The following is a 144,179-nucleotide window of genomic DNA, read 5'->3' as shown; positions in this document are numbered from 1 at the left end:
AGCACGTATTTACAACTCCAAGAAGTTAGTAAAGAGAACCGGCCTAACAAAACGGAGATAATCTGGAAACACTGAGTTGTCCTTGGCTGGAAGGTCACCTCGGTGGGTGAGCAGGTCAGTGTCCTTGGAAAGACCCATCAGTTACATCTTCTACATTCTAACGCATTAGTTACAGGAGCCCCTGCTGAATCTCACTTCGGGACTAAATGCACGAATTTGGTCGGAATGGCCACTAGATGTCAGGCTTGTGCATCTGCAGTGGTAACAGCTACTTCTACTACAACTCGGAGCTTTAATAAACTAATGTTGAGAAAATGAAATTCTACTTTAAAACCATGCATCCTAGGCCAGCAAGCCCAACACTTTGGAGGGAGAGGCCAGAAAATCTCTGGGAGTTCAAAGCCAAGCCTGGTATACATATAGGAAAGAAAAGAAAACAACTTAAAGCTGACCCAGGTATTACAAGTTCATAATAGCACTCTGGGGGTGTTGGGCAGAAGGGTCAGGACTTTGAAGTTATCCTTAACTAGACTTGGGTTACAATGAGACCTGTCTCTAAACTCTCTCTCTCTCTCTCTCTCTCTCTCTCTCTCTCTCTCTCTCTCTGTGTGTGTGTGTGTGTGTGTGCATATCCTTATTATAGGCAATTCATTTTTACAACACTTAAGAGGATTTAAATATAAATTTTTAAATATATATTCTGGATTTACTTTCTAAACTTTGTGTGTGTCTTCTTCTGACATTCTCAGAATTTAATGTAACTTCCCATAAAACTGCAACTTCCCCCATCAGCATCTCAGAACCTTTTATCCATCTTGTGTCTACGTTGGATGGCAGCGACTACTCTCACTTCCTTTTGCAGGTCACAGGGCACTTATCAGCATCACAACTACATCATTAGTAACATCTTTGGTTCTGTTGTGCTATCTGCAAAGCACTTGCTCATAGTAGCTGATCTATTCATGTAGTTACAGTAGCTTAGGTGTAGGTGGTTCCAACGAGAGTGGCTTCCAGAGGCGCATGTTTGGCCCCAAGTAGTGGAACTGTTTTGGAAGGATTAGGAGGTGTGTTCTTGCTGGAGGAGGTGTGTTACTGATATCTGAGTTTTGAGCTTTGGGGTTTCAGAAAGCCTGCCTAGCCTTGCTCTGTCTTCTCCTGATGCCTGTGGATCAGGATGTAAGCTCTTAGCTACTGCTCCAGCACCATGTCTGCCTGCCGCCATGTTTCCTGCCTTCGCAGTCATGGACTCACGCTCTGAAACTGTAAGCCAGCCTCCAATTAAATGCTTCCTTTTTATTGCTGTAAATATTAAAAGGATGGCTTATCCCTTTATCACCCCCCCACCCCGGTCCTACTCTGTGGATGCTGCTCTAGTGTGGAGCTGAGAGCACAAACAATGTCACTCGGTCTGCAAGCTGCTCTCTCCATGCAGTTCCCTTCCCAGGCAGCTCACTTCGGCCACCCTGTTACTTCTTTCCTGGGTGGATACGACCGCCCCGGTGTGTTCCATCTCTCCATTGCTCGACACAAACATGACCCCAAAGCCCGACAGCCTTTCATGTAGGTTTATATATTACAATCTCAATCCACAAACCTCTCTACACAATAAGATTATATCTAATGGACAAAGATACAAACTGCCCTTCTATATGAGATTTAAAGAAAACCCTATAGAATCCCTTCAAATATTCATATCTACCTAACGCCAATTAAGTCCACCTGGATCCAGATCACCCTTCTCAAGCTCCATCTTGATTTCTCTCTTTCTCCTTCTGCCTCTTGCCTCCACTTCCACTCCTTGGCCTCCCCCTGCCTATCTCTATCCTGTCCAATCATGTATCAACTTATCATAAATCTACATATCACCCTTTTTGTTTACTTTTTAAAAACTTTACCTCTAAATGTAAGCTGTGTACAGCTATTTCCACTTGAAAATATTCTAAATGACTATGCTTTCTCAAAGTCAATTATCTTGGGTAGGCTATAAAACTAAATTAGTCTTCAACTCCATCAGAAATCTGAGAGTGGCCAAATATGTAAAAACATAGGAAGCTTAACACAGCTTCCAGAGCTTAGAGAGGTTGTAGAGACAAATCTCCACTAGCAGTCCCCTGTTAGCAACATGTGAGACCAAGTCTTCAGCCGTCTGGCCCAGGATCACTGCCAGACCTAGAAATGCAGAAATCCTGAAGGGCTGAAAATTTTGGCTTGGCAAAGATTATCAGTCGATTATTCTGCATAAAGTGTCCCTTTCTGGACAGTATTAGTCTGTAGATGGAATCGCAGTTTCTGCCCAGTGGCTGCCTAGTATACCTCAACTGGAGGTAAAGATGCTCAATTTCTTCATTAAATCCACCAAAGGGGAACTGTAAGGAGATATGTCTCAACAAAAGATAAATAACATTAAATGTCATAATTTATGGATTTCCGACGCTTTTGATAAACTACAAAAAAGCATTTCTGAACTGTTAAATCTTGAATACTCCTGTCCATTTTAAATTGAAATATCTCAAAACACCCTTTTATTGACTCAGTATCATGAGTTTGTTATCCAGCCCTTAACTAGTGTTGTTTAATCTAAAAACAGTGTATAGACCTTAGATCTGTATCAAATAAATTCTATAGCACTTTAAAGATTATAACTTTAACTTTGTATCAATTAGAAAGATTGCTACCAGTGAAGATATGACTTTAGCTTAGTTACTAAAAGAAGATTATGGCTGTATAATTCAATCGGGCTAATTTCTCCCTGTAAGATTATGACCATTTCTAAATCTTCATAAAAACAACCTTACAATAATCACTTCCATCCCCCAAAGTTCAGGAAATAGGGTGAAAACTCTTCATAGCTTCTTCAAACTGAATATATGGGCATTGAGAATTTAGAAGAGGGGAGGGGAATGAAAAAGCCAGACAGGCCTCAAGAAGTAAAGCCACGCTGATGTTGTAGTCTCTGATGTCTGGAATCAGGCCAGTTCAGCATTCTGATGACAAGCTTCACCATAGCTGCACATTCTGTCATATATATAAAACTCAACAGAAAACATTTTAGTATTGAGATATATTTTGTTTGATTCTCTTGAAATTAGTTTTCCAGGTGGTCTACCTCTATCAAATCTAATCTGTATAACTCTGGAAGGCACACAGCCGAATCACACTTTTTTAAAACACAAAGACAAAACCTTTCTCCCCCAAATAACATGTCCCTCAGTTGGCAACTATAATATTTTGAGTCTTGTATTCTTTCCCAGAGAAATAATGTAAACACAAAACTCAACATCAGATCCATTTTGAAACAATATAAACAATTAAGATAATCACAAAGCCTCATCAGCTGGCATCTGATGAGTCACGTGGCCTTAGAAGGGTAATTCACAAAACAAACTAACTTACTATCACTTACAAATCAATAAGTAAGCAATTTGTAAAACTAGGACCTTCGTCCTAAGTATTTAGGTCTGTCCAGCTCTCAGTGTGGAGCTTCAGATCTTTATTTATTAATCACTTCTCTAATATATGTTTGCGTTCACTCTGTCTGATGTACAGACTTCTATCAAAAATAACCCTTTACTTGCAAAAATTACAACTCTCTCTCTCGGAGTCATTGACTAATATTCTCTATCTAATTCTGAGCCAGTTTTTAATACATTTACTAAACAATTCTGTAAAACCAGGACATTAATCCAAAGTATTTTGATCTGTCCTTCTCTCAGTCTGGAGTGTCAGATCCTCATTTATTAATAACTTTCCTAACATATGTCTGTAGTCACTCTGCCTGGTGTACAGACTTCTATCTTAGTTCCGAACTGTGGGTGAAAATTCCCATGCGATTTGGGTAAACTCTTTTGTTTAAGGTTCCTGAGCTTGAGACATCACATGACTTAACATGGCGCTGGCCCCCTCTTACTTAGAAAATAAAACTTTCTCCTTTCCATAAAGGTCGGTCTTCACCAATCTTCTTCTAGAGCAAGGTGGTCGGGTCTCTGCCAAACTGCACAGAAGGCATAGCACAGAATCTCGTCCTTTCTGTGCTTCTCACTTTTACTTCAGCAAATTGAATCTTCTTATATTTTCTTCTATCTTCACCTCCAAAGTCTCGACAAACAATCTGAGTTGATTAATACTTAACGAACTCATTTGGGGGCTGGCAAGATGGCTCAGCTGGTTAAGGTGCTGGCCACCAAACCTGATGACTAGAGTTTGATCCCGGGTACCCATGTGGTGGAAGCAGAGAACAGATATCCTCAAGTTGTCCTCTGACCTCCACACATGTCACAGCACGTAACGTCCCCAAAGAAATGACAAGAAGAACACGTTGTTACTAAAACGAGAATTTATCTTGCTATTGTCCACTTTTCTACAAAGTACTATAGGCTCTCATTGGGTAAATAAGGCCTTTTTACTTCCAGTAAATGTTCATAGTTCCATTCCTATATCCTTGGAGGCTTTTTTTCTTGTTAACAGAGTCTTTCTAAGTAGCCCAGGCTGGCCTTGACTTTAAGCTTGCTGTGTTCCTTCCGTCTGTCTCCTGAGTGTCCCACATGTACATTCCCCTACTCTTGCTGTAGACGGATCCTAAGGCACTGCCTCTTTATTCTACTGAAAATGTCACCAACAGTGACAACGATAAAGCCCTTGAGTTCTCTGTCTGTCTGTCTCTTTGTGTATGTATATACATATGTGTGTATGTGTGTGTGTGTGTGTGTGTGTGTGTGTGTGTGTGTGCGCACGCATGCATCTCTCTTGGAGAACATTTATTTGGGTGTTAGCTCCTTCCTGTTTGGGTTTATGTCAATATTCTGATTATGTCAGTTTACATATTATTTTAGTGACTCAGAGGATGTTCACTGCCATCCTGGGACAAAACTAGGAATGAGTAAAACGTTTGAAAGAGAAAAAAGAATGAATGTTTTATCCGGGCACCGATTTTGTCAACACTTCCTCACTCTCCAAGGAAACCAAGGCTAAATGCCTCCCGGCGAAGATCTTGATATAGGACCAGAGATTGGTTATGAACACACAGGAAGAGAACAATGCAGAAGACATTTGTTAAGCATTTGCATTAGACGCGGGGGGAAAAGGTAAATATTACCAGGTACTCAACTATATGGAATAGAAAAGTACAACTTAATGTAAAAGTAAAGAGATGGGTAGAGGCAGGAGGGTTCTGAGTCTGAGGCCAACTTCAGCTTCACACTGAGACCCTGATCCTTGGAAGGAAGGAGGGAAGGAAGGAAGGAGGGAGGAAAGGAAGGAAGGAGGGAGGGAAGGAAGGGAGGAAGAAAGGAGGGAAGGAAGGAAGAAGGAAAGAAAGGAGGAAAAAGTGGTTACTCGTCAACTATGGCCACATATTTGTAGAGAAGGTGAGGAGCCACTGAATCTAAGCTAGGTAAAGCTTTTCTTAAGGGCCACTAGGTTCTTCACAGCAGCCCTCACGTCCTTGTTTCTCAGGCTGTAGATGATGGGGTTCAACATGGGGGTCACCACTCCATAGAAGAGGGAGATGAGCTTGTCTGCAAGGTCCTGCTTGTCTGCCCCATGTGGGTCCTTGGACTTGGGCTTCCCATACATGAAGAGGATGGTCCCGTAGAAGACAATGACCACGGTGAGGTGAGCTGAGCAGGTGGAGAAGGCCTTCTTCCTCCCCTCAGCAGAGGGGATCCTCAGGATGGTGGTGAGTATGAAGATGTAGGAGACAAAGATGAAGAGGACAGGGACTGCCAAGAAGATCACGTTGCCCACCCCCATGCTGATGACATTGATGGAGATGTCAGCACAGGCCAGTTTCAGGACAGCCAGGATCTCACAGGTGAAGTGATTGATGACATTGTCCCCACAGAATGGCAGCTGCACTGCAAGGGAGATCTGCACCAAGGAGTTGGCACCACCAGCTGCCCAGGAGCTGATGGCCATGGGCACATAGGCAGCCTTGCTCATGACCACAGGGTATCTAAGGGGGTTGCAGATGGCCACATAACGATCAAACGCCATCATGCCCAGGAGCACACACTCTGTGGCTCCCATGGCAAAGGACAGAAACATCTGCACAGCACAGCCTGAGAAGGAGATGGTTTTCCTGGGAGTGAGAAAGCCATCCAGGACCAAGGGGACCGAGGAGGTGGTATAGCAGATGTCCAGGAAGGAGAGGTTCCCCAGGAAGAAGTACATGGGTGTGTGCAGGTGGGAGTCGAGGATGGTCACCAGGATGAGGACCCCATTGCCCAGCAGGATCACCAGGTACATCAGCAGGATGAGCACAAAGAAGGTCTTCTCCAGCTTCGGGTGGGTGGAGAGGCCCAGGAGAACGAAACAGAACACAGGGGAGGTCTCATTGGATCTGTCCATGTTTCCTTCTCTATTGTAGAAACCCAGAAGGTCACTTTCAGGTTTTGCTGATGCCGATAATGCCAAGGGAGGCTGTGAGAAAGAGCCCCTTGAGGAGCAGTTGGCTCGGAGCTCTGATGATCTGTGGGAACTTGTTGTTCATGATGTTCTGAGTCAAAGACAGGGGCCCTGAACGGCTCCTGCTTGGCCGTACCTGACTCTCCCAGAGATGTTTGAAATGTCATCTGAGTAAGTTTAATTTTGCTAATCACACTTAAAACAGGCATCACACACATTTAGCTGATGTTGGACCATTTGTGGGCAGTTCATTTTACTCAGCTGTGGCAAGAAATATTATATTGTACTTCGAAATATTTGTGCAGGAAACCTGTCTGGTTGAAAACAGAAACTCAATTCCTGTCCATCCCGTGTGAGCACCTTAGTGGGCTGTCTTCTTCCTCTTTCCTTCACACCTTCATGATGTACATGGCCCTGAAGCACTCACTTGTCCATTCATATACTCACAGAAATACCAAGTTCTGGAAAGTGGGTTACAAGAACTGTCACCGACAGTCACCGTCATTGGTCAGGGTGCGGGAATGGCTAAGCCGTCCTTCTCGGTGGAGATGTTCACCGCGTCCTCACATTACTGAGGCACTCCATCCATACAAGGAATATTTGATGTTATTGCTCCCCTTTGACCTTCCTTATACCTCCCTGTTGTGTTCTTTCCTCTCACTGTTGGACTTCCTCATGCCGCTTAAACGTAAGGAAGGAACCGAGGAATGTGGCTGCCCTTCAAGAGTTTCTTTATTCTTTTAAAAGTTTTCTTGGCTCAACACGTAGACACCTGCTTCCTAGCTAGGAAACCTCAGTTTGACCCCAGGATCTACATGGTACCAGGACAGAAATGACTCCCACAATCGTCCTCTGACCTTCCTGAGCGTGCCTTGGTATACACATGTCCACACACAAGTACAAATTTAAATTTGAAAAGGTGTAGTGAGCTAACTCAGTAGTAGAGTGCTTGCCTAGGGGCCTGGGCTACACACACACACACACACACACACACACACACACACACACACAATGCTATCTTACCTTTTTGATAAGTATGCTGATAAAATCACTTATCTGAGATCTAGAAATAGCTAATCTGGCATAAGCATCAGCCAAGGACTGAGACTCTCAGCTCACATTTTGTTTTCTTGTTTTGTTCTCTGTTTGGATAAATCCACAAAGACATCCACAAAGCCATTTAAACCCAACTCTGCTTTGGGGATTATTGCAGTCCCTGATGTGATTTGAAGTCACAAAACTGAAGTGACAAAGTTTAGAAAGTTTCTGTACACCTGGGACTATGTCCCCATGATCCAATTATTCTGAAATCTCTCCAGAAGCACTTTGTTTCTGCCTGAGTTGTGGTACTGGAAAAGAAGGGTCATCCTGACCCTGTCAGAATAGAGGCTAATAAGAACTCTCAGCACATACTATACTAATCTGGGGGAGGGATTGTGAAAACCACACACTGCAAAAAGAAAATCCTTGTGGCTTCAGATGCTTGGCTATTTGCAAACTCAAGAGCTCAGTTCTGTGCAGAAGGAGGACACCTAAACGGTTCCTAGATCCAACCACAGAAACAGCAAGTTCCTGCCACACTCCAGGCCTCAAAGGGCATCAGAAGAGCCATGAGTAAATCTGATCATGATTCTCACACTTAGCACCAAGCCCGCCAAACCTGACGACCCGAGTGTGATCCCTGGGACCCACATAGTAAGAGAGAAGTGACTCCTACAAGCCACACAAACTTGAACCTACATCCACACAAAATAAACAAATGCAATTATGATTTAAGAGGAATAACAAATACAAACTGTTTAAGAAAAAAAATAACTAAGAACTAGAATTTGCCAGTACATGACAGAGCCTCCACCTTGCTCTGCCTCCTCAACCCAGGACTACAGCCTTATTTCCCTCCTGAAATAGACTTCCTTCTGCTTCTTTGAGAGTGATGACTACTGACCTTTGTAGAAGTTATTTACTTCTGGGCAGATCCCCATCCTCCCGTGAGCTAACAGCACCCAGGTATTGTGAAGGGCTCTTTCCCAGTGTGATTAAAGCTCCGTGTAGTCAACCTTAAGATTATCCAGTTGAGTCTGGTCTGATGAGGTGAGGAGTCATATTTACCAAATGGAAAGGATTCTACACACCAAAGTGCAGCCACCAGGAGCAGAGACTGACCCTTGGAACTGTCATCAAAGAAACTAGGACTACCAGCAAGAGAACCTGAGTTCTACCAAAAGTCTAAATAAACTTGGAAGAGGAGTCTTGTGTTGTGTTGTCTTGTCTTGTCTTTCTCCCTCCCTCCCTCCCTCCCCCTCCCTTCCTCCCTCTTTTCCTCCCTCCCTCTCTCCCTCCCTGCTTCTCTTTCTTTCTAACTAGCTCTCAACCACTCTCACTCAAACATCTCCTATATAGAACTAGGCGATAATAGTTGGTGGTTGCTTTAAGCTGTTAACTTGATGTAGTTTGTTATGCAGCCAAGGGAGATTAATAACCTGTCCTTGATTTCTTTCATGGCTCTACCACCTACTCAGACATCTATGTAAACAAATTGTTTCATTGAGAAAAGAAGTACCAATTTCAAACTCTTCCTGCTAAGAAAAAGGAATGCTTGCTACTTTGTGAGGAAAACCTCATCTGGAAATAGAAACTCAGGGTTTTACTAGATCTTTTTTGGGCAAACCAGGCAAGGTTGAAGGGTAACCAGGGACCAGGCATGTGGTTGGGACGAGCAGGAGAGAAGTGGCTTATTTCACGTTTTCTGCTTCCTAGCACTCTTTCATTCCCTCTAGAGGCAGATGAGAGCAGAGCTCCGTGTGTGGAGAGTGGGAGCCTCAGCAAGTCCATCAGTGAGGCACAGAGAGGGAAGGAGCTCAGTGAACACATGGTTAGGGTAAGACCAGCCCAAGAAGACTGGGGCTGGGCTGTCTGAGGCACTGCACTTTAAGCTGATCACCCCAGACAGCCGGGTCTGAAGAACAGAGCCCCACATAGACTTCCCTGTGTGTCTGCTTTCATAGACTAAACTCCTGTCTTTTAACTTTCTCTTCCCATTTATTGCTTTTCTCTTTCTTTCCGGTGGAACACATTCTTGAATAACTTCTTGAGAAAAGTGTATTGAAGACCTTAGATATTTGAACATAATTTACTCAATCTTTATGAATGGCTGATATATATATATATATATTTTTTTTTTTCTGTGCTTTTTAGTCAGGGTTTTCCAGAGAAACAGAACCAGTATCAGGATTAATAAATGCTGCGTGCTCTAGTAGGAGTCACCAGAAGACTGTATGTGACAGAACATACAGTCACACAGGTACACACTATCTATATGGATACACAGGAGGATGTTACTGGCTAACGTACGCATGCTGTGGTGCTTACTGTTATGTTGGAAGAGTAGTTTTAATTATAAAAATGTTTGCCGTGAATAGTTTGTCAAATCACAGTGGCAGCAGCCTCATCGCGGGTACATTATGTTCTCTTGCACATAAAATGGACTCTAAGTTGATCATTAAGGCTCAAGGCTGAAATTGATGCACAGCCCAGGAAACAGAGGAGAATCTGGGCCTGCAGACACGAAGAACTATCGTTTTCTAATTTTAGAGCTAACTAGCTGAGTGAAAGATTTTTAAAATTTACTTTATATATATTTACTTGTTTTATTAACTAATTTGTTATTTATATATACTTATGTATTATTTTATACTTTATTTATATTAATTTATTATTATTATTATTATTATTATTATTAGTTTAATTACATCCTGAGCTCAGTTTCCCCTCCCTCTTTCCTCCAGGTCCTTCCTCTCCACATCTCTTCTCCTCATCCACTTTTTCTGTTTCTCAGTCTGAAAATAGAAGGCCACCCATGGATGTCAACCATCCCTGGTGTATCAAGATGCAGTAAGACCAGATGCATATCCTCCTATTAAGGTGAGATGAGGTAGCTCAGTAAGAGGAAAGGGTCCCCAAGACGGGCAGTAGAGTCGGAGACAGCCCTTGCTCAAGTGGGAGATTTCTGATGGAAACACCCTTCTCAATGCCACTTTAGACCAAAGCTTTTTGCTTTTGAAATTTATAGTATTTCTTGTGCTGGAATAAAGGGTAAAGGGCACACAAATTCTTATATTTTTGGATGTGAGCCTAGTTCTTAATGGCTGAGCTACATGGAAAAAAAAGACATCTTCAACAAATGGTGCTGGTCAAACTGGATGTCTGCAGGTAGAAAACTGCAAAAAGATCATATTTATCACCCTGCACAAAACTCAAGTCCAAGTGCATCAAAGACCTCAACATAAAACAAAATACAATAAATCTAATAGGAGAGAAAGTGGGGGATAGTCTTGAATACATTGGTATAGAAGACAACTTCTTAAAGAGAACACCCAGGCACTAAGATCAACAATTAATGAAACTGAAGAAACTGAAAAGCTTCTTTAAGGTGAAGGATGCTGCCAATAGGACAAAGCAGCAGCCTAGAGAATGGAAAGATCTTTACCTACCCTGCATCTGGCTAATATTCAAAATATATAAGGAACTCACTCAAGAATTTAGACACCAACAACCCAAATAACCCAATTTAAAAATGGAGTACAAAGCTACACAGAATTCTCTACAGAGCAATCTCTAATGGCTAAGAAAGACTTAAAGAAATGCCCAGTGCCCTTAGTCATGAGGGAAACACAAATCAAATGACTCTGTGATTCCACCTCACACCAATAGCTAAGATCAAAAACTCAGGTGATAGCACCTATTGGTGAGGATGCAGAGCATGGGAAACACTCTTCCATTACTGGTGGGAGAGCAAACCGGCACAACTACTTGGAAAACAAATTTAGCTGTTTCTCAGAATATTGGAAATAGTTTTACCTCAAGACTATACCACTCCAAGGCACATGCCCAAAAGATGCTCCACCGTACCACAAGGACACCTGCTCGACTGTGTTCATGGCAGCTTTATTCATAACAGCCAGAAACTGGAAACAACCCAGATATTCCTCGACTGAAGAATGGATAAAGATAATGTGGTTCACTTACACAACAGAATACTACTCAGCTATTAAAAACAAAGACATCATGAAAGTTACAGGCAAACGGATGGAACTAGAAAATGCCATCCTGAGTGAGGTAACCCAGACCCAAAAAGACATGCACGGTACAGGATAAGCTGATATTTGCCATAAAGTGTAAGATACCCTCTCTACAATCCACAGATCCAAAGGATCCACATAACAAGGAAGCCCAGGGGAGAATGTTTGAATCTGCCTCAGAAGAGGAGATAAAACAGACACTGGAGGTGGAAGGAGGGAGGTAACTGGGTGGGGAGGGGATGGAGGAGTGAATAGGGTAGGGGGATCAAGAGAAGGGAGGGCGTTGGGAAGGCGACAGAAACCAGTATTGGGCAGAGGGAGCATCTCAAGAATGTGCCAGAGACCTGGGATCAGGGTGGGAAGAGGCCCCAGGGTGTCTTTAGGGGTGATTCTAACTGAGACTCCTAGCAGTGAGAAATATGGATCCTGAAGTGGCCACCTTCTGTAGACAGGCAGGACTCTCAGCGGAGGGATAAGGACAGCGATCCACCCAGAAAACGTTCCACCCAAAATGTGTCTACCTACAAGATGTGCAGAGACAAAGATAAAGATGGAGGGAATAGACAGCCAGTGACTGGCCCAACTGGAAACCTGTCTCATGAGCAAGAACCATCCCTGACACTATTAACAATACTCTGTTATGCTTGTAAACAGGAGCCTAGCATAGCTGTCCTCTGAGAGATTCCACCCAGGAGCCAATGGAAAGAGATGCAGAGACCAACAGCCAAACAGTAGATGGAGCTCGGGGAGTCTTGTGGAAGAGTTGGAAAAGGGATTGAGGGACCCAAAGGGAATGGGAACTCTACAGGAAGACCAACAGAGTCAACTTACCTGGACCCTTGGGGGCTCTAAGAGACTCATTCACTAAGCAAAGAGTGAACATGGGCTGGGCCTAGGCTCTCTGCACATGTGTAGCAGATGAGCAGTGTGGTCATCATGAGAGCCCCCCAACAACTGGGGCAGGGGCTATTCCTGCATTTGTTGCCTGCCTGTGGCTCCTGTTCCCCTAATTGGGCCACCTTGTTTGGCCTCAGTGAGAGAGGGTTTACCTAGTCTTATGTGCCAGGATGGGGTGACACCCAGGGGGTGCTTCCACCTTCTCATAGGAGTAGGGGAGAGTGGGGAAGGGGATATTGGGGGGACATAAAGGAGGCCGGCTATGATTGGAATGCAAAGAGTAAATAAATTGATAAAAAATACACAAATTTGATTGACAAAACAAAATTCAAACAGTATCTATCTACCAATCCAGTCCTACAGAGGATCTGAGAAGGAAAACACAAGAAAGGTACCTAAAAAAAAAAAAAAAAAAAAAAAAAAAACAAAAAAACAAGATGTTAGGCATTTCACAACAAAGTCAAAAGAAGAGAACCATCAGTACATAAAGCTACCTATAGAAACAAACATAACAGGAACCAACAGTCATCTGTCTTTAATATCTCTCAATATTGATGGACCCAACCTACCTATAAAAAGACATAAACTAACAGACTGAATACACAAACAAGATCCAACTTTTTGATACATTCAAGAATCACACCTCAATAACAAAGACAGACACTATCTCAGAGGAAAAAGGATGAAAAAAGGTCTTCCAAAAAAAATGGTCCCAAGAAACAAGCTGGAGTTGCCATCCTAATGTCCAGTAAAATAGACTTTTAACAAAAAATTATCAAGTGTGATGGGCAAGGACACTTCATATTCTTCAAAGGAAAAATCCACCATGAGAAAGTCTCAATTCTGAACATCTGTGCCCCAAATGCAAGGGCACTTACATTTATAAAAAAAATTTTTTACTAAAGCTCAAAACATACATTGAACCCCACATAATAGTAGTGGGAGACTTCAACACCCGACTCTCATCAATAGAGAGGTCATTGAACCAGAAACTAAACAGTGACACAGTGAAAATAATAGAGTTTATGGACCAAATAGATTGAACAGATATCTACAAAACATTTCACCTTCTCAGCATCTCATGGTACCTTCTCTAAAATCCACCATATAATTGGTCACAAAACAACCCTCAACAGATACAAGAAGACTCATTCTATCAGATCAACATGGCCTAAATCTGGTCTTCAATTACAGCAGAGACAACAGAAAACCCACAGACATGTGGAAACGAAACAACTCTATACTCAATGATGACTTGGACAGGGAAGAAATGAAGAAACTAAAGACCTCCTGGAATTTACTGAAAATGTTGACACATATATACCCAAACTGCTAGGACACAATAACAGCAGTGCTAAGAGGAAAATTTATAGCACTAAATACCCTGGTAAAGAAATGGGAGAGATATTACACCAGCAACTTAGCAGTACACCTGAGAGCTCTAGAACAAAAAGAAGCAAATACACCCAGGAGGAGTAGACAACAGGAAATAGTCAAACTCAGGGGTGAAATAAACCAATAGAAACAAAGAACAATACAAAGAACTAACAAAACTCAAAGCTGTTTTATTTTGGTGAATCAACAATTTAGATAAATCCCTAGACAAACTAATTAAAGGACCCAGAAACAGTATCCAAATTAACAAAATCAGAAATGAAAAGGGAGACATAATAACAGAAAGAAGGAAATTAAAAAAAAATCAGATCCTACTCGTCTTAGTCAGGGTTTCTATTCAAACATACATCACAACCAAGTAGCAAGTTGGGTAGCAAAGGGTTTATTCAGCTTACACTTCCACATTGCTGTTCATCACCAAAGGAAGTCAGGACTGGAACTCAAGCAGGTCAGGAAGCAGGAGCTGATGCAGAGGCCATGAAGGGATGTTACTTACTGGCTTGCTTCCCCTGCCTTGCTTCCCTTAGCTTGCTCAGCCTGCTTTCTTATAGAACCCAGGTCTACCAGCCCAGGAATGGCACCATTCATGATGGGCTGGGCCCTCCCCACTTGATCACTAGATGAGAAAATGCCTTACAGCTGGATCTCATGGTGGCATTTTCTCAGCTGAGGCTCCTTTCTCTGTGACAACTCCAACTTGTGTCAAATTAACACAAAACAAGCCAGTACACTACTTAAAAATCCTATATTCAACAAAGCTAGATAATCTGGATGAGATGGATGGTTTTTTAAACAGCTACCACATACTGAAGTTAAATAAAAAGCAGGTAAACTACCTAAACAGGCCCATATCCCATAAGGAAATAGAAGTCATTAAAACCTCACCCCCATCTAAAAAAAGTCCAGGGCCAGAAGGATTTAGTGCAGAATTCTACTGGACCTTCAAAGACGACCTAATACAAATATCCCTTGAGGACCCAACCAAAAAAGAGAACTTCACACCAATCTTGCTTATGAATATTGATGAAAAATAACCAATGAAATTCTTGCAAACAGATTTCAAGAACACATCAAAACAAGCATTCACCATGATCAAGTAGACTTCATCCCAGGGATGCAAGGTTGGTTTAATATATCAAAATTTACTAGCATAATCCACTTTATAAACAAACTAAAAAAAAGTATTTGAAAAAATACAACACTCCTTCATGTTAAAAGTATTGGAGATATCAGGAATTCAAGGCCCATACCTAAACATTACAAGAGCAATTTACTGCAAACCAACAGCCAATATCAAGTTAAGTCGAGAGATACTTGAAACAATTCCACTAAAATTTGGTATAAGACAAGGATTCTCACTCTCCCCATATCTATTCAATATAGTACTCGAAGTGCTAGCTAGAACAATAAGACAATAGAAAGTGATCAAGGGGATAAAAATTGGCAAAGAAATAATGATATCAGTATTTGCAGATAATATGATAGTATACATAAATAACCCCAAAAATTCTACCAGAGAACTCCTCCAGCTGATAAACAACTTCAGCAAAGTGGCTGGATATAAAATTAACTCAAATAAATCAGCAGCCTCCTTTATATAAATGGTCAACAGGCTGAGAAAGAAATTAAAGAAACAACCCTCTTCATAAAAGCCACAGATAATATAAAATATCTTGGGTGTAACTCTAATCAAACAAGTGAAAGGTCTGTGTGACAATAACTTCAAGTATCTCAAGAAAAAAAATCAAAGATCTCAGAAAATGGAGAAATTTCCCATGTTCATGGATTGGCAGAAATAACATAGTAAAAATGGCCATCCTACCTGCAAATTCAATGCAATCCCTACCAAAATCCCAACACAGTTCTTAAAAGACATGGAAAGAGCAATTCTCAACTTCAGCTGGAAAGGCAGAAAAACCAGAATAGCGAAAACAATTCTTAACCATAAGAGAACAGCTGGGGGAATCGCCATCCATGACCTCAAACTCTATTACAGAGCACTAGTGATAAAAACTTCATAGTATTGGTACAGAGACAGACAGGTTGATCAATGGGATAGAATTAAAGACCCAGAAAAACACATACTTATGAGCACTTGATCTTTGACAAAGAGGCCAAGAATATACAATGGAAAAAGAAATCAACTTCAATAAATGGTGTTCAACTAACTGGCTGTCTGTATGCAGAAAAATGAAAATAGACCCATATTTGTTACCTTGCACAAAGCCCAAGTCCAAGTGGATCAGGGACATGAACATAAAACCAGACACACTGAATCTAACAAAAGAAAAAGTATGAAAGAGCCTAGAACTCATTGGAACAGGGGGAAATTTCCTAAACAGAACTCCAATGGCTCAGGCTCTGTGATCTAGAATTGATAAATGGGACCTCATGAACTGGAAATCTTCTGTGAGGCAAAGGACATGATCATTAAGACAAATTGGCAACCTACAGATTGGAAAAAAAACTTCAGTTACTCCACATCTGAGAGAGGGCTAATATCCAAAATATACAAAGAACTCAAGAAGTTAGACACCACAAAACCAAACAACCCAGTCAGAAAATGGGGTAAAGAACTAAACCAAGAATTCACAACAGAGGAGTCTTGAATGGCTGAGAAACACCTAAAGAATTGTTCAAAGACCTTAGTGATCATAGAAATGCAAATCAAAGCAACCCTGAGATTTCATCTTACACCAATCAGAACAGCTAAGATCAAACCCTCAGGTGATAACACATGTGAAGGATGCTGAGATAAAGGAACACTCCTCCATTGCTGGTGGGATTGTAAGCTGGTAATCAATTTGGAGGTTTCTCAGAAAATTGGATATAGATCTTTCTGAAGAGCCAGTGAAACCACTCTTGGGAATATACCGAAAAGATGCCCCGCCAAGTCATAGGGGCACATGTACCAGTATGTTCATAGTGTCCTTGTTTGTGATAGCCAGAAGCGCTCAGCAGAAGACACCATTAAGAAAATGAGTGCACACATCAGACATGGTGGGAAGCTGAGGCAGGAGGATTGAAGGGTCCAGACCAGCCTAGAAACAGTGAGACCTCAACTCAAAGAAAGGTGTGAGCCACAAACCGAGAGGCTGTGTACAGTTCACATAGCTGAAGGTCAGATTGCTAAACAGATAAGGAACTCCACATGTTTATATATGTTCATATATGCATATATATGTACACACACACATAGTAATGGAAATGAAAACAATGGACATGAGATGTCTGAGTGATAATCTCAAAATAAGACATATGAGTGGCCAGTGACCCACTTCAAAACGTGCTCAGCATCCCATAGTCCAGAAATGCAAATTAAAGTGAGTTACTACCTCATTTTGTGCTTCCTCTGTGTCTATTCTAAACACATGTCTGACTTTCTTATGCCAGAAGCACAGCTCAGTCCATTTTCACACAATTTCGACTCCTCTGTCTCCTTCCCGAGAGCTTCCTTACATAACTGCCTTCTGGGGACGGCCTCTCTATGGACCACACGCGGACAGTATGGTTAATTCCTGTCCTGATGCCCACATCTGGCCCAGACAGTGAGACATGGTGTAGGAACTCCCTTTTGGTGTCCTTGTGACTCCACAGGACATGTTCCCTGCTAGGTCTCAGGACACTTCTCGGAAATGATGTAGATTCCAGTGAAGGCTTTGGCCCTGGGCCCCTTGCTCTCTCTCTTGCTCTCTGTCCCTTAGTGGAGCCCACAGTTCCCCGAGTGGCTCCTCTTTTCCTGTTGGCCTGTGAGGACCGGTCCACTCTCCCTGGGTTCTGAGGATGGTACTGCTTCTGCCATGCTGCCTCTCCAAGGCCACACCAAACTAAGGCAAAGAAACCTAACTCATTTCCAGCCCAGTGCTGTCCTGGAGACTTCTTCCCACCTTCCCACCTTCTTCCCAAAGACATCAGCTATGCTGACTCTGCAGAAAGTCCAGCAAGGAACGGACATGTCTACCTTAAAGTCCCTCAGTGAGAATGGAAGGAAGAGAAGGCTCCCAGAGTGCTTCAGTATAATTGGATGTTGGGGACATTGTCCCAAAGGAATAAGAAGTTTCCCAACTGTTCCATTCCGTGTGTAAAATTTTAATCACTCGAGGGAGTGAAGGACTCCCATGGATGGCACTGGTTTCAAATCAACCTCCCTGAGTATTGGTCCTCATTAGGATATTCTGCCTGAAAGAGGACAGAGACCAAATGTGGAAGACAAACTCTGAGTCTTTTCTTCATTTCAGAGGTGGCATCTCTGTCTGGGCCCCTTAAACTTTGGCTACTATTTCCAGCCTGGACCTTCCTTAGCTTCAGGTAGCCCTTCTCAGTGTGTTTCTGATTAAGGTAAGTAAGGATTAAAGCCAACCTCAACCTTCCATTAGCACACTGCTATTCCTAGTGTCTAACTTGACCTTCTACACAGGCTGTGCTTGAGAGAACAAAGGAACAGTTTCAGGGGCATGAGCAAGACTGGGGGCCAGACTGGAACCCTCTTGGGTCTGAGAAATCGGATAAAGACATATAAGGTCTGTCAGTCTGAGTTCCTGGGCTCACCCTACTTGGGAGACTCGCCTCTAATGGAGATGGTCCCATCTCTCAGTGACCTTCCACGAGCTCAGGCAGTGTAAGGAGGAGAAGGGCACTGTCTCATGTGTGAGAGAATGCTAGCTCCTTCCATGTGGAGAATCTTCTGATGTTGCAGGGTACTGCAAGCATACAGCAGGCTGTTTGGGAAGATTGCGAGCTCTTCCACAACCAGAAACTGAAAGGCAGTTTGCCGGTGTTGTTCTGGGAAGGATCTAGAATGGGAGAGAAGGTTTCACTAGATTATTGAGGGACAGAGTTAGTGTTACAGTAGAATTCTGGGTAACAGGCTGAGTGAAAAGTTTCAAAGACTCATGCCCACTAAGGCCTGTGGATGCCCACCCAGAAGAAAAGAGACCTAGCAGAATGCTCACACACACACACACACACACACACACACACACACACACACACACACACACACACCTCTGTCTAAAAGAACTAATTTCCTAGGAATTGTGGGCCATTATGGATTTCTGTACCTTCCCCTCAATATCTCAGTGAAATACAAGGTTAAAAGTGTTAAGGACATACCAGAATTTTCAGAGTATAAGGCCACCTAGGCAAACAGCCCCCTTTGTTTATCTCTAAAGACAACATTCGCTTTCTCCTAAAGACACAATAGAACACTGTATCTCTGAGAGAGCTGATATGAGGTCTATTCCCTTCAATGTCTTCTGCTGAATTCCTAAGCTCTCCCTCTTTGCCTAAGCTCAGGCCATTGGTCCTTGGGATCCTCTTAGCAACTGTCACACCCACATACTGACTGATGAGCCAGCATTTTTATGCCTGGATATTCATACACAGTGGGTGAATGAATGGATCACAGATGGATGGATGGATGGATAGATGGATGGATGGATGGATGGATGGATGGATGGGTGGGTGGGTGGATGGGTGGGTGGATGGGTGGATGGATGGATGGGTGGATGGATGGGTGGATGGATGGATGGATGGGTGGATGGGTGGGTGGGTGGATAGGTGGATGGATGGATAAGTGAAGTCAGTAAGTAGAAACCATGCAGCTGCTTGTTACTAGAATCATCAGGATAGCAACAGAGTATGTTTTCTCTGAGAAGAATCTGGACCAAAGCAATTGTTTTGGCAGGTGTAGTGGCTCACACCTGTAATCCCAGCACTCAGGAGGCTGAGGTAGGAGGATGGCCATGAGTATGAGGGTAGCCCAGGTTAGCCCAAGTGAGAGAAAGACCCAGAAAACAAACAAAACAGACCAACAAACAAGATGAAGACAGAAAAAAAAAAAGGAAAGGGAAGGAGGAAGAGGGGATGGGTGGAGAAGAGAGTGCTAGGGAGAGAGAGACACACACAGAGAGACAGAGAGACACCCAGAGAGAGACAGAGAGACAGAGAGACAGACAGAGACAGAGAGAGGCAGAGACTCACAACTTGTCTCTAACTTCAGTCACAAAGTAGGGGGCATGAAAGACATGTAGTCACTTCTCTGAGTAATAGGTGAGCTGTCATATAGGACACAATATGAGCACAGTGATTGCTTCAGTTGCCATTTTAATGACAGATGTATTCAGTTAATCTGACTGGTATTTTTACTTTTGTGTCTTTAACCCATAATCTTGGATCCTGTGTTTCTCTTTTCCCTGAAAAGAAATCCTGCTGTGAGCATTCAGGACCATCTTCTGATCACACTGTGGAACTGGGGCTGCAGGCCTGAGGCCCTGACCCTATGTGAAACAAACAATGCTGGACTCAGACCTAAGCATTTGCTTCAGTTGATAGAGAAACAGTATGGAAAGTAAAAACCAGACCTCCCATGTATCTGGCTTCATTCTCCTGGGCCTCTCCGCCCACCCGAAGCTGGAGAGAACCTTCTTTGTGCTCATCCTGCTGATGTACCTGGTGATCCTGATGGGTAATGGGGTCCTCATCCTGGTGACCATCCTCGACTCCCACCTGCACACACCCATGTACTTCTTCCTGGGGAACCTCTCCTTCCTGGACATCTGCTACACCACCTCCTCGGTCCCCCTCATTCTGGACAGCTTCCTGACCCCCAGGAAGACCATCTCCTTTTCAGGCTGTGCTGTGCAGATGTTTCTGTCCTTTGCCATGGGAGCCACAGAGTGTGTGCTCCTGAGTATGATGGAGTTTGATCGTTATGTGGCCATCTGCAACCCCCTTAGATACCCTGTGGTCATGAGCAAGGCTGCCTATGTGCCCATGGCCATCAGCTCCTGGGCAGCTGGAATTGCTGCCTCTGTGGTTCAAACATCCCTTGCAATAAAGCTCCCCTTCTGTGGGGACAATGTCATCAATCACTTCACCTGTGAGATCCTGGCTGTCCTGAAACTGGCCTGTGCTGACATCTCCATCAATGTCATCAGCATGGGGGTAACAAATATAATCTTTCTGGGTGTCCCGGTTCTTTTTATTTCTTTCTCCTATGGTTTTATCCTTGTGACCATCCTGAGGATCCCCTCTGCTGAGGGGAGGAAGAAGGCCTTCTCCACCTGCTCAGCTCACCTCACCGTGGTCATTGTCTTTTATGGGACCATCCTCTTCATGTATGGGAAGCCCAAGTCCAAGGACCCACATGGGGCAGACAAACAGGATGTTTCAGACAAACTCATTTCATTATTCTATGGAGTGGTGACCCCCATGTTGAACCCCATCATCTACAGCCTGAGGAACAAGGATGTGAAAACTGCTGTGAAGAATTTGATGGGTCAAAAATGCCTAATTCAGTGATAGTGGGGAAACAGGTTATTTTCTAGTTCTGCGCACATCCGGGCTCAGCTGGGAAAGATCAGTTATTCAGCACAGACTTGCTCACTAGCCCTGTAGATCAGTTTGAACTGAGTTTTCTGTGAGTGACTGAGGCCGGACCATCAACTCTTTAGCATAAAGACACTAAACAAAGTGGTCCAGAACCAAGAAAAAGTGCCTGTGAAAATTAAATGTTCATTTCTATGCAAACAAAATAAGGAGTAAAAACTTTGTGAAAATTATACCTTGCTCTTCTTTTTGTCAGGAAAGACTGGTTGGGATGCATGTGTCTGGTTTGTCCTCTTACTGTACAACTGGGAAGACAGGGTGAAAAAAAATCACTTTTGTTTTATTTTTGATCTGTGGCCCAAGCTGGTCTGGAATACATAATTTACTTTCATGTTTAGATCCTTGCAGGCCTGTGGCCCTAGCTGTAGCAGACCTCCTGTGGGGCCTTCATCCTGGGGGGGGGTTCTTTAGAGGAGCAGAGAAGCCGCTGATCTATTGTCATGGCTTCATTAGATCTCCTGAGAGGGCTTCAGACTGTTGGTCTTCAGAGAAGCAGTTAAATTGTTGTCCTGTGTGAAGCTGTTCTCCAGAGAGGACTATGGACTGTGGTTTCTGTTTCCTTGTGTGCAGCAGAACTTTAGTCTATTGGGTCAGTTGCTATGCATGGCCCCTTGGAGGTCTTTAGACTGTGGTGTTGGTTTCCCAGTGTCCCTGTGTACGGAGGAACTGCTGGGATGCCTCCAAGCTGTGGTGTCTTCAGGGGAGCAGACAAGCTGGTGATCAGTTGCTCAGTTGCCCAGTGTGCAGAGGTGCATCCTGAGTAGGAGAGCAGGCACCTACCCTGGCAGAGACCTGAAGAGTGCCAGGGTGAAAGGGACACAAGGAGGAATCTACTCTCTCAAAGGAGAAGGAGGGGTATGGGGGAAGTATTGTGGGAGGGAACGGTGAACAGGATGTTAAATGGATAAGCAAAGTTTTAATTAGGAGAGAGAGAGATGGAGAGGGATAGAGAGATAGAGGGATAGAGAGATAGAGAGATTGACTCCTTGGGCTTTTGAGAAGAATGCACATCTGAAGTGTTTGGATAGAATCTTATGTAGATGATATTAAATCAATTTATCTGCGATGTCATTTAATTCCTTACATTCCTCTTTATATTTTCTTATCTTATGACTAGTCAACTGGTAAAATTGGGATACTAGGCCTCTCCAGTATTACTGCATTGGGGTTAATTTGTTACTTTATATATCCAAGACCATTTGTTGATGGGATTAGGTGTACCTTTGTTTTATATATGTATATATTGTTGTAATGGACAGCTTAATTAATTAGTATCAATGGCCTTTGTCATATCTTTCCTGACTAGTTTTGGTTGGAAGTCTATGATTTCATATGTTAGGCCAGTGAACAGTGACACCTGCTTGTTTTCTAGGCCCATTTGCTTAGAACCTCTTTGTTCATTCTCTCATTGTAAATAGTGTCTATATTTGTTGGTGAGTTGTGTTTCTTGGAAGAAATGAATCCGTGGATTCTGCTCTTGTTTTGTATTTTTAATTGAGGCTGCTGGCCAATATCTTCTTGTTGAATAATTGAGACTATTAATATTCAAAGTTATTATTTACAGGTTTATGTTAATTTCTGTTATTGCGTTGATTATGTGGCATTTGGTGTTTCCCTAATCCTTGTAGCCTCTTAGATGCATTTGTTCTCTTTACTCCAAACAATTACTCCCAGTAGCGTGTCTAGCACTGCCTTAGTGTTCATAACATCCTTTACCTTGCTTTTGCAATGTTATTGTTTCTTCATCAATGATAATAGACAGTTTTGCTGAGGGCAGTACTCTTGGTTGTCAGCTGTGGTCTTTCAGAACTTAGAAAAATCTTTCCATACCTTCATGGATTTTAAAATTTCTGTTAAGAGATCAGCTATTATTCTGATTGGCTTTGTGTTTCTCTTTCGGAGAATTCAATACACTTCTTTTTGTTCTGTATACTTAGTGTTTTAGTCTTTCTACTATTGGAGAAGGCATTCTTTTCTGGCCTAATTGATGTCCTCCATGACTCCTGTGCATTTATGGTCCTATCCCTTTAGATTTGGGAAATTTTCTGTTGATTTTATTGAAAGTATTTTTGGGGTTTCATACATTGGTCTTACCATTAATGTCCCAAAGATCTTACCTGTTCAATTTAAAACTTTATCATTGTCCTTGACTGAATTTACTAATTCTGTTTTCTGATCTTCAAGCCCAGATATTTCATTTTCTTTATGATCAATGCTATGAGTGAAGCTTTTAAATTGACTTTTTAAAACATTTCATATTAGTTTAGTTTCTCTAGTTTTTCTTTAAAATGAATTCTAATATTGTATCCTGCAGTGACTTTCTTACTTTATTCAGCTGTCTCCTCTTGGAGTTAACTTATTAATGAATTAATATGACATTTCCTTATATTTTCTTTGATATTTTTTAGAAAATATTTTCATCCTTCTTCCGAATCCTTTGTCTGGAATTTCTTTTGAGTTACTCTCATTGAGAGCATTACCCTGGAACTGGTAGTCTTTGGAGGAGATGCATTGTCTCGGCGCTTTATGTTGTTTGTGTTTTATGTTAAGGCTTATGTATTAAGAATTAAATCACTGTTTGAAAATTATTTTAAAAATTAGGTAATATTTCTACTTTTATTTTGGAGAGTTTTCAATGTTTAAGAGAAACTAGATTATAGTGGGGCTGAAACATTATTTTCCTCTGTTAGGTTGGTGTTTAAGGCAGCAGGCTCTATCCTCCATCTTTTCCTGAAAGTACAGCGCTGTTTGTGGTCACTATCTAGGTGCAGATTCACTGTAAAACAATATGCTAGTCAACTACACAACATCGTCCCTAAGGTAAGGATTTTAGGAGGTAAAAATGGAAGTGCTGTGTATCCCAGAAGAAGAAGAAACTGCACTAAGTCGTGGTTAATGTTGGGAAGACAGAGAGAATGGAGTAGGGAGATAAAAATGTACACGGCAGCCCTAGGGGAGAAAGATTATGGGGGAGATGACGGAAGTTTGGATAATGGTAGACTGAAGACAGGGAGATGGATGAAGGTTAGTTAACAGCTAACGTAGGATGGTCCCCTCTCTTGGGAGGCTGAGGCAGAGACCCTGAAAAGAGAGAAAAGGGAGGAATGGGGGAGAGAAGGCTGGGTCGGCCTGCCAAGATGACATGGAGAATGAGAGAGAAGAAGCTGGGTAGAGGTGCAGGGAGGAAGTCAGCCTGCACTAACCCACAATCTACACAGATCTACACATGCTCAGTACACAGCTTTCTCTACCCTCCTACAGCTCCAGGGCTGCAGACCAAGGAAGGATGCAGCTCACTTTCAGGCAATCAAGACAAACTCTCAGATCTGCACACACTCTGTCTGGTCTAGACAATCCCTCCCTGAGACTCAACCTACGTGATCTGAGGCTGAGTAATATCACCGATTCAGACCTACAAATCAAACAAGTGGAGTAATGAGTTATTATTGGGAAGGCAAACATGGCTTAATTAAGAAACTAAAATCGAGTTACAGCACCCAGGAGCTCCCTGTATGGCCTACACTAGCCGCCAACCCTCCTTAATACCATAACTGATGACTGTTCTGCCTTTGCAGTAGCCAGCTCCTGGCATCTTTAATGCTTTTATCCCTCAGTGAACATCTATACATGTAATAGTTTACTTTTACCTTATAATTTTATTACAACTACATTTTAATACAGTAATATTATAATAATTACATTTTTTTCAAGATAAAACCAACTTGATGATTCATTATCTATGAAAATTACAGTGGGTGGTGATGTCACATGTCTTTGAACCCAGCACTCGGGAGGCAGAGAAAAGCAGATCTCTGTGAGTTTGAGGACAGCCTGGTCTACAGAGTGAGTTCTAGGACAGCCAGATCTACACAGAGAAACCATGTCTCAAAAAAAAAAAAAAAAAAAAAAAAAAACCCAAAATAAGTAAGTGAATATCACCCCAACCCCCTCCCCCACAAAAAAAACAAAGAGAAAAGTGTGTGTGTGTGTGTGTGTACATGTGTTTGTATGTACATAGATTTTTTTCAAATTGTCTTACTGAAAACTCAAGTTTTGTCCCACCTCTTTTATTCTTCTGTCTTGAATTTGGATTATTTCTTCCTTAACAGATTGATATGATTTACCATGTCTGGACAAGAGGGTTCATTTCTATAATCCCAGCTCTTGGAAGGCTAAAGGATCTCACGTCTGAGGTCAGTCTGAGCTACGTAGTAGTATTCTCTCAATAAGGATAAAGATAATGGGGCTGGAGAGATGGCTCAGTAGTTAAGAGCACTGATTGTGCTTCCAGAGATCCTGAGTTCAAGTCCCAGTAACCACATGGTGGTTCAAAACCATCTGTAATGGAATCTGATCTCCTCTGCTGGTGTATCTAAAGACAGCTACAGTGTACTTATATAATAAATAAATAAATCTTTTTTAAAAAAAGGATAAAGATAACGATTGTAACAATACTCTAGAAAAACCATCTGGGCCTGCAGCTTTCTTTGTAGCTTTGTTTTAATAACAAATTTAGTTAGTTCAATAGGTATAGAGTTAGATTTTCCATTTCCTCATTTCTAAAACTTTTTGTTGATTCTTTCTACATTTTACATCATGCACCATAGTTCCATTTATCTTCCATCCCCTCGTTTTGCCCTCTGCTCTTGCAACCTTCACCTCAAAGAAAACACATACACACACACACACACACACACACACACACACACACACACACACACACAAACACAGAAAACAGAAAACATCTCATTGTGAAGCTGTAGTATATCACTGTGTCCCATAGTCTATGATGGTTTGTAGATGCTTGGCCCAGGGAGTGGCACTAGCAGAAGGTGTGGCTTTGTTGGAGTAGATGTGTCACTGTGGGTGTGGGTTTTGAGAGACCTTCCTCCTACCTGCTTAGAAGCCATTCTTGTTCTGTTTGCCTTTGAACAATATGCAAACCTCAGTTCCTCCAGCACCGTGCCTGCCTGCATGCTGCATGCTCCTGCCTTGACGTGGTGGATTGGACCTCTAAGCCCGCCTCAATTAAATGTTCTCATGGCGTCTCTTCACAGCAGTGGATACCCGAAGACACCTTGTTTTCACACATCTTCACTTGTGAATAGTCCCTGCAATGAGTCATTGGTTTGGTTCAAGATCTCTGGCTTCTGTGACACCGTGAGTATTGGATCCTGATCTGGACTCCTCAGGGTTAGCCTGTTCTTACCTTGAGTCATGGAGATCCTGAAGTTTGGGATCAGCAGCATTGGTCACACCTTTGGTTAGCACACCTTTGGTGTGTCCCAACCATTCACAGATGATATAGATTTTGGGGTGGACCAATTCAGAGCCCTGGATCTGGGTGTGGGTGACAGCTGACCTTGTCATCGTGCTGGCTCTCCTTTATCCACACCACCAGGGCAAGCTCTCCACACCGCTCTAGCTAGGCCACCCGAGGCAGCCACAGGCCGGAGGCTGGGCTATCTCTTCTGCTTTCATGCCTTCGTGCTCACCCACACACTTGCCTCCAAGACAGCTCCACTGCGCTGCTTCGAGGAGGCACAGGGCCTGCTCTCCCAGGTGCTGTCACCTGAAAGGTGGGACCAGTTCTTCAGGGTGCCCCTCCCAGTCAAGAGTGGGGCCAGGGCACAATGACTGAACATCCAAATGGTCCTTGTCAGCTGCCCAGACCGGGGACATCCCCCATGATCTTAAGTGGTAATATGAGCCACAAACATTGACCCCTGCTGCGGCATAGCCATAGACCCAGACAAGTCTTTCAGAGGCAGCGCAGATTGGGACTTCACCATGACTTCAGGTGATGGGAGGTTACACACAGCAGACTGCTCCTCTCCACTGTCTCACCTCCAGTTCCTCCACTATCTCACCTCCAGTTCCTCCACTATCTCACCTCCAGTTCCTCCACTGTCTCACCTGCAGTTCCTCCACTATCTCACCTCCAGTTCCTCCACTATCTCACCTATAGTTCCTCCACTATCTCACCTCCAGTTCCTCCACTATCTCACCTCCAGTTCCTCCACTATCTCACCTCCAGTTCCTCCACTATCTCACCTCCAGTTCCATCTCTTCTTCTTTTTTAAAGATTTATTTATTTATGTTTATGAGTGCACTGTTGTTGTCTTCAGACACACCAGAAGAGGGCATCGGATCCCATTACAGATGGTTGTGAGTCACCATGTGGTTGCTGGGAATTGAACTCAGGACCTCTGGAAGAGCAGACAGTGCTCTTAACCTCTGAGCCATCACTACACCAGCCACCCCCCCCCCCTTTCTTAATGTTCACTTCTTTTTCCCTTCCAACTGTTCACCATACTTGCACATTGTAGTGGCTGTCACCGCAGAGGGCCACATGGCTGGCGGGCCTCTGTGCAGTTTCGTGGCATGAAGGTTAGCAGGCCTCTAGGTATTTACAGCCCACCGTGTGGCATGGCTGTGGGCGGGGCTGTGAACATCTTCCCCCCACACTCAACACTGAGTTGCCTGGTGGCTGGTGGGGCTTTGTGGGTCTAAGGTACACCTGTCCCACGCCGTGGAGAACAAATCTGAGGACGCCTTTTCTTACCTGCACTACATGGCAAGGGGCTCAGCAGGTCTCCGGCCTATCATTTTAAAATTCAGCCCCCCACTCGGTTTTTCAGAACACAGAAATGTAACTACTTAAAAAGGAAAGAAAGAAAGAAAGAAAGAAAACACAGCCACATGAATAGCCTCCAGCCCATGTCCTAAGAGGAATCTCGTTTCCCTTGGAAACTTGGTGAGTGGAATCTCTTAGAGTCCTCACTCCTAACTCCCACCAGAAGGGCTCCTCCAGCTCTGCTGAAGCGTTTTACGGCTCCTCTAGGCAGCGCCATCGGATTCTTCCACATTTGCCATATGGCTACTTTCTATTTAAAATGACCTCTCTGTTTCCTGCTTCAGATGCATCCAGGTGTCCCCCAAGGACCCGGGGGAACAGACCTCTGGAAGCTCAAACACAAGCCTCCTCCCCTCAGCTACCCGAACTCAAATGCCCCGTTTCCTCTTTTAGTGGTTCTGTAAACTGCATATTTTCCCCCAGAGAACTTGAACACATCGTCTAAATTGTCCAATTTCACGTCCCCAAAGTAATTAATTTATAATATTCCTGCCTCCATCATTTTACACCTGTAAGCCAGCTGTAACTCTTTTTCACTCTTGATTTTGACAGTTGGTGTACTGTCTGTCAGTCATCTGTCTGTCTGTCCATCTACCCTCTTTCTATTGCTGTCTGAATCATGCTAGGGATTTATCAACAGTGTTGTCTTCTATGATATCTACTTGGATTTGTTAATGCTTTCTATGGCCCCTTTTCCACTTTGCTGTGCTTGCTCAAATTATAATTTCCTTTTACCCACATTAGATCGCTTTGTTATTTTTCTAGCTTGTTAAAGTGCAAAGTTGGGTCATAAATCCTGGCATATATTTAAAAATTTAACATTCCATCTGAGCTCTGCTCTAGATCTATTAAACATTTTTTCAATTTTTTGAGGATTTCGTCCATGGATATATGTATTTGTATCTTATCTATTCTCTCCCCTCCTCCTCCAGTGCTCCCTTATTAAATTCATGGCCTTTTTTTTGTTAATATATCTTACCACTGGATAAATATCTAAAATGTGAATGAGGAAAAGAAAACAGACCAGATGTGAACGTAAATACTTATTTTATTATTTGAAGTTTCTAGAGAGAAAAAAAAAAAAAGTTCTCCAATTGACTTAGGCGCAGAGGTGGGAACTGACTGAAGAGGGTGAGGGGACACATTGGAAGTGGTGTGAACAGTCTAAACATGGGGGGGATTATATATTCCAGACCAGCTTGAGCCCAGAGCAAAAATAAAACAAGAAGTGATTTTTATTCTCACCCTGTCTTCCCAGTTGTACAGTAAGAGGAGAAGCCAGACACACACATCCCAACCAGTCTTTCCTGACAAAAAGAAGAGCAAGGTATAATTTTCACAAAGTTTTTACTCCTTATTTTGTTTGCATAGAAATGAACATTTAATTTTCACAGGCGCTTTTTCTTGGTTCTGGACCACTTTGTTCAGTGTCTTTATGCTAAAGAGTTGATGGTCCGGCCTCAGTCACTCACAGATAACTCAGTTCAAACTGATCTACAGGGCTAGTGAGCAAGTCTGTGCTGAATAGCTGATCTTTCCCAGCTGAGCCCGGATGTGCACAGAACTAGAAAATAACCTGTTTCCCCACTATCACTGAATTAGGCATTTTTGACCCATCAAATTCTTCACAGCAGCCCTCACGTCCTTGTTCCTCAGGCTGTAGATGATGGGGTTCAACATGGGGGTCAACACCCCATAGAATAAGGAAATGAGTTTGTCTGCAAGGTCCTGCTTGTCTGCCCCCAGTGGGTCCTTGGACTTGGGCTTCCCATACATGAAGAGGATGGTCCCGTAGAAGACAATGACCACGGTGAGGTGAGCTGAGCAGGTGGAGAAGGCCTTCTTCCTCCCCTCAGCAGAGGGGATCCTCAGGATGGTCACAAGGATGAAGATGTAGGAGACAAAAATGAAGAGGACAGGGACTGCCAAGAAGATCACGTTGCCCACCCCCATGCTGATGACATTGATGGAGATGTCAGCACAGGCCAGTTTCAGGACAGCCAGGATCTCACAGGTGAAGTGATTGATGACATTGTCCCCACAGAAGGGCAGCCGCATTGCCAAAGATGTCTGCACTGTAGCAGTGATGCTTCCAGCTGCCCAGGAGCCAGTGGCCATGGGCACATAGGCAGCCTTGCTCATGACCACAGGGTATCTAAGGGGGTTGCAGATGGCCACATAACGATCAAACGCCATCATACTCAGGAGCACACACTCTGTGGCTCCCATGGCAAAGGACAGAAACATCTGCACAGCACAGCCTGAGAAGGAGATGGTTTTCCTGGGAGTGAGAAAGCCATCCAGGACCAAGGGGACCGAGGAGGTGGTGTAGCAGATGTCCAGGAAGGAGAGGTTCCCCAGGAAGAAGTACATGGGTGTGTGCAGGTGGGAGTCGAGGATGGTCACCAGGATGAGGACCCCATTGCCCAGCAGGATCACCAGGTACATCAGCAGGATGAGCACAAAGAAGGTCTTCTCCAGCTTCGGGTGATCTGACAATCCCAGCAAGACAAATTCAGCTACCGTGGACTGATTGACTACCTCCATTTCTCATGTTCTCTTCCCCTCTTGAGAAAAACAGAAGACAGCAAACACTTGTCAGGATCAGGATGTGGGCATGGTTCTAGGATGCATAATTAAATGTACCCTTTTAGATGTAAAGTCGGTGTTGAAGGGATAAAATCACTCTTAGGTTGCCTGAGAAGTCAGAATGCATTGGTTCAAGCAGGGAAAGTCTCTGACAGCCAACCATGACAGACAGGAACATGATGTAGTCAGGTCAAAGGAGCCAGATGCCTGTGGGAAGGGATGTGCCTGTTTGTTGATGCAGGATACATAAATCCACGGAGGATCCTGTAGGGATGCTACATGGCTCCAAATAGGGGAGGGACACGGACTAATATGGCTGTCCCTGCTTGCCCTGGGCTGCTGTCATGCATGGTCATGTCAGCTGTTGGTGGCATCTCTCCCTTCTAGCTTCAATTCTGAGCCCTTTCAAGAACATTATGGGGACAAGGTAGCTTCCCAGACAGAGAGCATGGTGGGTAGGCAGACTAGAGTCTACCAGAACTTCTGTTTGTTCATGGTGCCTGTCCTTCCTTTCTTGACAATTTGATGGATTCTGCCCCTGGGTTGCACTATCAATAGAGTCTGTGGGTTGCTGCACACGGTGGGGCCTGTGGACATGTGGCCTCCACAGAAGCCTTACCTTGTCCCCTCTCTCATAGTTCAACAGTGGTTCTAGTCTACTCCATACCTATAAAAGACAAGAGTCCCTTGTGCCTTCCTATTTGTTATTTGACTCTGTACTTGAGAGCAGTTTTCTAAGCTGCAGCTCCTAACTCAGGCCCTCCTGTACCTGACTTAACCATTAAAGCCACTGTGGTGCCGTGGTGACCTATTCTCCAAAGTAGGGAACACAATCCTGCCCAGGTTCACACAGGTCTGCCGCAAGGACCAAAGAACTACAGAAACCCTTTCATTAGAGAAACCCTTAAACCTTGACTTATCCAATTAAACTGGGGCCAGAGAGATGGCTCAGTGGGTAGAGGCTTATCACCAAACCTGTGGACAGTTCAGTTCCTGGGACCCACAGGATAGAAAGAGAGAAGCAACTCCTTCAAGTTGTTCTCTGATCTCCACATGAGCACCATGATGTGTTTGTGCACACGCACACACACACACACACACACACACACACACATACATACATACATACACACATATACACACATACATACACACACATACACACAATACACACATGCACACACATACACATACATACACACATACACACACATGCACACACATACACACACACACACATACACACATACACACATACACACACATACACACATAACACACATGCACACATACACACACATACACATACATACACACACACATACACACACACATACACACACATACACATACATACACACACATACACACATAACACATACATACACACGTGCACACACACACACACACACACACAGGGGGATGGTAAAGCAATGAGGAAATTGAAGCTGTAAGAGAACCATAGGCTGGGCCCGGTGGTTCTCCATTAGCCCGTCCCTCCTCACTGCATGTTCTTGTCCAGCAGGCATCAGAAAGTGTCTACTGCGGATGGAAAGGTCCAGGTGAGAAGCTTTGGCTCTTCCTACCCTCCCTCGGACATTCATAGACAATAAAGGTATGAAACCTTCCTCTAAGAAATCTTCCTTGTAGCAGGGCTTGATTAGGGTGAGTGGAGCCCTTGCTGCAGGCACTGTTGTCTTTGATGATCATTGCCCCGTTGCTAGGGAAGATGGCTGAGAGAAACCCAACCCGGTTTGGAGCTCTCCTCCTGCAGCTCTCTGAGCAGCCGAAACGTAGGCATCAGGCATAGCTGAAGAAAAGGAGATCTGTTCTCAGAGATGTTACAGTTGTGCATGGGAGGTGTGAGCAGGGCAGGGATGCTGTAAATTCACTTCCCTTCCTTTTACTGTCTTCTAGAAGAACCGTTCCCCAGTTGTTAAGCATCCGATACATATAACTCACTCATTCTCTCGTCAGCCTTGATAATCAGACAGCCTGACGTTAAGCAGAGACGCTCCTTTATTCTGGCCCCTCTACATTGTCCCCTTCCTCCACCTCACCCCTGCACCAGCAGAGGCTTCCTGGATATGCCTGCTCCTTTTCCCCCTGTGAAGCTCCTGCAAGATGTGGAAGCCGGAACCAAGGTCTAGCCTTGGATCCCATCTGTCCTCGGATTCCATCTCTGCTCCTCCCTCACCTACCTGAGGAAGGTCTGGCCACAGAGAGAGCCCTGCCTGTGTCCACTGGGCAGACAAATTCATGGTGGGGATGGAAGTTCACCCAACAGAGCGTCCCCTTCTGAGGAGGATGCTGGGCTTGGGAAGAAGATGGTTTCAATGACTTATGTTGGCTTGCCCGACCCAGCCTTGTCTTTTAGCCTGTTTAACTGTCTCGGGAGATAGTCATCCTGTCAAAGGGCATAGTAAGAAAGGAATATACAGTCGGCTGTGTTGCTCCCATGTCTAGAGAGAAAGCAATGGGAAAGGCAGTTGGAGGTGCCCTTTGCCAGCTGCTGATAGAGTTGTGCCTAGCCTGCATTTTGTTCTTTCTGCCCTCTGCCCTTTACCTGGCTCTCCAGAGGGCCTATCAAGGATCCTGGAAAAGTTTAGAGTTCTAGTTGGTTGGGAGTCAGTCTTAATCCCAGACGCAATTTAAAGTTTGCTGAAAGGCCTCACAGGAATTTAGGGCCCGTGTTCCACAAATCCAATTAAACAGTTGCAGACGCTGAGTCTGAACTCTTTCTGTAAAGGAAAGGCAAAGAAGGTCTCTGCCCGGCCCTCCTGTGTTTTTTGTCTTTCCACAAATGGGAGTCACAGCCGAACTGTGCTTTGACCACAAGAGGGTGATGGTTCGCCATTGCTGAGGCAGGCGCACTGTTCCTCTGATGTTCCAGAGACTAAGTGCTTAGGGCTGCTTGTCCCAATGTCCTCTTGCTCCACATGGGCTCTGGGTTGGCTACTGAGGATTTGGGGGTGAAAAAGAAGCCCTTCCCACACCAAAGGGATGTGTAGATAAGGGGGCAGGAAGGGTCTGAATTTACACACTACCATCAGCAGTTGTCACCTTTGGAGAGCCATGTTTTTAACAGATGCACCCCTGCCCCCTGTTTAACTAACTCTGGCATGACTGTGGGTTCTGAATGTGAGCCTTCTCACGAAAGGCCTCCTCAAACTGACTGACAATCCTGAAGCTACTCCAATTTAGTTTAAACTAAGCACCTGGAGCTGGCGTGGTTTGCAATACGCAAGCAACAGCACCTGAATTTGATCCTAAGAACCACCGTAGAACGGTTGCTCACCCTTAAAATCTCAGTGCCGAGGAGGCAAAGACAGGCAGATCTGTGGAGCTCGATGTCCTCCCTGCCTCGTCTACTTGGCAAACTGCATGTCACCAAAAGGCCTATCCCAGATAAGGAGTGACACCAGAGTTTATTTTCTAGCATCCATGTGCATGTGCACCAAATAAATTTACACACACACACACACACACACACACACACACACACACACACACACGCGCTCGCGCGCACGCATGCACACTTAAGTAAATGAATAAGTAAATTATGCAGCCTGAGCTTAAAGGGGGACAGAAAGGATTTGGTTTCATAAAAACTACAGTGGAATGGTTTGAATGGCTCAGTTAAAGGCAGAATGTTGAAGTAAGTTGCTGTGACCAAATGTCAGGGAGATGCAGATGCTTCTCTCCTTTGCAGATGTCTTTGCATTCTTAATCTTTTTTAAAAATGCATTTTAATTCAAATAGAAATACACTACTCTCTCCTTTCCCTTTTTTTCCTTTTTCCTCCAAAGTACCCTCCCTCCAACCCTGTCCATGTTCCTACCCTACTCTCAAACTGGCAGACTCTTTATGTCTATTTATTCTTGTCTCATACAATAAATAAATATATCCTAACTTCAGCTTCCCCTCCCTCCACTCCTCCTAGTCCCCTACCCTCACCTCCCCTCACCCCCAGATCCACTGGGGAGGCCTCCCAGGAATATCAGCTGAACATCACATAACAAGAAGCAATAAGACCAGACACAAACCCTCACATCGAGGTAGAGCAACCCAGGAGCAGGGAAAGGTCCCACGGGCAGGCAATAGATTCAGGAGCATCGCCATGCAGGCTCTGTGGTTGTGAGCAGATAGAGACCCTCAGCCAAACATTCAACTGAGCTCAGGGGACCCCACAGAAGAATGGGAGGAAGGACTGTAGGAGCCAGAGGGGTAGAGAACACCAGGAGAACACAGCCCACAGCATCAGCTGAGCAGGGCTTGTAGGGTTCACAGAGACGGAAGCATTCTTACTCTTTAAAAATGAAGGAGCTGGAGAGATGGCTCAGTGGTTGAGGGCATTTGATGCTCTTGTAGAAGGTCCTACTGTGGTTCCCAGGACCCACGTGGCATCTCACAATGGGCTATACCTGCAGCTTTAAGAGATTTGATGTCATCTTCTGCCTCAGTGGGCTCCAGAAACCACACAATTCAGGCAAAAAAAATTTTTAATTAAAGAAAAATATTAACCAGGAGGCCCAACACCCTCTTTTTAAAAAAAGTCTAAATGCATGTACATGCACATAAATAAAAAGAAATTGTAAAGATTTATAAGTAAAGTTTAAAATGTAGCTGGTGTGCTATGGGGGTGGATGTTTAAGAGCCCAGCAATCACTGTACTGTAAGGCACGGACCGGCTCTTTATAGAAAGACATCAGCACGTAAGTCCAGTTACAGGGCTTTTATTTGTTTGCTTGTCTGATTGCATTTCTGAGACTTTTTTTTTTTTTTTTGCCCAGGCTGGCTCCAAACTTGCTACGTAGCCAAGGATGGCCCTGAGCTCCCAGTCCTCCTGCCTTGACCTTCTAAGCACTGGGATCCAGGTGTGTGCCTAGGCACAGATCCCAGTTTCACCCCCAGCTAAGGCTGCTGCTCTCTAAATGACATCTCCCAAGTTTCTTCTTCTGTTGCTACTGATATTTTTATTGCGCATGCGCTGGACCTTAGTAGTGCCCTTGCTGCCTAGATCTTGGATGTTCTTTCCTTTTGTTTGCATGTGAACATGTCTACAGACATTGCCTAAGTTCGAAAATCCCCTCCTCGGCCATATCCGGATGCTCCTGAGCTCACCAGACATTTTTCATTTTGCCCACAGTGTTCCTGAACTCCAGAACTGTGTTTTGAGTCCTATTTCTACCTTCCTGATTAGATTACCCATCTATCTTCACTTTGTACCAAGTGTAGTCACTAGGTCCCTTGGCACACAAGGTTTTTTTTTAAGATTTGTTTATTTATTTACTTAATGTATGTTTGTACACTGGATTATTGAAAAACAAACAGAAACAGTGCTGATGGTTAACTATTGGGTCTCAGTGATGATCGGGGTAGGTGCCCTTACCACCCAATCCATCACTCCGGTGAACTAAGAGGAAGCTCCCCCTGTAGGATCCCATTTCTGTGCATTCTGAGAAGCTTACAGGGATGAGACTCACATCATTAGCCCCCCAAATCTTGGAGCAGGAAGTTGAGGTGGGCAAGCATTTTAACTTGACAGGATTTTAAAAATTCACCATGGAAACATATCTGAACATGTCTATGAATTTTTTCTAAATTAGAATAATTACAGTGGGAAGACCCACCTTAAGTGAAGCTAGTCTGTGGAAGAGAGCTTTCATCTCCCTCAGTTTGCTCTGACCACAGAGGCCACGTAACCAGCTGCCTTCTCTAGCTCCTGCCAGAACCCATGGTGAGCTGTTCCCACAAAATAATCCACACAAACTTTGGAGGCTGGCAAAAGGCTATCCTGGGCTACTTAGGGACACTCCATCTCAAAAGAAACACCAAAAGTTAAGTCTGGGTGGTTTTATTGGTATTTTCAGGTTTCTGCACCATTGCCACAGTGAAATTCTAGACTCATTCTAGTAGCCCTCAAGGAAATGCTGTGTCTATTAGCCCTGCCTGCTCCTCCCTACGGTCTCTGGCAATCACCCATCCTCCTTCTGCCTGTTGGTTTCCCTATTGTTTGACATTTCTTATGAAAGTAAGTTCTCCTGTGCCTGGATTCTCTGGCATAGTGCCATGTTCTGAGGTTCCTCCATGTGGTGGCCCTGTACCAACACTTCATTTCGTCCTGTTACTTAACAGAATTTCATTCTGCCATGTTCTGTTTTCCCGCTCATTAGTTGATATACATATCGTTCCCGCTGAGTTTACCATTCTTTACATTTACTTTGTGAATTTATTTTTATTTTGTTTTTATTTCATATGCATTGGTGTTTTCCCTGCACGTGTGTCTGTGTGATGAGGGTGTCAGAGCCTCTGGAACTGAGTCACTGGAGCTGGAGGTACAGACAACTATGAGTTGCCTTGTGAGTGCTGGGATCTGAACCAGGTTCTCTGGAAGAGCAGCCAGTGCCTTTAACATGAGCTATCTCTCCACCCCCGTTTTATTTCATTCTTATGGATTTGTTTTATTTGGATGGATCTATTAAAGAAAATCATTGAAATAAATTACTGTTAGCAAATATTAGGAAGACCCACAAGAATCTGAAGATTCTTGAGAGGGTATAAGAAAGGCCAAAGTCCTGAGAGAGACGGCAGCTCCTCCTCCTCTTCCTGCTGCTGCTGTTCCTCTTTCTGCTGCTCCTCCTCCTCTTCCTGCTGTTCCTCCTCCTCCTCCTCCTCCTCCTCTTCCAGCTGCTACTCCTCCTCCTCTTCCTGCTGCTGTTCCTCCTCCTCTTCCTGTTGCTGCTACTCCTCCTCCTCTTCCTGCTGCTGCTCCTCCTCTTCCTCCTCCTCCTCCTCCTCTTCCTGCTGCTGCTGCTCCTTCTCCTCTTCCTGCTGCTGTTCCTCCTCCTCTTCCTGTTATTCCTCCTCCTCCTCTTCCTTCTGCTGCTCCTCCTCTTCCTCTTCCTGCTGCTGCTCCTCCTCCTCTTCCTGCTGCTGCTCCTTCTCCTCTTCCTGCTGCTCCTACTCCTCCTCTTCCTGTTGCTGCTACTCCTTCTCCTTCTCTTCCTGCTGCTACTCCTCCTCCTCTTCCTGCTGCTGCTCCTCCTCCTTCTCCTCTTCCTGCTGCTGTTCCTCCTCCTCCTCCTCTTCTTCCTGTTGTTCATCCTCCCCCTCCTCTTCCTGCTGCTGCTCCTCTTTCTGCTGCTGCTCCTCCTCCTCTTCCTGCTGCTGTTCCTCCTCTTCTTCCTGCTGCTGCTCCTCCTCTTCCTCTTCCTGCTGCTGCTCCTCCTCTTCCTCTTCCTGCTGCTGCTCCTTCTCTTCCTCCTCTTCCTGCTGCTGCTCCTCCTCCTTCTCCTCTTCCTGCTGCTCCTACTCCTTCTCTTCCTGCTGCTGTTCCTCCTCCTCCTCCTCCTCCTCTTCCTGCTGCTGTTCCTCCTCCTCCTCTTCCTGTTGTTCATCCTCCCCCTCCTCTTCCTGCTGCTGCTCCTCTTCCTGCTGCTGCTCCTCCTCTTCCTCTTCCTGCTGCTGCTCCTCCTCTTCCTCTTCCTGCTGCTGCTCCTCCTCCTCTTCCTGCTGCTGCTCCTTCTCCTCTTCCTGCTGCTCCTACTCCTCCTCTTCCTGCTGCTGCTCCTCCTCCTCCTCCTCTTCCTGCTGCTGTTCCTCCTCCTCCTCCTCCTCTTCCTGTTGTTCATCCTCCCCCTCCTCTTCCTGCTGCTGCTCCTCTTCCTGCTCCTGCTCCTCCTCTTCCTGCTGCTGCTCCTCCTCTTCCTCTTCCTGCTGCTGCTCCTCCTCTTCCTCTTCCTGCTGCTGCTCCTCCTCTTCCTCTTCCTGCTGCTGCTCCTCCTCTTTCTCCTCTTCCTGCTGCTCCTCCTCCTCTTCCTGTTGCAGTTTGCTGGGTTGCTGTTGGCCATATCCTGAAAATGATGAAGATGGGTCTTGCTCCAAGGAACTTGATGACCTTAATCAGGAGGAAGTAGTCTAACGCGATTGATCCTTCCTTTCCTTTCTAAGCTTCTTTTTCTTCTACCTAGTGTTGGGGGGTTGGAAGGGGTAAGGGCGGAGTAGAATGGTAGGGAAAAGAATCCAATAAAGTAGCCGAAACTGTGGCTATAGTGTGTTTTTGCCTCCATGCCTGTCTGTGTACCACATGCATGCAGTGCCCCTGGAGGCCAGAAGAGGGCATCAGATCCCCTGGAACTGGAGCTATAAACGGTTGGGAGCTATCTTGTGGGTGCTGGGAATAGAACCTGTGTCCTCTGGAAGAGCATGTGGTGCTCTTAACTGGTGACCCTCTCTCCTAAGTGCTGGAGTTACAGGTGTGCCCCACCACGCCCTGGATTACTGGCACATTTTTTTTTTTTGAGAAATATTCAGTGAAATCATTTGCCCATTTTTAATGGAACCTTGGAGACCCTAAGACCAAATTTCCTTTTTTTATTCTGTAAAGTGTTTTATTTACTTATAATTTTACACTGGAATATGAGTATTCAGATGATATCTAGCCCTTGGGTTTTCCAGATCAGTCTCTCCTAGATTTCATCCTTCCATTTAATCTCTTCCTCCTCCCCCTTCTTATTGTTCTCCTATAACAGTCCGAATCTAATTAGTGCCCCATATGCGGTGGGTGGGGAGCTTAGGAAAGGTATCATGAGCCACATCCCGAAGAAACTGATTCTCATTCAGTGGTCACCAACTGCCAATTACAGGTCCTCATGTGGGCTGGCTGGAATTTGTGCTGTGAGGCTCAGGCTCAACGGCCCTAGCTAGTGTGTCTAGAATGCATCATTTTGCACCAATCTTTCCAGAGCTCTTGCTCTTACAGTCTTATCACACTTTCCTGGTATTCCAGGAGCCTCGATGGGTAGGGTGGGGGTGGAGGGTTTCATCGAGGTGACACAGTGGCTTGGGGCTGAGGTCTCATAGCTGGATAGTCTCAACCCCTCAACGAGTCATGAGTCCTACAAATGTCACCACCTGCTCCATGAGGAAACTGAGTTAGATTTTATATTTGACTCAGAGAAAATTATGTAAAAATGAAAAATTTGGGGACATTCATCACATCTATGATGTGGTGCAAATCTAACCTGTTTCCAGATCTGAGACATTTTTATCTGCTCCAAACAAATGTCACATTCCAAGCATTCCCTTCCTCTTTTCTATTCCCCGACAACTACCGTCTATGTTCTGATTTTGTCACGCCCTGCGATCCCACTGGACTGAAGCAAATCTCTCAACGGAGCCAGTGTGAGGCCAACGCAGTTACACAGAGAATGTGTGCATGAAGCAGGATTTGAACCATTGCCACAAGTGACCACACATGTACCTGTGAAATAAAGATGGCTTTATCTCAAGGACATGCCAGCATTTTCAAACATGTACTGACTTTAGCAAAGGTTACTTCCCCTTAAACTACATGGTACAAAATATTGGTAACTTCCAAAACAGGTACCAATGCTTCCAAAGTCCCCTTCTTGGCTTCGGTTTGTTATGAATGGGGAAGTGTAAGAGGAAAGAGTCAGTTCCACACCTCCTCTGGGATTTGTTAATTTGGAACCCTCTGTATTCTTGGGTTTTTGTTACAAATAAGGCTGAAGTAATATTTAGCCCATTTTGCCAGCCTTATAGAAAAGGAATATTTGAAATAATGAAGCAGAGGCAGAAGGCCTAAGATGAGGTATTGGATTTGCTGCAAGGGTGGACCTGGAGGCCATTCTGTAAGATGACCAGGAATAGAAAGCCGAACGTGATCCCTCTTCCATGTGGTGCCTATAGAGGTCAAGTCTCTGGGAACGGTGCATCTGCTCCCGCTTCAGTGGCAAATATGTGACAGAAAGGTCCCAAGGGAGAACAGTGCATCTTTGCTCACAGTTCCCAAGGTCACCATGGCAGGAGAGGCCTGCGTCCAGAGTAGTAGGTCCATGACAGCAGGGGCAGTTCTTACGTCTTAATAGAAAGCTGAGAGTCTGTACCAGAACCAGGAGCCGTCATTGCCCTCAAGTCCCCTCCCAGGATCCACCCTTGATAGTGAGGTGACATCTCCAAAGCGTCCACAACTTCCCAAACAGCGCCACCAGCCGGGGACCAACTGTTGAGACACATGAGCCTGTGGGAGGTTATATATCCAAATCAGAACAGAGTCTGTGGCCAGAGGCTGCAGCTGAGGAAATGTTGGTTCAAAGATACACACTTTCACCTAGATGAGACAAGCAGGTGTCAGTTCGATACAGCTAATTATGATGAGCACAGTGGATGACAGTATGTCGGATACCTGAAGGTTGTTACGTAGCTTAGAGTAGTCTCTCCACAGTGCACAGAAGTATCACATTGACAGTGTGAGTGTGTAACAAAGACTTCTCAGTTTGTAAACGGGTTACTCCTTGTTACGTTTGTGTGGAGAATTTCGATCAGTCTTTTTTCCAGAACGAGAAGGCAGAGAACCCTGAACAGCAGTCATTCCGTGTCTGTAGCAGGCCGGCTGCATCTCTAACCTCCACTGTCTGGTCCTATAAAGTAATAAGATCACAGTTGGACTTCTGGGTTCACGCCTCTAAGCCCAGCATTCGGGATGTGAGGCAGGAAGGTACAAGTTCAGGCCAATCAGGGCTATGAAACAAGATTTATCTCTAATAAAATAATAAACATGGACTAGCATGATGACTCTGTGGGTAAATAAACCTGATGACCCGAGTTCGACCCCACTGGGCCCCATGTGGCAGGGAGAATCAAGTCCTGCAGGTTGACTCTCTGACCTCCACACATGCACCATGGCCTATGATTCAAACACATACACACACATATGCACCTACACATATTCACACACATATACATGTGCACACACACATGCACACACACACATTCACACATACACATGCACATACACACATTTACATGCACATGCACACATTCACACACACACATACACATACACATATTCACACATACAAGCACATATACACACACATGCATACGCACACATACACACACACATTCAAACACATATGCACATGCAAACAAACATGTACATACACACATTCACACACACATATGTACACACACACACACGTGCATACATGCACACACAGAAACACATCCACACATGCACATCTACACAATGAATATATAAAGTATAAATAATAAATAGAGTTCTCTGTCAAAACTGGATCAACTTCAAATGTCTACCATTTATAAGTGGACAGGTTAAGTCATTCAGCTCCTCCAACAGGAGTAGGCTCAGTGCCACAATGGCCAGAGAGAGCACAGTTACACATTTTCAGTCAGCAGGGAGTCTGCCTGCAACTTGGATCCCCTTCAGGAAGGGATTCTCTATGCACAGATGTGGGATACATTTTCCCTGCTGCTACAGTGTAGCATAGAATAAGGTTTTATATCCAAGGAGAGAACAGGGGGGCAGGAAAGGGTGCTGGGCCTGGCCAGGGCACTAGAAGACCTAGTCTCAGCCAGAAACAGCTCCCAGATCAAAAGTCCAGAAAAGCAACTAGAATTTTATGACCTGCTTAGTCAAAAACCTTAAGCTTAGAACTTCGTCATCTGCGGCCAGCAAGCCGAGCATCAGTTGATATGGGATAAGCATGCGCCACTTTACAGGGGCCAGGGATAAGCATGCGCCTCTTTACAGGGGGCCAGGGATAAGCATGCGCCTCTTTACAGGGGCCAGGGATAAGCATGCGCCTCTTTACAGGGGCCAGGGATAAGCATGCGCCTCTTTACAGGGGCCAGGGATAAGCATGCGCCTCTTTACAGGGGCCAGGCCTTAGTAGTTTTTCTCAGAATGAGTGAGAAAGTGGACAGGGAAGGTATCATGATGGACTTTGACCTGGAGTTTTAGCTCTGTCCAAGCAACTGATAAATACTAGTCTTAATGGGAAGAGGTGCTTTGCTAATAATAATAATAATAATAATAATAATAATAATAATAATAATAAGAAGAAGAAGAAGAAGAAGAAGAAAAAGAAGAAGACCCTGGCACTCCGTAGTCTCAGCACTTGTGAGATAAAGGTCGAAGGAACCACACGGGGAGTTTGAGGCCAGTGTGCATTACATGAAACCCTTCTCGAAAAATTAAAGCAATATGGTTGGAGAGACGGCTCAGTGTTTAGGAACAAGTCCTGAGCTATGATCCTAGCACCCAAGTCAGGTAGTTCACAACCTCAGGGCAGCCTGTAACCCCAGCTCCAGTGGATTATCTGCTGTCTCCTGAACGCCTTTGGTTCCCCCAGCAGCAACTGTACTCATGTATACACACACACACACACACACACACACACACACACACACACACACACTCACAGAGAGAGAGAGAGAGAGAGAGAGAGAGAGAGAGAGTTTAAAAAGTAAATCTTAAAAAAAAAAGAAAAGAAAAGAAAAGAAAACACATGACCCTGGAACTAATAATTCCTCAAAGAGGAAAGGGAAGTTGGCATCAGAGGTTTTCAAGCACCATTACCCACAATGCCACAGGAGAGGTGGTAGGGTTTGGAATCAGCTCCACAGAGGCTTTACCACTTCCCTAACGCCCAAGGCTGCAAAGCCCTGTAGCCCACTGACTGTGGACCAATGGCCGACAGACCAGTCAGGCCTCGAGCCAAAGCTAGCTTTTACTCTGTTGGAGGCCAACATTTCACCCATACGATCTCTTCCTTAAGTCCAATGTGATAAGGATGTTCACCACGTGTAACATATGTCTTCAGGCAAAGGGAACGGCAAGGAAGTTAAAAGGAAGTATTGGGCAAAGTCACCTGTGGATCTTAAGGTGTGCTGGGAGTGTTGGCAGACTTAAGCCACTGAGGGGACAGGTAAGTAGACCTCTGTGCCTTATGACAGGCTAGCTGAGGCTATATCTCAAGGCCCTGCCTTAAAGAAATGAAAAGGATTAAATTCAGCCAGTGCTTTCTAGTGATCAAGATTTTTCTTCAAACAAAAGGAAGTCATGTGTCTTTCCCATTGGAAGCCAGTACAGACAATGGCTTTAACAGGCACACACAGGTGACACATACATGCTTCACACGCCTGTGCTGGCAGGGTTGTTTTCTGTCCAAGTCTGGCTTCCCCTGAAGCTGTTTGCTGTGGGATCTGTTAAAGGGACTAGGCCTGAGCACAGGCACAGAGAGAACTGCCACAAAGAAGGCTCGTGGCGCGGCTTCTAGAGATGACCGGAAGGACTAAGCCTTCATATTACCGATGATGGTGACAGGATGTGGGCCGACCTGAGGAGATGGTGGCACTCAGCATGGTAGCGCTCCTTAGTAAGGAGCAAGACTGAAGAGAGATAGACCAGATGACGTCAGTCACTGACAGGTCCAGTGGTTGAGGTGACAACTATTTCTGGGAAATCCAGAAAACACACCACAGCATCTATTTCATGATCATAACCAATACTTCTCCAGGTGCAGCGTGAATATAAATGAAGATTCCCAGTCAGTAGATCCACTATGGGCCAGGAAACTCTATGCCCCAAAGTTCTCAGGTGACGATGACATTTCCAGTCTGGAGGACACTATGAATGGCTCTAAGACAACTTGTCATTCACCTAGCATTGCCTTGCATTAATATTGTCAAGTGATGGCTATCACAACATGTGGGTCAAGCCCTCCATTACCGGGTGAGGCATCTGTAATTTGCCAGGTCCCTCTCGGCATTCTTAACATCCTTATTCCGAAGGCTGTAGATGATGGGGTTCAACATGGGGGTCACCACCCCATAGAAGAGGGAGATGAGCTTGTCTGCAAGGTCCTGCTTGTCTGCCCCATGTGGGTCCTTGGACTTGGGCTTCCCATACATGAAGAGGATGGTCCCGTAGAAGACAATGACCACGGTGAGGTGAGCTGAGCAGGTGGAGAAGGCCTTCTTCCTCCCCTCAGCAGAGGGGATCCTCAGGATGGTGGTGAGTATGAAGATGTAGGAGACAAAAATGAAGAGGACAGGGACTGCCAAGAAGATCACGTTGCCCACCCCCATGCTGATGACATTGATGGAGATGTCAGCACAGGCCAGTTTCAGGACAGCCAGGATCTCACAGGTGAAGTGATTGATGACATTGTCCCCACAGAAGGGCAGCTGCACCGCAAGGGAGATCTGCACCAAGGAGTTGGCACCACCAGCTGCCCAGGAGCTGATGGCCATGGGCACATAGGCAGCCTTGCTCATGACCACAGGGTATCTAAGGGGGTTGCAGATGGCCACATAACGATCAAACGCCATCATACTCAGGAGCACACACTCTGTGGCTCCCATGGCAAAGGACTAGTGGAATGGCAAGGTGACCAGTTTACCAAGGTCAGGACGTGTGACTAGCTCTGGGTCACCTGCTCATCTGGGTGCCTAGCCATAACCAAGTGGACCAGACAAGGCTCATCTGTCAGTGGGGCCCCAGCACCAGCGGGAGGTCTAGGCTTGCCATGGTATAAACCATTGTCTCCCTTCCCGACTCTCTAATGACTCTGAAGGTAAAGAACTCCAAGATGGAATCTTGGCTTTACACTCTCACGCCTGAGCTTAGGGATCAGAGAACTGAAGAAGGCGGCTGGTTCTGAAGCCTGAGGGTCCCTGGGACCCTCAACCCAAAGGAGGCTGAGCCTGGGCCAGCTGGTGAGCCACACCCAGCCACCAGACCCAGTAGCTCACCTCTGTGCTCCATGATGTTCTCCAGGGCCCCAGATTCTCCAGAGCTTAGGGTAAGGTTGCTGTGGGGCTGGGTTCTATCCCAGAAGCAATTTAAAGTTTACTGAGAGGCTCAGCGATGAGACTCTACCCTATAGGCCCAATTAAACAACATGTGGAGATCTGCCCAGAACTTTCTCTCACCCTACAAAGTTCAGCTCAGAAAGTTCTCTGGTGCTGAGTTCTCAGAATTCTCCTGAGATTTTTGGTCACAAGGATTGAGTCAAGGTGGCTGTTACTTTAAAGAATCTGCAAGTAAGAAAAACTGAGCCACATGCATCTTGATCCAGATTTCCCAAACGTCACCGTACTTTGTCCACTGACCCACTGACCTCATCATCAACAACCTCCAGGATCCCCACCAGCTTTCCCATTACCACAGACAATCTCTATGCAATAAACTGCTGAAGGTTGATCTGGCACTGCTATGTATTCAAATGCTACGTACTGCCCCCCCCCAACAGATGATGTCTTGGTTTGACAAACCTTCTCTGACTGGTTAAAATAAAGTGGCTACAGCCAGTTACTGGGGAGAATAGAGGTAGGCGGGGTTTCAGGTATCAGGCTGGGTGTAGGTTGGGGGTCGAAGGTTGGGACCAGGAGAGAATGAGAACCGGAAGAGAAATAAGACAGGGCAGGAGCTCTCCGTGAGATGGGATGGACCAGGAGCACATGGCTGAGAGAAATGTGTATTGAAGACAGAGCAAAAACAGCTGAGAGAGACTCAAACACCGAGTGATTGGAGAGCATAGCTGGAAATGGCCAGTCTGCTATAGGTTCTGCTATAGGTTTGGCTATAGGTTCTGCTATAGGTACTACTAGGTTCTGGAAAAGTTCTCATCTTGGCCTACTGAGTCTTTTAAACTGAGGATAGCACTTACAGCTTGGATCTGAAGTCTCCCAGAAGATGTTGTGCCTTAATTAGGGTTTCTATTGCTTCAGTGAAACCCCATGACTAAAAAGCAAGTTGGAGAGGAAGTCAGGACAGGAACTCAGACAACAGGAACCTGGAGGCAGGAGTTGTTGCAGAGACCACGCAGGGGTGCTGCTTACTGGCTTGTTACCCCTGGCTTGCTCAGCCTGCTTTCTTATAGAAGCCAGGACTACCAGCCCGGGGATGGCACCACCCACAATGGGTCCTCCTCGATCAACCACTAATTAAAAAATGCCCTAAATGCTGGGTCCCATGGAGGCATTTTCTCAGTTGAGGCTTCCTCCTTTTGTATGACTCGAGCCTGTGTGCCAAGTTACATAAGTCCAGCCATCACAGAGTGCCAAGAGAAATCCAAATAAATAGGTCTGGCTGTTTTCCTAATTACTGACTGTATCAGTGTATTCTTTCTAGCCCAGGATAATTCTCAATGGCTTTCCATCTTCTCTCAAACTTACTGAAATGAACGTTCAGATTAAGCTTTTCTTTCTCTTACAAAAAGCTCCCGAGGAGCTGGCGAAGTGGGGTGGCTCAGTGGTGAGAGCACGTGCTGCTCTTCTAGAGGACTCACGTTCAGTTCCTATCACCTGCACCGAATGGCTCACAGCCACCTCCAACTCCAGCTCAAGGACACTGAACACCTCCTTCTCCAGCCTCTGAAGGCACCTGCGTCCCTGTGCACGAACATACATGTGGACACATAATTAAAACTAAAAATAAAAGCTGTTTACAGTCTATTGATTGCATGTGTGTGGGTATTTTATGTGCATATATATCAGCATCACATGCAATCTTGATGCCCACAGAGGCCAGAAGAGGATTCCGGCGATCTTAAACCACTGAGCCATTCCTCCAGCCCATACAGGCTTTTAAAAGAAGCAGCTGCTTCACCGTGAACAGCTGGATAAACTAGTGTGCTCTTATTTTATCAATCTGCGTTTCCCCAAAAGAGCTCTAGTCGGTGAACAGAAGGAGCTGTGAGGAGCACCTGTCTGGATGGCAGGGACACAGCAGATCATTGGCTGATTCTGATCCTTCAGCACATGATTTCTGTACCTCTGCTGTGTCCACCCGATGGGTGTCTGCAAATCACTAAGAGGCTGGTGACTGTTCCCGTTTCTGTGTGGCTTTCAGTCGATCGGACCTGTTGTACTTTGATATCAGGGAAGCATTGGTTCTGTAAGATGCACCGTTATAATGGCTTTTCAACTCGTGTGTTACCTATGACTCCCAACAAATCTACAAAGTGAGAATGAGGGTTGTGGTAATGTGCTAAAAACACAGAAAACAAATAAATAATATTTCAACTAGCAAATGAAAATGGTCTTGAGTTTCACAAGCCACTCACGAATACCACTGAGCCCAAGATGGAGCCTTTACAGCTGGCTAAGAAAAATCATGGGGCACCAGCTTTAGACTAGTATCTGAAGTGGGGAATTGTAGCATTTCCATTTGATGTGTGTAAGGCTGAAGAGTTACTTGTTGAGGACACAAGCAAACAAGTACACATACACACACATACACAACACACACACAACACACACACACAACACACACACAACACACACACACACAACACACACACAACACACACACAACACACACACAACACACACACACAACACACACACAACACACACACAACACACACACACAATACACACACATACAACACACACACACACACACACACACACACACACACACACCTGCTGTCAGGAGTTCTGGAAGCAACTAGAATAGTAGTGGATGGGACCTTGGCTTGTGAGCAGGGAGGAACCCTACTGTACAAGCCATTTATGATACCTAGGGTCTTTGTTCTCTCCTCTGGATTCCAGCGGCCTCCACTTTATCACACTTGCTTTCATGGAAGGACAGTTCTGGGGTTCCCGCCTCACAGCTAGATGTCAGTCAGTGTCTGAGTGGTTGTTGCTTGCCCCTCTGTAGTGGAGCATTCTGACTCATGGTTCCAGGAGCTTGCTCTTTCACAGACTCCCCACCCCCACCCCCACTCCCAACCCTCCTGTGGTTTTCGGCTTCTCATGTGGACTGAGCCCCTCTGCTCTCTCCCTTGTACACAAGTCTCAGCTATCATAATTCAGGCTTCCAGCCTCTGCTTCCTGCCTTACTGTCTGCTCTCTTGGTTCTCCCTCTCTTCCTTAGCTCAATGGGTTTGCCTTGTGTTTGCAGTTCAAAACCCCTGAGAGACAAATTTAGGGGGTATTTGCCACTGGACAGGCTGTATGCTTTCTGCCTCTGGGTCTGTAGGACCCCCTTTCGGGGACCCCCCACTCGAGTCTCAGGACACGGAGTTACCCAATGAAACTCGAGAGACCTTCTTGCTGCAAAAGCACGAGGTAGTTTAATGACAGAGCTCCGGGCCGATACGTATCTCACACAGGAGACAGAGGCATCGACCCTGAACTCAATTAGGGGGACATATTTATAGGGAAAATTACATAAGCAGTTAGCAACAAGCACATAATAATTTCATTGGTTTATTCAAATTGTCACTCTCTGTCTGCTTTTGGATATGATTCAACTCTAGACCACTCTGTTTTGGGGCACACTGACTTTCATACTAGTTTTTCTCAGGACTGCAAGGCCAGCCCAGATCTTATCGAGTCTAGCTGGTCTGGGTTTGGGTCATTTCTTTAAACAATTTATTTTGTTCTTAGCCTCGAAGCATACTTGTCCTCAAAGCAGGGTTAGTGGGAGCTAACTTGAAATTTTAACTCTTTCAGGTCAAGTGAGTCTCTGTGGCTGAAGCTCTTCCTGGCACGGTGCACAGAAACAACACGAGAAGCCCCTCAGGAGCAGATGTGGAAGACCAGGTAGGCTAGGCTACCGAGGATGAAACAGCAACTCAGACAAGGATGGTTTGAGAGCCCAGCATTTAGACACTCAGACTCATTTGGGATCTCACTCCTGCGTGGAGCGTTTGTCTACACGTGTGGTCTCTCTGCTGAGAAGGCTTTGCCTCCTCACCTCATCTGGAGGCAGGCTCCTTCTCCCTGTCTTCCCTCCTCCGAGCTCCGGTAACCTTACGGCACCTCTTTCTGTTCTCTGGTTCTCTCCCTTATGTGAGAGCATGTATGCTGCTCATGACTACAGGCAGAATCCGTTAATCCTTTGAACTCCAGTGAAACCTCTCCAGGAACCTTGGGAATGTGACCTTCAAGAGAGTATCACGTCCACATTTGTCTTCAGGAAAACACAACAAATGCAGCCATCTCTCTGGGAGACGCTAAGAGTCTGGGGCTCAGACAACTCATCCTTAGCGAATCACATTTACACACATGCAAGCACACATGTGGAACAAGGGGATGCCTGACACATTAAAATGTGTCTTAACAAATCAAAATCCAAGCATCTCCGGCTGCTCTGGCTGCTGGACTTCCCTCCAGGATGGGATGAAGTCAGGAGATGTGTGTCTCTGCTGAGTAGGTTAGCGGGGCAGCTAGACCAGGCTTGCCTTGGACTCAGAGATTTACCTGCTTCTGCCTCCAGAGTCCCGGGATTAAAGACATGTGCCATTGTCTTAGAGTTTGTATTGCAATGAAGAAACACCATGATCACAATTCTTATTTTATTAATTTATTATTTTTATAAAATATTATTATAGCTCAAAAATTGTTATATAATACTATATGATGAGTACACAATTTTTCTTCATTTTCTTTTTTTTTTCTAAGAAGGACTGAGGCTTCCACATTTTGACTTTCCTTTTTTTTTTTTTGCGCTTCATAAAGCCAGAGAGTTGTTTCTTGGGTATTCAGAGCTTTCTGGAGCTAGTATCCACTTATCAGTGAGCGCATACCATGTGTGTTCTTTTGTGACTGGGTTACTTCACTCGGGATGATATTCTCTAGTTCCATCCACTTGCCTAGGAATTTTGTAAAGTTATTGTTTCTGTCAGCTGAGTAGTACTCCATTGTGTAGTTATACCACAGTTTCTGTATCCATTCCTCTGTTGAAGGACACCTGGGTTCTTTCCAGCTTCTGGCTATTATAAATAAGGCTGCTATGAACATGGTGGAGCTTGTGTCCTTATTATATGTTGGAGCATCTTTGGGGTATATGCCCAGAAGTGGAATAGATCACAATTCTTATAAAGAAAAACATTTGTGGTGATTTGAATATATTTGACTCAGGATGTAGCACTATTGGGAGGTGTGACCTTGTTGGGGGAGGTGTGTAGCCGTGGAGGTGGGACTTTGAGGTCATATATATGCTCAAGTTCTGTCCAGTGTGAGACCCAGTAGTACTCTCCTGCCTGCCTTTGGATCAAGATGTAGAACTCTCAGCTCCCTCTCCAATTGTAAGCCAGCCCCAATTAAATGTTGTCTTTTATAAGAGTTGCCTTGGCCACGGTGTCTCTTCACAGCAGTAAAAGGTTAAGACATTTACTTGGCTCACAGTTGCAGAGGTTCAGTCCCTCATCCTCATGGCAGGAAGCATGGCAGGGTGCAGGCAGACATGGTGCTGGAGGGGTCTACACTGACGGGCAGCCAGAGGAGACTGTGTGCCACTACGGGTTTAGCTTCATCATAGGAGGCCTCAAAGCCCGCCTCCATAGTGGCACGCTTCCTCCAACAAGGCCACACCTCCTAATAGTGCCACCTCCTGTGGGCCAAGCCTTCACACACAAGAGTCTATGGGGCCATTGCCATCCAAACCATCACAGCCACCCAGCTCAATCTTTCTTTTCATCTCCCTTCTCTCCTCTTCCCTTCCACTCCTCTCTCTCTCCTGCCCATTCCCAGTGAGGCGGGCACCCTACCTCTGAGCCCCCCTGGTTCCTTGACACTAGAGGGTGTGCTCCCTGAAGGCCACGCCATGCCTGGAATTCCAGCCCTTGTGAGGTGGGAGGTCAGCTGGGGACCTGAGCTCCAAGAGACTTTGTCTCAATTTTTAATTAGTTGATGAATTAAAAAAAATCTTACAGAATAATAATAATAATAAAAAAACAAACCCATTCTCTAGACTCCTTCCTGGGTCACATGACATCCGTGAATCCCAAGAAGTCAAGGGAGACACAAACTGGTGAGAGGAAGCCAGATGCAGCCATTTGATTGGATGCCCAGTGAGGACTGAGGGAGATCATAGCTGGTTGCTTCACAGTGCTCAGCGAGATAAAATGTAAAGACTATACATTTTCACTCAGACCTCCCCACCAAACCATTGCACAAGCACAGACTAAGTAACAGTTGGGGGTTGGGGAGGAGCTTGGCCATAGCACTGAAGAAAGGTAGCTGGGGGGGAATGAGCTGAAGATTCATGCAATCACTAAACAACTTTAGACACTGTTGGTCCAATTATGTTGTTCAGAGAAAGAGAGAGAAGGAAGGAAAGGCTGAAAAGTCGCAGTCAGCAAACTTCTGCCTAATTGGATCTTAGGGATGCTATCCCAGAAGGACACAAAGTTTCTGAGCTGAGGACAGCTTACTTTCTGAGCTTAAATGACTTCGGGGACTGAATCGTCCCAAAGAACTAAGTGGGATTTAAATCACTTCTAAGGACAGTGCCCTAGCCTTTGGAGATTGCGCCCTGAGGCAGCTGGCTGGGGAGAGGTCCAGCCTGACTCTTGGGAGTCACGTGTTAGGCTCTCACCCCAGTTCTTCAGGCCCACTGCCCCTGTTTCTGACACAAAGTCTTTCCACTCTTTGAGAAATCAGCTATTTTTGGTAAACATGTTCCCAAGCAAGGTAAGTGCAGGCTTTGACCAAAGCAATGGCAGACTTTCATCAGCAGAGCAACACTTCTGCCCGGCTACCACAGAGGGGCCTGCAGCAGGGTGGCGGTGTTCTAGAATCACACAGACCCATGGAGCGGCAGGAGTCCTTAGGATCAGAACCGAGGACAGGGTTGACCAGAATCCCAGCAAGCAGTTCCCTCTCACGCACCTGAAACCATTGGGGATTTTCTCGGTGGTAGAGCCCACATTCTCATGCCCAGGAGCTGGATTTTTGGATTTGGTGCTGGTGACATTAGAGGAAATGTCTCCTTTACAAAATTCAAATTTCTGGGGGAGACATGAAGGCTGGCCAGAGGGGAATGGAAAACCCAGCTGGCTACTGCCCTGCCCAGGCCCATACATCACACAGTATGCCTGTGGCCCGGGCTGTCATCAAGCTTGGGGACTCTCCTCCCTATCAACCTTGTAGTTAACTCCTGAATGATACCTCTAAGGAATACTTTATAATTTTAAAACCTTCATGTTGACACCCAACCATTCGTGGATATTTGGAGGGGTGCTGAAGGGAGAGGGGCTGACTGCCCTGGGGATGGGGTTTCAGATGAACTGTCCCAACACAGGCTACAAGAAGCACGGTTCAGTTCACTAGCACTCTGATGGCCAAGCCTGGGCTTCTCAGTGTAGGAAGGAGAAACCACTGCCAGCAGAGGGACAGTTACAAAGTGTATCCGAGGCCAGCTGTGACCACTGTAGAAACACAATATTTCATGTTGATGATAATAACATTGTGGTTCGGGTAATTATTTAATTTCACAACTAGTTCCCTACTGGAATTTTCAGCCCTTTAGGGTCCAGAACTGTATGATTTTTGTTGCAATGACCCCAAACCTAGACTTATATCTGGCTCATAGGCAAGGTCCAGTAAGTGAGTAGTAACCCAGATTGAGTTACTGTGACCCTAACTTGGTGACAGTTACTGAGTCTATACAAGAGAACAGTGTGTCAGCTTTGAAGTAAGGACTGAGGAGTCCTTGGGGGACATGACTGTTGGGAAGCCCCGGTCATCTCAGTGACTGTGACAATGAGCCCGTGTGCTCAAGGTGACACACATGTGTTCATTATTGTGAAGGTTCTCCTGGTATTGTTTGGTTTTGGTTTATACTGGCCCAGAACAAATTGTAGTGTTGGGAGGAAGTTAAAGCTTTGGGGTGTGCATCAAGCTTCCCTAGAGTTCCCAGGGCAGGCCTGGGCTCGGTGGATTGTCAGGAGCACAGCTGGGCAGTGGTGTGGAAAGTCAAAGGGAAGGAGAACGAGGGGAACTTCCCTCAGAGCTCTTGTCCAAGGGCTGCTCCCCATCTCACGGACCAGTGGCTAAAGTGTCAACAAGCTGCTCAGCCTTGGCACTGTGGTAGCAACGTGGTCTGCGCTAACTCCCAAAGCAATGGCAGTGTTGCAGAACCCTGTGTTCACTGCCGCTGCCTCCAGGAAAGCTCTGTGTTTCCTGAACCGGTTTCTGCTGGTTTTCATTTGTATTGTCTACTTGTAGACTTCATCCTCTCTCCCTCTCCTTCTGTGTCTGTCTGTCTCTATCTCTCTCCTGTGTGTCTGCTATGCAAGTGTGTTCATATGTGCGTGTGTGTGCGTGCACATGTGCTTGTGTGTGTGGAGGCCAGCAGTGGGCATCGGTGTCTTCCTCAATTGCTCATATTTTTACTGAGACAGGCTCCCCCAGAGAACTGGGACAAGTTTTTTGACTAACCTAGCTGGTCAGTTTGCCACAGGGATCCCTGACTTTTGCCTCCCACGCAGTAGGAAGACGTGCAGGTCACTATGAAAGTCTTGTTTTCTATCAAGATGTTGGGTGTCTGAACTTCCATCCTCATGATGGCTAAGGAGGAACCCCATCCACTGGGTGATCCCCTCATGCCCCTCCCTCACACACACTTTATTCTTTTAAAATGTGTGACCGAAGCTGTATTTGAAAAGCTATTCCTGGGAATAATTTCACACTGGAGTGATGCCACCTTCCTTCAGAGGGGTAAGCTTCCATTGTGGATTTGAAAGCACCCAAGTCCTAGAAGCACCATCTGAAAACCGTGCTCACAAATGCCTGTGTCCTCCTGCTTCATTTCAGTGGTGTGGGGTCCCATTGAAAACAGGAGGAGGTTTACTTTGGATGGGTGCCCTGCACACTAGCCCTTGTGCTTCAAGACCTGTTCTTTCTCTCCACAAGGCTGCCGGCAGAGTGCCGAGGCCTCTTGGCAACCTCCCCAGGCTGCAAAAGCCTCAAGAGCTGTACTAACACCAATGGACCCTTGTTCTTCCAGACTCTTATCCATATAACGTCTCTCATTTCTCTCTGATGCTTTATACACGTTGCCATTTTTCTGAATTGTCCTCTGCAGGAAGGATAGTTCAGCTTAACTTATTGCAAAGTCAGAAAGTTAAATTTGCCCCTACTGTGTATTTCCTAGAAATGAACAATTCCACAGAGACTCCAAGACTGTCGAGGTGTCTCCAGCTGCTTGGTAGGACAAGGTTTTTTGCTTGGCTGCCGAGAAGCTTTGGAAGTAAGACAATGTTGAGGCTGATTTCTTGGTTCCTGCAGGTTTCAAACCCGATGTACCATGGACAGATCCAATGAGACCTCCCCTGTGTCGCACTTCATTCTCCTGGGCCTCTCCGCCCACCCGAAGCTGGAGAGAACCTTCTTTGTGCTCATCCTGCTGATGTACCTGGTGATCCTGCTGGGCAATGGGGTCCTCATCCTGGTGACCATCCTCGACTCCCACCTGCACACACCCATGTACTTCTTCCTGGGGAACCTCTCCTTCCTGGACATCTGCTACACCACCTCCTCAGTCCCCCTCATTCTGGACAGCTTCCTGACCCCCAGAAAGACCGTCTCCTTCTCAGGCTGTGCTGTGCAGATGTTTCTGTCCTTTGCCATGGGGGCCACAGAGTGTGTGCTCCTGAGTATGATGGCGTTTGATCGTTATGTGGCCATCTGCAACCCCCTTAGATACCCTGTGGTCATGAGCAAGGCTGCCTATGTGCCCATGGCCGCTGGCTCCTGGGTAGGTGGTATCACCAATTCTGTAGTGCAGACATCTTTGGCAATGCGGCTGCCCTTCTGTGGGGACAATGTCATCAATCACTTCACCTGTGAGATCCTGGCTGTCCTGAAACTGGCCTGTGCTGACATCTCCATCAATGTCATCAGCATGGTGGTGGCCAACATGATCTTCTTGGCAGTCCCTGTCCTCTTCATTTTTGTCTCCTACGTCTTCATACTCACCACCATCCTGAGGATCCCCTCTGCTGAGGGGAGGAAGAAGGCCTTCTCCACCTGCTCAGCTCACCTCACCGTGGTCATTGTCTTCTACGGGACCATCCTCTTCATGTATGGGAAGCCCAAGTCCAAGGACCCACATGGGGCAGACAAGCAGGACCTTGCAGACAAGCTCATCTCCCTCTTCTATGGAGTGGTGACCCCCATGTTGAACCCCATCATCTACAGCCTGAGGAACAAGGACGTGAGGGCTGCTGTGAAGAGCCTGGTGGTTCAGAAACACCTAACTGAGTGACTGTCACTGAATCCATGCTGCCACAGGGCAGGACTTCCAAACTCTTCATTGTGTTTGTGAGCAAAGAGGGACGAAAGGAAGAGGAGGGACTTCCCCAAGGTCAAGGTCACAAGACTACAAATGAACCTAGTTTTCTACCAATATTCCTTAAGCCACCCAAGCTTCTAGCTAAGAGGCCAGAAGGAAAAGCCTTCACACATCTGGAGAGAACGGCTGGCTTTGTGCTCAACCTTGGTGGCATCAGAGAACTGCATTTTCATGAGCAGAGGCTGGTGCGGCGCTCTGGGAAGATGCTGACATGCACAATTAGGATGCAGATGCAGAGACCAGGTCTTGCTGTTCACTGTTTGCCCTGCGTGGACTTGCTGGCTGTGGCATGTGCTTTAGTATGAGCCAATGCTTGTGTCTGACAAGAAAAACATGACAGGGACCAGCTAGATGGCTCAGTGGGTAGAGGCGCACGCCTGACCATGTGAGCTTGGGCCCCACAGGGTTACAGAAAACCAACTCCCAAGAGCTGTCCTCTGACCTCCTTGGGCATGCTGTGACTTGTGTGTACCACCTACACACACACACACACACACACACACACACATACTCACACACACTCACACACACTCTCACACACACTCTCACACACACTCACACACACACTCACACACACACACTCACACCACACACTCACACCACACACACACACACACACACACACACTCACACACACAGAGTAAATAATTTTGTAAAAGAGAAGCTTGCAAAATACTCCTTTCATCACAGTGGCCAATGGCTCCATTCTGGGAATGCTTCTTGAGTCTAGCATCAGGAAAAGAAGGCTGTTACCCTCAATGGTGGGACTCCTCTTTGAGGGAACACAGGGACTGTGTGTCCTCTCTCTGGCCCAGCCTCAGTCATTTCAGTGGCACAGGCTAGCATGTCTCTGGCTCACAGCTCTGTCATCCTACATAACCTACGACACTCACAGCTGTGACATCTCCAGCAATCCCCAAGGAGAGCCCAGGTGATAGGAACATTTTCAAGTGCATATACATAATAGTTCTATATAGCACATGGGTATAAAGCGGGAGAAAGCAACTGGCTAGACTAATCCTCAGGGCATGGCCATCAGTCTCCCCCGTTCCCCTGCTGGCTCCAGCACAGGAGTGGTAGGCTGTGGTCTGCAGGTTCTGACACTGTCAGCAGCAGCCTCAGCAGCATTAAAGATCTAATGCCACGGCAACCAAGAGAGCGCTGTATGGAAAAAGAGAGAGCTCTGTTCCAACTGACTCAAAGCTAAAATGTCTTTATTTGAAAGCTGGGCCAGATGCCGGCCTGTGCAGTTAGCCACAGCTCGGGCTGAAGGACAGTCCCCTCACACTTCCATGTTGGTCTTTCTCGGTTTGGCTCTCCCGGTGTTGTTTACAGCTTTACTCGTGGGGTGAGGACCGCTGGTTCTCATAGCCAGAGAGCAAGTGTCTAGGGTGCAGGGACTGACCTGGAGGGATTCATTCGAGCCACGGATTATGATTCAAATCTGCCTGGTCCTCCTTCTCACATGTAATTCCATTAAAGGAAAGAAATGAATGAATGAATTTTTTTTTCTGTAGAACTGAGTGCTCTGAATGTCCTAGAACTCACAATATAGACCAGGCTAGCCTTGAACTCATAGAGATCCACCTGCCTCTGAGTATGAAATCAGAGTTGTAGACCACCACACCCAACCTGGTCTTGTAATCGTTGTTTTCTTCTCAGCTTCCGTTTACATTTCCTCCCTGGTCTGTTCTCACCTTGTGAAGGGTGAGGGTGTTGCAAATGTTTTCATCCTCTGTGGAGTGAATAACAAATACATGGGAATGAGCAACCGACACAGAAAAGAAACAAGGACATGAATGGGGAGAGAGAAAGCGGAGGACCATGGAGGACCAGAAAGCAGGAGAGGGAGAGGGAAGTGGGGAGAGGGAGGCAGATGGAGAAGAGAGGCTCCCGAGGGATTTCGGAGGAAATACAGGAGAGCAAAGTGTAATGACACACACACATACACACACATACACACACATACACACACACATACACACACATACACACATACGCACACATACACACACATACACACACATACACACACACATACACACACATACACACACATACACACACATACACACACATACACACACACATACACACACATACACACATACACACACACATACACACACATACACACACACACACACACACACACACGCACACACACACAGAAGGGGCCACAATCAAGCCCATCACTTCGAATGCTAACCTAAAACCTCAATTTGAAAAGCAAGGTGTGGTGGAACAAGCCCAGGGCTCAGGAGGGAGAAACAGGAGGATCTGGAATGGAAAGCCATTGCCAGCTACAGAGCAAGTTAGAGATCTTGTCCTAAAGAACCAAAAGGAGCCAAACCTGTAAAGGAATAAGGAAAGGCGGGTAGGATGGCTCGTGCCTGTGAGCCAAGCACTGGAAGGACGGAGGCTAGAGGATGGCCATATATGTGAGGCTAGCCTGGACTACATAGTCAGTGTTAGGCTATCCTGGGCTACAGTGTGAGATCCCATCTCCCAAAACAGAAAAAAGGAGAAGAAAGGGGAGGAGACGGATCTAAAACCGTGAGCTCGGTAACCCTCTATAAAGCTCTCAGCCTCGTGTGTTCCATTAAGGCAATAGGGAATGATGCAGACATTGGTTGTGGGTCCAGGGCTGGGGAAGGGGACTGTGTAAAGGCCATCTTCCAGTCTGACAGTCCCTAAAGCAGCCATGACCTGAGATTCCTGCACAATTATCCGCCCCTCTGGATTCAGTGTGTATTCTATGTACAGAAGGCGACAGTTATGTCTAAGTACAAACTTCTTTTTAATTTTTACAAGTTGTTATTATTACTAGGTGCGCACACACATGCTATGACAAACCTGTAGAGGTCTGAGAACATCTTTGTGGAACTGGTTCTCTTCTTGCATCTTTAAGTGAGTTCTGTGGATCCAACTGAGGTCTCTGGGGTTAGGCTTTCATGGTAAACACCTTCACCTACGGAGACGATTTGCTGTCCCTGAGCTTACCTGTCTGAGCAAACCTCTAGACCTATGCCATGGGCACCTGAAATGTACGCCAGAACCCAGGAGTCTGCTGTGCCCAATCCAGACCGGAGCAGAGGTTCTGCCCATAGGGAGTTGTTCACAAGACACCAGAATAGCTGAGGAGTTGTGTGGACTTCCCAGGGAGAGACAGGAAAGAGAAAGCTAAGCTATACTGAAATTTTCATTGTCTTTGGACTGGGGACCTACCAGAGCTTCCTTCCTGACTTGGACCTCACTGTGTGGTCCAAGGCACCATCTTCCTGCCTTAGTTTCCCAAGTGTTAAGATTCCAGGAGGAAGCCACACTGAAGTTCAGGGGAAATTTTTGTGTTTGTCAGGGTTCCTCTAAATAGCCCTGGCTGTCTTAGGACTCTCTGTAGACCAGGCTGGCCTTGAACTCACAGAGATCCATCTGTTTCTGCCTCCCAAGATGTGTGCCACCATACCAGCATGCACAGGGTAATCTGTAAGATGGACACCCTGCTTTTAGAGTTCCTTGAAGTAGCTTTAGTTCTATATGGAGAGGTGGATGAAGGCGAGGAGAGTAGTCATAATTCAGAAGAGAGGTTGAGGGAGGTGGGAAGGCCCGGGCTCTTTGCTCTCTCTTGCTACTGCCTCTTTTGCAGCAGAAACTGACTTGCTGTGTTAAGACAAAGTCTTGAAAATAGCTTTCTCCTGGCTTACTTGAACAGTAAAGATTGTATTTGTTAAATGTGTTGTAATAGAGAATGGGGTTCACCTCGAGGTGGAGACATACTTGCCTCCTCCCTTAAGAGTAAACCTAGCTGGGAGCGAGTTCTAGGATGGCAGGTTCACATCCACAAAGAACTTTCTTCTCCTAAGTTCACACCACCTCCTAATGCAGACCCTAGGTGCACTACTGGCTGCGTCTGTATGCGCTGAATCCTGACTCGCACAAGAATATTCTGCTTTTCTTCTCTTCTGGCCTTTTGGATACTGGCAAGAGCTTAAATAAGCCTTTAAACCCTCTGATGCTTTGAGCATCCTCACTCCTTTTTTTGTTTGTTTTGTTTTCCTCGGAGAACTACTCAGAAGAAACATTACTGCACTATAAGTTCTCTCTCTCTCTCTCTCTCTCTCTCTCTCTCTCTCTCTCTCTCGTAACTTTCCTTGGTTATGCTGGAACTTGCTCTGTGGACCAGGCTGGCTAACTTAGTTAGGGTTTACTGTTATGAACAGACACCATGACCAAGACAACTCCGATAAGGACAACATTTAATTGGGGCTGGTTTACAGGTTCAGAGGTTCAGTCCATTATCATCAAGGCAGGAACATGGAAGCATCCAAGCAGTCATTAAAGGTGCTAGGAAAAGACTGACTTCCAGGCAGCTAGGATGAGGGTTTTAAAGCTTATAGCCGCAGTGACACACCTACTCCAACACGGCCACCAAATTGTGCCACTCCCTAGGCCAGCCATATTCAAACCACCACACTGGCCTTGCACTCAGATCTCTGCCTCTGCCTCCCAAGGGGACTGTCAGCATTCTACAAGGACGGAACCTCTGCTACCGTCTCAGGCACAGCAGGCCCCTGGGATGGAGCTGCTGGACAGCACAGCTATACCCTTTCTGGTGACCAAGATTCAATCATTGATGTGTGTGCTCAGGGACCAGCAAGATGACTCTCCTCTCTGTCAGATGGCACCTGCGCACACAGTCAACTTCCACGCAGATTTAACTTCTCCAGGTAGCCTAAGACTCACAGCTTATCTATCCTCTAAGTTCATCCACTTTGTCCCAAATGACAGGGCTTCAGTGTTCTGCTGGGCGTGTATACACACACACACACACACACACACACACACACACACACACACCATCTTCTCTTTAACACATCATTATTGCAAATGAAGCAGGAAGTACTGATTTTGTGTTCCTTGGCAATCTCCTCAGCCTTGCTGTGCGGTCCTTCTCTTTCTAATCTGAGGAACCGTCACAAGGTTTACATATTGATGATTCTAATATAGCATCCCTGCTAATGGCTAACAATGGGATAAGAAATGTAACTGTCACTTCCCTCCCCAAAACATTCTTAAATTCTTGTAGTCTGAGCATATATTTTTTTTCAGATTCCAACAGCAGTTATTGAGAGCTATACAACCCAAATGTGCTCTTAATCAGGAGAACACACACACACACACACACACACACACACACACAGAGAGAGAGAGAGAGAGAGAGAGAGAGAGAGAGAGAGAGAGAGAGAGAGAGAGTTCCTTGTTGTTCAAGTGACTGGAAAACAAAGCCGACCGAGGGGAAGCTGTAGTCGGAGCCTCAGCAGTGTTGGCCGCAAACTCAGGGTATCAGGGAGCCCACAGTGCTCCTTAGCAACCAGAGCTGGTCCTGTGTGTTCCCTGTTTAGCTGATCCTGGCTTCCTTAGAGGCTCAGTCCAGGGCCCTGGGTAGAGTTAGGAGCTGAGGCGGGCAGGCTGCCTGCCCCTGTAGAGGTGCTCTGGGTCAGGCCTGCAGCCAGACTCCTGCCCTCCCCGTCTGGCCAATGGCACTTGTTACTGCTGAGCGCTTGGCTGAGTTCCTCTCATCAAGTTCTTTGTGAAATGAGGAATGTGCCCGTCCTCCCACTACACAGTGCATGGGGAAAACAACCACACGGGCAGAATTGATGAGGGCCACCCGCTACTCTTCGGTCAGGACTTCCTGTTCACTCTCTTCGCCATTCATTCCCCAGAAGTGCAAGAGCAAGTTCACACCAATCCCTGGGACTATAACAAGGAGCCACGGGTGGCTGGCGGCTCTAGCTTGGCTGCTGCAAACCCGCCATCTGGTGGACATTTTGAAAGTTGCTGGTCACGAATCCTCCAAGCTCCTTTCATCAGCAGCACCTCAAACGTTGAGGACCTCCTGAAAACGCAGATTTGGTTTCAGTGAATCTGAAGTGGGTGAAGTCTAAGATTCTACGTCTCTAGTAAGTGTCCTGTCTGTTCCTACCCTGCTCTGCCCGCAGCACTCGCTAGAAAGGCAGGAATGGCGCCCCTAGGTGGACGCTCCCTACCAAGTGCCAAGCCCCAAAGCCTTGGAACCCTTATATTGGGACTTTATTGTGCTCAGGGACTCCTGGGGTCCCTTGTTTACATTTGGGGAGGAGATTCTGTATTTCCTGGGTGTCCAAGCATCTGTCATGTCAGCACTTGCAAGGACTACACGGGGAATGTTGACGTCCACACTGCTAGATAGTAACGCTCTGACCAGTCTGGTCTGTGTTTCTCAAATCACAGTGTCCAGCAGCTCCTCCTGCTCAGCCAGTACGTATCACTAATTCATGGGGGTGGCAGGGTCTGCCTCAAATAAAGTATTTGTTTGTCTGTTAGGCTTATTAAGACACTAACAGGACACCAGAGGCTTTCTGGGAGCGGAAGGTGGGTTAATTGCTGATGCTGACCTTTGACTTTGTTTTTGGGTTTTTGAGACAGGGTCCCATTTGGATCTATGCTGCCTTCAAACTTGGTCTGTAGCTGAGGCTGACCCTGAACTACTGAGCTTCCAAACACCACTTCCCAAAAGTTAGTCCACGAGTCATCCTCATGCCGTTCTCCTGGCCCACAAAAGCCCTAATGATACAGTCCTGAGATTTTCCACTCCTGCTTCTGACTCCTGACGGAGCCTCTGTGCTCCTCCCCCCACCACCGGCCGTGTGGAGTGCGGGGTTCTCCTCTTAGAAAATTAAGTAATGCAATTACCTTTCCATAGCATTGGCCTCCGAGTGCCATTACCCAGACACTTCCATAAGTTAAAATACCCCAGGTGCACTTTGAGACGTGAGTCCTCAGTCAACAGAAAGGACAATGTATGTCCTCCCACAGACGCGTGAACACAGGCACTATAACAGTCACAGCTGAAAATAACCAAATGCCGATAGGTATGTCCACAGAGGGGGGTCTGGCTGTGCACTCTGTAAGGCTGGCGTCTGGGAGGCCGAACTAATGTAGGAGGATCACGAATTGGAAGCCAGCCTGGACTAGTGTGAGATTCCTTCTCCAAAACAAATCGGGGATGGTGAGATGGCTCAGTGGGTAGAGGTGACTGCTGCCAAGCCTGACAGCCTGAGTTCAATCCCTGGGACCGACGTGGAAGAAGAGGAAAGCCAATTCCTACAAGTTGTTTTTGTTGTAATGCTTTCATATGAGCTTCCCATGACACACACACACACACACACACACATATACACTCACACACACACACATATACACTCACACATACACCACATCCATATGTATATATATATACACACACACACATACACAAATACACTCACATACACACATTCACACACACAAACATCATTTACGGTTGAATGTTCACGCGGTGGAACACCACCCAGCAAAACAACCAACCAAAAAAACTACCAAGAGAGGCTGTAAAATGAGACTTTCTCAAAAACGGCACACTGCGTGAAAGAGGCCCAGTGGAATCCAGTATGACCGGAATCCGAGAGCAGTCAGAACTAAGGAGTAGCAGCTGGAAGCTCAAAGGCTCTCTGAAGACAGGGCTGACCTACTGTGCGCCGACCAACTGTGTGAACCGAAGGGCACTTTGCCGAGTAGCAGGAGTGCGTCATATCTTGGTTTTGTACACTAATTTTTAAGGACCGTGGGCTTGCATCTTAAAATAGTCTGTTTACTTTTACTTTAAAAAGATGTGTCTGGAGGCTGTAGAAATGCTTCCGTAGCTAAGTGCACTTGCTGCTCTGGCAGAAGACCAGGGTTCGAGACCCAGAGTCCATCGCAAGCGGCTGGAACTCCAGCTCCTGGGGATTCCGTGCCCTCTGCTGCCCTCTGCAGGCACCGGACACTCACTACATATACATATATGAAAGCAAAACATTCACACACAAAAATCAATGAACCTAAGAATATTTTCTAAAATGTGAAACATGCGTGGGAGTTTGGCTACCATGTTTGTCTGTGCAGCACGTGTGTGCCTGCTGCCCTCAGAGACCAGAAGGTCCCCAGGAAATGGAGTTAACAGTTGTGAGCCACCATGTAGGTGCCGAGAATTGAACCTGGGTCCTCTGTCCACGCAGCAGGGCTCTTAATCTCTGAGCACCTCACCAGCTCCAGAATTTTTTCATGCATCAACAGTTGATTTCTAAATACAGTAAGCAACCTCACTTTTAAATATTTCTTATCTCGGTGGTTATGTACGGTTGTGTGTGGGGAGGTGTCCTTGTGATCACAAGCTATACTCAAACTCATTATGAAACCATGGAAGTCCCTTGAGCTTCTGATCTACCTGCTGGCTCCTCCTACAGGCTGAGACTGCAGGGGTGCTGCAGGGGGGCACCACCGTGCCCAGTTTATGCAGTGTTAGGAATTAAAACTCAGACTTCATGCATGCCGGGGACAGCACTCCACCAACCCAGCTGCATACCCAGGCCCTATACAATCTTCTTAGTAAATTCCTTCTAGACTATTCTAACTACACTAATTCTTGTCTCGAGTACCTCTAAAATGCAGCCAAAGGCAGACAGATGTAAAACATAGCCAAGCACACACAAAACAAGAGACAGAAATACAGCAAAGAGAAGCACATGGCCCCGCTACAGAAGGCACTGCTGGCATGCTCTCTCGGTAAGGGTTTCTATCACCGCGATGAAGCACCACAGCCAAAAGCAAGATGGAGGGGAAAAGGTTTCTTTGGTTTATGCGACCATATATCTGTTGATCACTGAGGGAAGTCAGGACAGGAACTCAAGCAGGACAGGAACCTGGAGGCAGGAGCTGGCTCAGAGGCCACAGAGGAGTGCTGCTTACCAGCTTGCTCAGCCGGCTTTCTTATTTAGAGGCTGGAGAGACAACACCCAGGACCACCAGCCTCAGGGTGGCCCCACCCACAGTGGGCGGGACCCTCCGGCACCAATCACGTATAAGAAAACGCCAACAGCCCAGCCTTATGGAGGCATTTCCCCAACTGAGGTTTTCTCTATGGACTCTAGCTTTTGTCAAATTGTCATAAAAAGCAACCGGCATAAAGAGGAACCTAACCACTGAGCTATCCCCCAGATCTCCAGAGAAATTCTACAGTGTTCAGACCCTAGGATCCATCGCTCAAAAAAACTGAATCCCATGATTTGTGGAAGGGAAGAGAAGTCTGGCCTGGTAAACATTTCCCTGGTATTTATTTAGTCATTCGATGTTGTGGTGCTGGGAGCAGAACCTAGTCTCACAAGCGTGCTAGGCAGGCATTCCAGTGTCCAGCCACAACCCAGTCCTAGCTGCCTGATGCTTTTCATTCTCTCCTGGGACTACTAAACTGTACAAGTTAACCAGTGAGGAATGGGGAATACGCTACGTCTTTAGAAGGTTAACCGTGTGATATTCTTTCCACACATCTTGAACTTATTTACAAAGGAGAAATTACTGGACAAATTAAAAACAGTGTTTAAAGGTTTTTATAAAACCACAGCTGGATTGGAGGCTCAAATCTGTAATCCCAGTACCAAGGATCTGGAGGCAGGAGGGGTCGGGAGTTCAAGGTCATCCCTACTTCCTGCAGAGTTGGAGAGCAGTCTGGGCCATGTCAGGGGAAAAAAAAGAACTAGAAAAAAAGTTTTGTGAAATCGGTGCTATCAATCCCAGAGATGAACTTGAAATGTAGTGATGAGATATGCATATGACAGATAAAAATTAATAGCATGAAAATGAATCACTTCTTAATACAGTAGAAAGGTGACCACATTTGACCGGATGGCTTGCTTTGAACCGTTTGCCATACCACGTGCTGCCGTAAAACTCCAATGGGCTACAGCCGAACATAAACAAATCCTGACTGCAGAGGGCTCGGAACCAGCAGAATGTTTGTGCCAGCTGTGGGAGAGTGGCTCACTCTCGGCACAGGGACGATCCCAGAGGTAAAGCAGGTCAGCAAGCAAATCGCAAGAGACACTCTTACTGAAAGGAGGCTCGTAAGGCCCCATTTGTCTGACTTTGGAAGTATTAATTCACTTATTCATTCACATATTTGCTCATTTATTCATTGGACAGGGTCACTACATAGCTCTAGTTGGCCCAGGGCATGCCCGCCAATCATCTGTCCCTCCATTTACGGAGCTCCTCCTACCTCCTGAGTGCTGGGATTAAACTTGTGCAGCACCACCCTGGCCTGAGTAGTTTTTGAACACCAGTAGTGACTGAGGAAGAGTCATTTTGCAAATAAATTCAAATCTGATAGGAAGGATCTAATGTTATCTTTAAAAGGCCCTGTTCAGTTACTCCTCACTAGCAACACATACAGCTCATCTTTGGGACAATTTAAAGTGCCAGATAACGAGGGCTGGGGATGTGGTAGAGTGATTGCCTAGCATTTACTTACTTTGTTTTTTGTTTTTTTCTGGAGCTGAGGACCAAACCCAGAGCCTTTCCATTGCTAGGCAACTGCTCTACCACTGAGCTAAATCCACAACCCAAGCACTTACTCCCTAATAAATATAACTACACACAGAGACGAGCAATCCTGTTGTCAAGTTGACTGACTTTTGTAGAGACCTTGGGATAAATCCTTTCCTGTCATCTCTGGGCATTAATTTTATCTTGCTGAGCCTTCGATAGGGAAGCCAAGCCTAAGCACATCACTCACATACAAATTACTGAAGGCAGGACAGCCAAGCACTGCTCTCAGTTATGTACTGGGAAGGCCTGGCCCATCTGCTCGGTGCAGATATTCCCTCCTGATGTCAGGCCAACTGCAAAATAACAAAGGAGCCATAACTCCTTGTGCTATGGGTGGCCCCAGGATAAACCCTGACTTAGGGTTCCATTGCTCCAATGGACCACCATGACCAAAGGTAAGTTGGGGAGGAAAGGGTTTATTTGGCTTATGCTTCTATATCTCTGAGCATCATCAAAGGAAATCAGGACAGGAACTCAAGCAGGGCAGGAACCTGGAGGCAGGAGCGGATATAGAGCTGGTAGAGGAGTGCTGCTTACTGGCTTGCTCCTCGTGGCTTGCTCACCTGCTTTCTCATAGAACCCAGATCCACCAGCCCCGAGTAGCACTGCCCATAATGGTCTGGGCCTTCCGCCATCAACCACTAAATAAGAAAACACCCTACCTGCTTGCTTGCAACCAGATCTTATGGAGCCATTTTCTCAGCTGAGGTTCTCCCCTCTCAGGTGACTCTAGCTTGTGTCAATTTGACATAAAAAACATCCCACACAAACCCTACATTTTAATCATTATTCCTCTGGGTTTACATCTGTAATAAAGAATTTGGCAGTTGTCAAATACTAGTGTATGTTTGATAATTTTTGTTTAACTGACTTGTTGATTAATAGAAAGTTTTAGGGAAGCTTTGTGTTTATGGTAAAACTGGGCAGAAAGAATAGATATCCCCCATACATATGATGCTCCCACAACCTGCTCCAGGATGGCACACCTATTACAGCTGTTAGACTATACTGGCACATTCTTACCAGCTTCCATGGCTCACAAAGGGGCTTGCTCTTGGTGCCGTACGTTCCGAGAGCTTTCACAAAGGTATAATAATGTCGCGAACACTCTTGAATACATCACCACCTTAAGTTTCCTTTACGCTGAACCTATTTATCCCTTTTTTCCTCGGCCTGGAAACTACTGATCTCTTCTGTGTCTCTAAAGTTTACCTTCTACAGAACGGCAGATAATCAGAGCTATGCCATGTGAACCCCTCTCAGCCTGGCTTCTTATACTGTACGTTTGCGTTTCTTTGTCATGACTTGGTAGCTCACTCCTTTTCGGTGCTCGATTAATATTCTATACCTGAGGCCAACCAGAGTTTATATACATGCTTACCTATCAAGGGACATCTTTTTTTGGTTCCAAATTCTGCAATTACAAATAAACTTACCGTGTTCCTCTTTGCACGCAGGGACTTACGTACACATAAGTTTTCATAGACCAGTCTGTGCTGCTATGTTTTGAAATAGGATCTCACTCTAGTCCAGAATGTACTTTATAGTCCGGGGTGTCCTCAAACTCATGGTATTCCTCCTGCCTCAACTTCCCAAATATCGGCATTATGGGCATGAATCAGTCTTGGGACAAAAATTCCTCAGTGGGTTTCTTTGTTTTGTTTTTGCCGTGCTGTCTTAATTAAATAGTTGTGTGAGGTTGCAAAATACACTATTGAGAACAAAGCATGACCCTTTGCAAACTATTCCTGTGTATGTGAATCAACCAAAGTGAAGCCAAAATACAGGGACACCCTGGAAGCTCAACCTATGTGGCCGCTTTTGTCATCTGTAATTTCAAATGTCAAGTTTTCTGTTCGCCTGGAACTCACTGCCTTGGAAATTCTCCTTCGTACAACCAAGAGACTGCAGTAAGTCCGAACTTCTGTGGGTATTTGCCTGGATGTATATATGCACACCACATTTGTGCCTTGTGCCAGAGGAGTCCAGAAAAAGGTGTCAGATCCCCTGGAACTGGGGTTCCAGACAGTTGTAATCCACCATGTGGGTGCTGGGAATCAAACCCCGGTCCTCTGGAAGAGCAGTGAGTGCTCTTAACTGCTGATCCATCGCTCCATCCTCGGGTCTGAAATTATGACATCAGTCCAGCCTGGCACAGTGGTGCAGACCTGGGCTCTCAGTACACGGGAAGCTAAGGCTGAAGGAGCAAGCCCCAGGCTTTAGGCTTTCACAGTAAGATCCTGTCTCAAACCTCTATCTGGAATCTATTGCTCATTAATAACTTTTATTTTCCACTACTGGAGATGAAATGTAGGGTTGCATGCTAGGCAAATTCTCTAGGACTAAGCTATATCCTCAGTCCCAAAATAAACATTAAAAAAAAAACTTTTGGAGTTTTTGTGGCTTTATGCTAAATGTTTTTAAAGATTGGATGTTGTAGTGAAAATTATAGGTTTTTGGTTTCTTTAAAAAACAGAAATATTATAAGAATATGTTTTTATTTTAATCCCAGGTATGTAAAGATGTGAGGCTGCTTCAGACTGTCCATAGCAGCTGACTGATTTGCCTCGTGCTCTGGCAAAGGTATGATTTTTACCTGTTGCAGATAGTTTCTGCGGTTTGTGACATTTGGAATGCTGAGAACTTTTGAGAGAGTATATGAAGGATAGAACCTACAGGGGTGTGGTGGGTTGTTGGTGGGTTGTTGGTGGGTTGTTGGTGGGTTGTTGGTGGGTTGTTGGTGGGTTGTTGGTGGGTTGTTGGTGGGTTGTTGGTGGGTTGTTAGCTGTTGTTGATTGTTGTTGGTCATAGTTTGTCAAGGAGTCATTCGCAAAGAGAAGAGAAGAAGAAATTAGATATCCTGACATGGAGATCAAGCTTGCCCAAAGGAACTTGATGCCCTTAACCAGCAAGAAGTAGTCTAATGGTGATGCTGTCCTTTCCAACCCTTGACTTTATTCGGGGATCTTTTTCCTTTTCTTTTATCCATTTTCTCTCTCTTATCTAGTGGAAGAAAAGGTGTGGAGGAGGGTGGGAAACGAAGAGCCCTGGAAGACCAGCTACAGAGTGTGGTACTGCACACCTCTGATCCCAGCACTCAGGAAGCAGAGGCAGGCAGATCTCTGTGAGTTTGAAGTCAGCCTGGTCTACATAATGAGTTCCAGGACAGACAGGACCATATAGTGAGATTCTGCCTCAAAACAAAAACAAAACAAACTGTAACAACAGCAAAATGTTTTTAATTACGTGTATGTGTGTGTGGAGGGATGTGGAGATGAGAAATCCCTGCCAGGATTTTCCAGATGTTGGAATTGCCTGGAGTTGGAGTTACAGACAATTGTAAAAAGCCTGGCATGAGCGGTGGGTTCAAGTTTGGGTCCTCTCCAAGAGCAGGATATGCTCATAACCAGAGCTCTTTCCCCAGCCTCTGAAATAATTTAAGTATGAATGAATAGGCAAAGGGAGTAGAGGACAAGGGCAATCCCAGGTACACAGGGTCATGGCTTTGTAGAGCTCCTTGGAGGCAGTCAGAATGGTGTCCTGGCATCTCAGGTTAAGGGCATCTGAGGTTGGAGAGTGCAACAGTAAATTTTGTAATATGTTGGTGTTGGATGCCGTGGGGAAAGACTTGTCCTGTCCGAGAGTTCACTGGACGTGTCAACAGACCTTGGCTACGCTGGTTCTGCTTCAAGGCAACAGGCAGGACTTGTTCTCCAAGGCCACATTCCCAGTTATTAAACTAATAGTAAGCATGATGCACAACTGGAAAATATTGTCTCTGGCTGGGATGTTGCTGCCTAGCAACAAGTTCTAGACAGTATGCTCTGATCTTTAGTGGATAAACAACTGCCTCTGCACATCCCGTTCCCACTGATTGATCAAAACCTGACCTTAGTTCAGAAAAAAAAAATATCTTAATTTAGTCAAGGCCATTTGCAAGAGTCTTCCCAAGTTTTGAAAGAGATTTGTAGACCCAAAGCCAGAAGTTTGGCCTGGGAGAAGGGAGGACACCTGGTCCTCAGCTGTTGTTGTCAGCCCCTGTTGACACCTATATTCCCATCTGGCTTCCAGACCATGAGCACAACAGCTTTAGGCCTTCCTCCCTCTGAACTTGAGGTCTCTCCAGGACCTTGACTTGCTAGACTTTTAGGTCGCCTTTTGTGAAGGGCATAGAAAGCACCCATCTTCTCTGGGGAGCAAGAAAAGACACACACTAGAGGCTGTACTGTGTGTAGAGAAATGTCATGAGGTCTGTCACTTTCTCAGGTTCCACGCAGGAAACAAGGCCTGTGACCCACAAGTGCCTCCCACACAAGCAACCTCTGACCTTCTCTCACACTGGAGGGATCACATCGCTGGACTCTGATAAGGATGTGAAGGGCTGTTTCTGACTTACCACAGAATTCTTCTATGCCGTGTCCTTCGGTATGCACATCAGTCACCCCCTCAGTCTGTAACAGGATAACCTGCACCCTGAAGAATTAGACTTTACCTAAGAGATCCTAAACTGGACATGAGGAGAGCCAGAGGGACAACTAATCCAAGGGAAGATTTCTCACTTGAAATAGTTTTTATAATTAACTCACAGCTAAATCTAAATCTACATACACACATTCCCTGGCTTTTATTCCAGCTCCTCTTTGTTAAAGAAAGCAGTGTGTGTGTGTATGTGTGTGTGTGTGTGTGTGTGTGTGTGTGTGTGTGTGTGTGTGTACAAAGGCCAGAGGGGGCATCAGGTGTCTCTAGAATGGTAGAGAAGAGCCAAGACCTTTCCTGTCCCCTAGTTGTAGCCAAAACTGTAAATAAATCCATTTCTTTTCACCAAAAAAAGGGAGAGAGTTGAGCAAAGAACCCAAGCCAGAGATGCACAGGGGAATTAAGCCAAGGCAAAGACAGGGTGTGGCCGGACCGTGTGAGCATCCAAGGGGCAGTGAGGAAAGAGATCGGAGGCTATGGGGCAATACTGAAATAAATATGACTCGTTTCCTGAGAGGGACAAACCTTTAGAAAGCTCTAGATAAGTAATGGGTCACTATATACTAAAGGGTCACTACACCTGCTTCATTGGAAAGACTATAGGGGCTAGAGGTGAAAGGCAGGTCAGTCAGGAAGCTACTTCAACAGGCAACGCAGGGCAGATTGATGGACTAGGGTGTCGGCCCTGGGGGTGGGCGGTTGAGTGGCCACTGCTGTTTCTGAAGAGATATCAGCTATCCTCTGTGCGATTATTACCTTCTCATAAGTCATCTATCCTTATCCATCAGTTTGATTATGATTATGAAATTTCTTTGAACTTTCTCTTCGTAGGGTAGACTCTGCTTTCTGAGCCCTTTCCACTCATTTGGAAGTTGTTAGGTACTGGTCTGTCCACCATTTTCTGTCCTCTGATTCTCTTTTCCCTCTCGGAACCCAACTATACACATGTCAGACTGCACGCATGAGACTGCACACGTCAGACTGCACACGTCAGACTGCACACGTCAGACTGCACACATGAGACTGCATACATCAGACTGCACACATCAGACTGCACACGTCAGACTGCACACACCAGACTGCACACGTCAGACTGCACCCATGAGACTGCACACGTCAGACTGCACACGTCAGACTGCACACACCAGACTGCACACGTCAGACTGCACACGTCAGACTGCACACGTCAGACTGCATACGTCAGACTGCACACGTCAGACTGCACACGTCAGACTGCATACATCAGATTGCACACGTCAGACTGCACCCATGAGACTGCACACGTCAGACTGCACACATGAGACTGCACACGTCAGACTGCACACACCAGACTGCACACGTCAGACTGCACACGTCAGACTGCATACGTCAGACTGCACACGTCAGACTGCACACGTCAGACTGCACATGTCAGACTGCACACGTCAGACTGCATACATCAGATTGCACACATCAGACTGCACCCATGAGACTGCACACGTCAGACTGCACACATGAGACTGCACACGTCAGACTGCACACACCAGACTGCACACGTCAGACTGCACACGTCAGACTGCACACGTCAGACTGCATACGTCAGACTGCACACGTCAGACTGCACACGTCAGACTGCACACGTCAGACTGCATACATCAGATTGCACACGTCAGACTGCACCCATGAGACTGCACACGTCAGACTGCACACATGAGACTGCACACGTCAGACTGCACACACCAGACTGCACACGTCAGACTGCACACGTCAGACTGCACACGTCAGACTGCATACGTCAGACTGCACACGTCAGACTGCACACGTCAGACTGCACATGTCAGACTGCACACGTCAGACTGCACACATCAGATTGCACACGTCAGACTGCACCCATGAGACTGCACACGTCAGACTGCACACATGAGACTGCACACACCAGACTGCACACACCAGACTGCACACGTCAGACTGCACACGTCAGACTGCACACGTCAGACTGCATACGTCAGACTGCACACGTCAGACTGCACACGTCAGACTGCACATGTCAGACTGCACACGTCAGACTGCATACATCAGATTGCACACGTCAGACTTCACACGTCAGACTGCACCCATGAGACTGCACACGTCAGACTGCACACATGAGACTGCACACGTCAGACTGCACCCATGAGACTGCACACGTCAGACTGCACACGTCAGACTGCACATGTCAGACTGCATACACCAGACTGCACACGTCAGACTGCACACGTCAGACTGCACACGTCAGACTGCACACGTCAGACTGCACACGTCAGACTGCTCATCTTCTCTCCATCCCCTGTTCTTGGGACTGAATCATTTTTATTGATTTGGCTTCAAGTTATATTATCGTTGCCGATGTATAGAATGTCAAATTCAGGAATTATACTTTACTTATAGATTTTGGCTCCCCATTTGGTTCTATTGCTATGGTTTCCAGCTTTCCTGCTGCAGTGACCAGACACATCCGAGGGGTGAGTGGGGACTAGGCTTTGATGGAGCTTGTCCTAGGTTCTCCTGTAAAGTAAAAATGTATTAGTCATGAAGAGATTGGAAAATACAATCAATTATCAAGATTAAAAGCAGTCACTAGAAGTCCTTGCCAGGATTACCCAGATGTTGGAATTAGTAGACTAGAACTTTAAAGCACTTGTCATTTATACATTTAATCATATATAAAAAAAATGTAGTGACATTGCTGGAACAGATGTGTGAGCTCAGGAAATCCTCAAGTGACTTAACCGCATGCCAGAAAAACCAGAGCAACAGTCCTTATAGTACACACGTATACACACACACACACACACACACACACACACACACACACACACACACACAGAAATTTAACATTCCAAACACAAAATTCATGTGTATGTCATTCAATCCAAAGTTACCCAGCATATAAAGAAAAGGGGAAATATTACTCATAACTGGAAAAATCGATACAAATAGATGTAGAGATGACAGTTATTAAACAAGGTTATTAAATGGCCACAATAAAAATAAATGTTAATTATAAAATATATGTCAAATACTATAAAGAATATAAAATAGGGGGATATATAGAGAAGATTAACAAGGGAAGCACACACATTATGAGGAGGGGTAGAGATGAGAGAACACAAAGGGAACTTTGATACCTTTTTAGTATAAGGCAGTGAGGCATTTGGGAAGCTAAGACAGGATTTCAAGTTTGATGCCAGCCTGAGCTACATCTATTTTCCTGTCTCAAAAGGAAATAGAAAGGAGGGGTGGGATCATAGGACAGCACACCACAAAACCAACCCTAACCAAAAGACTTGTGGAGGGGGCTGGGAACATAGCTTAGTGGTACAGTGCCTTCTTACCACAGAGGGAACCAGGAGAGGCCCCTGGTTCAATGCTAAGAACAGGAGAGGAGAAGGAAGAAAGAGAGGAAAGACTTACTGACTTTTCTTTAAAATACAGAGAGATGGCTCAAGAGGAAACGTGAGGGTTCTTAGGAAAGTCGGTTGGATGGTGATTTGCTGGGACAAACACACGAGAGAACGGTCCCTTAAAGTGGACACAGGTGTGAAAGGCAGACTCGTGAAGCAGACACAGGAGAGGGGACGATCTGCTAAAAGAAGCATGTGAAAGGACACGTGATGAGAGATTCTTTGCTAACAGCACACATGTGCTGGTCTGCCTTCCATGCTAACAGCACACATGTATTTGTCCACCACACACTGTATAGTTGAACTGCAACTGTCAGGACACCATAGAGAGAAATGCACCAAAAACTTCTGGTGGTGGGCTGCAGTTTGTTGCAGCTTTCAAAGGCTCGGGCTGATTGGACGCATGTGCTGAGGTGTTAGGAGGGTAAATAGGGCTCCATGGAGTGACAGAGTCAGAGCTTGGCTGGCTGGTACAGCTCGTGGGTCTCCAGTCTTCTCCCACCTTTGCTCCCCTGAGAGAGGCGCAGCTGAGAACTTCTGGTGTCCCCGCTGGTCCCTCCTGCTGACTCAAGCCAAGGCTGAGGCCTGGCTGTCTCTGCTAGGACATGTCACCTCTGTCGCTGACCCGACTCTACTGAACTGTACTTACTGCTAGAGTGTCCATGACGTGTTTGTGAGTGGATCGAGCTGCCACTGTCGGCTAACCTGTGAACTCAACTGTCAATTTCCAGACCACACACAGGAGTTGCTCTAAAGAGGAATTTTCTTAAAAAGATCCACTTCCTCCAAATCCTTTCTTTTCCACTCTGGTGGGTAGTTACAAGGAAGATTTAATAATTTAAGAAGCATCATTAAAAATAGAATTTGAAAAATTTAAAGTTACACAGATGGCTCTTTGCTTCAGAACCGCCAATCGCTTGGTGACGCAGTCTTTCTAAAAGCACCGTATTGATCTGCAACCATTTTAAAGGAAACATGATGACACCAGCATCGCAGGACAGAAGCGTAGTGTGAGCTCCAAGGTGAACCACACAGTGTTTCTTACGGCTACACTTTCAAAAGTTAAAAGGAAGACTGGTAGACAAACACTAGGTATTTGTCACAGCACAGAGACTGCACGTGCCCAATAGTGACACCTGCTGGTGTGTCAGTGCAGGCACACTCATTGTCACAAATGTACCAAGTGGTACGCATCGGTTGTAGGTGAGACTGCATATGAGGCCACCTCATGTTTCTGCTGCCACTCAGCTGTGCTATGAGCCTAACACTGCTCCCAAGAGGAAAGCCGTAGCTGAAAGGGGAAGAGGGTGGGGTAGAAACAATGCAATACAGTACTCATGTAAAAATTTCTCGAAAATGTTTTTAAAAAGGAGAGCCTGTTGTTTTTGAAGAAGCGCAAAGCGGCCAGGGCCAAGAGTGAAATACGTTGAGCCAGTTAGCCCCATGGCCGGAGTTGAGCTCTCTCAATTATCCACTGGGTCCAGCATTGTCTTGGACATTCTAAATACAGTACAAAACTGGGTTCCTGTAACTTCAGCACTTGATGAGGAAATCAGGGCCAGTCTTGGCTTCATTGTAAGTTCAAGGTCAGCCTGAGCTCTATGAGATCCTGTCTTCAAAGTAAGTAAATAAACACAATACACTCATTAATCTTATCCAGGAGGCCAGCGTGAGGGTTGGGAGGAGACTCGGAAGTAAAATGTTCTCACCATAGACTCGGGGCTGGTTGGGAGCAGTGTACTAGCTAGACTCGAGTGCGTCAAGACTTGGCTCTTTCAGTTGAAGTCATAGCTCTCATCTGACGCAGAGGAAAGCTGCTTTCAGCGACCTGAACAGAGGAGTCTGGAAATAAGCAATTGGCTTCACTTCTGAACAGCAAGGATGCGCTATCTGTTCAAGAGCCAGGCAGCCAGGAAAAGGGGAGTCGTTCCTCCACAATGAATTAGCTTTGATTAGTAGGTTCTCTGGAACATTCTCCATAGTAGCTGCTAGAGAGGCGTGGGAAGATCCACCTCCAAATCCTCTCGAACCAATTCTGAATCTCAAGGCTCTCCAAGTCTAGCCATACAAGCCTACAAGCTGCCCTGCCCTTTCTTTCTGAGTGGAATAGGTATTAACAGTGTGCGAATAGAACAGTGAGGCCTGCCTGTGAGTCCAGTGCCCCCAACAGAGCCCTATGGCTTTGAGGGCAGACCAGGTGACACGCCTTCTTTAGGTTGAGGCAGTCTTTGGACAGGATATTGAAAGTGTTCAGGAGGACGCAACTAGGTGCGTACCCCCTGCAGTTCAGCTTTGACTTAGCCCTTGGATGTCAGACTGACCTGCAGAGTAATCTCGGCAGGCCAGTCGCCTCTGAGCTGCGGGGAGCCCCCCATGTGCCCCGGCACAGGACAGAGGCGTTCCAAAGGGGTCTCCAGCCTCTGACTTCCCGTTTGAAGACAGCAGCCCGGGAGCCGGAGGCCGAAGGCGACACACAGCTGGCCCATAACAAAGAGCCAGGGTCCAGGGCGCGCTGCCGCCCCCCGGGAGGTTTTGGAAACTCTGAGCGGCCGGGGCGGGGCTTCGGAACGCGGCAGCCAATCACCAGAGGCCTAAGGCTCTGGGGGCGGGGCCTGGTGCCAGCGGCTGCTGCGGCCAGGCTGGGTCCGAGCATCCCGCGGCTTCGGACCCGCCCGGCCGGGACATGGCGAGCGTCCGGGCCTCCCCGCGAGGCGCGCTGCTGCTTCTGCTGGCCGCCGCGGGGGTCGCGGAGGTGACCGGGGGTCTGGCCCCGGGCAGCGCGGGTGAGTAGCCGCGGGAGTCACGGTCAGGGCGGTCCCGAGCGAGTGCCTCAGCGCTCCAAGATGGCGCGGGGCCGGGGGCGGGGTGCGCGTGCCCCCAGACCCGCGGGCGGCGGTCAGGAGCGTGGTGCTGGAGCAGGACCCGGAGGCGGCTCCCCGCCCTCGCCTTCTTCGCCTCGAAGTTCTTCTGAACACTGGGGTGGTGACTTGGGTTCGAGGCCTTGCTCTGTCACTTCCCAGACGGGGGCCCCTTACCCTGCTGGACCCTGGCCCGGGTCCCTGTCAGAAAGCAGGGAGGTGCCTGGGCTCCGGATAGCCCCGCTGGGCGGAAGGGATACGTAGGTGCAGCTCCCCTACTGCTGCCCAGCCAGTTGTTGTCACTTGTTAAATTGACTGACTTGGCCTGATGGCGGTGAACTTTGATAAGCTCCTCTAGGCTGGCTGTCGAGTGCACAGATCAGGCTGAGGCAGGGGGATGGGGTGGGGGACAACTGCAAATCGATAAATCACCCCGTGGCGGGCGGGTTTCAGGGAGAGGTGTGTTCTTGGGCTCTCTTAGAACAATCACACCAGAGATAGATGGAAAGCTTGACCGCTTATGGTCGTCCTAACTGCGCTGGCTCAGCTTTCGGATTTGACACTAACTTGTGCTTCCCGGGACGCTCAGACTGAGAGGTGACGCAAGACGGGAGCTCTGAGCAGTTTGAATTCAGGCAAACGGTGTTCAGAGGAGAGATGCGGGTGGGGCTGCTTGTGCACAGAGGAAGGTTGACATTCACCTAGAAGATGAGAAAAACCGAGTGTCTGCCTATACGAGCCAAAGAAAGGCCACTGGGATTTGTATGACAAAAGTAATGGAGGGGTGATGTGTTCCTTACAGGAGGAGCACTTAGGGAAAACATACTGGTGTCAACGAGGTTTTTAAGAAAGCCTGTGAAATTAAAATTAAGGAGTTTGGGTTGCTTTTTTATTTTTATTTTTTTTTAAAGGCAGACATTTGAAAAAAAAATGTGTCAGGAACCTGAGATTAGTTAAGTAATCGAATTCTAAATTTAACTATGAACTAATAAGGAAACCATAGAAAAAGAAAGTACTGTGAATTCTTGGCTAGTTCAGCTTATCCTTCTGTGTTCTAGTTGGCCCAAAGATAGCCACAGAATACTAGTTGCCCCTTCTTATCCCACTGTTGTAGAGTAGGGTTTTAGGAAAACGTCAGTAAGTTAGTCTTTTTTTTTTTTTTTTTACTTTAATATTTACATTCTTATATATGGTTCCTTCTAGATCAGTGATTCTCAGTGTGTGGGATGTGACCCCTTTTGGGGGGAATCCAACGATCCTTTCACAAGCGTCACCAAAGACCATCAGAAACACAGATGTTATTACGATTCATAACAGTACCAAAATTAAAGTTATGAAGTAGCAGCAAAGACAGTTTTTTGGTTGAGGGGGGCCACAACATGAGGAGCTGCATTAAAGGGTCACAGCATTAGGAAGGTTGGGAACCACTGTTGTAGATCTTACTAAGAGGATTAACTGAGGTATCCATTATACATTTAGCATAGCACACACCAAAATGTTAGCTCTTAAATGTATCTGGACAAGCCAGGTCTGGTGGTTTATACCCAGGATTCCTGCAAGGCTAAGGCAGGAGTATTGCCAGAAGACCCTGGCCAGCCTGGGTCACAGAGTGATACCCTGTCTCAAATAATAAAAAAACAAATGAACAAAAATCAGAAGCAGAAAAGGAAACACTATGTGTATGTGTGTGTGTGTGTATACATACATACATACATACATACATATATACATATATGTATATCTCAATGTAGGCCAGGCATGGCCTTAATCCCAGCACTTGGGAGGCAGAGGCAGGAGAAACTCTGAATTCAAGGCCACCATAGGCTCCAGTAGGTCTCAAAAAACATAGATAGATAGATAGATGATTGATTGATGGATAGATGATAGATAGATAGATAGATAGATAGATAGATAGATGATAGATAGACAGACAGACAGATGTGAATGGCGCACAGTACACTTGTAGCCCATCTAATTCACAATAAAAGGTTCAAGGAGTTTTTTCACAGACACACTCATTTGCTGAGGAGCTAGAGAATAACTTTTTGGGTGATTGAAATGTTATATAACTGAATTAACACACTTTAAAAGGGTGAACTTCACAAGATGTGATCTATGTCTCATTAAAACAGCTGTGGAAAGAACAACAGGCTTGCTATTCAACTTTCTTTATAACACGTTGGAACACACTGGGCTGGCCATTCCCAGTAGCCGTTCCATCTCTAAGACATCTGTGGCTTCATATAGTTTGCACTGTTTGATAAAAAGAGAAGTTCCAAGTTTGATTGTAAGTTGTGCCTCATTCCTTCTGCTACATTCAGGGCGGCATATAGTGCTGGCTTATGTGAAGAGCCCTGAACGATATAATGGACAAAAGCGTCCACTGTGGAGCTGTGGAAGGTCTGAAGCAGAGATGAAAGCACAATTATTAAATTGTGTTTCAGTGAAGGCCTGGTTTGTAGTCCTTTCAGGCCTCTCCTTTACCCTCCTTTATCCCCATCCAAGATGGCCTCCTCTGGTCCAAAGCTTTCCAGGTCACTGACCCTCCTGAAGCATCTGCCCTCACTGTGCTCTGTGGGTGAAGGTGGAAGACTGCTGCCGCTTGCTCAGTGATGATCTCATTGGAGGATGGGATGAGAACCCATGTTGCAGGCCCGGGTCTTAGGCTACCTTAGTGGCTCTGTTTCTATTTAAGATGTTTTGTAATAATACAAAAGAGAGAAAGATGTGTAACATTAGGGGCCAAGTTTCAAGTAGTTGACATTTGAGGGATTATGTAATAGCCTAGAATCCAGAAAAAGAATGTAATGAATTTTAAGTTAGAAAAAGGAAACGCCTATCTGGCGGAAAGTAATAAAAAGCAGATTTTCCTCCTGCCGACTATCTTGGCCCCTGATGTAGAGAGAGTCAGGGCTGGTGACAGCCAGATTGGACAGCTTATCCTGGCATATATGCAGGAGTTCCACTCCGGTATCCACAGACTTACGCAGTCCTTCATTACCCCTGCTTCCCGTTGTTTAACCCTCCTAGAAGGGAGTGAGAAGATATCAAGGAGAAAGGCTCTGTTATTATAAACTGACTGTTTAAAGGGCAAGACACATTGGCCTGAGGCTTGTTTACTCTGGAAACTCTGGCTGGTTGTGGATGTCATGTCTGCAGTGGGTGCAGAGCTGGTGCAGCTAAAGTTCTAGGAGAGGAGAGTGGGTAATAAGCCGAATGATTTCTGGGTGTAAGTCTAGTGGGAAGAAACTTAACAGCATGGTAACAGAACTGTGGGAGGGAGACAGTGTGTCTTATGTAGAGCTGACAGGAACAGCCTCTTGGAGAAGTGACACTTGGAGTGAAGATGGAAGCCAGCGAGGGTGCTAGCCATATGAAAGGTGAGACTCAGTGGTAGAGTGCGTGGGATGTACAAGGCCCGAGTTCATTTCCCAGCACTGGAAAGGGCGTGGAGCAGAGTCAGTGGACAAAGAAAAGTCCCATCTTCATATATGTTTATACAGATGTTAGGAGTGAGTGATAGCCCCTAGGATTTGTTAGGCTGCTAATAGTGCTGGAAACTACAGCCCAAGTTACAATGTGGTATGCAAAAATGCACATTCTCTACTTCGTGGGGCTTTCGGTTTAGTTGAAGTTCAGACTTTTGGTATTACCAGGATCCAAGCATACTGGCACACGCTGGTGATACCAGCACTAAGAGGTGGAGAGGCAAGGGGATTTCAAGTTGGAGACCAGCCTGGGCCACATAATGAAGTTCTGTCTTAAAACAAAGCACACACAAATCACCGTGAACTGCAGAATGTCTACCTTGATAAATACATGGTTGAGTTAGTCATGTCTGTTTTTGTTCCAAGTCTAAGGAATGTATTTGAGGAACAACTAATTTCATCAAGCATGTCGCTTATGACATGGCAGATGCTACAAAGTTTGGAGATAGCATGAACATTGCCAAGAGTCAGGCAGGTGTGCATGGCAAGTTTGATGCCCACCTGGGCATATAGCAAATTCCAGGCCATCCTGGGTTTTGTGGGAGGAGCCTGTCTCAAAAGCAGGGGGTGGGGGCAGCACACAGCAGACAACTAGAGGTAGGTCAGTGAAGCCTGCTGTGCACAGAAAGCACCTGCGTGCACGTCTCCTCAGGTAAGAAGTGTGAGGCAGTGTGTCTCGTCCCAGCACTGGGTCCTGCGCATGTGTATGAAGAGGAGGATCCCTGGAACTCACTCTAAGGTCCAGACTCAGTGAGAAGCTGTCTCAGAAAAAGGGAAGAAGGAGGTGAAGGCAGAGAAGAGGAAGAGGCGGAGGAAGACTGAGAAAAACCCCAGACATCAATCTCGAATCTCCACCAACATGTGTACCCATATGTGCACATAAACATATAAATGACTTTTAAAAAAAGCCAGATGTGATGGTCCAACATGAACAGTAGCACTTGGAAGATGAAGGCAGTAAGGTCAGGAGTTAAAAGTCGTCCTTTTCTATATAGTGAGTTAGAGGTTAGCATGAGGTTTACGTGATACTGTGTCAAAAAAATCCATCCATATATATATATATATATGATTTACATACATACAGACATACGTACATATATATAAATAGAATATTGAGACATTCTAACCAATCCTGTGTTTATAATGGGAGCTCTGGAGAATGGATTACTTAAGAATACTGAAAACTGGTGTCTAGTAATCTTCATAAATGTCACCCTCGGGTTTTTTTCATAATAACAAATATCTAGGTTAAGGTGCTTTAGATGCCAAGGACCAGAAACAAGATGGCTGACTGAGATCAGGGGGCAGTTATGTAGCCTCTAAGTGGAAATTGCATGCACCAAGGGTAGGACATTTCAGCACACTCTTTACCTTCCAGAGGGCTAAGGAAAGTGGAAAGTTGCCAAGAAGCAAGACTGCATTGGAAGGTCGTCTGCCCCACTGCTGTGCATTGTGAATGTGTCAATGCGTCATCCTTGTTCCCGAGCTTCCTGTGCTCATTGGCATCCACGGTTCAGTCTGTTGACTCTGTAAGCTACCACTTGTGGTTTCTTACCTTTTGAGTACTCGGTTGACTCCAGTTTGCATAGTTTTGTTAATCAAGCTGTTTTCTGAATTAGGAGTTTTTTCACCATAATGTACTGAGATGAAGTGACAGAAAATATCCTGTTCTTCCTTTTTTGTTAAAGGGGCATTATATGGGGCTGGAAGGATTGCTCAGTGGTTAAGGTCATTTGCTGCTGTTCCAGAGGGTCTGAATTCTGTTCTCAGTACCCACATCAGGTGGCTCAAAACCTCCTGTAACTCTGGCTCCTGGAGATCTGGCACCCACTTTTGGCCTCTGCAGGGACCCACCTGTATAGAGTGTACAGACAAAGACATGCACACACATGAAAAAGAAATAAAAATAAGCTTTGAAAAAAACGCAGTTAACAAATGTCTGGAGAGATGGCTGAGTGGCTAAGCGTACTGGCTGCTCTTCCAGAAGCCCAGGGTTCCATTCCGAGAACCTGTGTGGCTGCTCACAACCAGCCACTTAACTTCAGTCCCAGGGTATCTGTCATCCCCTCTGGCATCCATGGTCACTGCATGAACAAGGTAGACAGACATAATGCTGACAAAACACCCATACACATTAGACATATAAGTGTTAAAGGCATATAACAGAGTGTATTATTTTTTTAATCAGTGAGTAGTTCTTTTAGTACTAGCGTACCAGAAACTTACAGTCAGTCTCTGTAAAGAGCTCACTCGAGCTGACTAGAGAAGAGTCAAGGTTAAAGGGTCCATCCTGCTGCTTTGAATTAACCAGCAAACCAACATCCAGATTAGAGAAGACTTACCATGGGTCCAGGTAGTACATGTGCATTTTCCTCACAAAGTAATAAAAGTCTGAGGGAGGGAAAACTAGGAAAATATTTGAAAATTTTAGAGGTTGACCAGTAGGAAATAGGTGGCTGGCTGAGAGTGACATTGCCTTGTCTTTACAAATAGGAAGGAAAAGTTAATGTAAACGTTATATTGAGAGGAAATGAGGTTATTGCAGTTGAGAGCAGTGGAGATGGTCTGTAATGTGGAAACAGAGTGTGCACCTGGTACAGGTGTGTGCAGACAGATGCAGCAGTATGACCATATAGTGAATGTGTGCCTTCCTGGGTGCTAAGATTACAGGGCTGCTTATATGTTTTATGTAAGGTTGTCATTTAAATATTATAGTGATTATCACTTTCTAAGTTGTCTTTTTTTTAAGATTTATTTATTTATTATATAAGTCCACTGTAGCTGTTTTCAGACACACCAGAAGAGGGCATCAGATCTCTTTATAGATGGTTGTGAGCCACCATGTGGGATCTGAACTCAGGACCTGTGGAAGAGCAGCCAGTGCTCTTAACCACAGAGCCATCTCTCCAGCCCTCTAAGTTGTCTTAAAATCAAACTTTATCATAAAAGATTTTACATGCTAAAAATAAGATACCAATTTTAAAATATTTTTATTTATAATTTCAGTATTGGTCCAGATTTCTGGTTTTTCCCTCTCAGTAGTGTAGGATAGATATGGATATATTTATTTACATACATATTCTGTCTTAATAGTTGCTTGGGATGTATTTATTAGAGAACCTATTTTCTTTAGCAAAGAAAACGAGAATGGTTTTGCAATGACAAAATTTAATTTTAGCATTTGGGAGGCTTCTGTGGCGAAATCCCTTTTAATTTCCAAAAGCCTGTCATTCTGGGGTATTTTTAGATTATGGTGTGTCTTTGCTTCCTTAATGCTAGCTGCCCTTGGCGACTGCCTTTTCCCAGTAGCTAGAGCTGCTCACTTGCCCCCTTGGTTTGCAGTGTCTCCTCCAGCAGCCGCTGGGCCTTACTGTTTCAGGTTACTGGATAATTCTGTTTGAATACTCCTAGACTACACCAACTTCTTCCCGAAACCAGCCAGCATGGCTTAGTAATTCCCTGTTGGTTTTCATTAATTCTATCATCAGAGTCTTGGTCTTCAGAGAGGGTTAAACGGGCGCTTTTTACCCCCATGTCAGTACCAGGTTTTACTCTCTTACTCTCAGCTCTCCCCTCCTCGTCCAGTTCCGTTTTACAACAGTGCGCAGGGTTTTAAACTACAACAAATTAGGTGAACAAATAGGCAAATTAGAGTCAAAATACAAAGCAAAACATTTCTGAGCAACTCGTCCGCAGAAAGCACCAGGCAGAGCCTGTTCCTTTCCTAGTTGTTGACTGTTTTGTTTTTGTTGTTCCCCATCCCCATGCCCCAGTTACCGATGAATGATGACCCAGTTAATCCACCTTAATTACTCGAAAGAGATAAAGGCCTTTAATTATTTTAATTGCATTCAGATTTTTCATAGTCTTCGTGAAGTCATATGAATTGAGTATGTATATACATTTACTTCTTGAAAAGGGTGTAGTGGTAAAGATTATAATAAGTTTTTAGTGTTTACAAGGAAGAAAAATAGGTCCTGGTATAGAACGTCTACTGTTCAGCCCCAGCAGGAGCAGTGTGGTGGGGCAGTGGCCCTGGGCCTGCTGGTGGGGGTGGCAGTGCTCCCGGGGGCGGAAATGTACCATTAGACAGGAATGCTCGGTTGGGAGGGAAGGGGTTATTACTGGAGAGCTTGAGGCTGTCCTCTTTTATCCTATTTTGTCAGAAGAACCAAAAAAAGCTTCTGGAAAAGCCAGAAGGAAAGATGCCAGAATGTCAGCAGAGGTTGTGGCAGGGCAGTTTGGGGTAGAAATCATTTTCCTTTTCATCTTTATTTTCCAAATTTTGTGGTTTCTTTCTTTTTTGTGTCTTTTAAAAAAAAATTTTAGCTTTGTGCCAAAACAAAAACACAACTGTCACCTCAAAAGGATAAGTGCCGTTTATTCTGAAGCCAGATAGAAGTGGCCATAGCCCAGGAACATAGTTAGGTTACCCCAAGTCCCATGTTCCAGTGTTGTAACGAAGAGAATCCTAAATCTAGGCACTTCCAGATCTGTTGGTGGAAACGCTAAGTCCATGGGTTGAGCGAAGTGGAGTGAGTGACTCTGCAGGCCTCAGATGCAGGCCTCAGATGCAGGCCGTTAGCATTTGCAGCCTTGTGATGGAGGAAAACTGGGATTTCGTTAAGTCAATACATTCCAGAAAGTCACAGTGTATTTAGGGGCTAAAGATAGCCCAAGATAAATTGTAATTAGGTTCTGGACCTGCAGTCATCCAACCTCTCTACTGTCGTTGAAGTGAGGCTATTATTCAGCCTTGTAGGAGCGTCAGTAAAGATACAGTTTCTTTCTGGAAACTTCTCATTTGGAAGTCACTTTACAATAAACTTGACCTTCACTATTAAATATAAAATGGGAGAAGGGGCTTCTGTATTTATATTTTAAATAAAAACCTCCAGTTGCTATGTGAGTTTTAGAGTACATTTTGAGACTCTGTTTTAAACAGACCTTTGCTTCAAGGGACTTTTTTTTCTTTCAAAAATTCCTAGGCCCAAACCAGACTCCTGTCTGCCTGGTTGTTTTCTTTTTGTTAAGCCGGTGTTTATTGGGACCATATGTTACACTGGGCTATCTCTGCTCCTAATCAGCTAGATTTTCTGCCCTCGTATGACCTTAGTGTCAGAGGCAGAAGAAGAAAGTGGCAATCTCTACAGCACACCAGGTCATCCCAGAAGAGGCTTCTTCCTCTTCTGCAGACAGAGTGTGCCTTTGGAGGGGTGTGTGTGCATGTGCGTGTGTGTGTGTGTGTCTCGAATCGAGTAAGAAAAGTGTGTATATATGTATGTATAATGTGTGGGTGTAAGAAAAGTGTTTGTGTGTATGTATATAGACACACATACTTTCCATTTTTGATTTAGAAAACCCTTTTTCCCCACAAACTGCCCACGTAATGCAGACTAGCTTTCAACTCCTTTCTGTTCCTTCTGCAGTCTCCGGATTGCTGAGATTGCAGTTCGCACCATACCCCAGACTGAGTAGGATCTGTCAGACACTGAACTCAGAGAAGATAGTCTTTCATAAACCAGCTGTCCAGTCACACTGTTTCCAGTGCTGTGCTTAGTGGCCTTTGAAGTGCCAGCTAAGAAGACTTCTTTTTTATTCACTTGTCTATTCATTCTTTCCTCTAATACTAATCCAGAGTTCAGATCTCCAACAGCCATGTGAATGGCTTTGCCAATTCCACCTTCATGTGGAGGCAGGGGATCCTCAGAGCAAGCTGGCTAGCAAGACTAATCATAACAACCTTGGAGTTTGATCAAAAGACCCTCCCTCAATAAAATAAAATGGAAGATCAATTGTAGATGATTCTGACATCAGCCTTAGGTTTCTACATGCATTACACCATGTCCACATGAATCCACACATGCTCTTGCAAACATTCACACACACACACACACACACACACACACACACACACACACACGGAAATTTAAAAAAAGAAACCCGTATGAGCACACATTGAAAACCCATGTCTATATTTGCCTTCTTTCTCAGTTCTTAAAGGGGCCAGTTCAGATGGTGGCAGTTTCAGTTCAAGCCTGCACAATGACACATCTCAATCCTATTGTACTCTTCTGTGTGTGTGTGTGTGTGTGTGTGTTTCACACAGAATGTAGATGCCATCACCTCTCTCTTTGTTTAGTACTGTCTTTAAATTCTTTCCTTGGCTCCTGCTACAGCAAACAGTAGAAACTGCCTGTCATAAGAGGCATTGAACTCTTCACCCACAAGGTAACATAAAAGCAAGATGAAGCCTGGCATCTTACCCTTCATTTGTGCCTCTTTCTTTCACTTCAGCTCCACTGTCACATTAATCACTCACAGAGTAGCTATCTCCTTGATCCGTCTCATTCCCTTTAAGGCTGAAGTCACATAGATAAGCCATTGTCCTAAACCTGTAGGAGCTGCCAGACTTTCCAGGACAGACTGCTTTTCCTCTGCCTCCTGGAGCAGAGATAATAATCACTGTGTAGGAATTAGATTGGTTCTCTCGAGCTTGTGGCAGCCGTAACAAGTTCTTAGGACCCTCTGTGAGGAAAACACTAAGACGAAGGTCAGCCAGTCCACACACACCTTAACCAGGACTGCTTAATTACATGGACCTCTTGTCGACTGCTTCAGTTCCTTTTCTGTTGGAAAGGAAAGTTTCTATCAATACCCTAAAGATAGACTTGGGTCACTGGACCCTTTTTGTTTCTATTTTAAGCACATTTATTCGGTCTCTGCTTTTCACTGTTGTTCGTCTCTTTAACTGCTGTATTAAGATAGATGGCCAAGTCGAGCCAGTTGGTGCTGCCAAAGCCTGAGCACTTTGTCCCTAAAACTCCAGCTATGCTACCACAGGACGGTAATTTACCAGAAGCTAAAGAGCACACCTCTTTGCTCACTACTGTGTCCCTGTCTCTAGGCACAGCAGCCTCTGGAGCCCACATCACACCTCGTTTCACCTTGTTCTTTCTGCTTGACCTCCAGCTGGGTAAACTGCGACCCTGTTCTGCCGTAACTACCCAGAGTGTGCACAGACCCCTCGGGTTCCTTGAGTACACTGGAGCTGTTCTTGGCTCATGGTGACCTTAACTGGGGAACTGAGAACACTGCCCAGTCAGTCACCAAAGTCCCCCAAGCCAGTAAGTAGCATTTGAGTATGTTGTTTCAAGCCCAAGAATAAGAACACTGACAAGGATTAACCAGAGTAAACAGTTATTAAAGAACCATAAGAAGAAGTGCTGGGCGTGGGAAGCCCTGCTGGGGGAGAGCTGGCATGCTGCCATGCCTGCTGGTCCCTCACGGCGTCTATGGTAGGGATTGGGTGGGAACTGAGAACTTTTGTATTGGAATCGGTCATTTTTGGTGACATGGGGACGGTGGCACTGAGGAGTCCTCAGGCCCAAACAGAGTGGCTTACTCAGGGGAAGCTCCAGTGTACTCAAGGAACCCGAAGTAAGGATGTTGTGCGTAGAAAGCGGTCTTGGTAGGGCCATGCACTTTAGCCGGCAGGGTCTGTGCACACTCTGGGCAGTTACAGCAGAACTGGATCGTCGTATACCCAACTGGAGGTCAAGCAGAAAGAATGTGTGCTGTGTGCTCTCGACCCACCATGCGCCTCCCTTACTGCCTAAGAGAAGCTCCTTGTCTTGTCAGCTTAATATGCTTAAAAAAAGACTTTGTTTTTTGTTTTTTATTTATTTATTTTTTATGCCATGTGCGTAGGTGACCGTAGAGGCCAGAAGAGGGTTTTGGGTCCCCTGGAGTGAAAGCTATAGGCAGTTTTGAGCCTGCATGATATAAGTGCTAAGAATTAAGCTCCCATCCTCTGGAAGAAGAGCAAACACTTTTATCCAATGAGCCATGTCTCCTGTCCCAACTCACATGCTTTTGACCTGGGTACAGATCTAACTTTCCCATGACCAGGTTCAGTAGCTTCCTAGAACAACTCAGAGCTCAGGGAAGTAGCTTCAGACACTCCTTGAGGAGTAGCTCCACGGTAGAGCCTAAGTTTCGTGTACAACTGCTGTCTAGGTAAAGGATCCGAGCCAGAGGACTGGCCAAATAAAGATTTACAGGGCCAAGTCTGGGAGGAATTACAGAGCTTTCTGTCCCTTCTCAAAGAATGTGTGCATGCGTGTGTGTGTGTATGCGTGTGCGTGCATGCGTGTGTGCATGCGTGTGTGTGCATGTATGCAGTTTAGTTTTTGAAACGGTCTCACTGTGTAGCCCTGGCTGGCTGGGAGCTCACTATGTAGGCCTAGCTAGCCTTGTATTGAGAGATCTATATTCTTCTGTTGAGATTCAAGGCATATGCCACCAGACCCAGCAGAATCGATATACATTTACATATGTAAAATCTCCCCAGTACATCAGTGTAGTCATCAGCCAGGGAAGCTTCACTGAGCATCTGTGTCACAGTTTATATCTGGTTTGATTGTCTAGGATTAACTGGATTTTTAATCAAATAGTTGAGTCAGTCCCCATTCTTCTCCTCACTACCAAAGATTGAGAGTTCGAGTTGATAAATGACTCAATCCCTAACTCCCGGCTTACACTGCTTGTCTTTCAGGCCTGGCTTGTACCCATTCTAAAGCCATTGGATTTTTTTCATATTGCAGCAAAGGCACTCTTGTTGTTGAGGAAATTCCAAGGACCTGGAGTCTTCCCTCTCATGAGCTAGAACAAAGCCACCCAGATTCTTCATTGTACAACCTAATTCTGGAAAGAGGATGTGTGTACCTTTTGAATTGGAAAGAGGATGTGTGTACCTTCTTGAACTCAGCTTTGCCTTCACCGGTTCACATTGATAACAGTATTTTTTTAAAATTCCTAAATATTGTGATCAATGTGAATTCCACATCAGCATTTAGTACATGCCACCTTGAAACACAGAACACGCTCTTTCTCCAAAGGGGATAACGAATATTTCATTAAGAGCTAAATATGAGTGACCATGGCTCAGCAACGTGGGTTTCCGATCCCCCAGAGGACATGGTCCACTGTGGAAAAGCTTCTGTAACAAGACAATAGAAGAAAGTAATAAATCGATTGTTTTATAGTTACTAGATATGTGGATGGAGACTTCGGGCAGAGTGGGGAAATCTACTGTTTCAGATACTATTTAGTCACACTCTTAATTTGGGGTTAGTAGAAGCTGGTTAATGCTCTGCTAGGTTGGTACATTCCAGACATTTTACCTGATAGTCAAAAGGAAATCATGTTTCATACGGAGGTGGGTGATAATGACTCTTAAATGAACTAGAGATAGCTCAAGATAATTGGGTTTACCACAGTCAGGAAGTCCTAATCAGTTTGTAGAATATTCAACTATAGGAGCTTTCTCAGAGGACTTCTGTTCACTGTCCTTTCTCCTAGTTTTCTTCCTGGATGTTGGCTACTCTTCTTAACACACTCAAAACAAACAAACAAGCAAATGAATAAGTAAAAAGAAATTACCTGAGATATTCTGAAATTGTCTTTTTAAATCTTTTTTTTTTTTTTTCTGAGACAGGGTCTCATGGAGCCCAGGCTGGCCTTGAACTTCTAATCTTCCTGTTTTTTCATCCCAAATACTAGGTCAGAAGCAAGGGCTACAACAGCCAGCCGGCAGCCTCCTGCCTTCTATCTGTAGGCACTTGGCATTCTTTGTCTTGTGTGTCACTTAGTGGTTGACTTCTGTTCTATTGCAGCCACATTTCCTGTTCCTTTAAGTATCTCAGGTATGGCTGTCACTAGGATCTGGTGACATTTACTTCTCAGCAGAAACTCCCTAGATAACACCTTATCTCTTTATGCTCTTTATATTCATGACTTGTACATTTGGATCTTTGGTCTGGGCTCTCAGCTGTATTCCAGAGTTTCTATCTGAATGTCCTATAGAAACCTCAAATTCAACAAGTCCTAAACAAAATTCACCACTTTAAAAACAAGTTAGTTTTGTGTTCTAGTTAATGAGATATTATCCATAGTGTAATCTTAAGAACTTAATATATATCAAGCTTAGTAGAAAAAGTAGTGCATAGAAAGTACACATTAAATAGCAACTTTTTATTTTATAACACTTTTTATTATTAGTTTCTCTATGGTAAGGACCATATCTTCAAACCTAGCACCCAGGTTGTAATAGATGTTCATTGAAGATCCAATTAAAATGAGTAATGACAGTCAGATGTGATAGTGCATGCCTTAGGAACAGCCTAATACCTGCATTTTGGAGGCTGAGTCAAGAGGATGAGGAATGTGGGGGCCAGCTTGTGTTAAATATCAGGGGACCTGTCTCAAAAACAGAAAACAGAAAGGAATCTACGGAGCAGCCAATCCTGTTGTATAATCCTGACAGTTTAACAGTGAGACATCATGTTTCCTCCTCCCTAGGTGCTGTCTGCTGTAATCATTCAAAAGATAACCAAATGTGCCGTGATGTCTGTGAGCAGGTAAGCTTGGAAGTACTAGTGAATAAAATGGAATGAGTATTACATTTGCTTTTGCAAAAGTCTGCTGTCTAACAGCTTACGCACAGTTTACACCACAAAGAATGTGTTAACTGACAGGAACACTGAAAAGGGGCACAGTGTGGTAACCCAGACAATAAGAAAGCAGTCAGCCCACCCCAGACTGAGGGCTGTCTCTTCTTCAGACACTTTGGTTATTAAATTACCACTGTTATAATGCAAAGAAAAGCTAAGAGATAACTTCAGATAAAATTCACTGGTGCCACTTGACAGCCAAATGCAATAGATGATCCTGGGGTGAAAAAGCAGTTTCATAACAAAACTTAGTGGGGCAGATTGCTGAGGCTTGATTGTAGCCTGACCAGGAGCTGATGGGTTCCTTCAGTGCTGCCACACTGCTTGGTCACTGTACTGAGGTCAGGTGTGACAGAGCCCTTATTCTAAAGATTTAATGTGGGGTACTTTTCTCTTGGGTTTGGTGTTTGTTTGACTGACACTGTGTGTCCCAGGCTTGGTATTGTGGTTGTGCATACCACACCTAATTTATGCAGTGCTGAGACTAGAACCCAGGGTTCGAGCGTGCTGTACAAGCACTCTACCAACTGGGCTACATCCCAGCCCATGCTCTGATATAGCCATGTTCTCAGTCACCAGTCAGACTGTAAGTGATGTCATCTTCATGTCATAGATAAATTGAAATATAAAAATGTTTAAAAGCTTACCAAAGTTCCCACGCCAGTGATTGGAAGAATAGCTACTGTGTGCTCAGTGTTGCTAATTACACAACCCATTCTTAACCCCCTAGATGCATCCCTGACATAAGGCCTAGCAGTTGTCCACTTCCTCAGAGCACATTAGTTATGATCTCAGTTCGTGTCCTCACCACTGGTCTAACCTATCAGGGCTTAGGCTTTTTCATTTATTTTGTGTTTACCCTTCTTATTTTTATTTTTACTTTCTGTTTGAGAGCTTTGCCTGTATAAATGCCTATGTACCATTGCATGCCCAGTTCCTTCAAATTCCCTGGAGCAGGAGTTGCAGATGATTGTGAGCTGGCATGTGGGTGCTGGGACCTGAAGCCAGGTTCTCTGGGAGAACAGCCAGTGCTTTTTACCGCTGAGCCATCTCCAGGCCACCAGAGACGATTTTAAAAGTCTAGCAATCGCTGTGCCTTCCCCCAGTGCACTGCTGATATTGGCCACATACTACTTGTCTTTCCTTATCGTCTTTCTCTTGCCTGCTTTGATTTTATTCTTACTCTTCCCTTTATCCTCTAGTGGAAAATTTAAGGAAGCACAAAGATAGAAAAAGGATAATCGATCCCATATTGAGCTTTAACATTTATTAATCACGGTCAGTTATGCTTCCCTCCTCGTTTAGGTCAGTCTTCCCAGTCCTTCCCCTAACCTGTCAGCAAATCTCTGTAGGTGCAGACCCTAACTGGCCTCTTATTGTTACATGACTTCTCAGCTGTCATTTATTAGGACTGTAGGCAAAAGCTTATGTGGACAGAGGGTGTGACCCGGCTTAGATATGCTTAAGTATCACACAGATAATGACGAGGACCCCAGTTACACCGTTACCATGTGTCTAAAGGGACAGCCTTTGGGGATGAAGCGATGACTCTGTGGGTAAGAGCTCTGACTGCTCTCGCTTTTTATTTAAGTTTAGATTCTGTGTCTGTGTGTAGGTACATGCTTATGAGCACAGGTACCTGTGGAGTCTGGGATCAGGCATCAGATCCCCCTGAGCTTCAGTTAAGAGATGTTGTAAGCCACCTAATGTGAATGCTGGGAACCAAACTCAGGTCCTCTGAAGAGCAAACAGGGCTCTTAACCACAGGCTTCACATTGTAGCTCAGGCTGGCCTAAAACTTACCACATAGGATGTCCACAAATTCCAGTCATCTGCCTCTGCCTCCTTGGTGTTGGGATTACAGGTGTAAGCCACTAGACTTGGCTGATCTATAGCTTTCTTGCAATTGCTTTGCTGAGTAAATTTAGTCATTTATCCTGTTGAGTTTCCCATAGTTTAAACTTTGTTGTTCACATATCTCTGGTGTCATTTAATGTCTTTTGTCTGTGCTTTTTAAGTAATCAGTAGTTTCAAGTAGAGCAGAACCATCTCAGAGTTGTTTAGTACCTTGTATTAGTCAGGGTTCTCTGAGGAATGGAATGAAAGGGGTTGAGGTGAATTGTGTGTGTGTGTGTGTGTGTGTGTGTGTGTGTGTGTGTGTGTGTGTCAGTGTGGCCTGGTCCAAGTGCTAGGATTACAGGTATGGGCCCCCATACTTGGCAATTTTTATTTAATTTCACTTGATATTCATTTAAGTTGAATAGCCAGATTTGATTTACATTTGCTTTTTGAGATAAAGCCAGACACTTGATCAGACAGAAGTTTTGTGGTTGTTTTATTTGGCAAGTCTCCCCCATGAATGATAGTAGATCTCACTGTCCCTTTCTATGGTGTTTAATAGTCGTTGCTGGTAATTGTCTAAACGCACTAATTCACTAGATACTGCAGAACTGCAGAATGATGACTTTCTAGTTCCTATTGGATTTAGTTACAGTTGCACATTATGGAGAAAAGTGGCTCCTGAATACACTCAACTGGAAATAAATCTTTTTCACTGTCCTTACTGTTCATGCATTTTATGGTCTTAACTTTGCAGGAAGCCGTGAAGGTCTCTCTGTAGTATAATGATTTATATCTTCCTGAGATACCAGACTGTAATTGTACTAATAACACTCCTGTGAGGAGTGGGCCATTAGTCACCTAACCTGCACGCGAGCCTCCCGGCTCTTCAGTATGTGCTTTCAGGGATGGCGTTGTCTGTGAGCTTATGCCAGTGCTCCACTGATTCCACCTCACGAGCAGCAAGGGTGAAAGAAACAGACTTTATTTTGAAATTACCACCGGTTGATTAAAAACAACTGGTAAGGGCTGGAGAGATGGCTCAGTGGTTAGAGCACTGGCTGCTCTTCCAGAGGTCCTGAGTTCAAATCCCAGCAACCACATGTGGCTCACAACCATCTGTAATGAGATCTCATGCCCTCTTCTGGTGAGTCTGAGGACAGCTACAGTGTGTTCATAAAATAAAATAAATAAATCTTAAAAACAATCAAAAGACACAGTTGTAGAACAGTTAGAATAGTTATCTTCTTCCTTTTCTCTTTCCTTCTCTCTCAGCCTTTCATTCCTAGGTTGTAGCTTGTTTTCTTCCACTTTCAGTTAATAAAAAAGATTACCAACTCGGTGTAATTGCACTTCCTTGATTGCTTCCCAAATCATGTTGTAAGAAATGCTCCCTCAGAAACTGTGTAATGCTGGCATTCTGGAGGCCAACAGGGAGGATCCTGCGTTCGCATCAGCCTGACTTGTATAGTGAGACCGAGTGTGTAAAGCAAAGAGTGTGTAAAGCAAACTGTAGCTTGCTTTAGAGCCTTGCAAAGGTTTCTCTTATAGAAGAAAAGCATTCTAGGAAACAGGCCTATCTAGAGGATTCTACTTTTACCCCTCCTCATTTAAAGAAAGTCTCAAAGATTTTTGGCTTTTTTTCTTTTTGTCAAATAGATTTTCTCCTCCAAAAGTGAATCCCGACTGAAGCATCTGTTGCAGAGAGCCCCAGATTACTGCCCAGAAGCGATGGTGCGTCTCACGGAGCCGTGGAAGCTTTGTGCACACAAAGGCATCTGATAATTACTTTTAGATTCATCAGACTTCTTCAGTGTGGTTGGAATGTGTGATCAGAATAAAAGCTTAAACCTAACTTGTAAAAAGTCCTTTTACAAGTTGGTAAATATGTTAGTGTCTTTCACCTTTTATCTCCTATTTTAGGGCCTAGGGATAGAAATTGTCCTAAATATAATGTATCCCTGTCTTTAAATTTCATTGCAATATTTCTTCTAGAATTTAGAACTTTATCACTTAATTGACTAGTTTATGAAAGTCATAATAACTAAATCTTACATTTATTTGGATTTGGAAAGTTGAATTTGAAATAAGGGAAAATGTGTGGCTTATTTCTTTCTTACACTCCATTTCTGGAGTACTGTCACTGATACACTGCTTGAAGTCTGCATCAGGAAGTCTGACGTGTCTCCGGAGTTTGGGCGAGTTTCCTTGTTTAGAATGTGTGTGGGCTAGGCCCGGAGAGCCAGTGTACACGAGAGAACTTGTTTAGATACAGCGGCCTCTGGTGTATGAAAAGAGGAAGAGTCCAATGACGGCCAAGCAGTTCTGACCTCTCCTTAAGTTGCCCAGCAGACACTTTCCGTGCACTTGGAAAACGTAATGTTAGTAAATAACCCAAGTAGCCTGGTTCATCCTCTAAGTACTTTAAGTGGGAAATGAGAAAAGAGTATGCAGTAGTGCTGCAGTAAATATTAAATGGATGGCTTAACCTTTAATCAGCCCCCTCAGTCTCACTCCACAGATGCCACTCCAGTGTGGAGCCAAACACACACATTTGATCCCTACACCACTTGGCACTCTAGACCGCCTCTAAGGACTCAGGCGCGGTTCACTCCATCGCCCCTGTTGCTTCTGTCCTGGGTGGATACAACTGCCCCGGCACAAACATGACTCCAAACCTTGGAAGATTATCAAACAGGTTTATATATTAAATTCTCAATCTACAAACTCTCTACACAATAAACTTACATCCGATGGACAAAGATAAAAACTGCTCTTCTATATGGGATAAAAGACCCATAGAAACTCTCTGAAATAATAACAAACTTATCAAGCTAGAGATACGCTCAGAGAAACATACAGTCTGCCTCCATCTTGTCTCCACCTCCTGCCTCCACTTCCGCTCCTTGACCTTCACCCCACCCCTATCTCTCTTACGTCCAATCATATATCACCTTAACATAAACCTACACAGTAGTTCTCATTCTCACTTGCCCATTTCTTATACTTTGTGTGCACCATGGCTAGTGGTGCATTGAGATTAGACTACAGTGTGTGCAGGGGCTTCCACCATGAGGCTTCGAGGTGCCCAGGAATTTATCATGTAATATATCATGTAGAAATTATCATGCATAGAAGCTAGTTATTTGCATAAAAGCATTTTGGTCATTACAATTTCAGGTTGAAATTTGGAGTTGCATGAATTCATCTTTGCCAGGTAAGCAAACTTATTTCATGAATGTAAAATCTGCATCATAGTCCTAAACCTGACTTGTGTAAAATGATGTATTTATTGCATTGGGTGAGTGTATGTCTGTGCACGTGCACATGCACAGCTTTTGATACTGTCCTCCGCCTGCTGAGGCAGACCTCTCTCATGCTTTTCTCTTTACTGGCGTGTGAGCTTCAGCCTCCTGTCTTGCCATAGGAATGCCGGGATTTTCATCCCCCTTTTTAGGGGAGTCCCAGACATTATCAGACTTGCAATGTGAGCGCTTTTACTCTGCTGAACTTTGTCACCAGCCCCTGAGTGTTTAGGGATTTTTACTCCCTGCTTGCCTTTAACACCCACATTTTCAGATGTTATTTTTATTCTGTCAGTCTGTGTAGCTCTTTTCGTAATAGCAGAGTCTCGTTAAGTAATGTTGGCTGGACTGGCCAGGAGCTCTCCGTGTAGAGCAAACAGTGCTGGGATTAAAGGCATGAACAGTCAGTTACGCCTCGTCTAACTGCGATTCTTACTGCCACATCTGCCATTTCCAGGAAGCTAGTCTTTGGAAGGTCGTCAGGGCCTCTTGGTTCCCAGACCTCTCCGTTTTTTCAGTGTGTACTCTTTGAGTTTTCTGTAACATGCCATCTTCTTATAATCTCACCTTGGCTTTAGACCATAGACTGCCCCCTCCCGCCTCCTCTTCTGTAGCTGCTCTAATATGCAGAGCTCTTCCTGCTTCTCTCCATGCTGGACAGGCAGGTTGTTAACTTGTCACCTCTAGGAAGGGACTTTGGTATTTGTGACTGGTAGACATCACTGCCTAGATCTCTGTGTTTGGGTAACACCTGAAGTACAAACCCAATTAGCAGAAAGTACTAGTTCCAGTGACATGCCCTTTGCTAGGTCTTGTATCTGTCTTTTCTATTCCCAGTTCAAGTCTTTTGCTACTACACTCTTGGAATACATTATCATAACAAATTTATGACTAATGTCTAAGTATATTATATGTGTGCTTCTCATCTCTCAGAAAGAATACCTCAGGGGGTTTCTGCTTCCATTGTAATAAAGCCTTTATTCTGTACCCTGTATGCATGGTCTTCTATAATTGAAACTCATGTTCTAGCCCTAGTTAAAGCCAGTGCTTAGAAAACAGGAACATGTCTTCTGTTTCTTTAGCTTGTGAGGAATGCTGTACTCTCTGAAGCCGGCTTTGCAAACAGATAGCACTTCTGTCAGACCAAAGTATAACTTCCATAAGGGACTCTCCTTACTCATCCGATCTGTTGTGTGATTTTATATCCCACGTAGCGTGTACATAATCGCTTATGGACAGTAAGGACTCAAAACTGAAAGAGCTTGCTGAATACGTTTGTGTCTAAGGTTAAGATGTGTGGAGACTGCAATGTACTGCATTACGAGCACCAGCTCATGTAGCTCATGATCCACACAGATATTGTTCACTATTCGAAGAGTGCGAGTGTCTGAACCAGGAAACAAACTAAACCAAAGTAGTCCATAGTCATTTGGTATGACTTAGGTGTGCACATCAAAACCAGGATTGGCTCATAGAAATTGTTCCTGTGTATTTTCTGTATATCGGTTTTTAAACAAGGTAACGAGTATAATGCTAGTCTACACACTTTTTAACACAAAAGATTCATGTACTTCTTTTGCATGTTTGATTAAATTATATTAAAATTTTTATATGTGATTCACAGTATGAAATAAGGAAAATCTCTCTCTCTCTCTCTCATGGAGATGCTGCTTACCTAAGATGAAGGATGGCAGGGCTCAGGGTGAACAGAAAATGATAAAACCAAAGGGCCTTATTTTATGTAGTTTGGGACCCTAAGGAAAGGACATCACTGGGAGTAAGGACCAGAATGGGTGTGTAATTGTCTGGGGGCCCTGCTGTCTGACCTAGTTATCTCTTTGACTTGTGTATGTTACTTTTCTATTATTTGTCTTCACTGATACCTATGACCAAAACGTCTGAACATTTTGTTTTTCAGGTGTATTTAAGAAGTCCGATGGCTGGGTTGGCCTAGGCTGCTGTGAACTAGCTATTGGCTTGGAGTGCCGACAGGCATGCAAGCAGGTAATACCTGACAGTCAGCTTTTAAGCATCATGGAGTACAGTAGGAGTTTTAACGCATCATGGGGTACAGTAGGCGTTTTAGCACATCATGGAGTACAGTAGGCGTTTTAGCGCATTATGGAGTACAGTAGGAGTTTTAACGCATCATGGAGTACAGTAGGAGTTTTAACGCATCATGGAGTACAGTAGGTGTTTTAGCGGTGTCTGTTTTGAACTCGTCTGCTTCATAGCTTTGGAGACGACCTAAAGAACTGTGACTTCAGCGTTAGGCCTGTTGTTCCTCGGTTGCATGCCCTGCATACAAGATCCTCACCCTTCTCTTGCTCTTCCTTTCCTTAGATCTACTTGTTTATTTTATGTGTGTGGGTGTCTTGCCTTCATGTATGTTTATGTGCCATGTGCATACCCGGTATCTGTGGAGGCCAGAGGAGGCATCAGGTTCCCTGGAACTGGAGTTACAGATGATTGCGACCTACCACATGAGTGCTGGGAATTAAACCTTGCTCTGGTCTTAGCCACTACATCATCTCTCCAGCCTTTGTCTTTGCCCAGGACATGCTGAGTCCCTGGGTAGCTTATGTCTTCATCTTCCCTTCTCTTTTTCATTGTGGCTTTACTCTGACATGTGACCCTGTTTTTCTCTGTTATGAAGGCACATGTGACCCCTCTCTCTAGTAAGCCATGGCTTCTCTTTGAGTAGATGTATCTGCTCCAATTCAGAGAGGCCCCTGAGTCTACAATACATGTTTCTCAGTAGCTCCTCACATTAGTAGCATTGGCTTCCTGGGTTTGCTCTTCCACGTGGTAGGTAAAGCCCTAACTGGGAAGCTGGCTGTCTAAACGGCTGTTTAACTAACCCAGAGCACAGCTGGAAGCTTGTTCTAAAGGCCGTTTTCTGGGACGTGTGAGATGCCAGTGTCCCTGGCATTCTGCTGTTGAGTTTTCGTTTGTGAAAGAGTCTTTGTGTAGCCCTGCTGCCTGTGACTTTCAGTGTAGATCAGACAGATCCTAATCCACAGCATGCCTCTGCCTCTGCCTCTGCCTCCTGCGTGCTGGGATTACAAGAGAAAGCCACACACCCAGCCTCACCTTTACTTCTGTATATGCAACACTGTACTACAGCCTGCACTGCAATATTTGGGCAGCACATGGCCCAGGGACCTGCTGCTCTCCTCCAAACCTTGAAGTAAAGTTGAATTTCACAGGTTTGAACTCAAATCCTGGGGATATGAAGCAGTTGCCAGCCCATTGGTCTCCTTGCCCTGACCCCAAGCCCAGCTCTACCATCCTTATCAGCTAGGTTGTTATAAATTACATGAGGCCGGGTGACAGAGTGAAAGGGAACAAAAGCAGGGGTGAGACCCCTTGACTCTGGAACAGGGTCTCTAACTGAGACTGGCAGTGTGGAGAAGAGTCACCATTTGGCAGCAGATCTGTGTCGCGTTGTTTCCTGTGAGGACCTCTCTGTTTTCCTGAGACCAGTCTTCTGGGCAGTGGAGGGAAGCTGCTTCCCTGCACATGTGTGAGAGGGTGACGGAGGGAAACATGGCCACTGGCCGCCCGAGAACCCTGTTCTTCAGCTGCCTCTCCGTCCTCTGCTGGAGTTGGCTCATTGTAGTCAGTATGAGATGTTGGATATGAAGGGTTAAAGAAAACGCAAAATGTAACCGCCCTGGCAGAACTTCACAAGAAAATTCACTAGAGTGGAATTCGGTGTTTAAAAGGCCTCTGATTTACATTTCCTTCAAAGTCGTCTAGTTTCCAAAATAACAAAAGAACCATGTTGTTATGTGAGACTGAAACCATAAAAGTTGGGCTGAAGCTCCAGCATATTGAGCGAGTCCTGGAGTGCTATTTGTTTTAACACATTAGAGAACATTTGTTGTAGTTTAGGAACATCTAAATATTTGAGTATGAGGTTTTCCATGATGGAAATAAAGAATATTATACCAACAGTTATATTTAATATTATACACTAATTTGTGGGGTTTGTCCTATACAAAAGAAACAGCACACACAGTAAATGAAAACTTTTGGTTGCTTTTAGGCATCTTCGAAGAATGATATTTCCAAAATTTGCAGGAAAGAATATGAGGTACGTATTTTATTTAACAAATTTGCATAGACTTTTTCAGTGTTCTCAGAACCGACAAAATAACTTACAATTTAAAAATCAATTCATTTTTAAACCAATTGTGTTCTAACTTAGCAGAAAATTTAGCCTTGACAGAAACATCATTTACTTTCTCTAAAGTGTTTTGACTTTGAGATTTGTTGAGATTAAGTATCGATTTTAAAGAAATACTTTAAGTCTCTCATTCCAGCATTTCATCTATAATATTTTCAGAGCAAAGCCACTGGTTGATTTAAGATTCTGAAATTATTTTATATAAGTTCTGTATCTTCTTTAGCCCCTTTCCTACCTCTGACCCATCTTGATGCCATTGTTTTATAAGCTGCCTATATCAAGAGGTCAACTAGCAAAATCAGACTGCTCAAGTGAGCACTTCACAATGGAGCACCTTGCATTTGGGAAACCCTTGTCTCCAGGATAGCTCTCCAGTACTGTGCTCCCTAGTATGGAGATGAGAGAGCAGAAGTGGGAGATAGCTGGCCTTGTATAAATGTACAAAACTCCTTTGGGTGTCTGTTCCCTGGAACCCCATGAAGTATGACCCTTGTCTTACTCTCAGAGGTATAGCCATGGAGTTAGGAGACTTAAATGCATACAGTGAGGACCTATTAACTGTCTGTAATTTGGAGAAACAGAGTCATTTCCAACTGCTTCTGTATTATACTTCTGACTGTTTATTCTTTTCTCGAAGTCTGTAATTATATTTCTTCATTGACAGTTTTAGACTGAGAGTCTTATTTATCCTTTGTCCCTTTGTTCTGTTGGCTAAGTTACATCTGGTCTCTGGAGAAGTTTCCAAGTTAGTGTCAGCCTCCCTCCTTCCTACTGAAAAGAGCCTGCTGTCAGGAAGGGATCTGTTATTGTTTTCTAACCTCTACCTTTGAAATGACCAGTTTGGTTTCTCTTGAAGAAAGTGGCTAACTGTGATAATTCCTTCTTTTCTTCCACATGGTGTCTGACACTGTCCATCTCCTGTAGCCTGTCCTCCATTACTTTAGTGTGCTTCCTTCTCTTGTTTGGATTTCTGCATTGCCCTAGGAAGTCTGCAGTGTGTGTTGATGAAGGACGAGACAGGAAAGGTAAGAGAGACAAAACTGCTACAGCAGAGATAAGAACAGGTTGCTTCCCAAGCTGCCTGGCATTATCTGGACTAGAATTAAATTAAACAACCATTTTTCAAAAGTCTATAGGGCGTATCATTTATTTTTGTATTAAAAGCTCAAATAGCTCAACATAATTCAAAACTCAGTTTGATTTCTTACATACTATTTAGAAATAATGAGAGGTAACATCACTTTATTTCAGGAAAATGGTTCTGCATTACAGACCCAAAGCAAATCCCAGCTGAAGTCTAGACTAGAGATAGGACTGTCTGTGAACTGGATAAATTTGTAATGCAGTCTGTTTAGCTGGTTCTCAGTTCTCATCAGTCTTACAAACTGGGCATTTAATGTTTTTCTTTGCTGCAGGGCAGCCATTCCTTTAGGTCTGTGGTTTCAGGTGTTGTCCCTGAAGGACAGACCTTACGTGGTTTGAGTAGAGATTCAGAGACTGGGAGGTTACATTCAGAAGAGCTTATTATCTTCCTCTAAGGGGATTTCCTAGGAAATGTATTTAAATAAGACTTGCATTGGTCATGGCGTCTCTTCACATCAATGGATACCCTAAGTAAGACGCCTGGTGTTTTATTATTGCCCTGTGCTTGACGGTATTATATATGACCTCATCTCCTGGCACTGGGGCACACTTGCTACCTGTTCTGTGTTATAGGTATAAACAGCTTAAAATGCTAGCTTGGTTTGCTAGAAAGAAACAATGAATACACAAGCCAAAACCTAAGCAAAGACAGAACACTGAGAAGCTGTCAGCTTTTGCAGACGTTAACATTTACTGTGTCAGTTTTCATAGCTAATTAGTCTCATGTACTTGAAAGTCAATGAAGAGATTTGGTACTGATAGAAGATGGAAACCCCAATTGCAGTCTCTGCGTAGAAATTCTGATGCCCTCGTTGCGCAGAGACTGCCCTTGCAATATGGGACAAAAACTGTGATCCTCGTTTTGCAGGGGATGCATTGCTTCTCAAATTTAATGTCTCTCTTGAAAACTGGTGTTATGTTGAGTTTGAAGCCTCGCTCATGTAAAGTAGGTGCTTAGACTTTATCTAAAGTCGTTCTAAGATGGTACTCCTTTCCTGGATGCTTAAGACAGATGACAGACTCTTCCCCGGGGGAGGGATTTTATTCCAGACTTAAAGCTCCCACAGAGAAGTTCCTAAAGAAAGGAAGCAACTCATATTTAAAAAATAATCACAGGGCTGGAGAGATGGCTCAGTGGCTAAGAGCACTGACTGCTCTTCCAGTGAACCTGAGTTCAGTTCCCAGCAACCACATGGTAGTTCACAACCTTCTGTAATGGGATATGATGCCCTCTTCTGGTGTGTGTGAGGACAGCGACAGTGTGCTCATAAAATGACAGAATTCACTAGAGAACAAGGACATGAGACAGCCAGCAGGAACAGTGGTGAGTGGAGGAGACCTTGAGTGCCTGCACTATAGAGACTCACACACACACCATGGAACAGTTAATGTGTGTAAGAAGCAAGACCCTGAAATACACAGAGCAAGGATATTGGGAAGAATTTCATAAACTACAATTTTAATTGAAGAAATAAAAGTGTCGTGGAAGCTGGGGTAGTGTTTGTCCTGCGGGCCCAGGTCGAGGTCACAGGGCTATGAGTTCAGGTTCATATTCTCCTGCATAGCAAGTTCATGTCAACCCAGGCTGCAAAAGATGGTGTCTGCATAATGTAGACATATAATAATAATAATAATAATAATAATAATAATAATAATAATAATAATAATCAACAACTTACAGTAAGACAATTTTTTAAAAACCTTTGTTTCAAAGATGACCGATATCTTATTTCTCAGAAGCAACAAAAGAAGCCAAAAGACAATATTTATATGTTTCTTAAAATGGTTATTAACCTAGAATTTTTTATCCAGAAAGATTTCAGGAAATAACTCATCATTAAGATGGTTGGAGAGGAGAGCGTGTGATTGAGGGAGAGAGTAGGGGGCAAGTAAGAACAAAATATAATGGTCAGTGTGTGCGCATGTGCGTGTGTATGTGTGAGGCACTGTCACGGTGAAACCTGTTACTTTTACGTTAACTAAGAATGCACTGGGGCTGGGGAGACAGCTCCATGCATGTTGTGAAAACACAGAGCCAGCGTAGGAACAGGTGTGGCTGTAGCTCCAGTGCTCCAATGGGAGACGGACAGGACATCTCAGAACCTCGTGCCCCAGCCAGCCGGGTGTGTGCGCCTGAGGAACCACTTCAGACCAGGTTAGGAGGTTGTCCTCAATCTTATTGCACTGTTATGCCATACGTGCACATCATACACACCTACAAACCAGGAATTTATTAAGAGTTTTGTTTGTCTTTTGAGACAAGGTATGTAGCTCTGGCTGGTTTAGAATTCAGGATGTAGACCAGGCTGTCCTCAAATTTAGAGATCTGCCTGCCTCTGCCTCCCAAGAGCTGGGATTAAAGGTGTGAGCCACCAGGCCCTGGAGGAAGTTCTTTCATAGGGAATTTCATCTGACAGTGAGAGATCTGAGAGACGATCTTTCTTCAACTCTGCTTTTCTCATTTGATCACTCTCCCTCTCCAAAAGAGCACCTCCTTCAGCACTAAGTACCTCTGAGGTGGCACGGTGACTCAGTGGGGACAGGTACTTGCTGCTTAGCCTCACTACCCGCGTGCCACCCACAGTGTCATTCCTCAAATGTTGGAAGGAGAAAAACCTACTTCTGTAAGTCTGACCTCTGACTCATGCTAAGGTATACACTCATCCACACACATGCATATATACACACAAACACACACAAATAAATAATTGTAAAACAATTTAGATAAGACATCTTTGAGAATTGTGTACATCTGACTGAAGTCACCAGGCTTTGACGTAGAAGCTACCAAAACCAACCTTTAACTTGATGATTCCCACAGAATCACATTCATATGCTATGGGCATTCTCAGTTCTAGGTTCTCCTGAACTTTCCCACAAGCATGGTCCGTGAGACACCCAGAAGCACAGGCTAAGTCACGATGAGGTTCGTGGATGTGCGGTGCTAGACCCAGTCACATTCAGAACACTTCAAGCCTGGAGTAGCATTGGCGCCAGCACCAGAGCAGAGGCTGTAAGCATGACACAGCCAGTGCTGTGTGCGGCTGACTTAAACTCGGGAGCTAAGAAATGTTTTCTGTGAGGTCTGACACATAACCTGTAGTGGTTTCACACCATCTTTGTCCACAACTTATCTGTGAACCTTTTCTTCTGGATGCCAGTTTGGTAATTTTTGAATTTGTGATTATTTATTCCTTGATTATCAAAGTTAAACATTGATAGATTCTGTGAGAGATGTGAGGACCGTGAAATGTCCAGAGACCTGCTGATGGTGGTAAGACTGTGAGTTTGAGTTTTAGTTCAGAGTCTGTAAACTCATGTCGTACCTGAATGTCAGACTTCCCTGACACTGCCCTAATGTGGCCTTATTTGCTGCCCAAGCCACTGAAGTGAAGCTGCAGCTGCCCTCAGAGCTCCTCCTCCTCCTCCTCCCTCCGCTCCTGCTGGGATTTCCATGTGCTCCGCAGAACTGTGGCTTTCCCACCTCTTCCGTCAGATGGGACCTGACACCCTGTTGACCTCTAGGTCATGAGGCTTGCATGTGATCCATATGTAGACAAAACACTCGTACTTATAAAGTAATAAAACAATATTTTTCCTAAGTTTTAAGACAAAAGTTTTGGGTTAAGTAATTGCTAATACAGCTAGATTGTTTTGCCGATGAGCGCTTGTCCTGTGAGACTGCTAAGAGAAAGGATCACAGAGGCCCTTAGACCACAGAACCAAAGGCAAGCCTGGTCACAGGTGTGGGCAGCACATGGCTGTGTGTGACAGGTACAGGTCCTGTAAGCCTGCAGCCTGTGGGTCATTCATGTGGTTCACAATTGAGGACGTCATGTAGTCATGTCTTTCCCATGCCGTGCACGATAGCCACCAAGTCCCTGCAATTACCAGTCGTGTTTATGTGTCTCCACCCACCTTTATCACCTTTAGTGGGCACTTCCCACTGCCCCATGGAGTGCTGAGTGTGTGTTTGCACATGCCTGCTGGGACCGTGCCGTGTGCTCGAACATATGTTTGCATCCATTTTTTTGTTCCTTTTTCTCAAATAACCTTGGTTCCAGATTTACTTTGTGTTAGAAGCATAAAAGAAGGGAGGTGGGGGACAGTCTAAGGGACAGAAAGAGCAGGACCAGCCGTGTCACTGGCGCTATAGTGTGATGCCACTGCTGCAGTGGTTCCAGTGTGGCAGGTACAACATCGGCTTTGGACAGCTATGCTGTCCCTCATCCAGTCAGCTTTTGACGATGTGACGAAAGTACGCAGGCTGGAGATGTGGCTTAGAAGCCCTGTCTCGATCCCTAGTGGGCACACACTTGCTCTTACACATACACAAGTGGTACTTTGCCTTTGTAAAGTCTCACGGAGGAAGTGCCAAGAGTTGAGGGAGCACAGCAAGGGGCAGGCTGTGCAGGACAGCTGCAAGAATGCTAAATGTCTGCAGATCTGAGCCGTTACCTGCAGCTGATGAGCTCCAAAAAGAGCGAAACCTGTGAGGTCCTGCAGTACTGGCCTAAGGTGGGACTTGCCGGGGCCGCGCTGCTGTCGTTTGTGTTGCCCTAGGACAGGAGAAACTCCTGCTTAGTGTCCTGGTTGGTTCTTTTCCGTCACAGTAAGAGTATGCTTACGGTCTTGGTCATGTCAGACTAGCTGTGATCTTGTTTCATCTTAACTTGTCTTCCACTGGATGGCTTATCTTCCCATACTTGGTTGGTTTTTGTTTTTGTGGTACCAGGAGTTGAAGCCGGGTACCTACCATGCTCTACCATGAAGCCACTTCCCTAGCCCAGACCCTCTGTCTTTAATTACCCCTGTTTAATGACAATCCAGAATCTTCTCTGCTCATTTTGTTTTTGAGATAAGATTTCCGTATGTAGCCCTGGCTGGTCTCTCTCTCTCTCTCTCTCTCTCTCTCTCTCTCTCTCTCTCTCTCTCTCTCTCTCTCTCTCTCTCACACACACACACACACACACACACACACACACTCCTAAACAGATCATTTCATCTTTCTTACAGTTGTCGCTGACATGCTGAGTACGGTCTTCCTAGATTTAACTACCCTTCCCTCTTTTGAATCATCTCCCATGAATCACTAGCTATGAAAGCCTAAAGATTTGTCTACTGACAGCTGGGCGGTGCACACCTTTATCCAAAGGCTCAGGGGGCTATGGCAGGTAGATCTCTGTGAGTTTGAGGCTAGCCTGATCTACATAGTGAGTTCCAAGGCAGCCAGGGCTATGTAGAAAGACTGTCTCAAAAACAGACAGACAGATAAATCTAAAGTACTACTTTCCTTTGAATGTCATTAGATATGCATTATGTACGTATGTATGTACTATGTACGTATGTAGTATGTATGTATGTATCTCCTAAGTATATGGGAGTTAATACTGGCCTCTGAGTCCCTGGAGCAGAGCTCTGCAGTTGTTTCTGTATCTGTCTCACATTCATTTACTTAACATGCATTGAGATGACGATGTACAATGAGCTGATACACCAGTGCGTGTAGGAACTTTCTCAGTGATAAGCCACTGTCGGCCTACAGCTTACTAGTCCGTGGGAAGAGGAATCCATATAGACTTAGAAACTGAGCAAACACTGCAGGAAACCTGCAGGAGCCACACTGGGATCTGGAGGAAAACCAGCCTAAGGAGAAATGAGGTAAGGAACCAGTCAGAGCTGTGTCCCTGGGATGAAATGTGATAATAGTGCTTATTTTTTTAAATCGCTCCGTTGCCCACATTGATCTTAGGATCCTGACGGCCTCCGTGCACTGGTGTGTTCCTGGGTTTCTGGTGTGGTATACCCCACCTCAGGGCCACTGTTAAGTCAGATTGGAGAGCTGTTCGGTGGAGGTCCTGTGGGTGTGGCAGTTAGTGGTAAGTGGGTCATGGACCGTGAGCACTTACTTCCTGTCCTTACCAGCAGATGGCGGTCAGACGTTTGGAAGACTTAACTAGCTCAGACACCAGGAAGTGATTATAAGCTAATGCTACAATTTATACATATGCCTTCGGCCTATCAATAATCAACAGTAGCTCAAGCATTGAAAAGAGTTGCTGATAATCAGCATGGTGCTTATTACACACACAGGACTCTTATGAAAGCTTGGTGTGGTTCGTCTATAAAGAGCATCGGTGTACAGAGTAATGACATCATCACATTGCTAAAGTGACAGAGTAATGACGTCATCACATCTCGAAAGTGACAGAGTAATGATGTCATCACATCGCTAAAGTGACAGAACACAGTTTTAGATTTCAAATGGCTTCCTTACTTAGCTGTTTTACATGCATCGGTGTTTTTGCATGTATGACTGTGTGATGGTGTCACGTCTCCCCTGAACCTGGAGTTAGAGACCGTTGTGAGCTACCATGTGAGTTCTGGGACTTAAACTCTGGTCCCCTGAAAGAGCAGCCAGTGCTCTTAACCACTGAGCCATCTCTCCAGCCGCAGACAAGACATATTTTTAAGCCATAGACTGAGTAAAGATATAGAAGTAATATATTAACATTAATGGTGCTTCTGTGTTAAAAAAAAACATCAAATTTTCATTCAACACATCCAGGCAAACATTAAAGGACGTGATATAGTTGCTTGGGGATTGTACGCTGCAGGTGACATCAGAGAAGACAGCTTTGTCCTCCTTTTTCTTCAGCGGGTTGCAAACTCTCCGCATTGTTTGCTCTGTGGGGAAGACTGGCTTCTGTAGCTCTTTCTCCCTCCTGTGACCTCAGTCACATAAGGATATTGAATTAACCAATCTGATAGCTGGGCCTTTATTTCCTGTAGTACCTTCCTCTTAAGCTAAGTGATCATAAGACTGAACTGGAGGTGATATTTTTCTTGCTCATAAGGTCAGATTTTAAAAATATAGCTTGAACAAATTAATAAGCATCAAGGTGGGGTTTGGGAGAGTTGTTGTGATTGGCATTGCCGTCTGGATCCTTAGCAACCAGGGACATCAGGCCTGTGCTCAGCAACCTTTGTGGCCTTTACTCACGAGATGCAAATTAGTGCCTCCCCACTGCACTTTCCATTACAGGAAAACCGGGCAGGCGGGCTGCAGGTGTCTCAGGAGCTCTCTCTGCAGACTGGTTTTAATGTTGATCTTATCTTATTTTATAAATGTTTGGGGCTGGTGACCCCGGTGGAGGGTTGTCTGAGAAGGAACATGTGTGAGAAGACACACAGTTGACTGTAAGGACACTGACCTTGCACACTGGGGGAATTCGCTGTCCCTTCCTACGAGACCTGGGCTCGTTTGTTTGTGAACTTGCTCGCTTTTGTTGAAGTGAATGTTAGGTAGAGAGAGGCCGTGCCGTGCAGCTTCGTCAACACTGTAGAAAGACTTTTCTTTTGCCTGTTGAATAGCCTTCCACTGTAGCCCAGCCTGACCTGAAATGCACTGCAGTGACAAACCTCCCACCTGACCTCTCTGGTGACGGGTCACAGGCCACCACGCCTAGAAAACCTTTGAAGCTGGGTTTCCAGGGTTGGCAGGGCTGGTCTTTTTTACTTGTTTATATTTTCTCTCTTGTTTTTGTTGTGTGTTTTTTGAGACAAGTTTTAAGAGCTCACTGTGTAGCTCTGGCTTCAAACTCAACATCGTCATGCCTTGGTCTCCCAAGTGCTGACACTGCAAACGTGTACCACCGTGCCCAACTGTCACCTAGCTGGAGGTGACGGCCACGGCTTATTTGATGTCCTTCCGGGCTTTATGTTTGCACGTTTATTTTAGCAGGTTGTTCTCCAGGTGTGAGTGACACAGACTCATAGCTGACACCCTGGGTAGCCTAGTGGTTTGGGACCAGAAGGGCTTTGTTGTTGTTTTGTTTTTCTTTGTCTTTTTCTTGTTTTCTTTCCTGTTTTCCCTTAATTTCCAGGCAATGACTTAAATAGGGTATTAACGTTCTGAACAATAATCTAAGGCTTCTAGAAAAATTAGTTCTGATCTCAGACTCTGTTTTTAGCAACTTTTCTAGGGTCTAGTGTAGGTGTCCTCTGCCTACAGAAGGTTTCCCTCCATGAAACGCTAGGGAGTTTCCCAAACTCTGCTCACAAGAAGACTAAATGAAAGCTATCTTTGAAACGTTGTGTGGAATGGAGATTTCTGTCATGTGGGACCGGCCTGGGAAGTTTGGGAGGTTCCACTGCACAGTCACGTTTGAGAACGGTTAGAGGTAATTTCTGAGGCCACATCAACTCTAAAATGCAGCAATTACAGGAAATGATGTATATCTGAGTGGTTTTTACCGTGTTATTTTCTAGAAAGTGTTTTATATTCTACAAGAAAAGGTAGACGTCAGGACAGGGCGACCCCTCCACACATGCGCTCTCACAGTTTGCCACAGTTCCTGGAGCTTTGCTCCTCACACGTCGGTATATGTGATGGTTACTCTTAGCCCCTATGTCTTCAGCCTTGAATTTAGAGAAGAATTAAAAATATGATATCCTGCTTTCCATGTAATTCTAAGACAGAGTAAAATTAGAAATTCTGCTTGTTAATCTGTTTGTTTTTCTTTAATTTACAGAATGCTCTTTTCAGTTGCATTAGCAGAAATGAAAGTAAGTATATTGTCAATGATTGCACAAGCAGTCCTGAAAGCAAGACATTTTACAGACATAGTTAACAGTCAGAACTGACTGCCAGTACCTTAGCATTACACCTGCTAAGCCATCTGAAGAAGCAGGCACACAGGATCTGCTAGGCCATTGCCTGTTCAAATCAACTATGTAGTCTAGCAGTTCCTGTGTCTCAGCTGCATATTTATAAACCAATGCTATAGATAGATCACTAGAGAAAGAAAACACCAATATCAGGGTCACTTCTGAGGATGCGTACATCTACAGTGGTATATCATGTGGTCCAGTCCACAGATATGTATCGAATACTCGCCTGGTGTGAGGCAGACACTTGTCTGTGGGGACATGCCGAGAGCACAGAGAACTTGGGAATGGACTAGAATATGAGGCAGCGCACTGATTAAAGGAAACATCTCACTGCAAGGTTCCTTAGAGGAGACTGCATGGAGCTCAGAGGTTAATTGGGCCTTGAAAGTAAATAAGATGTTGGTGGAACGGGGATGAGAGAGACTGACGTGGATGTGTACAGTGGATACTGGAGCAGCAAACCATGTGAAGGGAACGCTGAGAGCAGCAGTTAGAGGTGGGAAAAGACTGAGGAGCGAACAGTTCATTAGATTCGCTTGCTAGTGTGTGTGTTGAAGAATAACAAACAGTCTTACACTTCTACCCTGTCAAACTGGGGCCTAGTTCAGAGTGTACCATACAGTCTTTGGCAGGTAATCTCGGGTCCTCCCACACTGGCAAGGAAGCTAAGACAGCGGAGGAGCCAGAAGACAGGCACTGATTCTGTTTCATCTCACACCCTGGGACTCCCAGAGCACCACCATTGCAGTGCACACTAGTAAATGCAGCCTGGGCTTTGTGTGGCTGGGGGTGCAGCACCGAGATAGACTGAGCGCTTAGACAGCTAAGGTCCTTGTCATCCTCAGCACCACACACAAGGTACTGAAAAGCAGTTGTTTCCCAATGGACTTGCATCCTTTGACAGAAGACGTAAACCTGGTAGGAGCTCTAAGTCAAAGCTAGTACACGGTAGGTATGGAGCAGTGTTCTGGGCCAGGAAACTATCAGGTCAAGGCCCACCTTTGTTTGGTTAATTTATACATGACTTATCATTATTTCTCAAAGTCACCTGGATTCCAAGTTCACTGCTCTGTGGGACTCGTGATACCCTGTTTCTGGCTCCCCCACAGCCGTTTCTGATGTCGCGTAGGAATATAGGTTCCTCTCTATAAACCTGTTCCTGCCGCTCTCTAGCTCCTTTAGCGCTCCCTACATATACACCGTTAGATGCTGGGAGGGTCCCCTGACCTTCTCCAGTACGATTCTCACCCCTGAACTTCCAGCCTCGCTCCCTCCCCACATAAATCCGCTGTGTTCTCTGTGCGCTTGTCTGCCTCGATTAATGTGTAGCCCAGGCTGGATCGCAAGTACGGCCACCGCTCCTGCCACTGCGGGGTTGTTGCTATTGTCATTCTTTTCGTTTTACTTTCATCTGGTGGCAGGTGGCCTCCATCTGCCAGGTGCAGTGTGAAGCCAGCTGTGTGCCACACCCTGGCCTCGGTTACTTTACATATACAGGAGCAGTCACTTACCTTCAGATGACTTTGCTCTGATTTTGCTTGAGACCATCAGTTTATAACTGTATCAGTTACAAACACAGGAAGATTTTCCTTCTACAGTAGGAAGATCCTTTCAAGGTCCTTACAGGTGGCCAGCTGTGTCAAGAATTTGAGATTTGAGTTTCAAAGTGCACACTTGTTAAATTTATCAAGTTGCCTTGCTCTCTCTTGGTTTTTGCAGATCCAAAAATAAGTTTAAGGCACTGTCATTGTGTTTTCTTTGGTTTGGTTTTGCTTTGTCTATGAATCTGCACAAGTGCAGCGTGGAAAGAGGCCGTTCCTGTTTTCTCAGCATGGGCACTTTGGACACTGGGGAGGCAGCTTTGGCAACGTGACAGTTTCAGGTGCCTTGTTGTACATTAGCCGTCCTGACATTAAACACCAGATTATGCCACCAATTTGTCATTGCAACCAGAAATACATGTGTGTGCTTCTGCACACCTGGGGTTGTGGCACTTCTGAGGTGGGGTGTCGCTGACTAGAGAGTTAAGCTGATGAGGGTGGCTGTTGTGTACCAGTGAGCACTTGAATGGCCGTGACTGTCTGCAGTCCTGCTGGGCCCCGCGTTTGTCGTCTGTGGCACGCTTTACTTCTCAGAGCTGTGCTGTTGATCACCGGTTAACATGAACAGGAAGCTGTTCCCATCTCACTGCCGTCCTCTCTCCACAGTGGGCTCGGTGTGCTGCAGTTACGCAGGGCATCACACCAACTGCCGGGAATTCTGTCAAGCCATTTTCCGAACAGACTCTTCTCCGGGGCCGTCTCAGATCAAAGCCGTGGAAAATTACTGTGCGTCTATTAGTCCACAGTTGATACACTGTGTGAACAATTACACCCAGTCTTATCCAATGAGAAACCCAACTGATAGTAAGTAAAGGGGTTGTGTTCTTCTCAGTCTTTGATAAGATACTTTATTTACAAACTGATGTGTTCATGTAGGTGTCTGTGGTCTAGTTCCCTTGAGAAACATCCAGATTTCTCTGTTGTACATCAGATTATGCCTTTTGACCTGGAAATTCCATGTTGTCATTTATACAAGAAAACTTACAAATTTACACACACACACACACACACATATGCACAGTAGTTAGTATATGAGAAAAAACAGGAATAACTCAAAAATACATCAATAGGATATTGACTAAATTATTTCTATGCAATAACCAAACTTTACAACTAACAAAAGGGAATACATTTATTCAGAAAGTCCAAGATGTATTAAGAAAACAAAGCAAGTTTCAGAACTGAAAGCATAGTCTACACTATCTATTTCTGTACTGCTGGAGCTTTTATTAATGAGAAGTTCTTACTTTCATAGTAAAAAAATCATAAAGTAGGAGTGATACTTTTGACAAATCAGCGCTGCCTGATGAAGCTGGGGTCTTCAAAGCACCTGTCTGTATATCCTAGAACCTATTCTGCTCACCGAGAGGCAGTCAGGTTTTAAAGAACTGACTTGTCAACCAGACTGACTAAAGACGGACTTGTAAGGCAGATACTTGGGTTTGTGCTGGAATATTCTAAGGCTGCTGTTATTATCTTGAAAGTGGTGTGCATTGTATGGTCATAATTGAAATCAGAGTCTGAGGCTTTGACGTCCTGTGATGTGGCGGTCTGGTGAGATTGGACACGTGGCCTTGGTTTATTTTCACGTGGATCTGTGTTTCCTGACATTTAAGCCACACTGAAGTGTTGCCAGCCGCGAGGGTATAGAAAGAAGCTCTAAGAAAACTGGCAGAAAGAGGGCTTAAGGGTAGAGCAGTAAACTCGTGTCTGCCCAACACAGAGGAACACCTGAGAAAGCTACTTGAGAGAACCCTTCTGAAGTCTACAGCCTGCCTGAAATTATTCTTTTGCTTTCTAGTTCTTTGTAGGAAATTAAAGGCTGGAGGAGTAAGCCATTCACAGGCAAATCATGGCCCATTAGCATGTTTGAAGCCCTGATTCATTCCCTATGATCAAAAAAAAAAAGAAAATTAAAGACAGAAATAAACTAAAATATTGTCAGAGTTCATATTATCTAAATTACAATGTATATTAATTCGCTTCTACAGACTTTAAAAAAGTCTGTGGTATCTTAGGGTGCGATTAAATGGAATTATTTTAATGCCATGGAAATTAGTCAGTAATCTTATGTAAAGAGCCCCACTAGACACAAACAGGAATTAAGCCCACTTTGATTTGCAGTATTTTTTCCAAGAACATAATAACATGTTTTATGTGAGGTCTTAGGTGTGGGATGACTTTCATTTTATAAGGATAGTTCTAGAAAGCTCATGACTGGGAAGTGTGGTTGATGCTGGGAAAAGATCATTGCAGAATGGAGAGAGTAGGCCCTGCTTCCTGCAGAGACTTGCACAGAGCCTTGTTTCTGACTTGCTGCCATGTTCTTCTCTTCTGAGTGGTTATGAGAACATCTAATAAAGGCTTGTGTCCTGAATGTAGGTTTATATTGCTGTGACAGAGCTGAAGACCATGCTTGCCAAAACGCCTGCAAGCGAATTCTGATGTCTAAGAAGACAGAGATGGAGATCGTCGATGGCCTCATTGAGGGCTGCAAGACCCAGCCCTTGCCACAAGACCCTCTTTGGCAGTGTTTTCTCGAAAGCTCCCAGTCGGTTCACCCTGGAGTCACTGTGCACCCTCCTCCCTCAACCGGCCTTGATGGGGCCAAATTGCATTGCTGCTCTAAAGCGAACACTTCAGCCTGTAGGTTAGTATCTCCATTTCCTTAATCAAGACCAGTAGAAAACAACTTTAATTGGTGGCTTTTAACAAATGTCTTATTCTTGTGTTGTGTAAGCTTAGCTTTTGGGAGATAAAAATCTGACCTGGGGGTACAGCTCAGTAGTAGACGGCTTAGTGTGTGTGCAGGTTCAATTCTCAGTGCAAAAGATAACAGAGTATAAAATCTTTCACTTTAAGAAATTTTAAAAGAAGATTATTTACTTTATGCATCCGAGTGTTCTGTCTATACTTGGGTGAAAGGGTGGTTCCCCAGAGGCCCAAGAGGGCATCAGATCCCCTGGAGTTGGAGTTACACACAACTGTAAGTTACCATGCACATGCTAGGTGTGAACCTAGGTCCTGCAAGAGTAGTAAACACTCCTCCCCACTAAGCCAGCTCACCAGCCCAAGGTCTTTAATTATGTTATTCAGCAAATATTTACTGAAGACTGTTTAAGTACAATACAATATTTAGGGCCAGCAAGGTTACTACTTAGGTAAAAACACTTGCCACGAGGCCTGATTAATTAATTAAATGATTATAAATGAATAAAATGTAATTCTTCGGATCCATATGGTAGAAGAGAAAATCAGACTTCTTCAGATTATTCTCTTACTGCTACACATTGTGAATGCACATGCACACACACAAATAAATACAATTTAACTTTAAAAAAGATATTTTCCTTGAATGTATATACATGTGTACCACATATATGCCTGGTGCCTACATGGAACTTGAGTTTAGTCCTTTAAAATTTTGTTTTATATATTGATTAAAGATTAAATGGGCAATAAGTATTTCAAGATGATGTGATATCATTAAACTTATCTTGGACCTGGAGAGATTGCTCAGTGGTTAAGAGTACTTACTGTTCTTGCAGGAAATCTAAGTTTGTTTTTCAGCAACCACATTGGGTGGCTCAAAATTACTTATAACTCTAACTACTGGGGATCTAATACTCTGTGACAACCTAGTGATATAAGCAACTATGTTAGTTGGAGAATCAGTGTGTGTGTGTGTGTGTGTGTGTGTGTGTGTGTGTGTGTGTGTGTCAGGGTGGTGGTTCTGGGACAAAATATCTGCCATAAACAAATGAGGAAAGATTTATTTCAGTTCAGTGTTTCAAAGGTTTCAGTCCATAGTCCTCTAGCTCCATTGGCTTGTTCTGAGGAGAGGCAGACTACTCCAGTGAAGGGAGTTTGGATCAGAGCTGCTCACCCAGTCACCTCCTCCTTCCAGTCAGATTTTCCCTAAACTCACCCTCCTAAAGTTTCTGCCAACTCTAAAAACAGGATTGCTAGCTGGGACCAATCCTTCAGCACCTGAGCCTTCAAGGAATTGTTTCACATCCAAATCACATCAGCATCAGTTGGGTATTGCACCAGAGATTAAAAAAGCAAATGTGAACAGAGCAAACAATATAGAGATAAAAGGAAGTGGAGATACCTGAGCTCATGACGGACAGTCACTTTCTGTTGCTGTGATGAGACACCATGACCAGGGCAACTTATAGAATAATTAGTTTATTTTGGACTTAGAGGCTTAGAGGGTTAGAGTCCATGACCATCATGGTAGGGAGCATGGTAGCAGGCAGTCTTGGTGTTAGAGCAGTAGTCAAGAGCTCCTATCTTGAGACACAGTCACAAAACAGATTTGGGGGGTGGGGTGGCACAAGCCTCTTGAAACCTCAACGTCCCTCTCCCCAGTGACATATGTTTTCCATCAAGGCCACACCTTCTAATGTTTCCCAAACAGTTCTACTAGCTGAGGACCAAGTGTTCAAATGCATGAGCCCATGGGGCCGTTCTCACTCAGTCCACAACAGAGATGCAACAGCAGTTTGCCTTATTAGAGGTGTTTTGCACAAAAAGGAGCCCAACATTACTAGGATATCCTGAAGGAAAAATAAAAATATTTTATTCTCATAAAATTGGATGTACCATTACAAAAAGAAATTATGCCTCGGGTAATCTATCAAACTTTACCAAAGATAAAAAAAAAAAAAAATCTAAACAGAGTCGATTGAAAGGCCTAATTGTAAGTAACCTGGCCCTGTGCTTACAGAGATGGATTCTTCTGCGTAGAAGCTAATGAAGGTGTTAATGAGAGGGGTTCTGAGGAGCGTTTCAACCCTCCCAGAAATAAGTTTCTGTTGGTACTGAGTGGCTGGAGCTTGGGATGGTTCTTGTTGCTGTTTATTTTGTTCTTTTGAGACAACTCCTCTCTAAGTAGTCCTGGTTGTCCTGAAACTCACTGTGTAGACCAGGTTGGCCTCAAACTCACTAACTCTATCTGCCTCTGCGTCCCAAGCACTAGGATTAAAGGTACCAGCTTGATAAACATGCCTGGCTTGGTTTTGGTTTTGAAGACTGTTATTGCTGTTTTTTAACATCATTTAGGAGGGTATCTGCATGTGGAGGTTAAAGGACAGCTTGAGAGTTGGTTCTGTCCTTCTACTGTATGGATCCCAGGGATTGTTGGGCCCTAGTACCTGCTGAGCTACCTTAACAACCCAGGGTTTATGGTTTGCTGAGAGCTCTCAATTTCATTTCATTGACTTGACCTTTCTGAAACCTTATGAGATAATTGGGGAAATTTATAGAATTTCTGTTTTAAATGTTAGAAACTAACTCGAGATGTTGAATAGTCTATTCAGGGTAAATATAGAAAGTTAACAGCTAGAGAAAAGACTGACTTCCTCTTCCTCATAATGTGTACGCTCCTGTGAGAGCCAGGGTCTGGTCTGTTTAATGACACTGCGTCACCAGTGCCTTGAAGAAGCATGCACATAAAGCGCCATGATTACAGGGCAGTGGGCAGACACTGCAGAGTAAAGGTACTTTCTTTAGGTCGGTGTTTTAGAGCACTGACTACTCTTCCAGCCAACCCAGGCTCAATTCCCAGCAACTACATGGCAGCTCACAACTGTCTGTAATTTCAGTTCCAGCAGATCTGATGTCCTCCGTTGGCACCTAACACATACACAGTGCACAGACATACATGCAGGCAAACATTCATGCACATTAAGAAAAATTACCCTCTTCATAGGGGTATTTTTGAGAGTCAAATAACTGTGAGAACAGTGGAAAATATTTACTTACAGTTTTATATATTTCAATGATATCAACTTTTATAGTGAACATGTATTACTTTTATTTAAAAAATTAGACTAATGACTCCAGTGTATAAAAGCACTTTGGAAATGTCCTACCAGAATTGCTTTATCTGTAGAAATGTGTAAGTTGCCTTACAGTCATCAAGTATTGACCATCAGGATGTCCTGGATCAACTGCAACAGTGTGGGGAGGTTTTGAGGGTCGTAGGGAATATAAGTGACTTAAACAGACTTTAATCTGTACGCCGCACCCCATTTTCCCTGGTTCTAGAGACTGAGTCCAGGGTGTTTGGCACCCCAGGCACAGAGTCTGACAGAGTCACTATTAAAGTGCTTCTGTGGTGAAGCGCTCTGCCTTCTGTGGTTAGATGACCAGAGGAGACTGTGGCAGTGAAACCTCTGCTTTCCTTTAAATGCATGTTGAGAAAAGGAGGAAGATGAGAAAGCTGTGGGAAAAATAATTGTCCAGAATTAAGGCCGTGCAAAACACTGTGTGGGACTAGAAAATGTAGTATTCACCTTTCTGTCAATCACAGCAAAGGGGCTGGATGGTTTTTCTTTAGTTTTTGGAAACTTATTTCCTGATTATTACTGAATGTACTTCTTTATTACTGGGGTGGATTGTGCGCTTCATCCTTTCTTCCCACCATCATGTGGGCTCTGAAGGGTCAAACTCGGGTCGCCAGGCTTGCATGTGAGCTCCCTCACCCACTTAGCTCCTCTCAGTCCCACTCTGTCCCGTGGGTGATTTTTTAAATGTATACATTGGATTGTATTTTTATTTTGCTTGTATGGGTGTTTTCCTGCTTGTGTGTCTGTGCACAGCATACAAGCCTGATGCCCTCAGAGGCAAGAAAAGTGTCCCGGGTGCCCTGGCATTGGAGCTACAGGCAGCTAAGAGCTGCTGCCACGCACGTGCAGGGTGCCACATCTGAGGCCTCTGGAACAGCCCTTAATTGGCCAGCTACCTCTGCAGACACCCTCAGATGGTTTTCAAGAGGCCATTTTCATGAAGAAGATGACTGTCTCTGGCTCCAGATTCCAGGAGCTGGTTCATTTGTACGTTTTCCTGATGTTCTTAAAAATAGTCAATACAATTGCAGTTTTGCATAGATCAAATAGTCGTTTGCTTTCTCTCTAGTGTTCTGCATTTATTCTTTTGTTTCAGGGAACTGTGCACAAAACTTTACAGCATGAGCTGGGGAAATACACAGAGCTGGCAAGAGTTTGACCGCATCTGTGAGTACAATCCGGTGGAAGTGTCCATGTTGACATGTCTAGCTGATGTCCGGGAGCCTTGCCAGCTGGGCTGCACAAACCTTACTTACTGCACGAACTTCAACAACAGGTAGGAAGTTATACATGAAAATGGAAATGGCTGTCGTTACCTCTTTCTGATGTGCCTTCTGGAGTAAAGAAAGCTGTTTTTCTTTATGATTTCATCTCGAAATGCTCTGTCCCTCCTACAGGGCCCCTAGAAATGAAGTGTGATTGTAAATTCTCTTCTAATCAGGAGATGCCTGATCGTGGGGAACTCAGAGAACAGGCAGTGTCTCAGTTGCTGTCCCTTTGGCACCGCGCTTCGGTGGTGCACTGGGAACGGTGGAGGCAGTCAGGGCTGTGCTCTGTGGGCTCTTTTCTGTCTTCTCCAGCTGCTAACTGTACACGTTCCAGCTCAGATCTTGGCCCATTATTTTTCTTACTATCCGGATACATCAGGATACTCCAATTGGAATTGTTCAGTGAAGAAGTATCCTTGAATTTTGAGCAGGTGATTCCATCAGCCTGGTCTACATAGGAAGTTCCAGGACAGACAGAGCTGCATAGTGAGAGAGACAAGGTTTTGAAAACAACAACAAAAAATAATTATTCCAGTTAATAAGTATTTTGCATATGTGAAATTGCTAAGGCTACAGATTTGATGTGCCTACCACAAAACAGGGTAAAGTATGTATGATAATATATATTAGTTAGTTTGTTTTAGCCATTCTAATATATATATATATATATATATATTTGAAAACTTGTTGAATGCCATAGAGTTAGCAGTTGAAAGTGCTTTTTAAAGGGAATATACATGAAAAGTTTTGGTAGTTCTAGTGTGAGTCAGAACTTCCGTGACTGCTAGCTCAGACCCATTGGCATAGCTAGATCAAAAGCCTGCATTTCAAGTGTGTAAGCTCCCAACTCTTTCCTGCTAGGACGTAATCCTCATTAAATCTGTGATCCAGAAACTCTACTCTGAAGTGTTTATTTATGCAGGAGACATGAAATCATGTGTCCAGAGAAGTCCCCATGTGCCACTTAGGAGGGGACCCCAAAACATCCATCAGGAGAATGAGGAAAAGCAACAGCACACGCTGTTCCAGACAGTGGAGGAGTAGACAGCAGGAAGGCGAGCTCCTAAGATGCCCGCGTTCGCATAGGCTCACATTCAGAAGCCCAGGGTTCTCTGTGCTTCATGTGCTCGAGCTCCAAGGATATGAGCAAGAACAATCTGAGTGTAAACACAGAAACCTGGGGCGTCGGAACTGCCGGGTGATGGAAATGTTGTAGAACCTGAGGGTTTGTGTTTGGTTGGGGTGGCTCACTGTGACGCATTGGCTGTTCTGGGGCTCATGTAGCCTAGGCTGGTCTCAAACTCAGAAATCTACCTGTCTCTGCCTCCTGAGTGCCGGGACTTAAGACATGAAACACCTCCCACCCAGCCTGTATCGTTTTTAATCACATAGCTGGATACCGTCTTCAGACATTGCCGAACTAAACTCTCAGTCTGTACAATATAATGTATGTAATTAAACTCCAGTGAATGTTTTTATATGAGACTAGGTCTCACGTAGTCCATGCTGGCCTCAGACTAGCTAGCTATCTGAATCTGTCCTTGAACTCCTCACCCTCTTGCCTCTACCTCCCAAGGACAGGGTTTACAGGTTTACACCATTGTATCTGGCTTTAAAGTAGTGTCTCATATAAATTTAGTTTATATAAAATTTAGTTCATATTTAGTTTTATGTAAAACTTTCCTCATCAGAAATACTACCAGACAGTAAAAGGATAAACCGTAACCTAGCAGAAAATATCTGTGCATCTGATGAAGGACACGTCTGTAATACATGAGGAACCCTTACAACTCATCAGTAATCAAAGTTTCAGCTTTTTAAAGGTTTATTTTATGTGTATGAATGTTTTACCTGTGAGTACCACATACATGCAGTACCCGCGGAGGCCACAAGAGGGAGTCGGATTCCCTGACCTGAAGTTGCAGATGGCTTTGAGCTGGGTATACTGAACCTGGGATCAGCCAGTTCTCATAGTCACTGGGCTACCTCTCCAGACACTCAGCTTTTAAAAGAGGGGGAAAGGAGCATTTCACAAAAGATAACATTTATTAATAGATAATATCTAACAATAAAAAGTGGCTGTGGTAAGACGCCCAGAGACTCCCACCATGGCTGCGATGGCGCACTCTGGAGAGGCCCAGCCCCACAGACTTCATCCCAGGATGGCTTCTTGCTGCTGGTCCGCCTCTCCTGCCACTGTTATATAGCATAATGACTCCTGGTCCAAGGCTGAGGCCACAGGCATGCATTTGGTAAAGCAAGGCCCATAGAGTGAGACACTGCTCTGAGTTTACTATCCGCATCCTTCCATGATGCTCCTTTTGTATGGCATTCTACTCGAAAGTAATTTATAAAGAACTTTTATCTAAGACATAAAAAGCCGAGAGAAAATATAAAGTGTGGCTGTTGGGGTCTGCTCCATCCACCAGATGAATATATGTCTGTCTGTCTGTCTGTATGTACATACACATATGTAGGTATATGGGTATGTATATAAGTATGCATGTGCACTTGTGAAGTTGATGAGCGTGTGTGTGGTGTGTGTGTGTGTGTGTGTGTGTGTGTGTGGTGTGTGTGGTGTATGTGTGTGTGTATGTGTGTGTGTATGTGTGTGTGTGTGTGTGGTGTGTGTGTGTATGGTGTGTGTATGTGTGTGTATGTGTGTGTGTGTGGTGTGTGTGTATGTGTGTATATGTGTATGTATGTGTGTATGTGTGTGTGTATGTGTGTGTGTGTGTGTGTGGTGTGTGTGTGGTGTATGTGTGTGTGTATGTGTGTGTGTATGTGTGTGTGTGTGTGTGTGTGTGGTGTATGTGTGTGTGTATGTGTGTGTGTGTGTGTGTGGTGTGTGTGTGTATGGTGTGTGTATGTGTGTGTGTGTGTGTGGTGTGTGTGTATGTGTGTGTATGTGTATGTATGTGTGTATGTGTGTGTGTATGTGTGTGTGTGTGTGTGGTGTGTGTGTGGTGTATGTGTGTGTGTATGTGTGTGTGTGTGTGTGTGGTGTGTGTGGTGTATGTGTGTGTGTATGTGTGTGTGTGTGTGTGTGTGGTGTGTGTGTGTATGGTGTGTGTATGTGTGTGTGTGTGTGTGTGGTGTGTGTGTATGTGTGTGTATGTGTATGTATGTGTGTATGTGTGTGTGTATGTGTGTGTGTATGTGTATGTGTGTGTGTGGTGTGTGTGTATGTGTGTGTATGTGCATGTGTGTGTGTATATGTGTGTGTGTGTGTATGTGTGTGTGTACATCCCTGACTTCCTTTCTTTCCTTTTCTTTTTTTCCGTTTTTTTTCTCTGTGAAATTGCCAGAGTCAGCTTTTGGCCCTAGAACAGTAAGAGTTAAATTGCCAGAAGCCGTCAGTTTCTGATGCCCAGACCAGAGTTACAAGGCCAGAAGTCGTCAGGCTTTGGCCTTCAGTTGGCACTGTGTCCACCTCAGTACCTGATCCTGACATGACTGGCTCCCAGCAGATGGGAATAAAATGCTTGCACATAGGACAGCATGGGTAACTATCTTAAGATTATGTTTTTGTGACGATTCCAGGTCCCCCAAATAGAGTATGATTTCATCTATATAAAATTTTAGAACAGGCTAAAATAATTGTGATGCACTGTGTTTGAAGACTGTAGATCATATGGTGGGTGATTTGACAGGGCACAAGGGCACTGTTTGGTGTGATGGAAATGTTCCATTATTGATTTACATGCCTTTCTATAAGCTGAGCACATCTTAAATCACATCTAACTAATATTCTCTACGTTTTGTTTTTTACTTATGCCTCAGTTTTGTTTGCTTTGTTTTGTTTTTGTTTTGTTGTTGTTGTTGTTATTTTTCAAGACAGGGTTTCTTTGTGTAACCATGGCTGTCCTGGAATCAGTTCTGTAGACCAGGATGGTGTCAGAGAACCATCCCCCACTCCCCTCCCCCATTCCCCAGTGCTGGAATTAAAGGCATGTCCCACCAGTCCCACCACTGCCTGGCTATACCTCTGTTTTAAAGACACAGACTCATTTATTTTGTGAAACAAAGTGAAACGGCCTGGGAGGTTAGTTGCATCCACAGCACCTTGAAGTTTTAAACAGCCTCATAAGAAGCTGTGTTAAGTTAGAACACTCCTCAGCGTCCTGGTGTTAGTGCCTGTTGAGTCTTCAGCTGCCTGAAGCTGAAAGCCACGGTGGGTCTTATGCAGTCTCTTTGAGAAAATCAGATTTTCCTGGTGTGGATGCATCAAGGGTTTACCCATTGTCTCTATCCAGGAGATAATGTGTCTCCATTCCTCTGCATCTTTTTTAAGGCCAACAGAACTTTTCAGGAGCTGTACCGCTCAGTCTGACCAGGGGGCCATGAGCGACATGAAGCTGTGGGAGAAGGGAAGCATAAAGATGCCCTTCATCAGCATCCCTGTCCTGGACATTAAGACCTGCCAGCCAGAGATGTGGAAGGCGGTGGCGTGCTCCCTGCAGATTAAACCCTGCCACAGCAAATCCCGAGGAAGCATTATCTGCAAGTAAGTCATCCGTGCTGGGGAGTTCTGTGGGCTTGCCTGCCCCTCCCCCACACTGCTTTCACACCCTCTCCTCTGCCTGACAGATGCTCTCCCATCCTTGCCTGAAGCCGCCCTTCTTTGCTCTTGTGAAATACCAGACATTCTCACAGAGTCTTCCCACATGCCTCTGGCTGATACTAATTTATCCTTAGTGCAAATTCCCACCACACTTCATGTGCACTCTATTATGGAATCTATTTCAAGAAGCAATTTCTAAATTCCTTCAGTGCACAGTTATGGTTTTAAACTTTAAGATTGCTTATTACAGTTATTAATTTATTGAGTGAGTGAGTGAGTGTTCATTTATACAACTGTGTACAAAAGCACCCATGTGTACACAGCTGGAGTGGGGTGTGTTCAGTGCATCCCAGACTGAAGTCAGTCTTCACAGCAGGCGCCTTTTCCCAACTAGCCATTCTGCTGGCCCCATTTTTACACACCCAGGAAAGGAGGCTATGGGCAAAGGCACACCGCCTCACACCGCCTCACACCGCCTCCGTGATGGGTGGTGATTTTCAGGGGCTCAAATTGTTCTTCGGGCTTAGTGGGCAACACTTCAGCTGCACCAGCTCCAGCGCATCTGTGGCTTTGATTGTGTTCCCAGCTTGCATTCCACCTGACTTAGGGATTTTCTTTCCCTGCCTTTGCCTTTTCCTCTCCGCTCCTCCTCTGCAGCCACTGCTGTGTTCTTATCATCAGAGACCAGTGTTCAGGTCCTGTCCTTAGGAAACAATCTGAAAGGTTTGCTTATGAGATCTAAGACAAGGCCAGGATGACCACTCCCTGGTGGGAGAAACAGACTCACTACACGGCCTCAGCTGCTCCTCAGGCATCTGTTTATCAAAAGCTTTTCCAAGACCAAGTCCACGCCGAGCCCTAAACCCTTGGTGTGTGACTCAGTCCTGCTCAGTTCAGGCTGCTAACTGGCCGGGTAACTTTTACCTTTTCTTATTTGATTTAGTTTTGATTTTGGAGTCTTCCTGTCTCACTCTACAGTCAGGCAAGCCTTGACCTCATAACAATCCTCCTGCCTCAGCTTCCTGAGCAGAGATTACAGGTATGAACTGTCATGCCTGGCTTCTAATCAGTTTTCTGATGTCGCTCAAGAATGAGTTGACTAAAGGAGAAGCTGAGGTCTAGCTGTGTGATGATAAGTCAAAGGTCACGTGGGAAGGACGTGCTCATAGGAAACCTCCACCCAAGGATCAAACCTTTACCCAAACTAAAAACACAAACGACCTATTAAAGACATATGTGTCTTATGTGTATGAATGTTTGCCTACATGTATTTATGTGCACCACATTCGTGCCTGGTACCCATGGAGGTCAGAAGACCCCTAGAACTGGGTTACAGATGGTTTTCAGCCACCACGTAAGTTGTACCAAGAGCAACAAATGCTTTTAACTCTGGAGCCATCTTTCCAGCCCTTGAACTAAAAAAGAAAGTTGTAAACTCTCTGGTTGTTATAAGACAAACACCTCAGAAGTGATAACTAAAAAGATCTTTGATTGAGAAAGGAGGCAAGGAAGGGAGCAGCTGACAAGCCTTGAAAATGGTGTATGATTTGCAAAGCTAGCCTAGCTCGCTTTCCTTTTAAAGGTGGTAGAGGCTACATCATGCTTGGAGCTGTAAATGTAAATCTGGAACAAGGCCTTTGATCTCAGGTGACAGAAAATTAGGCTTTGGATTCACTATGTAGCTGGACATTCCCTATGATGCCCTTTGACAGACTTAGTCCTAACCAGCTGGAACCAGCTGGGAGAGCTTGGCAGGTAAGGAAAGCTTCTGAGAAGTTTTAGAAACATAGTTTTGACCAGACATCAGGCAGAGTCATGAATCCAAAATGTTCTTCTAACTTTTAAGATCAGATTGTGTGGAGATTCTCAAGAAATGTGGAGACCAGAATAAATTCCCGGAAGACCACACAGCTGAGAGTATCTGTGAGTTTCTGTCCCCTGCGGACGACCTGGAGAACTGCATCCCTCTGGACACGTACCTCAGTGCGTACCGCGTGGGTTTGTTTTAGAGTGCTAGTGCTTCTGCATGGCTTCTGCTCCTGATCTTTGCCTTGGATGAGGGGCTGTGGTTTGGTGGGACTGTCTGCATCAGTTGCTTTCTCGTTGCTGTGAGAAAAATACCCAACAGAAGCATTTTAAGGGAGGAAGGGTTTACTTGGCTCACAGTTCAAAGGTACGGGGCAACCATGGCAACAGGATGGAGGAAGCTGGAGCACCCGATGTTGGAAGCGAGAGGCTGTGTTCAGTTCACTTCTTCAGTCCAGGTTCCCAACTAATGGGATGGCGCCATCCGATGGGGTAGGGCTAATCTCTCACCCGGAGGTCCAGAGTTTTGCCTCCTAAGTGATTAGATCCTATCAAGTTGTCATTGTCATCTTAGACATGTAAGCAGAAGTTGTATTTTATCTTTCGGAGGAAATAGGAACTATTTACTTACTAGTAATGAATTATAAAGATCGGAATGGAGGACGCTGTCATCAGAAGTCATGATGTGACCAGAAAGTGGAATTTCCCCTAGGAAGCTTTTCTCATGCATATATCACAAGCCAGGCAATAGAGAAGAGAAGAACGCTCTGCCCTGGGCTCGCACGGGGAAGTGGAACTTGTCTCACTACTTTAGTTTCTCCCTGCCAGACAGTGCCAAAGAGATACTAGAGGGAGGAATTCCAGAGCTTCTTAGCCTTAGTGTTTGGGCTGCCACCAGAGGGCGCCAGTGCCATAAACTGGCTGTCTAACAGAGAAGCCTAGTTCCAGTTAGGATAAGCCCAACTGTCAGTAACAGAACAGTTAGAAGCACGGGAAAGCTCAGAAGCAAGTAGACCAGGGTGTCTGTGGTGGTGCACCGCCAGGAACGCAGGCTCCTCAGCCTTTCTGCTACTCCCAGGACTTTACCTGCCGCTTTATCCAACTTGACTCTAGTTGGCTAAAGGGACAGGGAGAGACTTCTTGATGGTTTTAGCTTTACTACTTTAATAAAAACAAGGATCTACTAAACAAATAGAGGAGAGAAGGTGGTGCATGTATGACTGGCAGTGTCCCTCGGGCTCTCAGGATACATGCCCTAGCTTTTGCAAAACCCTGTAACCTTGGGAAGTTCCAGGTAAAGGTGCCCAGAGTGATGGGCGGAGTCTTGGAGCGGGGTGAGGTTGAGAATTGAGTAAGCACATCAGTATATTCATGATCAGTAAACTCATGATGCTAGAAGTTTCCAGCAGTGAGTGTGGGAGAAAATGACCTCAGGAGGGAAACTAGAGGATACTCCAGCATGAAAAACAGCTCTCTTTAGATACCGTGTGGGCGTGACAGCGTGTTGGAAGGTAGAGATGACTGTGTTATGGGCTCGTGTCTTCGTAACGTTGACATTTATTATCTTTTTAAAGTGCAAAATGATCTCTCTTACACATAAACACATATTTGATCACCTCAGATATGTCCCACCTCTGAACTGCTGACCACTGAAGTTATCTGAGCCTGTTTTACTCTCTTCCATATAGCAGCGCCACGTCAGCCCTCCTGCTTTGTTCATCAGCGTATCTAGTACCCAGTCCCCATCAGTAAGCCAATGCTTGGGTGCCTTGTGAGAAACTGACAAAGGAAGAGATCCAAAGAATTAGTTTGGGCTGGTTGGACGCAGCCTTGCTCTCTGTGTCTGAGCTCTCTGACTGTTCCGGCCATGATGAAGCCAGATAACTGGAAGATGTGGTCTTCCTTTAGATTGTTACACTGATCAGTTTTGGGTTTTTCAGGGCCCAGTGCTTTAGGTCACATCATAGAAGAAGTGACTCATCCCTGTAACCCAAACCCTTGCCCAGCCAATGAGCTCTGTGAAGTGAACCGAAAGGGGTGTCCATCTGGAGATCCTTGCCTCCCGTACTCTTGTGTTCAAGGTAGGAGATGGGGTCTGTCGTGAGTATGAGAGGAGCATGGGGCATGTGGCTGGCACTTCCGTAGAGGAGCTGTCATACACCCAGGTTATAGGGGTGTTTGTTTGTTTTGTTTTTCTGTCTTTTTCTGTAATGTTTAAGGGTTTCACACACACACACACATGTATTTTCAAACAGAGACACACATGTTGAGATTTGGTCTGTTTATATGTATTGTAATGCTAAATACTGGCTCCCATGGTCTGGTTTCCCCTGGGATTGGAAAATCCTCACGTGCACCAAGTGATGCTGTGCGACCTTGCTCCTTAGTTTAAAGCTATTGGTTGAGTAAAGATGCAGACAGCCTATCGCTGGGCAGAAGAGAGGTGGGCGGGGCTTTGGTTCCTGGGCTTTGGGTCTGAGGCAGAGACCATGAGGAAGAGGAAAATGGGAAGGGGGAGAAGATGCCACAGTGCAGGGACCGTGAGACCTGGACTGTCAGAGTCAGAGCGACCCAGGCAGACATGGCAAGTCCTGACTCAGGGTTGTTGGCAGGGAAGTAGACATAGCAATATAGAGGACTGACATCTGCCCAGTGCTTTAACTAAATACAAAGGTTGTGTCTTTTATCTGGGAACTAAAGGCCGGGTTGAAACCCTGGATTGAGATTAAATAATTACCACAACACACATAGAATTTCAGTTTCATTTACATTGTAAACTAATGCTGTCAATGCCAATGTTCTTGACTATAGAACAGGAGCTCAGCCACCTGTTTGTACCTGTTCTTCCATGCTGTGATGCTTGAAACCCTGTGCTTAGCTTTCTTCCCTTCTCTGCGGCACGTGGAGACAGTGCCGTGCCCACTGCAATCCTTATCTCTGTAAGGCTGATGTGGGCTGCAGGTGCCTAACGGGAAGCAGCACAAAATGCTGAGCAGTCAGCAGGAGGTCACGGTTATCCCGGCCACATATTTTGATGGTCTTTCTTTGGCAGTTGTTCACAATATGGCTGCAGTAACCTGATTTTCATCTGTCTCTGTTGAGGACGTCTATCATGTTAGCGTCAACACTTGGAAAATCTTAGAAGTAACACGGAGCCGAGGATAGACTCAGCGTGGTGTCTGAAGGACTGTCTCCCTGGCTAGCGTGGCAGTGTGTCAGTGTGTCAGCTCCCGCAGCAGTGAGTGTGGCTGAAAGACACAGTGGCTGTCCCCACCTCAGACTTCTGGCTGCTTTCTGCCTGCTCTCACTGTGCTAGAGTTCGGCCAGCAGCTTCTGTACCAAGAAAATGGCAAGATCTCTACTCTACAGTGTGTAGCATGCAACAGTTCCAAAACTGTTAGACTCAGCCCATTTTATGATGAATTGAAAGTGTATTACCTAGAAAATGGGTTTTCCTTAAGCCCATCCAAATACTCGTTTTCTTTGAGTTTATAAGTAGTATGTTTATATTCCATCAGTAAAAATTGTCCTGGCCAAAATTACTCTAAAAATAGTCTTTTATATATTTTATTTAAAATATTTTGCCATTTCTTCAAATATGTTTAGCCCACAGAAATAGAAAGCTATGCTTTTGTTGCTTGTTTTTTTAAAGAATTTCTTTTTATTGTATTTATATAAGTACACTGTAGCTGTCTTCAGACACACCAGAAGAGGGCATCAGATCCCATTGGTTGCTAGGATTGAACTCAGGACCTCTGGAAGAGCAGTCAGTGCTCTTAACCACTGAGCTATCTCTCCAGCCCGTGTTTGTTTATCCTTTAATAAGGTCTCACCTCACAGTAGTCCAAGCCATCCTTCTGCCTCAGCTTTCCAGTTCTGGAAGTGCACATGAATATTACTGTAGTTGGCCAAAACAATATATCTTCATAGTATTTTGTACTAAATTATTTGGGGTACGCGTCCTTAATCACCCATAAGACATGCAGTTTTTATCTGAGAAGTTATTTTGTTGGTCAGTGGGTAAAGGCAATTTCTTGTTTTGGTAAAAGCTGTATAACATAATCTTTAAATATATATATATATATTCATTTATTTTTATGTATGTGAGTGACTTACCCGTATCTGTAGATGCATACCATGTGAGTGTAGTACTCACAGAGACCACAAGATGGTATCAAATCAACTAGAGCAATAAAGGTTATGAGCCACCATCTAGGTGCTGGGCCATCCCTCCAGCTCTGTAACAAAATCTTACCGTCTTTAACAGCTGCACAGTCCTGGGAGACACCTGTAGAGTATGTGTGATGTGAAACATTGTCATAGGACAATATTATCAGTTCAGTGTCCTGTCCTTGTCTGTATTTTTGTACAGGCTGCAAACTGGGAGAAGCTTCTGACTTCATCGTCCGCCAAGGGACACTGATCCAGGTGCCGTCCTCTGCAGGGGAAGTTGGGTGTTACAAGATCTGCTCCTGTGGACAGAGTGGCCTCTTGGAAAACTGTATGGAAATGCACTGTATCGACCTCCAGAAGTCTTGTATTGTTGGAGGAAAAAGAAAAAGTGAGTCTTGAGCATGCTCATGTGTCTTACTGCAGTGGGGAACTGGTCATCTTCACCTTGCAGAGAATCTTAGATGAGCCCCTGCTGCAGAGGACAGTCTACACATCATATATTCCAGGACAGCACTCTTCAGTCCTCACAGAACACTGAGAGCGTGGGGACTGGGGATGTTTTGTTTAAAATAGGATCTTGTGATATACCCCAGGCTAGCCTGGAGCTCACTGCATAGCCCAGGTTGGCTTTGAATGTGCAATAAACTCCCTGCCTCTGTCTCCTGAGTAATAGGATTACAATCAGATACCACCACAACCAGCAAGTACTAGGATTCTAAAGCACCCACTTGGAAGCCTCCCAAGAAGGACCTGCTTGTTAATCTCTGTGAACTCTGACTGTGTGTCAAGCACATTATCTCTTTTACTCACCTGAGTTCCTGTGTAGGTGTTGTTATTATTACTACCTCTTAGTCAGGGTTTACTGCTGTGAGCAGACACCATGACCAAAGCAACTCTTATAAGGACAACATTTAATTGGGCTGGCTTACAGATTCTGAGGTTCATTCCATTATCATCAAGGTGGGAGCATGGCAGCATCCAGGTAGGCATGGTGCTGGAGGAGCTGAGAGTTCTACATCTTCATCTGCCCCTCTCTAGAAGACTGATTTCCAGACAACTAGGATGTGTAATAAAGCCCACACCCACAAGGCCACACCTCCTCTAACAAGGCCACACCTCCTCTAACTAACAAGGCCACACCTCCTCTAACAAGGCCACACCTCCTCTAACAAGGCCACACCTCCTAATAGTGCAACTCCCTGGGCCAAGCATATACAAACCACCACACTCTCCCTACATCATCAACTGCCTGTGAGCCCAGCGTTGGGAGATTGAGGGGATGCCTCTGAGTGTCAGGCCACCCTGGGTGACATAGTGAGCTCCAGGCTAGCCTGAGATATATAGAGAGACTTGGATGGGGTGGTTCAATCTAAGGACAATAAAATGAGTTTCTAAGAGTGTACTACTGCATTTTAGACATGGGATTCCTGCCATTTGAAGCCAGCCTGGTGTACATACCAAGCTCCAGAATAGCCAGGGTTGTATGAAGAGACTTTCTCTCAAAATCATTACCTTAGATGTGAGCCCCTAGTTTATATATTCATCAGTTGTCTTTCAGGAATCAGCGTTGTAAGATTTCTGAGGGCTTAGGGGATGGTTTATTGGGCAAAGCATTTGATCCCCATCACTCACGTGAAAATGCTGGTCGTTGTGGTCCCTTGTGACCCCAGCCTCGGTGAGGCAGGCGGTAGGACCCCTGAGGCGACTTGCTGCACAGGCCTGACCTTCCGAGCTTGGTCCCACGCCCTCTGTGGAAGGAGAGAACCAGCTCTGAAAAGTTGTCCTCTGACCTGCACACTCATACTGTGACACACATATGTACCCACACACGTGTGCACACACAATAGTAATAGTAACTTTTCTAAATTTTCAAATTTTTAAACTTTCAAACAATTAAATTTTAATTTATGTTGGTTTTGTGTGTGTGTGTGTGTGTGTGTGTGTGTGTCTGTGTGTCTGCATTAGTGTGTTTGTGCCTCAGCACATCTGTGGATATCAGAGAAAAACTTGGAGGACTTGGTTAGTTCTCTCCTTCCACCAGGAAGGTTTGGGGTTGGATTCAAGTAGGCAGACTCGGCGGCAGGCTTCTGCCCACTGAGCCATCTCACAGCCCCGGGCTCTGTTCCTTAGTATGTAATGTACTGATGTTTTCTTTCTTTCAGGCCATGGAACATCCTTTACCGTTGACTGCAATGTCTGTTCTTGTTTTGCTGGCAATTTAGTGTGTTCCACCCGTCTGTGCCTCAGTGAGCACAGTTCAGACGATGACCGCCGCACCTTCACAGGTAGCCATTGCACCCAGAGCCTCCCCTCAGGGCGCTGCTCCGCGTGCTCTCTGCCGGGCAGTGTAGCCTTGCCTCAGCTGCAGATGCGCACAGGACATCAGCGTCCCAGCTTCCCACCTGAGAGCGTTTGCAAAGGAGGCCGTGGACGGCCCCGAGAGGTAGTCTTCAGTATCCAGGCGATGTGGGGCTACACACCTTAGATCCCAGCCCTCGGGAGGCAGAGGCAAGCGATATCTAAGTTTGAGCCCAGCCTGATCTACGTAGTGAGTTCCAGGTCAGCCAAGGCTACACAGTGAGACCCTGGCTCATAAATAAATAAATAAATAATGTCAGGGGTTGTAGCAGAGATTTGTCTTTTTTGTGAATTAATTAATGTATGATTCCACTTTAATATGATTTGTTAGTGGTTTGCCTTCATCAGCTTATAAGGAAGGAACAGATGTGTTCACGTAAGGCTGTGTTCTCTCCTCAGGTCTGCCCTGTAACTGCGCAGATCAGTTTGTCCCAGTGTGTGCCCAGAATGGACGCACTTACCCCAGTGCCTGCATCGCTCGCTGCGTGGGTCTCCAAGACCATCAGTTTGAGTTTGGACCCTGTATCTCCAAGGATCCCTGTAATCCTAACCTCTGCCCCAAAAGCCAAAGGTATGCCAAGAGTGACCTCTTTTTCAGCCCCAGGCCAGTGTGTACAGGCATCCACTATTCGAGTCCCACAGGATAAAAGCACAAAGTGGTTTAGAAGTAGGCTAGCTGGGCTTAGTTCCTAACGTCTGTAATCCCAGCACTTGGAGCCCTGCAGAGTTGTGTTCCACACTGTGCTACGTGTAGAGATGTCTCAATGAAAAACGCAATCCCAGTCCTGAAGAGTGGGGTCTGGAGAGAAAGAGCTGCACAGAGCTGGCTTCATGATGGGTGCATATGTAGAGCTGTTAGCGCAGCTGGGGAGGGAGGTCCGCAGAGGCCTCAGAGACACTCAGCTGGATCTGTGAGAGGGGAGGGTCTGTGAGAGGCTAGGGAGGAACGCTGGCATAGGTGAGTGTACCAGAGGGTCTGTATGGAAGCCGAGTGTAAGGACGGGACAGGAGAGTGTACCAGAGGTTCTGTATGGAAGCCGAGTGTAAGGATGGGACAGGAGAGTGTACCAGAGGGTCTGTACGGAAGCCGAGTGTAAGGACGGGACAGGAGTGTGTACCAGAGGTTCTGTATGGAAGCCGTGTGTAAGGACGGGACAGGTGAGTGTACCAGAGGTTCTGTATGGAAGCCGAGTGTAAGGACAGGACAGGAGAGTGTACCAGAGGTTCTGTATGGAAGCCGAGTGTAAGGACAGGACAGGAGAGTGTACCAGAGGTTCTGTATGGAAGCCGAGTGTAAGGACGGGACAGGAGAGTGTACCAGAGGGTCTGTACGGAAGCCGAGTGTAAGGACGGGACAGGAGTGTGTACCAGAGGTTCTGTATGGAAGCCGAGTGTAAGGACAGGACAGGAGAGTGTACCAGAGGGTCTGTATGGAAGCAGTGTAAGGACAGGACAGGAGTGTGTACCAGAGGTTCTGTATGGAAGCCGAGTGTAAGGACAGGACAGGAGAGTGTACCAGAGGTTCTGTATGGAAGCCGAGTGTAAGGACAGGACAGGAGAGTGTACCAGAGGGTCTGTATGGAAGCCGAGTGTAAGGACAGGACAGGAGAGTGTACCAGAGGTTCTGTATGGAAGCCGAGTGTAAGGACGGGACAGGAGAGTGTACCAGAGGTTCTGTATGGAAGCCGAGTGTAAGGACAGGACAGGAGAGTGTACCAGAGGGTCTGTATGGAAGCAGTGTAAGGACTGGACAGTAGAGTGTACTAGAGGGTCTGTATGGAAGCCGAGTGTAAGGACAGGACAGGAGTGTGTACCAGAGGGTCTGTATGGAAGCCGAGTGTAAGGACAGGACAGGAGAGTGTACCAGAGGTTCTGTATGGAAGCCGAGTGTAAGGACAGGACAGGAGAGTGTACCAGAGGTTCTGTATGGAAGCCGAGTGTAAGGACAGGACAGGAGAGTGTACCAGAGGGTCTGTATGGAAGCCGAGTGTAAGGACAGGACAGGAGAGTGTACCAGAGGGTCTGTATGGAAGCCGAGTGTAAGGACAGGACAGGAGAGTGTACCAGAGGGTCTGGAGAGAAGTGACTGAGTTCTTATTAGCCACCCATGGTTCTTCTATCAGAGCAGTCGTGTGGGAATTAGACGTGAGGACTCTCAGAGTGCAACTTTAGTGTTAGCCGCTGTCATTTGGCTTTGGACTCCCTTTTCTGTCATCTCACCAAGCCAGATGACAGTAGCCTGGCCTTGGTGACTTGTGCATGTGGGGACCCCGTCAGGTGTGGCTGAGCTAGATCAGTTTCTTCTGAGATGTGAACAGACTCACGGCTGTGTCCTGAAGAAGTAGTTTGTACAAAAAATAGTACATCTTTCATCTTGGAAACCCTGGCGCAGGATGAGAGGGAGGTTTTCTCATGTAACAGAGTGGCAGAGAGTCAGCCACTGTCTGTCAGAGCTCATTGTTCCAGTGTCACCTCTGCTGTGGTAAAGCACTCTAAGCACAACCCAGTTCTGAGAAGGGAAGGGCTTGTTCCAGGTGACAGTCAGCTACAGCAGGGAAGCCGGCGCAGGAGCAGAGGGACAGCTGTGTCCACAGTTGCTCTGAGTACACCGTTCGGGGCCCAGGTCATAAAACGTTGCTGTCCACACAGGGCAACCAGGATAGTCTCCACAGACATGACCACAGGCCAACATGATAGGGATAATTTCTCTTCCGAGATGATTCTTGGTTGTCAGGCTGACAGTAAAAACCACCCAGCACATGTGTACAACAGAAGCAAAGCTCAGTGGCAGGTGCCCTGAACAAACTTGACTTGCTTTTACATCTCTGACTTACTTAGGGTTCACTGCTGTGAAAAGACACTATGACCAAGGCAAGTCTTATAAAGGACAACATTTAACTGAGGCTTTCAGCTTCAGTCCAATATCATCAAGGCAGGACATGGTGCTAGGTAGGACAAGGGTATTATTAAAGCTCATGCTTCGTGTGTCACTTCGAATATATTGGATTGGCAAAGATAAAAAAAAAAATGGTAATGTAAATTTAGAAGGCAGATGGTATCATATAAGAGGTCCTTCTTTCTGGGGAGCAGTTAGGCCCGAACCTGGCTAGTTTTTGTGAGAGTGCATGTGGACGAGTGTTTTGTCTGTGTGGATGTCTGTTTGCCATGTGCATGCGGTGCTCTTCAGATACCAGAGGAAGGCACCAGATCCCCTACAATTGGAGTTACAGGCCCTGGTGAACTGCCGTGTGGGTGCTGGGAATCAGACCTGGGTCCTCTGCCAGAGAGATGTCTCACCAACCACCGAGCCAGCTTTCAATTCCTGAACCAAGGCTGGTCGGGTGCCTGCCTAGCACAGGGAAAAGCACATCCCTTGGATCAGCGTCTGTAAAGTTACCTGCTCACATCTCTGCAAGGATCGGAAGGAATGGCTAAGGAAGGGAGCTGAGTGCCTGGGACATGAGCTTTGCACAATACACGTTTACACCTTTGTCTGTGGGTCTGCACCCTCTTTTCAAAGCAGTTGTTGGGGGGGTTGTTTTGTTTCTGTCTTTTTTTAAAAAAGAATTATTTATTTATTGTATTTATACGAGTGCACTGTAGCTGTCCTCAGACCCACCAGAAGAGGGCATCGGATCCCATTACAGATGGTTGAGAGCCGCCATGTGGTTGCTGGGAATTGAACTCAGGACCTCTGGAAGAGCAGTCAGTGCTCCAGCTCTCAATGTCTTCGTTTTCTTAAGAAAGGGATATATTCCCTCCAATACCTACTGATAAATCAGACATTTTTCTGAACATTAGGACATGACAAGATGACACAGACCATCACTGCACTGACCACTGTCTTAGACTTGTCCTCTAGATTCTCAGCCTTTTTCTGCGATCGTGTGTGTGCATGTGTGTACATGTGCGTACATGTGTGTACATGTGTGTGCATGTGTGTGTGCATGTGTGTATATGTGTGTATGCCTCTGTGTGTGTGCCTGTGTGTGTACATGTGTGTTCGTGTGTGTGTGTGTGCGCATGTTTGTATATATGTGTGTGCCTGTGTGTGTACATGTGTCTTCGTGTGTGTGTGTGTGTGTGTGTGTGTGTGTGTGTGTGTGTGTGTGCATGTGTGTGTGTTTCTGGAGTTGGTTTTGCGCCCTCCCTCCCTTGTCTGAGGCGAGCTCTGTCTCAGTGCTTCTGCACTGTGTCCTGTCCTTCAGGTGCTTTGGGAAAGTTCGCTGTCTGCCTGTCTCTTCCTGCCCTCTCCCTGCAACAGGCTGGGATTGCAAGTGTGTACTTCTGCATTGGGCTTGTGTGTAGGTTCTGGGGTCACACTTTGATGTCAGGCTGTGCAGCATGTGCTTCTGTCCCCTGGTCACCCTCAGCCCTACCTCTTATTTCTTCATACTCAGCTTGATCATTTGCTTCCTCCCTACACCACCAAGCTTTCTCCGGTGTCCCTGGTTCTAACACCTTCTATTAGGTCACTAGAAGGACTTGCTCTCAGCTCACAAGCACCCAGCATCAACCCCCATCCAGTGGGCACAGAAAACTGAGCTTTTAGTATAAAAAATAAAGCCTTTCTTAAGATAGACTCATGTTAATCAAGCTAAACATTAAGTGCTTAGTGGGGCAAGATAGAGCACACCTTTAATCCACATCCAGGCAGGAAGCAGATCACTGTGAGTTCAAGGGCAGCCTGGTCCGCAAACTCCAGGCCATCTAGGGCTAAGTGAGACCTTGCCTAAAACAGTGAAGCATCTGAAAATGTCTGTGGCTCTTGATTGTGGGCATCCTCCATTGACCACCTCAGTACAGATCACCCCTTCCCAACCCCACATACTGGATATCACCTCATGTTTGCGGCTCCTCCCTCAGTCTAGCCTGCGGCTCCTCCCTCAGTCTAGCCCACTTCTGCTCTCCTCGCCCACCAAGTTTCAGTAAGAACGCCTCTTCCATGTGTGCCCAGGGCTCACCACTCAGCAACTAATTCCCTCTGAGCTGTGTGTACCACGTTCTATTCTGACTCCGCTGCATACAGTCCATCAGCCCAGCTCTTTCCGAAGCTTCCTGTGCCACGCCAGGGCTTTGCTGCCCCCACCTCGGTTCCCCTGCTTCTGGTCACCTGCTGTTTTCATTGTTTTCAGATGTGTGCCAAAACCACAAGTCTGCCTGACAACTTTTGATAAATTTGGATGTAGCCAGTATGAATGTGTGCCCAGACAGCTCACCTGTGACCCGGCCCGAGATCCTGTGTGTGATACGGATCACGTGGAACACAACAACCTCTGCACTTTGTACCAAAGAGGAAAAAGCTTGTCTTACAGAGGCCCTTGCCAGGTATGTTGTTGGCTACCAAACTCAAGGGTACCAAGTTAGTTTATGACTGTCAGACAAGCGAAATGCAGCCCCACTGAGAAAGGAGTAGTGTGGCTAACTCTGGGTGTTGGTGTGTTGCCTTTTCGGAGGAGTGTGGAAGGTGGCAGACACTGGCTTTGTAGAACCCACTCCTAGGAAAAGACTAGGAGTGAGACTAAGAGTTCACACCGGGCATGGTCACCGCGATCCATCTTTTCATAGAAAGCAAATCCGGTCAGACATTTGTACTCCCTTGATCACAGCACTTGGGAGGTAGAGGCAGGAGGAGATCTATAGGTTTGAAGCTGGCCTGGTCTACAGAGTAAGTTTCAGGACAGGCTACACAGAGAAACCCTATCTCAAGAAATAGAGGGAGGGGCAAGTCAGGAAAAGCCGTCTCCCCACTTCCTGCTACCCACCTTCTCCCACCGGGCTGCAGTGACAGGGATATCTCTAAGATTTGGTTTGCACAGGCCTAATCAGTCTTTTAGGCTTGTAAGATCCGCCTCCACATTAAATAACCCTGTGGGGTAGTCTTCTTGGAGCTTCCCACTGACACACACACACACACACACACACACACACACACATACACACACATACACACACACACATACACACACACACACACACACACACACACACACACACACACACACTGATTCTGTGCTGAGCCCTGTCCTGGGAGATTCCCGTCTTAGGCCTGCATCACCTGCTGCAAACCACTAAAGCCTGACATGCTCTTTGCCCATGGTGGGGAGAATCCCTTCAGCTTGTCTGGCTACTGTTTTCTCTTGGAGATGGTGTCCCACTTACATTGACACCATCTGCTACACACACACACACACTTTTCTTTATCCTTGTTCCCTCTTCTCGGCTACGATGTTTCCCTGCTACACTCCTAACTCCCCATAAGTCTGGGGTCTGGGGTATGTCTTCTCTGCTCGTCTCTCAGCCCCTTTTCCCGTACCCAGCATGAAATGGCAAGGTCCCCCTTTTCAGTGTTTGGACCTTCATGGTCACTAAGAGAAGTGAGGTGAGGGACATTTTTATCCTCTATCCGTCTCAGTGGAATAAGCCGACAACGTTCCACGGGCTTTCCAGTTGAGCTTGTGACAACCTATTACTTAGTCCACCCCAGGACTTTAGAGGGTCCCAAAACGGAAACCTGTGTCTTCTCACTCCCTGGAAATGGGGAGATCAGCTGTTTGCCATGAAAGTTTCCAGGCTAAACTTCTTTGTCTCTCCTCAGCCTTTCTGCAGGGCCACAGAGCCCGTTTGTGGGCACAACGGTGAGACATACGGCAGTGTGTGCGCGGCCTACTCAGACCGTGTGGCAGTGGATTACTATGGGCCCTGCCAGGCTGTGGGTGTCCTCTCTGAGTACAGCGCTGTGGCCGAGTGTGCTGCCGTGAAGTGTCCTTCCCTCTCGGCCGCCGGCTGCAGACCCGTCACCCCACCAGGTGAGCTGCAGGTGTTTGGGGCGGGCAGGCTTGGGACCGGAACGCTTTGCTGATCTACCCCAAAAAATGAGCCGCTGAGAAGGGAGTTCACTGCTCTGTAAACTGAAAAGTTGTGCTCAGAGACTCTGCTGAGTCAGGAGGACTGCCCCTGGGACAGGCATCCTGGGGTACAGTAGGAGACCAGATGAAAGTGACTCTCAAGCCACTGACGTCAGGGCAGCTCAGCAGAGGCTAGAGAGCTGGCTCGGGTTAGGAGCACTTGTTCTTGTGGAAGACCTGGGTTCAGTTTCTAGCACTAATCAGTTGGCTCACAACCATCTGTAACACTAGGTCTAGAGGACCCTATGCCCTTTTTTGACCTCTTCTGGCACCAAGTGCACGCATGGTACACATACATACAAACATACATACAAACATACAATACACACAAAGTGAATAAATCTAATATAAAATTAAAAAGAAAAACAATAGCATGGCAACTTTTTGAGCAAAATTTTAGGTCAGGAATGAATACATAAGCAGGGAAAGTAGCATGTACATTAAAAAATTAGGATTATAGATTAACTATGTAGCAATTACTTATCTTTAACTGCCTGGACAATTAGTTATTAGGCAAATGGATTAGCTGAAGTGTGTTTGGATGAACACAGCATGTGTAATTGAGGGGGTTACCTCAGCTGTGAGGTCGGCAGAGGACTCAGTCCACACAGACAGCTGTGAGTGACAGTTGCCGGGGACAGTTTACCTTCAGCACATACTCATTACGGAGACAGGCACGGAGCGGCTTCATCCCAAGGTTCATCCCTGCTCATCACAGGTTATTTGGGTCTCCAAAGTGTCGTCTGTGAGCTCACCGAGGACTCTCCGAGCCCCCACTGTGTTCAGGACAGTATTCTAAGCACCAGGGACCCAGCGAACAGAACAAAGCCTCTCCCATCCTGGGGACCGTGTTCCAAGGGAGGAGACATAAGGTTTCCCAAGACTCAACGGTTAAGTCAGAACTCCCTGAGGGAGAGTGAGGGGGTAGGGAGGCCTGGTGGGAACTGGGTGACGAGCTCTGTTCAGTGTGGCGTGAGATTTGACCGTCTCATCCGCTGCCGTGATTTTAAACAGAGAGGCCCATGACACTGTTGAGCAGATGAGAGGCAGGTCCAGCTGTCACTCACCAGCCGCTGGGCCTGAGCATCACATCACCACGGGACACACGTTAGGAGGAGTCTGGGTTGGTCATTGAGCACAGCTGAAAATACAGTCATCAGGAAGGACAAGTGACGGCCACATGGGAGCTGGCCACCTCACCAGTAACTTTAGATTCTCCATGTTTTAATTCTGAACACACAAAAATGGCTTCTGTTACAGGGGCTTGCTGCCCATTATGTGCTGGAATGTTACGGGTTTTATTCGACAAGGAAAAGCTGGACACCATTGCCAAGGTAAGTTGCTTCATGCATATTTTTAAACTTCTCGGGAATCCTCAGGAGCAGAATGTATTGTCTCTGTGTATAGATAAAAAACCAGCTCCCTAGACTCACTCAAGGCCGTACCTCACAATCAATAAAACAGGGGTTGGTACCCAGGGTGGCTGACTCCTGACCTATGCTCCCTCCTGCCAGGCCCTTTCTCTGCCAGCTCAGAGAGCATGGGTCAGGGCCACTTGGCCCACAGTAGTAGAAATCCAGATGGTCTGCACCCCACCTCATCAGAGCACCCACCCCTCCCCCAGAGCCACCTTCCCTGTCTGTTTATCTTCTCATTTCCTGCTGTTCTCTTTTGGGAAGCCAGAACCCTAGTGATGCAACCGGCAAAAACTTGCCACTACCAGCGCATCCTTCCTGTCCTCACTGACGCCTGTGTTCATACGGGACTGTTCCCTGTGCCCTTCCCTTCCGAGCGCCCACTTCTTGAGAAGTGCTGTGGGCTGGGGCAGTGGCTCAGTGGGATGCTTTCCTTAGTCACCCTGCCTTGTGTTTAGGGTCAGGTTCTCAGTCAGCGACCCTCCCTCTGCCTCAGTGCTGACGTATCCCACCACGTACAGAAATTCTGATGTGAGGTCTGTGATTCCAGTTCAGGTCCTCAGCAAGCTCCTGGCCAATGAGAGACCCTGTCTTAAAAACAGTAAGAGCAGGCTCAGTCCCTAAGAGCTCTTTCAGAAGCCTCCGACATGCTTCCCAGTGCCCACACCGTGCACACATTTAACACCAGCCTCCATGGTACCTGCACACACAAACAATATCCTTACAAAATGCATGCACACACAATTAAAATAAAAATAGTTTTTAAAAGGGGTATAAATAGCTCCCGAAGAATGACATCCAGGATTGACCTCTGGCTCATGTGTGTCTGTCTGTGTCTGTTCTGTCTGTCTGCCTTTTCTTTCTCTCTCTTCCTTTCCCTCACACACAGACAGACAGACAGAAGTCAAACAGATAGAGCAAACATGTAGACCTATATCCTGGCTCTTGAGAGATAGAGGCAGGAGAATAAGAAGTTCAAGACCATCCTTGGTTACCTGAGACCCTGTTTAAAACACAAAAAGAACCTAAATAAATACATAGCACTTCTGAGCTAGGATCATGAATTTAAAGCTAGCCTAGTTCGTATAGCAAGGCCCACTTAAAAAAGTAGATAAATAAGTACTTCTGGCTGGTGTTAATTGTGGTTGCACACCTCTGTGGGCAGCCCACACCCCATTACACATACTGGACCCTGAGAGACAGGATTGTGTCCAGCCAGGCCTAGTGCCGAGCGCACGGGTCAAAGAGCCTCTTCAGCTGCCGCGAAGCAGAGTCGCCTAGGCAGCAGGCAGGGATCCCCTCCAGCCCTGAAATGTCTTCCAGGTGACAAACAAGAAGCCAATAACAGTTCTGGAGATTCTTCAGAAGATCCGCATGCACGTATCTGTGCCGCAGTGTGACGTGTTTGGATACTTGAGCATCGAATCAGAAATTGTGATCCTGATTATTCCTGTGGACCATTATCCCAAAGCTTTGCAGGTGAGGCTCAGCACACTGCGGCCGTCTTGTCAGTTCAGAGTTTGGGGGACTCACAGTGGGAGGGGGGACCACGGGTTGAGGAAATGGGAGCACCTTGGGAGTTGTAGAGGGCAAGAGGAAAGAGCAAGGCAGCCTCTGAATGACGGAGTCTGTTCGGGACTGAGGCCCACACTAAGCCCACCCCACCACTGTGCAGATTAGGGCACTGGCAGGGGGCATTCAGTGACCAAGCCAAAGCCTCTGGTCTCTCTGGACCCTAAGGTTTCCTTCCACACTGATGAGGAAGCTAAGGAACCTCACTGGTGCAGGCCCAGGTTTCATCAGAAAGTAGCGAGAACCAAAGAAGTGTGTGGATGGAAGCAGTTCCAGCTGCCTCCGTCCAGGCCTTGTCTGTCCTCACATTTAAACCAGAGTAAAGGCATTTCCTGTGGCTGTCGAGTGAGATGGGCAGTGCGTGGAACGCTATAGTGCAAAACCAAAGCTGGCTGACTGGCGAGGGTAGTGACGTTGCAGTCTAACTGTATGTGCAGTAAGTTAAGACCATAGCTACCAGTGACTCTGGCTAGCACGGTAAGGTCAGAGGGGAGCAAGCTGCCTCTGTGGACATTCTCTTTCTGACATGGGCCGGGAATCTGCCTGCCTGGACCTGTTGAAGATTCTGAGGTTTGACATTGGAAGGATCTTTTCCTTTGCAGATTGAGGCCTGCAATAAGGAGGCAGAGAAAATTGAGTCCCTCATCAACTCCGACAGCCCCACGCTGGCGTCCCACGTCCCCCTCTCTGCCCTCGTCATCTCCCAAGCGCAGCTCTCCAGCAGTCTCCCCTCATCTGCTCCTGTGGGCCGGCCTCCCGGGTGCTCCCTGCTGCTCCTCCTCAGCCTGAGCCTCAGCAGTCACGTGCTGGGGACTTGTCCCTGACTGCCCTGCAAAGCCGTCCCACTCGTGAAAGACATTCAGGACTGCTAGCTGGTGACCAAGCGAAAGCACAGGTCACCTCTTAGCACCACACAGTATTTTTAAATCTGCCAACATTAGGGGTTTTCCTTGGTTTTTAAAATGATAAATTAGCCTCTCCCACTGGAATGGAAGAAGATCTCCTCCTCTCACCGGTGGGTCACTGAGCAGGTTTGCACTCGCTCAGCGGATGGCTCCCCTTGCACAAAGCAAACGTGCCATCACTGATAGTGCCATGGTCACTTTACAGGAGGAGGCCTCTGTGTCAGTCTCCAGAGTCCTGTCGGTGCTGAGGCTGCCGAGGACTTGTTTCTGTGTCTAGAAGCCGGGGCTCAGTGAAAAGCCACTGCCATGACAGTGGGAGAGAAAACGTTGAAATTGCCGCTAGCTCCTCAGGGCTGCCTCCACAGAACTCCAAGGCAGGGCTCTACCGAGTGGCACTCTCAGTAGCTGCCATTTTGTGCCTGTGAATGGGGCGGCCCCACAGCCTCCACGCCTCTGCCATGCAGCTTTGTGTTAGCCGGACACACTTGCCGGAGCTCGCCGTGACCACGGGTTTGAAGATCAGGCTTTGAACCAGTTGCTGCTACTTTATAATTGCCAAAAGTAAGATGACGAGTGGCTCGTGTAATGTGCGTGATTTCTAATCTTATTATGAAGGTGAACAGCCATATGTGTAGAATGACAATCATGTGTTAGCCCCACACTTTTCCGTCTATGAACACACATCTGCCTTTTGTAATGTGCACAGTGTGGATAAGTGTGTGTCTGACTTTCCTCTTAAATAGAAGTATAAAGAATGTGGTTTATATATTTAAAATGTCAGGCTAAATATTAAAATGTTTGCATGTTGTCTAAGAAATTGGATGCTTTGAATGTTTTACAGTTTGAAATAAGCTATTGATGTAATACTTCGTTTGTACGTATGCACCTGAACTTAGATTTTACATGAAGTGTTTTTCAACGTTATGTGTACCCTCTGAAATACAGCAGTATGCTTATCATACCAAAATATTGTTGAAAAGTGGGCACTTAATGCTTTCAGAGGATCTCAGTGCTGACGTTGGTGTGTCTCTGTCACGGTTGCCTGTTTCTGTCTCAGTGTCTTCAACAGACTAGACTCCAGTGTATGTATAGTCTATATGTAATATTCGGCAATGTGCTATACATATATCTCATATATAGTATACAGCAATATACTAGAAAGCTTTTCTATTTTAATAAAAGTAATTTTATATGATGATATGTACTTCCAGTCCTTCAGAATGAAACGGTTCCCCACCCTTAAGTGAGTTGTGTCTTACTTTACAGCGAGAGATCCTGGATTGACGTCTTCCCAAGCCAAGGCCTCGGGGAGAGGGAAGCAGTGGGTCAGTGCACCAGGCATGGCCAGAGGGCAGAGTCCGCTGCCGCTTCCACGACAGTCTATTGCCCTGGCCTCCTGTTCCAGCTCCAGAACAGATAACATTTGGAGACAGATAACTGCAGTGGGGGTGAGGGGTCTCCTGCTGAGGACCTGCTTAATCCCACCAGTTACCTAGGAGAAGCGCACCAGCCCTGTCGTGTCCCCAGCCCTCACCTCACCTGCAGCTCTCCTCCGTACTGACCCAGTGCTGAGTCCTTACAGAAGGGAGACCCAGAGCCACGGCTGCCCCCGAAGTCTCCACTCCCAAGTGCTAGTCATTTCTGCTACATTTTAGTGGCCAGAGAAAGTCACGTGACTCTTCCTGAGCAGAAATTCAGGGTGGGGATATAAAGTGGTGGTGGTGCCTGGGGAGAGGTGATGGGTATTTGCACGGTGCAGTCCTTGTGAGGACAGACAAAAGACAGGACTGACTGGGTTTCTATTAGAAAGGTAGGTATGGTATGCTGTGGCCTGAAGTCGGGCTGGGTTTGGGTGGAGAGAGCTAACGTTGATCCTGCCCTGTGAGTACAATCACAAGAACCCCCAAATGTCGGTAGAATCAGGTTAGCTTGGGGGATAATGTCTTCAAAGGCCCTGATGCTAAAGTGGACGAACATCCAACTTCCTCGTGCACAGATCACAATGGCTTCCCAGCAACCAGGCAAGTGGAGCTCTTGCTGGAACACTGCGCCCCTACGCCAGCAGTGACCTTGAGATGCACAGGCAGAGAAG

The 144,179-nt window shown here is 45.6% G+C and overlaps 6 protein-coding genes across 7 annotated transcripts; 3 read left to right on the top strand and 3 right to left on the bottom strand.

Annotated features, from left to right (window-relative positions):
• Positions 1-5,385: 5,385 nt before the first annotated feature.
• Positions 5,386-6,345, bottom strand: LOC308438833 (olfactory receptor 13C7-like; the record flags this gene model as incomplete). The annotated part of the gene is made up of 1 exon (XM_080940346.1): positions 5,386-6,345. The coding sequence occupies one exon, from the start codon at positions 6,343-6,345 to the stop codon at positions 5,386-5,388; it is 960 nt and encodes a 319-aa protein (XP_080796472.1).
• A 13,769-nt stretch (positions 6,346-20,114) lies between these two features.
• Positions 20,115-21,074, top strand: LOC308438762 (olfactory receptor 13C7; the record flags this gene model as incomplete). The annotated part of the gene is made up of 1 exon (XM_080940247.1): positions 20,115-21,074. One exon carries the CDS (start codon positions 20,115-20,117, stop codon positions 21,072-21,074), a length of 960 nt encoding a protein of 319 aa, XP_080796373.1.
• An 8,314-nt stretch (positions 21,075-29,388) lies between these two features.
• Positions 29,389-30,345, bottom strand: LOC308438508 (olfactory receptor 13C7-like; the record flags this gene model as incomplete). Its single annotated transcript, XM_080939935.1, has 1 exon — positions 29,389-30,345. The coding sequence occupies one exon, from the start codon at positions 30,343-30,345 to the stop codon at positions 29,389-29,391; it is 957 nt and encodes a 318-aa protein (XP_080796061.1).
• Positions 30,346-43,941: 13,596 nt separating this feature from the next.
• Positions 43,942-46,629, bottom strand: LOC308438832 (olfactory receptor 13C7-like; the record flags this gene model as incomplete). The annotated part of the gene is made up of 2 exons (XM_080940345.1): positions 43,942-44,589; positions 46,525-46,629. 2 exons carry the CDS (start codon positions 46,627-46,629, stop codon positions 43,942-43,944), a joined length of 753 nt encoding a protein of 250 aa, XP_080796471.1.
• Positions 46,630-54,262: 7,633 nt separating this feature from the next.
• LOC308438509 (olfactory receptor 13C7-like) lies at positions 54,263-55,222 on the top strand (the record flags this gene model as incomplete). Its single annotated transcript, XM_080939936.1, has 1 exon — positions 54,263-55,222. The coding sequence occupies one exon, from the start codon at positions 54,263-54,265 to the stop codon at positions 55,220-55,222; it is 960 nt and encodes a 319-aa protein (XP_080796062.1).
• Positions 55,223-76,317: 21,095 nt separating this feature from the next.
• Positions 76,318-143,285, top strand: RECK (reversion inducing cysteine rich protein with kazal motifs; the record flags this gene model as incomplete). Of its 2 annotated transcripts, XM_080939946.1 has the most annotated exons (21): positions 76,318-76,433; positions 90,359-90,417; positions 94,009-94,083; positions 95,530-95,566; positions 97,573-97,658; positions 99,706-99,753; positions 109,524-109,557; positions 111,870-112,067; positions 113,646-113,913; positions 118,215-118,394; positions 122,681-122,893; positions 124,797-124,933; positions 126,697-126,837; positions 129,129-129,317; positions 131,092-131,214; positions 131,687-131,858; positions 136,423-136,615; positions 137,886-138,096; positions 139,456-139,529; positions 140,934-141,089; positions 141,785-143,285. In XM_080939946.1, 21 exons carry the CDS (start codon positions 76,334-76,336, stop codon positions 142,004-142,006), a joined length of 2,916 nt encoding a protein of 971 aa, XP_080796072.1. In that variant the 3' UTR covers positions 142,007-143,285. The 2 variants fall into 2 exon arrangements, with proteins under 2 accessions (XP_080796072.1, XP_080796073.1); XM_080939947.1 differs by lacking the exons at positions 76,318-76,433; positions 90,359-90,417; positions 94,009-94,083; ... (1 more) ...; positions 97,573-97,658; positions 99,706-99,753 and adding an exon at positions 100,851-100,871.
• Between the last annotated feature and the right edge of the window lie 894 nt (positions 143,286-144,179).

The sequence above is a fragment of the Micromys minutus genome (genome assembly GCF_963924665.1).
Source record: "Micromys minutus genome assembly, chromosome: 28".
In the NCBI taxonomy this organism is placed as follows: Eukaryota; Metazoa; Chordata; class Mammalia; order Rodentia; family Muridae; genus Micromys; species Micromys minutus.
Note: the sequence above shows the minus strand (reverse complement) of the source record. Positions and strands in the feature narration are given on the sequence as shown.